At 47.5% G+C, this 144,179-nt stretch overlaps 1 protein-coding gene across 1 annotated transcript; it reads left to right on the forward strand.

Moving 5' to 3' along the window:
• The first annotated feature begins 10,849 nt into the window (after nucleotides 1-10,849).
• Nucleotides 10,850-66,889, forward strand: LOC142786330 (uncharacterized). The gene is made up of 4 exons (XM_075883964.1): nucleotides 10,850-15,717; nucleotides 19,892-20,754; nucleotides 33,477-34,604; nucleotides 66,749-66,889. The coding sequence occupies exons 1-4, from the start codon at nucleotides 11,607-11,609 to the stop codon at nucleotides 66,887-66,889; spliced, it is 6,243 nt and encodes a 2,080-aa protein (XP_075740079.1). The 5' UTR covers nucleotides 10,850-11,606.
• The last annotated feature ends 77,290 nt before the right edge of the window (nucleotides 66,890-144,179 follow it).

Genomic DNA, 144,179 nt, shown 5'->3' on the forward strand with positions numbered 1-144,179 from the left:
TTGGGACAGTGCGCCATAAACGAAGCTAACGTAGTGTTAAAGAAGCGGGTTTTTGCTTCTGACATTGAGTTGTCTTTTTCATTCAACAAAACCTTCTTAGAAAGTGTTCACCTTTGACATTTCTTTTGCACCGCGTGCATTCAATTCATTCACATTATCCTGTAGAAAAGGAAGAGGGCCACGGAGGAAAGAAACAAAAATTGGCAGCATATCCACGGAGTAAATGATAAAGAGTGGGGCGAAACAATCGTCCGTCCATTCGTTCTTGCTTCCGTCCATCCATACGCCCGTCTGTGTGACCGTCCATGCTTCCATCCACCCGTCCGTGCGTCAGTTCATGCGTCCATCCCTGCGTTCGTCCATGCATCCGCCCCTGCGTCCGTTCTTGCGTCCATCCATTCAACACTCCAAGTCCCACCATCTCGCATCTTTTTATCATATATTCCCCATATAGAAGTACCGCCATCCAGCGCACATTCCAAGGACTAAACGAGAGGTGGCACACGCACACTTTCTTACGGCCTGCGCTTCGGGTCCACTTCCCACCTTTAACCACCTCGAGTTCATGGTATATTCTAGTTCACTGTATTCATGGCACTGCGCGGTCCAACGCTCGCTAAACCTTTCTAAAACCAAGGAGGTTACACCCAGCGAGTATAACGTAACATCCTTTTCCTGTCAGATCGTGCTCAATTTACATGCCAATGGCTGCTAATGGGAAATGAGAGACAGAAGAATTCGGCTTTTACTTTCTTACGGCTTGCGCATCGTATCTACTTCCCACCTTTAACCACCTCGAGTTCATTCAAGGTATATACTAGTTCATTGTATTCATGGCACTGCGGCTCAACGATCGCTAAACCTTTCTAAAACTAAAGAGGTTACACCCAGTGAGTATAACGTAGCAACCCTTTCTTGTCAGATAGTGCTCAATCTACATGCCAGTGGCTGCTAATGGGGATCGCAGCGTGCGCGTTAACTAAAAGCCGAATGCTCCTGTTTCTCATTCCCCATTAACAGCCATTGCCATGTACATTGAGAATTATTTTTATTGTTCAACAACGCACATAAGAAATCTCTCACCGGAACCACCTTGGAGGTCATAATGTTATACTTGTTACATACTAGAACAGCTACGAGGGACGAATGGGTGTTGCTATAAGGAGTTCCGCCCCTAAAAAGTAGTAGTGGTAGTCTTTATTGTACAAATGATCTTCGACCCAATCGGGAGCATGGCGCAGCGTCAGGGAAGTGGGAATTAGAGAGGAAAGACCATGGTACAAACAGAAGGGTTGCGGGCACCTAACGATAAACTGCCCTTTCAGTAGCCTCCAGAAACAGGCTGCAGAGAGCTTGCATGGTTAGGCGAATGGAACAGGAAGTCGTTGGGGGTGCTCGCAGGAAGGCCTTGTAAGCAGGGGTGAGCATTAAGCGTGCCTGCGCCGACGCAGCACGCGTAGCCTCTACTAGGCAGCCTACATGATCGCCTGTCATGTAGGCTCCCTAGCCTCTACAAGCCCACCCCCTCAGAAGCCGCTCGCGTTCGTGCTCATTTCCCATGAGGCTCCTGCTTCATTTCTTGTTTTGGTGGGCTCGTGAACAATAATTCTGAAATTCGAAAGAATTGCGCAAACCTGAGAGGCTTAGCACATTTACAGCCGAAAATTTTGTTGCGTCCGATGCGGAGTTCTGAACACTGGCACATCCCCCGACCGCGAACAAATTACGGACTCCAAATGCTAAAGCACTCTGTTCCCCATATACTAAATAAGTTCAAGCTCACAGAACAGCAATTGCGTCTCCTTTCAAGTAGTGATATATTAAACCTATTTGTATAAGGAGCTATAAACCCAGAAAAATTGCACCCAGTACTTGTAAATGCATGAAATTTTAAGTGTACCCCTTTCTGTTATAGCGTCTTATTTTGGTTGCCTTTTTTCCCAATAATTGTTTGTTTGTAAACAACCAAGTGTGCATCTATTCTGTACTTCATAAACAACCACTAGAATGTTATTTTCTTTTCTTTTTTCTTTCAATCATACGTGAGCACCGTATGGAGTTTGGTGTGCCATTGTTTCTGTTGCCTTGTACAAATGGGAGGTGGGGCTAGTCAAGCTGCTATAGCGCAGCTTTTTTCCTACTTTCCATGCCACAATTGTTTCTTGTTTGTGTAAATCACGGTGTATCGTTGTGATGAAAGAAAATTTCAACTTCAACTTCAACTTCAAAACTGACGAGCACCAACCTTCTCGGACGCCGCACCCCCCCCCCCCTTCCGTTCCACTCCTGTTTCTTTACAACAAAAGCTGTATATGGCTAGGAGAAACGTAAAAAAATCACAGCATACCAACGGAGTGAATGATGACGAGTGGGGCGAAGCGACCATATTCGTCCGTGCATGAATTCGCTCACGTTCGGAAATGCAGACGGCACACAGCTAACGCCGACGAGAGTGCAAGCGTCTTCAACACGCCCGCAGCTCTCCTTTGTCTATGCCCTCCCCCCCCTCCCCATTTTAACGATCTGCCACGTACGGCGACTATCCAGGAGAGGCACTATTTCTCTCTCCGCGCACTCAGGCAAAACGCGCGCCGCAGCCAGTCGAATTGTAGCGGCACTTCGGAAAGTAGCGGCAGTGTAACGCCATTAGGAAATCAGACGAGAAATAGTCATCCATTTCATTTGCCTTATTTTCTTTATCGTCTCTTTTTTAACCCGCCCTCCTTCTGGCTACGCGCAATACACTGGATCACCAGCCTTCGAATCGGACAAGGCCTTCCAGGAAGCAGAGGTTCAGACCATCTTAAACAATCCTAATGGGAACTCCAGCCCGGGCCCGGATGGCATTACAAACAAGAAAATACGCAATTTAGACGATGACTCTGTCACCTACCTCACCAAAGAAATCAATCGTATTTGGGAGATGGGGACTTTCCCTGAGCAATGGAAAAGGGCGTAGGTTATTCTCATACCTAAACCTGGCCGGAGTCCCAGTTTTAGCAACCTACGACCCATATCACTGACGTCCTGTATAGACAAGATCGCCGAGCATGTCATCAACGATCGAATATCAAAGCACATAGAGAAGACTAACCTGTTCCCGTACAACATGGTAGGTTTTAGACCACACCTATCTACTCAGGACGTCATGAAAATGCTGAAGCATCACATCATAGATCAGGAGACAAAAACGTTAGAGCTATTCTCGGTCTGGATCTTGAAAAGGCCTTTGACAATGTCTCGCACTCCCACATACTTGCCCCCATCTCTTCTCTCAACTTAGGAGCCAACTTTCACAAGTTCACCAGCTCGTTCCTCAAGAATAGAAAAGCCACCAAACAGCTTGGGGATCTCAAGTCTGAGCCCTACGATCTCGGTTCCTTCGGCACCCCGCAGGGCTCAGTTGTCTCCCCACTGCTTTTTAACATTGCAATGTGCGGCCTTGCTGCAAATCTCTCAAACCAAGAAGGCATCAAGTTTGCCATCTACGCAGACGACATCACCATATGGAGTGTTGGTGGCTCGGAGGGCTCTGTGGAGAGCTCTCTTGAAGAGGCCGTAGACTGTGTTGAAGTCTACATAAATGAAATGGGCCTCAAGCTCTCGCCAGCAAAGTCCGAACTTCTTTTATATCGACCCACAAGACGGGGACCCAAACCCAAAAACTGGCAACCACTGGCCGACATCGACATTATGCTGCACACGGCATCGGGCAGCGTATTCTAAGGGTGGACTTCATACGCGTTCTGGGCAAGATTATCGAGGCTAATGGACAGAACGGCCGCACGATCGACAGTCTGACTTCTAAGGCGGAATGGGTCATCCTACTAATCTCACGCATTTCGAACAGTCGGGATGGTCTTCGAGAGCACAACCTCCTCAGACTATTCCATGCATTCTTGATGAGCCACATAAGCTATGTCGCATCGCACAGGTGGCAACTCCATGAAAGAAATAAATTGAACATCCTCATAAGGAAAAGCATAAAAAAAGTTCTTGGCATTCCTATGCGCACAAGCACTGAGAACCTTATGAAACTTGGAGTCTACAACACGCTTGAAGAAGTTATCGAGTCTCAACAAACGGCACAGGTTTCCAGGCTTTCGATCACACCAGTGGGAAGAAAGATTCTGGTTGACACTGGAGTCGACCCCCTGACGCTCGAAGTGCAAAATACGTTACTCGATGATTATATACGCTCTCGCATGAAAGTGTGCCCCCTTCCACGAAATATGCATCCACAGTACAACGCGGGTAGGCGTGTCGTTCGAGCCTCCTCTCTTTTAGCTCAAGCTCACAAACACTCGTCTGTTTCATGCTTTGTTGATGCCGCCCAGTATCGCGTTTCCGCTCACTTTGCGGTAGTATCCGTAGATACTAAGGGTCAGATTTTATCCTCGGCGTCGGTTCGAACCACTTCTTAAAAAGCAGAACAAATGGCCATTTCACTAGCACTCCTGGATCCACAAAGGACAGATATTTATACGGACTCTAAATCCGCTACTAGGGCCTTCGCTTCTGGTTCCCTGTGCAAGGAAGTTTTGAGAACTCTCGTTCAAGAGGAACTCACCCACCACACAATTATTTGGTTCCCTGCTCACCATGGTTTGAGGGTCGGAGGCCTTCCCAATGTCAGCGAGCTAGCCCACTCCAAGGCGCGAGGCTTCACTTACCGCGCCGAGACTTGTGCTTCTCAGACAGAGGAGTCAGCCCCCAGCCTTCATTTTAGGGACATTTTGACTACCTTCAACGAGATCACGAAGCATTATCAATTAGGCCGTAGGTCCTTTTCATTGCCACACGAAAAGTTGTCTAGGCCACAGGCAATCTCTCTTCGCATGCTTCAGACGGGAACATACCCTAACCTCGTAACCTATAGCCATTACTCCGACATTTCAGAACTTTGTCCGGACTGCCAGAATCGCAGTGATTTTAACCACATGTTCTGGAGGTGCCCCTCTTTACAAAGCAAAAAGTGAAGAATTTTCTGAGAACTCCTTTCATTCAATGCTCACGAGTCCGGTTCTCATACAACAACTCAAGGCTGTCCAGAAGGCCCACGATGCGGCGGTGAGGCTGAGCCTCCCCGTCCCAACGTGGGAGTGGCCCGCGATTATACCCCTATAAAACAGGGGTGGAATCCTTCAGGACCCCAGTAAAAGTTTTTCATCCATCATCAATCCATCTCTTTTTTCGGACACGCTTGACAAGGGTAGACTTAGAGGAGCTTCACCCCTGAAACCGTCCGGCAGCGTTGTTATGAGCGGTCTCCATGGCTGTGTTATCAGTTATCCGCAGCGCCATACCTAAGCACGCGCGCCATTGGCTGCGTTCTGAGTTAGCTCGCGATACCAAACGCTTGCAACAACGCGGCGTTGCGGCGTCACTAGACAGTTATAGTTTACGGTTAACGTGAAAGCAGAGGTTAGGAGAATGGCGTTACCGTGCAGCAAACAACGTTCGTTGTGAACCACGTCTTATAGTTTAGCGGGATAGCACTTACGTGGTTTACGTGCCCCAGCTGGGACGGGGCGCCACCTATTGGATGGTTCTTAAGTTAAAGACAGTGAAAAGGAAAAGAAAACGAGAATGTTTGCCTATGCCACCGCACGAAACATTGTTACAGGTTTATTTTACTAATAATAAAAGCAAATAACTATAAACCGTGCACCGAACGCGAAAAAAATTATGTTGCCGACCTGTTTACTTCGATCTTGTAGTTAGGCCTAGACGCGTTCGAAATGTGAAGCTATCTCAAAAACTACGCCAACTTAATCGTGATACTTGGTCATCGAGGCTAACTGAAGGCAAGCGAAGCCACTTCAAACAGTTGTTTACTGCGAAAAAGGTGAATATTTCAACAACTAAACGCCAAAATCGCTTTGAAGTGGGCGTCCGAGAGCGTCGTCATGTTTACGTACACTACGTACTCCTACCTACGCTGCCACAGTAACGTCGAATCTGAAAAATACTGCGCATACGGTAAACGGTAGGGGTAACGTACGTATCTGTGCAAGCGCACTTAGATTCCGGGATGACTGCATGCCCGGTATTCCGGTGAGCCCGGTGTAATATAACTTTCTAATGTGATAATTGCGGGAGCGCACGCCAGCTTTCACCGGGAGTTTTAGATGCGGAGCATCTAATACTCGAGGCTTGTAGTGCGGCGCCGTCCGCAAGCTTCCTCCTCTTTCTTCCACCATCTGTGCATTCCTTCCTCCTCTACACACCGCGCGCGCTTCACTCCTCCATCTGTGCACCCTTCCTCCTCTACACACCGCGTGCGCTTCTCCTCTACACGAACATTCGCTAGCTGTATAATGTAGCGCGCATGCGCCGTCACGCTTCGAGAACATCGGCAGCTGACGCGCGCGCATGCGCCGTCGCGCTTCGAGAACATCGCCAGCTGACGCGCGCGCATGCGCCGTTGCGCTTCTCCCCCTTCTCGAACATTCGACAGCTGACAGTGCATGCGCCGTCGCGCTGTATATATACTCAAGGTCGGTGCTCGCTCGCTCAGTTGCCGCTCGTCGGTTGGTTTGTACGGCACGTCGACGTCCGAGGTCGCAATGATCGACGTCCCTTCGACCAGCGCCGGCTAAAGTGTTGGCGGAACCGCAACCAATCGTCGTCCGAAGACAAGGCAGCGCGGAGAAGAGCTCGCGACGCCGAACGTAAACGTCGGCGTCGAGCGGAAGATGCTCAACTTAGAGAACGTGAAGCCGCTGAGAGACGTCAGCGTCGAGCAGCAGCACCGGATTCGGCCGCTTTGAAACTTTGCAAATTTCGACCTACGACCGCTGCAACCCGATCCACTCACTCTTCACTTTACCGACCAAAAAGCCATCGCGCTCAAAGTTCGTCGCAATAAACACCACCCTTTCGCATAAGTGTCGTACGTGTTCACTCATTTAACACCCCTCCTACAACTACGTTAACCAATTTAGCCAGCGACGCAAGTAAGTCGCAATTTAACACGCCATTTCACAACCACGTTAACCAATTTAGCCAGCGACCCAAGTAAGTCGCACTTTAACACCCCGTTAACCAATTATATGCTCCGCATCCTCCTCAGTGTTCCCCCGAGGGAAGCTGCGGGCAATTTTTTTCTAGCGGCACTTTGGCTTCGGCGGCGACGTCTGTCACCACCTGGGTTTCCAGAACAAACATTGTGATTATGGCATTGCGAAACACATTTAACCACTCATTACACTCATACATGACCATGATCATGCAAGCCAAACGTGTGTCTAATTTCAGTAAGAAGCAGTCCTACATGTGTGAGAGCAAAAGTTGCCCATATAGAAGAACTTTTGCCCTCACCCATGTAGGACTGTATATATGTATATATGCTATTGTTTTTTTTCACATTTTTATTTGTACCAATTAAGTGGAAAGGGGTAGCCGTCGCCAAGTAACGGTGACAAAGACTCCTTCGTTTATTTTCTATTTAAATAAAAGAAACACGAACATGTAACCAAAGTTTCGAAAGGTATCAGTGCAGTGTCGGGTTGAAACCACTAATGAACACCGGGACCGAACGCTTCAGCATTCGCTGGGTGACCATTTGTACGGAGCGCTTGGGTGGTGATTATTATCATATGCGAAGCATTTCTTGCGAACTTCGGCGACTTTAAGCGTATCTACCTATCTATATATCAAGCAGCTTACGACTTTTATCTCTCTTGGCTGTTTGGATAGTGGTATCAATAGCAAACTTAGTATGACATAACATGACTGTGTGATGAAGATAACTAACTAGTCATAACATGAAAATCATGACATGTATGTCATGAATGTCATGATTTACATTTCATAGTCCTGCAGCTCTTGCGGGGGTTTCGTTCACATGGTATGCTGCAAAACTGGTATGCTATGACATGATTGCATGGTGAACTCAAGCGACAGACCCTAACATGAAAATTATGATATGCGTGTCATGTGGCAAAATGATTACGTGCCACGCTCATGATGCGATTGCGACCGCTTCGCTAGCGTCACGTGAATGAATGACGAAGGTATGTGACTTGTGCAAACATGAGAATAATGAGACGCATGCCATGTAATAACATGACTACGTGCCATGCTCATGATGCGCTGGCGGTCATTTCGCTAGCTTCACTTATACCACATTTGGTATTACGGGAAGTGAATGTATGACGACGGTATGTGACTGGCACAAACCTGATAATCATGAGGTGCGTGTCATGTAAGAACACCACTACATGCCACACTCGAGGCGCCTATACACTTCGACCTGACCAGGTGTGCACCAACGTTCGTTTCATTGCGTCACGCCGGCAATAACACGCCAGGTCCCGCCGCGGTGGTCTAGTGGCTAAGGTACTCGGCTGCTGACCCGCAGGGCGCGGGTTCGAATCCCGGCTGCGGCGGCTGCATTTCCGATGGAGGCGGAAATGTTGTAGGCCCGTGTACTCAGATTTGGGTGCACGTTAAAGAACACCAGGTGGTCTAAATTTCCAGAGCCCTCCACTACGGCGTCTCTCATAATCATGTAGTGGTTTTAGGACGTTAAACCCCACATATCAATCATATCACGCCAGGTGCTGATATTCACCTAGTAGAGATCAGTGGATCTAGCCACTGACCTCCATTGTGGATCTGCCTGCCATATACTCACAGGCACGCTTTGCGTTGCTTTGACGCATGCGCGTTTGAGCGCACACGGCGTCCCTCCGTCACGAAGAAAGGCAGACGCGGTGCTAAGTAACTTCGTTGGCGCGAAATGCAGCATGTCGCATATCACGACGGTACCCACCGAGCCGCGCCGACGGACGCTGGTCGTGCCGGTCGCGTTTCGCTAGCGGGGCGTTGCTGCGCCCAGCCTGCGCACGCGTCTACTATGCGTTGGAGTATATCGGGCTCTTCATGACGCGCCCGCTGCCATTTTGCTAGCTCTACATGTAGCGAATTTGGTTTCGCGGGAAGTGAGTAGGCGATGAAGGTAAATGACACGTCCAAACCTGATAATCATATTTTGCGTTTCATGTAAAACATGGCTACATACTACGCTCATAGCGTTCTCGCAGCCGTTTCATTAGTTCCACATATACCAAATTTAGTATTACGTAACGTGAATGGACGACTAATGTAAATGGCTCGTCCAAACATAATATTTATGATATGGATGTTGTGTAAAACATGACTACATGTTACGCTCATAGCACGCTCGCGGCCGTTTCGCTTGCTTCATATATACCAAAGTTGGTAGATGACGAAGGTAAATGAAACGTCCAAACATGATAATCCTGACATGGAAGTTATGTACGACATAACTTACCTCCGTTGTGCTGATTTTGAAGTGAGATATCAATCTTCCTCATTCGTGTTTCGCATATCATCGATTCCCATTGTACGGGTGATCTGCCAATTTGTTCTATTTATTAGAGACGAAAGTCTTTCTTGGGGACCTTCGACGGAAAAATTTTTGTCTGTCTGTCTCTCCGCCATTTATCTGTTTGTCCACTCTTAATGGTTTCGGGTACTCTAAACAGCACCAGCCATTACCCCTAACGGCCGACCTTATCCGCAGTGAACGCTAATGTTGTTCGAGGTTCAGCATTCATACTTGTGCGATTGTGAATTAAAAAGCAATTATTGCGTATATCTGAGGCACCATAACAACACGTATATATTCTTATGTGCGTCCTTACTAGAAACGGCATACGTAATTCTAAGGACCATAGTGCTTATCACGCTGCCCTGACCATGCAACGCTTGCACGAAAAGGCAAGTGTTTCGAACGCTTTGCTAAGACGACACGGTGGTGGAACCTACCCGTCGCCTTGCGTTCTATACCTTATCGCCTCTTAGACGGGCGAGAAATTCTGCCCCTGGTTCAGATCAAATCACAAATGCAATGATAAGGAACCTCAGCGATAAGGTTATAGAGGCACTGACAAACCATTTTAATGACAACTATTGCCTCAAAGGGAAGATACCCGAGGAATGGAAAGTAGCCAAAATTATTACGATACCGAAACCCGGGAAGAAGCCATCCCTGCAGGCACTCAGGGCCATATCTTTCACGTCATGCATGGCAAAGCTTTTCGAAAGGGTTATTTATAATCGGCTTCAAAACTTTATAGAGGACAACGGCCTTTTTCCAGCCACTATGCTGGGTTTCCGAAATGGGCTCTCCACTCAAGACGCATTTCTCCTATTACAAGAGGACGTTTTGAGCTATATACCTACAGGAGGAGAACATCTAATACTAGCCCTTGATTTAAAAGGAGTGTTATGTTTTGCCGCTCATAAGTTGATCGTGCGGATGGGACAGCACCAGAAGCTTCGTTATTCAAAGTTTCTTTCTCGGATCTCTCTCGGTAACTATACACCACTTATCCTCTGGAATGCAAACTACGTCCGTCTCCTCCGCTGCTGGGGACAAATACACAATGTGAAACGAACCCGCTCTGCTAACCGGCTTGGAATGTTTGTGGTTTAGAGACAAGTCGCCGCGGCCGGGGGCAAACGCACAATAGGATTAAGCGACCCCGTCCTGCCTCCCCTGCCGGGCGCGAGCTCAGTGGAAGTAGGCGACACGCTCTGCCCTGGCGATCGGCCAAAAGTCGCAGCGATGCACGACCCGAGCACAGGGAAAGCGGAGAAAGTCAAAGGCCGCTTGCTACCTGCGGGGGCAATTACGTTCCGCGCGCAATCATTCAATTTCCGGCTTTGGAGGTTCGTCTCGGCTCGCTGGGTGTGGGAAAGGGCATGAATGTACCGGGTCTACAATGCCGATATCTCCCGAGCGTTAGAATTCCTGAGCGCGGGGGAGATGGAGAGAGAGAGACATGATGGGAAAGAGTATCAAAACGCCTGTTTAAACTGTAGAAGCGCTTCTGTCGAGAGTAAGGTCAGCCCAGTAGGGAGTGACTTAATCTTAGTGGAAGCAGATTGGATGAGAGAATGTTGAGGCGGACCAGCAGTGGCCCCCTCCCCTTTTTCTTTGTTACCGCAAGATGCTTAAGACTGGAGGCAATCCGTTTCTCTTCAGTCGAGGCTGCAATCACCTAACTGATAGATCAGTACGACTCCGTACGATGCAACTTTTGTCTGGGTTGTAACCACTTGGTGGTCGAACAGTGAGACTAAGTACGTTGTATGTAGTAACAGTGTTCTAGGCTCTAACTTAAGAAAAGTTAAGTAGAAGAGTAAGACGCTGTTGATGTCTGTGTTATCATGAGTGTGCTTCGGCAAGATGTACATATGACTGTAAATATTTCGCTGTAATATACCTTCAAGTTTTCATTACCTCCAACCTGCCTCCTGCTTCATCGACGCCGATCATCTCGTTGACGGGACTTCAATCCATATCAAGGAGATCAACGAACAAAAAGGAAAACTTAACTGGCGCAGTCGACAGGGATCGGCGAGCTCTGCAGCACCATACACTGGACCAGCGCTGAGAGGACTGAGGGGCAAGGCATCCAACAGCCACCAGCGGCAAAGTCGAGACGCTCCCACAGCAGCCAACTCCGGCACCGTGGAGGTGATCCGGGAACGACAGTGCATACAGCAAAGGGTGAGCAGGATTTCTTGCGTGCTTCTGTAGTTGGCATGGCAGTTTATGTGTAGAGCACATGGTGAGAACACGCGGGGGTGCTAAAACAATGGAGTCTAATGAAGATGAGGGTACGAGTGCGGCAGATGTGAATCGGAGTCGAGAACCATCCAATGATGGTATTCAAAATTCTGATCAGTCAAATCAGGCGACAGTGCTTACTCAGAGGCAAGAATCGATGCAGCAGGCATCTCAGGTTTTGCCGAAATCAAGCGAAGCGAGAACGCTCGAGCTTGAAATTCAAAAGCTCAATCTTCAGATTCAGTACGAAAAGCTATTGCAGGCTAGAATGAACGCGGAACGTCTCAATGGCACGTTGTTCAACTCTGGGTCGGAGACGGGTGATCAGAGGCGCCGGGGTTTCGATTCTGTTCAGCAATGTGCAAAAGTGCTAAAAGGGTTCCGCCTGCCGAGTGACGCGGATGTCCCATTATGGTTTGAGGAGGTAGAAAAACTTTTTGCTACTTACCAGGTACCGCACGAGAGCCGCGTGCATTTGGTTATGCCAGCGCTAACTGAGCGAGTCCGTTACCTACTGCGTAACCTCAACCCTGAAGAGAGTGCAGATTATGAGTCAGTTAAAGCAGCAGTGCTGACGGAACTGAAGCTTTCTCCGGCAGAGTACCTGCTGAGGTTCGAAAGAGCCGTAAAGCGTAAGGAAGAGACGTGGGCACAGTTCGCGTCCCGCGTGAAAACCTATTTCGCATACTACCTCCAAGTGAGAGAAGCCGACACGGTAGAAGTGATGGCAGAACTCATGGTTGCTGACCGCATAAAATCGGGCCTTAGTACGGAGGGTCTTGAGTATGTGAGATTAAGGGAAGGCGAGGGATGGCTTAGGCCAACTGAGATCGCGAAAGTGCTCCAAACTTTCGAGCAAGCGAAAGGGAAAGGGCGTGCTTCAAAGCAACCAACTGTAGAAATGGGGCAGAAGCCGGCGACACGAGTTGAGAAAGGGGCTCTGAAATGCCACTTATGTCACGGCTCAGGCCATTTCGCTAAAGAGTGCCCGAAGGCTAGTGATAAGGAGAACAACCCCAAGAAGGCTACCGAGCCAAAGCGGAAGGTTCAAAAGGTAACGTTATCCCACGAGACGGATACTAAAATACCTACTGGAGTACTTAGCGCAAAGGTGAAGTCTCTGAAACACGAGGGTGAAGGCACAGATAAACTGCAGTTAATTCCTGTATCATGTGCAGGCATATCCGCAGATGCGATTTTGGATACGGGGAGTGAGATAACCGTCATCCGGGAGAGTCTGCTTCCGCGAAGTGTTGTAGAGCCGTCTGGCACGGTAAGATTGGTGTCCGCTTTCGGTAAAACTATCGAGGCAAGGCTAGCTACGTTACCGCTCAAATTAAATAGCCCGCGAGAGGTTACGGAGCCTCAGAACGTCGACCTACTCTGCGCGTTAACTGATGAGCTCGTCGAGGGCACAGATTGTTTGTTGACCAAGGACGATTGGAAACTTTTGTTGAAGGCCAGCAGCCCTCTGGCACCCGGTCGAGCGCCGGCCGAGCCTGCTCACGAGGCGGAACGAGCAGTAGAGAAACAAAAGGTAGTTGCCTGCAATCTTACTTTGGAGGAGAAAGATGATTCCGGGGAAGGGGCGCAAACTGATGGAGAAAGGGAGGCGTCATTAGGCCAAAGAGTAGAGTTCCGCAATGTGCAGTTGGGTGACACTACGCTAAAGAAATGTTGGGAAGATGCGCGTAGTGGGAAATCCGGCATGTTTATTTCAGACGGACTATTATACCACTGCGACTCAATAGCAGGCACTCGAGTGAGTCAGCTAGTTGTCCCCAAAGATAAGCGCACTGAGGTGATGCACTTAGCACACGAGTCGCTATGCGGGGTGCACCTAGGGTCAAAGAAAACAAGAGCTCGCATTAGGTATAATTTTTTTTGGCCGGGTATGGCGAAGGAGATATTAGAGCATTGTCGTTCGTGCCATGAATGTCAAATTCGTTCAGACAAGCGTCGCACGGATAAAGTGCCTATAACTCCGCTCACTAGACCCGAGCACCCTTTCCAAGTTGTCAATGTAGATGTGATCGGACCCCTAGACACACCGTCAGCGAGAGGGCATAAGTACGCACTGTGCTTAGTGGATCTTTGCACAAGGTGGCCAGAGGTGATCCCACTGCGCTCTTTGACAGCTAAGGCGACTTGTGATGCACTGATTGAGATATTCAGTCGCACAGGCGTTCCGGAGATGATCTGTTCCGATCAGGGCACTAATTTCAAATCGCAGCTCACGCAAACGATGCTGGAGAAATTAGGTTGCATGCCAAGATTTTCAACCCCAGAACACCCAGAGAGTAATAGAGTTGTAGAAAGGTGGAACCGAGTACTCAAAAACATGTTGTATCATGTCATTCAAAGAGACTCCAAGAATTGGGACAAATTGATCCCAATGGTTTTATGGGCTTATCGGGAAGTCCCCCATGAGGTAACCGGAGTAGCTCCGTTTCGTCTATTGTATGGAAGGAATCCCACGGGACCGCTTCTAATACTGCAGAAGACTTGGACGGGAGAAATGCCGGTGCCCGCAACATTGAGAGAAAACCCCGCCAAGTATTTACAACAGCTTAAAGAGCAGCTCGAGACGGCCGCTAATATAGCTGAGCTAACTAGTGCAACTCATCAGGAGAGTTACGCCGGTGCTTATAATCGCAGCAGCAGGCTCAAAGCTTTTAATGTTGGCGACCAAGTTGTGGTTTTCGACAATGATCGGAGTGGTAAATTGTCACCTAAATGGCTAGGCCCATTCACAGTGGTTGGACGTGAGCGCGAACATTCTTACCGCGTAGAAACATCTGAGGGAAAGGTGAAAACTGTCCACGCCAACAACATTCGACCTTACTATGCAAGAGTCAGTCATATTGGGGTCGTCTTCGATGAGGACCATGATTTTGGGGAGGTGGAATATGCCCCACAGCCAACCACTGTGAAGCGGGAAGAGCTAGTGGTAACGAGCGAGAAGGTTGCTCACCTTGATGCTGACGCGCAGGAGGAAATACAGGCGGTGTTCCAAAAACATTGCACACTCTTTGACGGCACTCCGGGTATAGCAAAGGTAGATGAACATAAGATAGAAATAGAACCGGGTCACCAGCCAAAAAAGGCGTTTCCGTATCGGGTGCCGGAACTATTAAAGAAAGAAGTCAGCCGGCAAGTGGACGAACTTTTGACTTGGAAGTTGATCTACCCCACGGAGAGTGAGTTTGCACACCCGGTAGTATGCGTCGGAAAAAAAGATGGGACTATCCGCATGTGTGTGGACTACAGAGCGCTAAATGCCGTCACCAAATCGGATGCGTTCCCGATGATGAATCCCCAGGAATTAATTTTCCGAGTAGGCAGAGCGCAGTTCATTACGGTAGTGGACCTTAGGCGCGGGTACTGGCAGGTACCGATGGAAGAAAAGAGTCAGAAATTCACCGCATTTGTAACGCATGAAGGTCAGTACGCATGGAAAGTAATGCCTTTCGGGCTGAAAAATTCCGCGGCAACCTTTCAAAGAATGGTAAACAAACTCTTGTCGCAACATCAAGTGTATGCTACGGCATACCTAGATGACATTGCTATTTTTTCTAGCACTTGGGAGGAGCACTTAAGGCATCTCGACATTATTCTCAAGGTCTTAGAGAAGGCGGGACTGAAAGCCAGCCCGGAGAAGTGTCAGATTGCGCAATCCCACATACATTACCTGGGGCATATTGTCGGTTCAGGGACACACGCACCAGACCCAGAAAAGATAGCAGCAGTTAAGAACTTGGTACCACCGCGCACCAAGAAGGAACTACGCAGCCGGTTAGGACTTTGCGGCTACTATCGAGAGTACGTCCGAGGTTATGCAGAGGTGACGAGCCCGCTCACGCTGTTAACAAAGAAAGCGGTACCTAATAAGATACCCTGGCCGGAGGAAGCTCAGGCGGCATTTGAGACTCTCAAACGATCTTTGTGCGAGGCTGTGGCGCTAAACACCCCTGAGCCATCTCAGCCCTACTGGCTTTTCACAGACGCATCAGCTACGGCGGCGGGAGCATGTTTGGCACAAATGTCAGCCGAGGGAGAAGAGAAGCCCATTGCCTTTGCAAGCCACCGCTTCTCACCGACCCAGATGCGTTGGTCGACAATTGAGAGGGAAGCGTTCGCAATAATATGGGCCTTAAAGAAGTTCGACTACTGGCTTTTCGGTGCCATAATAAACGTCGTTTCCGACCACAATCCGCTGTCGTACCTTACAACTTCGACTCCGCACGGGGCGAAATTAACAAGATGGGCGCTGGCTTTACAGCGATATCATGTGTCGGTACAACATCGGAAGGGAGTATTTAACGGTAATGCGGATGCGTTATCTAGGCTTCAGAATAGTTCATGGAAGCCATCAAAATAACAGTGCCATGCCAACTGGGGGGGACGTGAATGTTCCTGCCCACGTGCTGCTGTATATTGTGGACTGTGTGATTGACAATTCAAGAAACAGACACTAGTGATCTCACTGCTTGAAGCAGCAATGCTGTACTTGATTGTTTAGCATGTATTTGTTTTCGTTTAGTGTATTCTTCTGTAGTGTTGACTTGCAATTGTGTTTAATGCTTGTGTACAACTGTGTGTGGTTAGAAAATCCAGTCACTTAATCGCGGCAGTGCTTTATCGTATCACTGAGCGTAAGACAGCCCAGTATACTCTTTAGGGGGGACGTGTTATGTTTTGCCGCTCATAAGTTGATCGTGCGGATGGGACAGCACCAGAAGCTTCGTTATTCAAAGTTTCTTTCTCGGATCTCTCTCGGTAACTATACACCACTTATCCTCTGGAATGCAAACTACGTCCGTCTCCTCCGCTGCTGGGGACAAATACACAATGTGAAACGAACCCGCTCTGCTAACCGGCTTGGAATGTTTGTGGTTTAGAGACAAGTCGCCGCGGCCGGGGGCAAACGCACAATAGGATTAAGCGACCCCGTCCTGCCTCCCCTGCCGGGCGCGAGCTCAGTGGAAGTAGGCGACACGCTCTGCCCTGGCGATCGGCCAAAAGTCGCAGCGATGCACGACCCGAGCACAGGGAAAGCGGAGAAAGTCAAAGGCCGCTTGCTACCTGCGGGGGCAATTACGTTCCGCGCGCAATCATTCAATTTCCGGCTTTGGAGGTTCGTCTCGGCTCGCTGGGTGTGGGAAAGGGCATGAATGTACCGGGTCTACAATGCCGATATCTCCCGAGCGTTAGAATTCCTGAGCGCGGGAGAGGTGGAGAGAGAGAGACATGATGGGAAAGAGTATCAAAACGCCTGTTTAAACTGTAGAAGCGCTGCTGTCGAGAGTAAGGTCAGCCCAGTAGGGAGTGACTTAATCTTAGTGGAAGCAGATTGGATGAGAGAATGTTGAGGCGGACCAGCAGTGGCCCCCTCCCCTTTTTCTTTGTTACCGCAAGATGCTTAAGACTGGAGGCAATCCGTTTCTCTTCAGTCGAGGCTGCAATCACCTAACTGATAGATCAGTACGACTCCGTACGACGCAACTTTTGTCTGGGTTGTAACCACTTGGTGGTCGAACAGTGAGACTAAGTACGTTGTATGTAGTAACAGTGTTCTAGGCTCTAACTTAAGAAAAGTTAAGTAGAAGAGTAAGACGCTGTTGATGTCTGTGTTATCATGAGTGTGCTTCGGCAAGATGTACATATGACTGTAAATATTTCGCTGTAATATACCTTCAAGTTTTCATTACCTCCAACCTGCCTCCTGCTTCATCGACGCCGATCATCTCCTTGACGGGACTTCAATCCATATCAAGGAGATCAACGAACAAAAAGGAAAACTTAACTAGGAGCATTCGACAATATCTCGCATAAGGCCATCCTAACAGAATTAAAGAACATGGGATGTGGGACAAACACCTACAATTACATCAAGACATTCCTCACAGAAAGGCGGGCTTCGATAAGCGTAGTACAAGCCACGTCACACGCTTTTGAGATGCCAAACAAAGGTACCCCTCAAGGAGCCATCCTCTCTCCCCTGCTCTTTAATATCACTATGTTAGGACTCACGCGAGCTCTGGATGGAGTTCCGCAGTTAGGATGCACTCTCTATGCGGATGATACCACCCTATGGGCCACGCGTGGATCTCTAGCTAACAAAGAGCAGACACTTCAAGAGGTTGCAACAGCAGTTGAAAACTGCGAAGGCAAGCGGGCTCGGCTGTGCCCCAGAAAAATCTGAAATTATCAGGGTACATGGAAAAAGATACAAAACTAACGGAAGCATTGACATAAACATTAAAGGTGTCAAAGTACGTGAGGTGACCGTTGCACGTATTCTGGGTTACTGGGTTCAAAGTAATGGACGAGCGAATCATACAATAAACATATTAAAATCAGCTACGAAACAAGTTGCACGAATGATCCATAGAATAACATACCACAAACAGGGCATGAAGGAAAGAGACACAATTAGATTAGTACAGGCACTTGTACTGTGTAAGATTACGTATAGTCTACCTTTCCACGTGTTAAACAAATCAGAAGAAGAAACCATCGAGTCTATATTTAGGGGCGTCTACAAAGTGGCCATAGGGCTACCGGTAAGCACACCAACCCAAAAGCTTTTGGACCTCGGTATATATAATACATACCCTGAGCTAAAGACAGCGGTACTGACTGCGCAGAGAAATCTTCTAAGTCAAACGAAAGCGGGGAGAGAGATACTTTCTAGGGTGAGCTTTCCGCCATACCCCCGGAACATGGACGAGCTTCTTGTAGAAATCCCGGATCCCGTCCGCAGCAAGATCTCGATCTCACCGCTGCCCAAGAACATGGACGTAAAAACAAACAGAAAGCGCTGAGAGGAGAGAGTGCGATGGCTCCGAAAAACATTACAAAACGAATCAAGTGTTTCGTATGTGGATTCTTCGAGGTACAATTTTTAACGGTCAGTTGCATCGGTACTTAGCAGCGACAACTGCATGGTGACATGTGCCTCACTGTACACGTCCTCGATTGCCCAGGCGGAATGCTTTGCCATTGCCCTTGCAATCAAAGCGCAGGAACAAAGAGATGAACCGCAGACAACTATCATTTCCGACTCGCAGGAAGCGTGCCGTTTCTTTTTAAGAGGCCGCCTTCCGATAAAAATAAGCAAGTTTTTAGGCGGGAGCTTGACGAACAAATACAGAGTGATCTGGTGTCCAGGACACGCAGGCCTGGAGGGAAACGAAAGTGCTGACGCTTGTGCTCGAGGGCTCACGAACTGAGCAGAGCTTCGACAGCACATTCAATCCTTTGAAACACTCCAGGAGGAAGCTATCGAGGAGGATAATGACCCATCCAGAATGGCCCCTCGCGAAATTCTTGCTAACCAGCGAGGCATGCGACAAAAATACAGCGCCCCCCCACAAATCATTAGAAGGGGAGGCGATTGACCTCCACCGAATTCAAACGGGAGTCTTTCCCAATCTTCAAAGGTTGCACAAAATTTTTCCAACGCTGTATGGGCGTGCTTATCCGTGGTGTGGCGGCTCGCCATCGCTCTACCACATTTCGTGGGGATGCCTAAAACGACCACCAAATTTAGATACCTTTTTAGGTCAGTACAAGCTTTGTAATACTTTAGTGCAGAGGAGATGCGCGAGGCTCGCAATGGCGTGAGACGCGGCTCCGCGTCGGCTCCGTGAAATGACCTCTTTTTCACGCGGAAAGGACAACAGCCAGCTGATAAAGTGCTGTGTGTGGTTGCGGACGTGCTCACGATCCTGTGGCTACCATTCCGAAAAACTGTCAGTAGATTCTAAGGGATTTTATTGCGCCTTCGGTGTTCGGCTACGTTGTGCGTCTCGCCAACTCCACCGTTCGGCCTAGCACTGAGGCGGTCGGATCGGCGTTCGAGGCTCCAGGCGTCGGCTCGTAGAGCGTCTGCAGAGACACTATGACGATGGAAGTGACTGTTAATGGTAGAGATGCCGATCAAGAAGAATCGGAAAGCTCGGACTGGGTGACGAAAGTGTCGAAACGTGTGGCGGAGCTCCAGGAGAGTCAACAACGGGAACGCGATGGCGCCACCAGGGCGGCGTCTACCAGCAGTGAATGCGGAAAAGAAGGCAGGACGATGCCGGCCGGCTTCAATGGCGACAAGCATGGTGTAAGCGGGAGACCCTCATATAAAGCGGCGGGAAAAAAAGCTCGCGGAGCGGTCAGTAGTGTCGCATCTACCAAGTCTTCCGAACGTGGATCACAAGGTTATTATCAGGCCCAAAGAAGGACTGACGCTCACCAGACACTCGGCACCTGTGATTGGTGGAGCAGTAAGGATGGCAGCAGACATTCCATGGCAGAAAGGTCGGGAGGAGGACAGGATCGTTGTCAACGACAAGCAAGGAACATTGATATTCAGCACGCCCAGGGAGGATGATGCCAAGAAAATGTTGGACCTGAAAGTCATAAAGCTCGACGGCAAGGAGTACGAGGTGAATACATACATGGCTGCGCCTGAAAGCTGTGGCAAAGGTGTGGTACGTGGACTTGATATCAGACTCTCTGAGAGAGAATTGGAACTGGCTTTCTCACACGAAGAGAATCGTCCTATTCTTGGTGTGCGAAGGATGGGCAACTCCACTTCGGTAATCATCACCTTTGTTGATGACTACGTGCCAAGATGGATGATCTGCTTTGGGACGCCGATGAAATGTTTTCTCTACAAGAAGAGATATGAAGTGTATTACAAGTGTGGTGAGCTGGGACATCGATCCGACGTATGTGACAGCCCGCACGAAAAATGCAGAGGTTGTGGGGTGGCCTCACCACCCAAGGACCATGAATGTACGCCGAGGTGCCGTCTGTGTGGCAAGGAGCACGTGACCGGAAACAAAAGGCGCAAAGAACGTTTTCGGACACCTTATATAGTGAAGAAGCGACAGTGGGAAATGAAGCTTGAAGAAGCGCGGGAGCAAGAAGAACGACGCAAGGCCGAAGAGGGCACGCAGCGGCACAGCAGGACAGACGGGGTTCGAGATCGTTCGAGGCGTAAATCTAAGCATCGAAGTAGATCGAGAGGGCGCTCGGAATCCTTCCCCCGATTGCCACCGCAGGAGCAGCCGGGAGTTTTTCACAAGGCATCCCATGATGGTGGTGATTGTGCCCAGGAGAAGTCAAAATCCACAGGACCACAAGTGGGTTGGGTAACTAAGGTCTCCCAGGATGCTAATACAGAGATGATTAATGCTCTTTAAGAGCAAAACAGGATATTACAGGAGCAAAATGCGGAATTACGCAAACATCTTGATGAGATTAAGGCTCATCTAACCAGTAAACCATGGAAGGCGTTGGAAACACCCCAGGTAGCAAACCAACCGCCTTTAAAGAAGAAGAGGGCTAAAGAAATCGAAATTGAAGAAACTCACGGAGCGAGAATTGAAGCGCTTGAGGTGGAAACAAAGTCATTACAAAGTATGCTCCAAGCTGTACTAGAACAGATGAAACAAGTAGGCAATGCTACTGAGCAAATTAAGGCTGAATTTGCTAGCAGGGACCGACAGATAGAATGGCTATGCCAAGCGCTCAAGCTAAACCATGATGGCTCTGCACCCTTACAGTAATACGATTTAGCAGTGGAACTGTAGGGGTTTCTCGCGCAAACGTGCGGTTTTACAATCTTTTCTTACCAACGCCGATCGACCGGAGGTTATTGCGATCCACGAGTGTGGAAAAAATGCCAAATTAGCAGGTTACAAATCTTTTGCCGGGTCGGGTAATGATACCCAAGTTACGACCTTCGTAAAGAAAAACACTACGACATTGCAGCACGAGACGGGGAACTCGTAGATCGATCATGTTTTAGTCGAACTTGTGCCTCGCAAGCGCAAAGACAAGAGTCTTTTTATCCTGAATGTGTATAGTTCCCCCAGGCAACGCAAAATCAACTTTGGTGATGTTTTCACGAAAACAAAGGTTATTTCAGCTACTATTAATTTTGGGCGACTTAAGGGGTTATAAATTCACCCAGGTTAAGGGCAGAAATTTGTGGAACGAAATTCAACAACACGACCTCATACTTATAACAGACCCAATGCAGCAAACGAAGAAAGGAAATAGCGTATCTCAAGACACGAAGCCAGATCTTACCCTGGTCAGCAGTGCCACCGCTTCTACGTGGTGCAATACCGGCGAAGGCCTAGGTAGGGATCATAGAATTTTAGAGATTATCATTGCCAATGACCCGCTGGTGATCAATAAGAGCAAAGTTAAAACTACAGATTAGGTGACCTTTAGAAATATCAGGTCGAAACAAGTCCCCATAAATGATATTAACGATTGGAGTGAAGGGGTGATCCAGTCGGTTCAGCATGCTACCGAAGAGATTGACGCTGGCGATGAGGAAGTTGTTGATAGACATCTTGTAAGCATGAGGAAGAAAAAGAAAAACGAAAAACTAGAGCGAAAAATCAGTCAGAAAAGAGGAGACAGGAATCTCCGAAAGGAAGTTGCTGCACTGAATAGAGATATCGAAGATTATGCATTGGAACTTACCAAGAAAAAGTGGGGTAGTATCTGTGATCAGATGGATAGAGAGATTGGCAGTGCTAAAACATGGCAGCTACTACAGCATCTATTAGACCCAGAGAAAACCAAGTTGGAGGCCTGACAGCAACTTCAAGAGCTTGTGTATAAATATGAAGGTCAGACGACGGAATTATTAAAGGAGGTTAGGGATCGATACCTCTGCTGCGCAGAATCTGAAAAGCTCCCTGACTACGCTGGTTCAGAAAACCCGGACCTAGACAGCCCATCACGGTTGGAGAAGTCAGGGCTGAAATGAACCGACTTAAAACAAAAACGGCTGCCGGTCCGGACATAATCAACAACAGAATGCTCAGGAATCTCGACGACGGCTCCATTCGTCAACTTGCAGCTTATATGCAAGAATGCTGGGACAAGGGAGAAATACCGCAAGCTTGGAAAACGGCCAATGTAGTCTTCATTCCTAAGCCAGGGAAAAAGCTCAGTCTTGAACATCTCAGACCCACTTCCATCACATCTTGCGTAGGAAAATTGATGGAGCACGTGATCCAAACAAGACTGACTAGGTTCACGGAAGATGAAAACATGTACCCTGATACTATGATAGGCTTCAGATCCCACCTATCGACGTGCGATATTATGCTACAGCTAAAGGACGAGATAATAGACAAAAAGACTGTTGACACCAAAGTAATTGTGGGTCTGGACGTCTCCAAGGCGTTTGACAATGTCAAACATGAAGCCTTGCTTAAGAACCTTAGTGCGCTAAGCGTAGGCGTCAAGACATACAACTACGTGAGGGGCTTTCTTTCAAATCGTGCAGCCACTATCAGCATGGGAGGGCAGTCGCTCGAAAACATTAAATTGGGGAACAAAGGGACGCCACAAGGGTCTGTACTCTCTTCGACCCTTTTTAATATAGCGATGATTGGACTTCCTGAGACGTTGGAAGGAATCGAAAATCTGCATCACACAATATGCGCAGACGATGTGACGCTGTGGATAAACAGGGGTAGTGACGGACATATTGAAAGCGCACTTCAGGCGGCTATAGATACCATCGAACAATATCTCGAACCACTAGGGTTAAAATGCTCGGCAGAAAAATCAGAGGCTCTTTTTCTACCATCGCAAAAAAGGAAAACACACAATCCCCTCGGAAGGGGTTGTGACATCGCTTTACGAGTGAATGGTAATGCTATTTCAACCGTAGACATTATTAGAATTCTAGGAATGCGCATACAAGCGAATGGAAAAAACACTGAAACTATCCGGAGACTCGAAGCTAGTGCGAACCAGACGTGCCGCCTGCTTAAGCGCATTTCTAACAAGAATGCGGGGATGAAGGAAGCCAATCTTTTAAGATTAGTTCAAGCTTTCGTGATAAGCCGTGTACTATACGTTGCCCTCATCTTAAATAAGTAGAGCAGAAAAAGATAAAATTGAAGCCATTATAAGGAAAGGCATTAAGATTGCGATAGGGCTTCCCCCGAACACCTCTACGGTTAAACTTCTTGGGCAGGGTGTCTCCAACACTTTAGATGAACTAGTAGAAGCCGCCATGATGTCACAGCACCAAAGACTTCTGAGAAGTAGAACAGGGAGGAAAATCATGGAGTGCTTGGGGTTCGAGCCCACGGAGTGTTCCAGGCAGACCGCTAGCATACCTAAATCAACTAGGGCAACACTGAAAATTATACCGCTGCCGAAAAACATGCATCCGGCGTTTCATGAAGGCAGACGGAAAGCTAGAGCTGTAGCCCTGCAGGCGAAACTTGAAGGTCGATCTGGCGTGCTTTACACGGACGCTGCAGAATACGAAAGGGAGCACACACAGCGGTAGTGGTTCGCGAGAACGGGGACCTGGTCTCGTGCTGAACTTCTAAGAACACAACCACCACAGAGGCAGAAGAACTTGCGATTGCTTTGGCAATAGCTCAAAAAGGCACACGAGCGATTGTTAGCGACTCTAAGTCAGCCATTAAAAACTACGATATGGGCAGGATCTCTGCTACAGCCGCCAAAATTCTAAGACAAGGACCAGTACCCACAGAGCTAATCTCACTAGTATGGTCCCCGGCCCATCAAGGTCTGAAGGGGAATGAGAAGGCGCACGCGATCGCCCGAGGGCTCACTTTCCGGTCGATCGACGCTGACCCACCGCCTTCGCGCGAGCAGCCCCTCTCCACAAGAGACGAACTACGCACGTTTTAGGAAATAACCGCACACTATAAACTCCACCGTAAAATTTATCCAGAGGCAGCTAAACAGCTGAGCAAAAGGAGGAAATTATGCGGCGAAAATTGCAAACCGGGGTGTTTCCGAACCCTCACCTGTACAGTAAATGGCACCCGGAAGTGTTCAACTCCAGATGTGCGCACTGCAACAGCACTGCGGGTTTAGTGCACATGGTATGGACCTGCCCATCCTACAATGATCCAAGTAGAAACGTAGAATCCTGGGAGGCCTTATTACACAGCCGTGACGCCGAAGAACAGCGTCAAGTCATCGGTCTCGCCCTGACCGCCGCCGAGTCCCAAGGGATTCCGGCCGATGGCTAGGGGGATGATTGCGGGCAGAGGCCGAAGCCTCCTCCCCCGTCATTCTAGAGGGGTGCAATAAACGTTATTTCTCTCTCTCTGTAATACTTTCGAGCAATGGGAGGCACAGCTCACCAGCTCTGACCCAGAGGGGCAGCTTGCACTTCTGCGTCACGTCAGACAGACGGCGGCAGCCAGTGGAGCCCTGGACTTGGGGCCCCACCCATCAAGCTCATGACCCCTGTCCCAAACCCTTGCAAATAAAGTTTTTCCTTCCTTTCTTCCTTCTTAAACGGGCGCTCACGCCCGTCTATGAGCCGTGCACTTTGTTTTTGAAGAAAACTGTCAGATAGCGCTCATGCCTCACGTGTGACGTGACTTGATTCGCTCGTTTACCTCCGCTGCACGCTCGAGGCACTCTAACGCAGTGCCTCCAGAATGCCATTCACCAATTTTGTTGCGCAGAAGATCAAATAACTGTTTTGTTCACTCTTTCCACACGCAAGACTATTGTCTTCCGACGACAGTTGCAGATTAGCATGCAGATACGGGGTCAATTTTTTTATGACTGAGTTTAGAAATTTTCGTTGGACGCTCCCTTCTACACTCTAAAGAAAGAGCGAGTAAAAAGGGCGCGTCTTGTTGTCGAACAACAATAATCGTCATTTATATTGCGTTCCATCCTTGCGCAATTGCCCCATGCCCGGTACATTCCGGTCACGATCGACATGGCCATTATCAGGGTTTACATTGCATTCTTGATAGGAAAGTGGCCAGCGCCGAGTTTTCAAGAAAGGAAGCGCACGCAGGCCTGATGACGATTATTGTTGTGGGACAAAAAGACGCCCTTTTTACTCGATATTTTTTTTAGAGTGTAGCTTCATTTTTTTTCCTTTCCCAGCCTACGCCTCAGCGGAACGCTCAGGCGTGGGCTGAGTGTCCCGTCGTATTCGTATGTTGCCACCTCTCGTTATTTCTTGAACCGGCCGTAGAGGGCGGTACTTGAACATATAACGAAATGCATATGCGCGGTAAAATGCAAATGGTACGATACTAGAGGACATTACTTGTAATATGATGAATAATAAAAATCACAGCGTATACATAGAGTGAATAATGATGAGTGGGGCGACTCGTCTGTCAGTTCGTCTGCACTTCCGTCCGTTCGTTCGTTCTTGCTTCCGTCCATCCAAGCGTGAGTGCATCCATACGTTCATCTGTGAGTCCATCTGTGGATCCGTCCATTCGTGCATATGTCCATTCGCCCATCCATACGTACGTGCGTCCGTCCATCTTCTCGGGTATCCATCTATGTGTCTAACTGTGCGTTTGCTTCTGCGTTCATTCATGCGTTTCTTCCATCCATCCGTCCCTGCATTCGTCCATGCATCCATTCGCCTGTCCGTGCGTCTATCCGTGCGTTCGTTTGTCCCCGCATGCATCCATCCGTGTGTCCCTGCGTCCGTCCAGGTGTCCATAGAGTTTCCTAAAATTAAGTGGAGGGGACTCTGGCACTGCGATCGTTCAGGGACCCTGGGAATGATGAGTAGTACAGATTTGCCTAGTCTTCGTATATGTGGGCGGCGAATCGCACTTGCAGCTTCCTTTATTGCTGGTTTCGGTTTCATTAAAAGAAAGAACGAATTCTTTTTAATTTCGTGACCTGATTGAAGATGGTAAGCCTAAAAAAATAAGGTGAAGTGCAACCGCTGAACATTTTTTTAATGCGAAGCATTTCTTCGCGAACTTCGCGACGACTTTGAGCGTATCTATCTATCTATCTATCTATCTATCTATCTATCTATCTATCTATCTATCTATCTATCTATCTATCTATCTATCTATCTATCTATCTATCTATCTATCTATCTATCTATCTATCTATCTGCTTACGTTTGGGTGCTCCCGTGGTCACCCCTTTAACTTGGCGTCAACCAAAATTCGCATATGAAAGTAAGATGATTTGACGAATATGACGCGCTGATCAAGACATGGACCATGCCACAGTCCCGTCGCGTACGTCGTCAAACGCTTCCCGCCAGACAGTGGCACATACCCACGGGCGGGTATATGCCAGAAGTGATTGACACTTATATCTACACAGGAACGACGAGAACACACATGGGCAATTTTAACGCGTGAGCGCTAAAAGATACCCGACATCAATAGCGTCGACCGGACGAATGCAAAGAATAGATGTCAGGGTCCCAGCTGGAATCAAACCCAAACATTCTACATGACAATGAAGCATTTTACCACAGAGCTACGCCAGGTCTCGAAACTACTTGTTTAGAAAAAAGGGGCAACGATGGACAATACTTGATACTCTACTACTTTTCAAATGGGTGCTAACCTACGTGAAACGTCAATGGTGGTTGCAGTGCTGCCTACCCAATTTTATAAACATTACATATGTAATCCTTTCATACAGGCGCCACGTCGGGTTAACATCAGTTGGGGTTAGTTGCCATGCGATGAGGTTGACTTATGTAGCAGTGTCCAGGGCCAGCATCCTCGCGTGCATAAGCGCTTCATATTGGGTTCGGGCGTTGCTAATACGCATGTTCCAGTTGGCATTGTTGCGCAAGTGCAAACAACTGGTTGTATAAACTTCTGCAACTGTTCAACATATGTCTGTGCGTGCAACAATTGTACATATATTTAGCGTCACTTCACGACGTGTCGCTCAATAAAAAAGCTGCAGCACGGTCACCTTAATTCTTTCCGCATGCTTAGCGTAAAGTCGATTCCCAGTTACGTGGGATCTGCTGTTTTTTTATTTTTGTTTCGTGAGAAAACAGCTTCAAGCCCCACAAACACACACGGAGCCAGAAGCAGGCCGAAAGTACTATTGATTGATATGTGGGGTTTAACGTCCCAAAACCACCATATGGTTATGAGAGACGCCGTAGTGGAGGGCTCCGGAAATTTAGACCACCTGGGGTTCTTTAACGTGCACCCAAATCTGAGCACACGGGCCTACAACATTTCCGCCTCCATCGGAAATGCAGCCGCCGCAGCCGGGATTTGAACCCGCGCCCTGCGGGTCAGCAGCCGAGTACCTTAGCCACTAGACCACCGCGGCGGGGCCCGAAAGTACGAAGATTAGAGAAATATGTGTGCTTCCCATCATTCCTATGCTCGCTGAAGCGCCGTATGTTGCAGCTCCCACAGACACTAGCGCCAAAGTTCTCTCTAGTGTATATTTGGACACCATGCATGCGTCCATCCCTGCGTTCGTTCATGCATCTGTCTGTCCGTGCATCAGTAAGACAGACAGACAGACAGACAGACAGACAGACAGACAGACAGACAGACAGACAGACAGACAGACAGACAGACAGACAGACAGACAGACAGACAGACAGACAGACAGACAAAGCCAGCGGATGATTCACGGTTTGCCGATAAAAAGTATGATATGCGCAAGGCGGCGGAGGCGCTTGCTTGAAGACGGAACCCCGAAGTGTAAGCGCGCGAGAAAATAGGAATGACGTCACACGAAGACGATAGCGATCGTGCGTTCGTCGGCGGTGCCGTACGCTAGTGGGCGTGCATGGTGTAGTAAAATAGGCCGTTTTGGCACGCGCGCCCTTTAAATGGGCCCTGAAACGCTTTTTGAAGTAACCGCGGAAATAATTCACTGGAAAAGCTTATTGATTGATATGTGGGGTTTAACGTCCCAAAACCACCATATGATTATGAGAGACGCCGTAGTGGAGGGCCACGGAAATTTCGACCACCTGGGGCTCTTTAACGTGCACCCAAATGTGAGTACACGGGCCTACACCATTTCCGCCTCCATCGTAAATGCAGCCGCCGCAGCCGGGATTCGAACCCGCGACGTGCGCTTGAAAAGCTTATTGCCTTACGAATTCAAGTCCACAAAAATTTTAAGAATCTGTTCAGTGCGAGTGGAGTTACAAAGGCTTGTCGCATGCTGCAATGGCATTCTCTCTTCTCTGGTCCTGACGAAAGCGCTGGAAGCTAAGCAGGGAGGGATGGCAGGGCCCCAGAAAAACATCACACGCGACTCGTGGCCTTAGAGCCCTTTTTTCTTGTTTTTTCTTTGAATGTGCCGCTTTTTCAGTGTGATCACGCGCGCACGCGTGAACAAGTCGCGGCCTTTCGCGGCGATATCTGTAACGAACGAGCGCGATATGTTCAAATCAGCCAATGGCTGATAGATGGGTAATTCACGTGTAATTTTTAGGGACATTCGGCCATTTGTCGAGAGAAAAAAGAGGAATTTTTAGCTGACTTTGGTAATTTATTGTGAGTTCCAGACCACGTGCTGAGCTATATTATTTGGATCGCATGTTGTCGGGAGCCCCTACTTGCGATCGGCTGCATTTTTTGACCATGCTCAGAAAGTGTTGCAGGGCCCCTTTAAGGTCGGCGGATGGACAAGGCTGCCGAGTGGCTTGCGCGCAAGGCAGCGGCGGCTCGCGCTCGAAGACAGAACCCCGATGTGCGAGCGCGCGAGGCAGAAGCGTGTCGCGAAGCTTCGCGGTGGCGCCGACAAGATTCCGGCGTACGAGAACGGGAGGCCGATGAGGCGCGGCAGCGGCGTGCGGCACCAGCTTCGCCCCACTCTCCATCATTCACCCCGTAGATATACTGCCATTTTAAATGCGAAGTATTTCTTAGCGAACTTCGGCGACATTGAGCGTATCTATCTATCTATCTATCTATCTATCTATCTATCTATCTATCTATCTATCTATCTATCTATCTATCTATCTATCTATCTATCTATCTATCTATCTATCTATCTATCTATCTATCTATCTATCTATCTATCTATCTATCTATCTATCTATCTATCTATCTATCTATCTAGCCGCCTATGACATTTAGCTCTCCTGGCCGTTTCTATATTGTTATTGATACGAAACTTGGTATGGAGTAACATGACTGTATGGCTAGCATATTTGACTAGTCAGAACATGAAAAGCTTGACATGTAAGTCATGAATGTCATGATTTACATTTCATAGTTTTGCGGTGCTTTCATTCACATGACATGTTGCAAAACTGGCATGGTATGACATGATTGCATGTCGAACACTAGTAACAGACCCTAACATGAAAATCATGACATGCGTGTCGTGTAACATGGCTACAAGCCCCGCTCATGAGGCGCTCGCGGCCATTTCACAAGCGTCACATATACCAAATTTGGTATTACGGTACGTGAATGCATGACGAAGATAGGATACTGGTGTAAACATAATAAACATGAGATGCATGTCATGTAACAACATGATTACATGCTACGCTCATGATGCGCTCGCGGCCATTTCGCTAGCTTAACATGTACCGAATTGGGTATTACGTGACGCGAACAGATGACATAGGTAAATCACACATCGAAACATGATAATCAAGACATGTGTGTCATCTAACAACATGGCTACATACCACATTGCTGATACGCTCGCGGCCGTTTCGCTAGCTTCTCATATGTTTCACGTTTCGCTAGCTTCACCTTTCCTTTCCGCTTGGTGATGCGAAGTCGCACAAAAACAAGGAGAAAAGTTAATAAAAGATTTCGCCAAAGCCGATGACTATGCAATACTTGACTGTTCGTGGGAATTTCGTGATAACATGCCGGGCTGCGTCACAACCCTCTTGGATGCTCTGAACGACACTATTTATTAATACATTGAAAAGTTTGTCCCGTCCAAATATGTTTGCACTAACAAGAATAACCCGTGGATGACAAGAGAAATCATTCATTTACACCGTAGGCTAAAACAAGCCAAAAAAACATAAAAAACATTTAGTGAGATATCTCAATTAAAAGTCAGCCTTGCTTCCAAACTCTCCGACGCGAAAATTAGGTATTTCACTCACTCATTACCTGACAAAAAGCCCTGAAAAATTCTCGCGATATTTAGAACAAATGGATGCTATGACCAGTCAAATAACTGTTGATGGTTCCATCGTAAATGATGTGTGCGTTGTCGCTGATCAGTCCAACAGATACTTCTGCTCCGTATTTTCTGCTCCCCAACATGAATCACCACATGACCACTTTCTTTCAGTAATGTCTTCCGTGTTCATAACTTTTGAGGGTATATTTTCTTTGATGCTTAACCCGAAAAATAAATCTCCAGCTGGTCCAGATAATATCCTTAACACGTTATTGCGTAAATATGCCGAACCCTTTGCGCACGTTTTAACAAACGTTTTTCGCCTCTTCTTCGAAAATTCATTCACTCCTGATGACTGGCGCATGACACGTGTAGTACTGGTGTTTAAGAAAGGGGATTGTCTCAACATTGCAAACTACAGGCCTATTTCCTTAACGTGTACCTCATGTATGTAAGGTATTATAACACATAGTCACACATTACATCACATCATTTTTTGAAGAAAACCACCTGCTGTCGTCATTATCGCACGAATTTAGAAAAAAAAATTATCGACCGCAACGCAGCAAGTCACAACAATTCATAAGTTCACGTTGTCGCTTGATACGGGGAATCAAATTGATGCTATTTTTTTAGATTTTAGTTAAGCCTTCGATCTTGTCACGCATAGCAAACTAATTTCTAAATTACATATTTTAGGTCTACCTGTTAACCTCATTGACTGGATTCGTTCTTACCTTCACAATCGCAAGCAGTATGTTAAAGTAAATGACTGCATGTCTGGTATTCTACCAGTATCATCAGGAGTTCCTCAAGGTAGTGTTGTGGGAACTATTCTCTTTCTAGTGTATATAAATGACATTGTTAAATGAATAGACACATCACAAGTCCACATAAAGCTTTTTGCAGATGACTGCATACTTTTTAAAACGATTACTGCTCCGAATGACCAAAAATGTCTGCAATTCAACCTTTGTGTCATTTCTATGTGGTGTGAAGATTGGTCAATGAAATTAAATAGCGATAATTCGGTTGTCATGCATTTAACAAATAAGAAACACCGTTTTAATTGCACGTTTTTTCACAACAACTATCCATTGACTGAGGCTAACGAATATAAATATTTGGGCGTCACAATTAAAAGCCACCTTACATGGTCAAGCCACATTGTTAAAACATGCTCATCTGCTTATAGAAAGCTCGGTTTTTTTAGACATAAATTAAAAACAGCGCCCACAAAAATCAAAATTTTGGGCTACAATTCTTTTATAAAACCAAAGTTAGATTGTGCTAGTGTTGTTTGGGACCCACATATAAAGAAAGAAGTTAAGAAGCTTGAGATGGTGCAGCGAGAGGTGGTTTGCTTTATCTTTAATGCCTACCACAGAAATGACTCGCCAACAACGATCATGGCCATTAATGATCTCCCGACTTTACAATACCGAAGAGCTGTTGCCCGGATAAAATTTCTACACTCACTTTATTTCCGTAAATTTAACATTAGTCCCGAAACTTATATAAAAAATCGAATCTCAAGACAAACTCGACATACGCACAGTTACTCTTGAACCTTACTTCACACGTACTAATCTTTTCACCTCGTTCTTTCCTCGGGCGATCAATGAGTGGAACAAGTTATCTTTTGAAGCATTCTGTAATAATGAAAATCCTGACTTCGATAATTATGTATCTTTCCGTTTTTAACCATACAACTCAGGATCTGAGACTGTCTCACGTTGTATCTCATTTGCATTCTCTAGTGGCAATTTGCAATTTCTTACTGCCATTTTACTTTGTTCAAACGTTATCCTGTGTTCTACTGCCTTAACATGTTTTTATTGCTTCAATTTTTTTTATTGAAGTTACAATGTGAATCAATTATTATGCCCCCCCCCCCCCTGCTTGGTTTTTCGAACGCAGTATTCTGTAAATACCAAACTTGGTATTTACAGAATACTGCGTGCTGCCAATGAATGACGAAAGTATGTGACTGGTGCAAACATAATAATCGTGAGATGCCTGTCATGTGAAAACATGACTACATGCCAGAGTCAAGGCGCCAATACATTTCGAGGTGGCGCGGTTCACGTGCTCGCCGGCGTTCATTTTCTCGCGTCACACCGGCATTGCTACGCCAGGCACAGTCCTGCTTCGCTTTGGCGCATGCGCATTTCAGCGTGCTTGGCGTCCCTCCGTCACGAAAAGAGGGAGACACAGTGTTGCCTGGGTAACGCATCGGCGCGAAATGCAGGGGGGGGGGGGGGCGCTGCAAGCGCGCGATGATGTAGGACGTGCTGCGCTTCGGCTCCGCTGATTTTCGGCTGGAACCATGGGCAACTTCACAGTATCCCGTCAAGACCAGCATCAATCGTTTCGGCAACTCACAGGCAACACGTGGATACCAGTGTCGTCCAAGTGGGCCGGTTTTTGACAACTTTACGACCGATCATCACCCGACCACGTTGGCGACGCCGTTAAGCCAAACGGCGACGCCGACGCCCGGCGGCGTGGGGCCGGCTTTCCGAGGCAACATGGACGCTACTCTCATGCAGCGTGGATACGACCCGCATGCCATGACGTGGGAGACGATTACGATTTCGCGACCTTCGGTGTCATCGTAGCTCTGGCCGACTGGGCTCGCCCTACGTCATCTCCTGTCGCCGACGACCTTCGACGACAGCGCAGCTCTGATTTACTGGTCCTGCTCTACGCCATCTACAGACGCCGACAACATCTCTCGCAAGTGTACCCCGTCCTCGGACTCCAGTGACCGTTCTTCCATCTTTCCTGTCTCTCCTATCCCCTCAGTTTGTTGTTGCTTCTTCTTCCTCTTTCCTATACCTTTACTTCTACCCTTTTATCCCTCCTTACCCCCATCCCTTTGTGAGCTCTGTGGCGGTGTCGCTCACTGAAGCAGACAATAACGGGGCTCACTTTTCTCTTCCTCTCTCTTAAGAACCACTTCATTACGATTTCCGAAACGCCAAACTCTGCTTCTTCACCGAGGTTTCGGAGCCAAGCTCTCAACGACGCGCTGGAGTGCCGCTCGCAAGCCAACGCCAAGAAGCCGGCGTCCGCCGCTGCTTCGGCATCCGGCACGCCAGCTGACAAGACGCAGCCTCCCGATTCGCGCGCTGTGGGACGCAAGGGGAAGGTTCTCACCAAATGGAAGCATCGCCCGTTTCCAAAACCGAGTCCGGACGACTATGTAATAGTCGTAAAGCCACGAGAGTGCATCTCATTGCATGATGCTTTCTCAGAGAACTCGTACGGGACAGCGTTTAAGGCATACCTCGGGCCCAAGCGAGCTGAGACGCTGACAGTTATTCTATCGAGAGAGCAAAATTTGATTGTGATTTACACCCCGGACCTTGACACGGCGGACAAAATCATCGGGGACTTCGCGGTAAACATCGAGCACAGGCAGGTTCTGCTCAACGGGTACCTGCGACAAGATGGTAGCAATGTCTGCCACGGAGTCATCGTAGTCCACAACTCAGATACGATGGAGACGCTCCGAGAGAGCGTACGCTGGAGGTCAGGCACCATCGTCGAGGTGCGTAAATTTGGCACATCGAACAAGGCGCGTGTAACCTTCGCCGGCAAGGAGAAGCCACTCTTTGTTCACTACGACACAATGCTGATCCCCGTCAAACCCTACTACCGGACGATCCCGGCCTGCGGCAAGTGCGGTGTCGTCGGCTATCGGATGGACACTTGTCCCAACCCACGACCGGATACGTGTGGCCTGTGTGGACAGCAGGTTTCGCTTGTGGAGCAGGGGGTGCGGGCGCCTCATGAATGTGGACCCGTATGTTCTGTGTGCGGTGGAGCACACGCCACAAACTCTCGAGCATGTACGGCCAAGTACCGTAATTCCAAGGTGGCCGCCCAACAGGGCGGAAAGTCCAAAAGGGCGTCCAAGAAACGACGCAAAGATCAGACTCCCAGTGATCCACCACGCTGTGAAGTCGCCAAGACAGAGAAGCCTGCTTCCCCTACTGGAGGAACCGAAAAGCAGCCGACGGCGCAACCATGCAGCGAAGCCGGGCCATGGGCCAACGCCGTCAAAAACGGAAACCAGGTGGGTGGTACGGGTAGAGCTGCCTCCTCATCCCCCCCTATCATTCCCTCTTCATCGCGTAACGCCGACCAAAATATTATTGCCAAACTTCAGGCACAAATCGAAGTGTTACAGGAAAGACTAGCGGCAGCCGAGGCCAAACAGACCCAACTAGTCTCCCTCCTCCTCCCCCCGCAGTAGAGGCAATGAAGAGTGAGACCAAGGCGGCGGCGGCGGACACGGTTGCCGCACTCGAGGCTCGTGTGAACACCCTTGAGGTCCGTATGGACAGCCGTATAACTGTCCTCGAAACCCAAATCTCAGCGGCTGTAAATGCCGCCATTGCTAAAATGACAGAAACCATCGCTACCCTGATAGCCCAACAAGTTGCGCGTTTCACCAAACGAGCCGGCCCAATTAAGGACGTGTCTGGCCGGTACTTTAAAACGCTTCGACGACAGATCGAATTTGAGGATGATGACAGCTGCTCCGCCTCCAGAATTGAGGACACCCTCCTCCCCGCGAGTGCTGGCTCGGGAGCACCGCCACCGCAATCGCTCGTTAACTCCACTGACCATGGCGGGCACCCTTAGAATTCGGAAGTCCCCACGATCCAATACGGCCACTCCCATCCCAATCACCCAGTGGAACTGTCGGGGCTTTAAGGCTCACACTAAGCGCGCCAACCTCCGGCTTTTCCTCGCAGCATTTCAAAACCTTCCTGCTGTGGTAGCCCTCCAGGTGCCAGGGAGTGCTGCCACACTCACAAACTATACTACGTTTCAGCAGGACCCTTTATCTTGTATCTGCGCGCACAAAAATTATACGGCCAACCTAGTTGATCTCAACCTTAAGCCAGCTTTCTTGTACGTGATGGTGACACTCCTTCCGCTGCGTAAACAGGACCCGCCACTGCACGTGCTAACCATTTATTGCTCACCGTAACTAAGCAACATTACATTCGCAGACCTTTTTAGCCGCGCCTTAAATGCTGCAGGAAGGGCCCTCTGGTGATCGTGGGTGATTTTAATGCCCCCAGCACACTCTGGGGGTATGCACGTGAAGAGAAACGTGGACGTAAATTGGCGGAACTTATGTCCATGTTGGGCCTAACTCTTCACACCGACCCTGCTTACCCAACTCGCGTGGGTAACTCCGTGACCCGGGACACATGTCCGGACCTTACCGTCACAAAAAACATCCAGTATGCGGATTGGGTCAACACTGAAGAGACCCTCGGCAGTGACCACTGCATACTCAACACCACCATTCGCACCTATCCTTTGGCAAGACCCTACGGAGAGGCAAAATTACCCGATTACACGAAGTTTCGGCAAATATACGCCAGTTCGACACCCATTGAGGAGTAAGGATACCATGCTTGGTCCCAGCAACTGGTTTCCTCATTACGCTCCACAGAAACACAAATTAAACTCTCCGAGGCGACTCCGGCGGTGGATAACCATCTCCTTCGCCTCTGGGAGGCCCGGCGCCGCCTCGTCCGCTGATGGCGCCGGCAAAAACACAACCGAAAGCTCAAAATTCGCATCACTGAGCTCACCCAGCGAGCAGCAGAGTACGCGGCCCAGCTCGCTGACTCTAACTGGGTGGACTGTTGCAACACGGCCGCTCGACAAATGTCCAGCCGGAGTACCTGGCGCCTCTTCTGCGCCTTGATTGATCCGACCCAAATTCGAACAGAGACACAAAAACATCTGCAACGAGCATTTCACAGCTTCGACGGAGACACAGCCAAATTGGCATGTAAACTCCGTGACCAATATCTATGCACACAGCAGGACTTCCGAGGACCGGCGTACTCGTATGCAGGTACCGAGAACGCGGAGCTGGATCAACTGTTCCAGTTACACGACCTGAAGGCAGCCCTAGCAAAAATGAGGCGAGGAACGGCGCCGGGAAGGGATAAAATTACCGTGAAATTACTTGCCAATCTTCCCGACTCGGCCTACACCATGCTCCTTGCCTACATCAATTCAATTTGGATCGGGAAAACAAGCCTACAAATTGAGTGGAAGAACGCCCTGGTCACCTTCATACCCGAAGCGGGCAAAGCTATTAACACGGACAACCTCCGCCCCATCTCCCTTACTTCTTGTGAGGGAAAATTAATGGAGACGATGGTGCGCGACAGGTTGTCCACGTTCCTGGAGACCAAAAATGCATTTGCAGACACCATGTTTGGGTTCCGCCCACACCGGTCCACGCAAGATGTCTTGCTTCAGCTCGACCATGAGATCGTCGATCCAGTCGAGTATCCCCTGAATGACAAAGTTGTGCTCGCTTTGGATCTGAAGGGGGCCTTTGATAACGTGACCCACGAAATTATTCTAACACATCTCTCACAGGTGGATTGCGGCCAAAACACTTTAAACTATATTAAACAATTCCTCACTGACCGACAATCATACATTCGGATTCAGGACATTAAACACGGCCCTTACCGATTAGGCACGAGAGGGACTCCGCAGGGAGCGGTCCTCTCGCCCTTCCTATTCAATGTGGCAACGATGAGACCCCCCGCTCAGCTGGCGAAAGTCGAAGGCATACAGCATGCGCTGTACGCCGACGACATCACCATATGGGCGTCACACGGCTCGGCAGGAGACATGGAGGCAAGCCTGCAGCAAGCGGTGGACATCGTGGATGACTATGCCCGTCACTGCGGCCTTCAGTGCTCCCCGTCCAAATCGGAATTCGTGCACATACGCCCCTCACCAAAGTGCACCACAAAAATCGACCTCTCCCTTCACAGCGGACCAATACCCGAACGCGATGAGATTAGAGTACTGGGGCTTTTTATACACAAAAATCGCAGAGCAGACACAACATTGGCCAAATTGCGTAAGGTGGGGGACCAGGTGGGCCGGATGGTCCACCGGGTTTCCAACAAGCGCGGGGGGTTACGATGCAAAGATACCTTGCGGCTGGTGCATGCATTCGTAACCAGCCTAGTCCTGTACTCGGCTCCATACCTCCACCTACGCAAATCCGACGAGAATGCACTCGAAGTCATTCCCGCAAAATCTACAAGCGCGCCCTCGACCTTCCTGTCAGCACCTCTAACCAGCGCCTTTTGGGCTTGGGAATGGTGAACACCTTCAAGGAGCTGAGAGAGGCGCACTTGACAAACCAATATACTAGACTCTCTAAAACACCGTCGGGTCGCCGCCTCCTTGCCCGGCTACACATCAATCATTCAATACACACGGAAGAGCGCGTATGGATTCCAGAAGTTTGGCGATACTCCTTGCACGTGCGCCCTCTTCCAGCTAACATGACCCGAGACGAGTACAGTGGCCGACGCCTCGCGCGGGCGGAAGCCTTGGCTCGACACTACGGCCACAAATTCGGAGTATTCTACGTGGACGCCTCCGGCCCGCACCACGGTGGTTGGTACACGGCTGTGGTCGTCCACCAAAACACCGTTGTAAACGGACTCACATTCCGTGCACATAACAATACGCACACGGAGGAGATCGCCATCGCACTAGCCGCCGCATATCAGTACTCGAGGGTCATCATCACCGACTCAAGGGGTGCCTGTCGCAATATTGAACAGGGATACATTCCGTACCGTGCTTATAAAATTTTGCAGAACAGCAGCTACCTAGGTGCCCCCGCGCACCGAACGATCATATGGGCTCCGGCTCACACGGGCCTCGATGGTAATGAGACGGCCGATGCCGCCGCCCGCGCGCTCACTCTCCGGGCACCATCCTCGTCCCCTACCGATCCGGAACTCGAACCCAATCTCGCCTACACCTTTAAGGCGGTCACACAATTTTATCAATCAGGCCATAACGTCTATCCGAAACCCTGTAAGGGCCTCACGAAGGCGGAGGAGCGAATCCTCCTTCACCTTTATACTAAAACACTATTGTGCCCGGCAATCGTAAAACACTTTGACCCCGCTTGCACGGGGAAGTGCCCGCATTGTGAGGAAAATTCCTCTGACATTTTCCACATGGTGTGGGCATGCCAAAAAACCCCAAACCTCACTCCACTACCCAACTCTTCGTGGGAGGACTGGGAGGCAGCCCTGCTCGACTGCTCTGACCTGACAGCCCAACGGGCCCTGGTCGAGCGTGCCCGGGCCGCGGCCAACGCCAATGGGCTCCCGTAAGAGGGAGCTCACCTAGTGTTTGTACGGGGCGGCCCCTTAAGGACCGTTCCCACCCTCCCTGTAAATAACATCTGTAAATGTTTTTCAGCAGCAGCAGCGAAATGCAGCATGTATGTCACTTTTCACGCCACTTGCCGTCAGGCCGTGCCGACGGATGCTGGTAGCTCCTGGCGTCAGAGTATAGAGTGCTCGCGTTTTGCTGATGTTGAGTCACTGTGCCCAGCGTGCGCGCGCGTCAACGCTACGATGGAGTATATTGCGCCCTTCATGATGCGCTCGTGTTCGTTTTGCTAGCTCCACATATACCAAATGTGGTGTTACGTGACGTCGTTGGATAATGAAATATATGACTGGTGCAAACATGATAATCCTGACACGCGTACGTGTCATGTAAGAACATGACAACAAACCACGCTCATAGCGGGCTCGAGGCCGTTTCGCTAGCTCTGCATACCGAGTTTGGTATACGGGACGCGATTGGTGGCGAATGTATGGGACTGGTTCAAACTTCATAATCATGAGATGCGTGTCATGCAACAACATGACTACATACCATGTTCATGAAGCACTCGCGGTCATTTTACTGGCTTCTCATGAACCAAATTGGACATTACGGAACGGGAATAGATGATGTACGTATGTGACTGGTGCAAACACGATAATGATCTCATGCGTGTCATGTAAAAACATGACTACACGCTCATGATGCGCTCACGGCCGTTTTGCCAGCTTCACATGTACCAAATTCAATATACCATGACGCGAACGGACGACATAGGTAAATGACACGTCCGAAAAAAATGATCATGACATTCGTGTCATGTAACATGACCATGTCCCACACTCATCGCGGCCGTTTGCTACCTTCACATATGCCAAAATATGGTATTATGTTACGTGAATGAATGACAAAGGAATGTGACTGGTGCGAAGATGTTAATCGTGGGATGAGTGTCATGTAACAACATCAATAGACGCCACACTCAATGCGCCAACACACTTCGACGTGAGCCGGCGCGCGTGCGCACCGGTGTTCCTTTTATCGCGTCACACCGGCGATGCCACGCCAGGAGCCGATATCCTCCTTGCAGAGATCAGTGGATCTGCCCACTGACCTTCATTGTGGATCTGCATGCCATTTACTGGCAGGCGCGCGCCGCGCTGCGTTGCCTTGACGGCTGCGCGTTTGGGCGCACAAGGCGTCCCCCCTTCACGAAGAGAGACAGACGCGGGGCTGTCTATGTAACGTCATCGGCGCGTAATGCAGCATGTCGCATTTTACGACGGTGGCCACCTGGCCGCGTCGACGGACGCTGGTTGCGCCGGTCGCGCCTGGCGTCACACTAAATAGAGTGCTCACGTTTTTCTAGTGTGGCGTCACTGCGCCCAGCCTGCACGTGCGTCAACATTGCGTCAGAGTATATCGGGCCTTCATTACGCGCTCACCGCCATTACGCTCGCTCCACATCTACATAATTTGGTATCACGGGAAGTGAATAGGCGACGAAGGTAATCGGCACGCCCAAACCTGATAATCATAATATGCGTTTCATGTAAAACATGGCTACATGCTACGCTCATAGCGTTCTCACGGCCGTTTCACTAGTTGCACATACACCAAATTTTGTATTGCGGGACGTGAAGGGACGACAAATTTAAATGACATGTCCGAACATGATAATCATGATATGCGTGTCATGTAAAACACGACTACATGCTGCGCTCATAGCACGCTCGCAGCCGTTTTGGTAGCTCAACATATACCAAATTTGGTATTAGGTGACATTAATAAATGACGAAGGTAAATTAAACGTCCAAACATGTTAATCGTGTCATGGAAGTCATGTACGGCATAATTTACCCCTGCCTCTTAACGTTGTGCTGAATTTAAAGTGACCTACTACTCTTTCTCATTCGTGCTTGGCATATCATCGATTCCCACTGTACGTGGAGAGAGAGATAGACTTTATTAATTTCCGGCAGATTGCTGGGATGGGCTCCCACCTAGGGGCCAACGGAGAGACCGTGTCTCCCGGCAGCTTCCTTGGCCTGCTGGATCGCCTAAAGTTGCTTGTCCAGGCCCGAACTGAGCAGCGCAGTCCGCCCACGCGCCCGAAGGTCTTCAATGGAGGCCGCGACCCCAGAATTTCTGACTAATGCTGGACATTCCCATAGGATATGGTCGAGAGTGGCTCTGGTGGTACAGTACTGGCATAGATTAGAACTATAGACGTCAGGATATATGTGGTGCATGATGACAGGGTTCATGTATGTGCGTGTTTGTAGCTGTCGCCACTGAACGGACTGGGCCCGATTTAGCTTGGAGTGAGGCGGAGGGTACTCCCGTCTTTGCAGTCGATAGTGTTGAATTATGTCATTAAATTTAGTGAGCCGATCGTCCCATTCCCACACCGGCACAGAAAGGTCCGTTTGGGTGGCCGCTTCGTCTGACGTGACTCGGAACGCAAGACCTCGAGCCACGTTGTGCGCCACTTCATACGGATTGGCCTCCGCGTTACCTAGTGGTGTGTGGGCAGGGAACCACAAGATGTGTACATATTTGTCCGCCTCGTGAATTTTGCCTGTATTAAGAATCCGCAATGCCTCGGGATAGATTCTGCCGCTGGCGTAGTTTCGAACGGCTGTCTGCGAGTCGCTGATTACGCATGAGGCGTTAGTGTGGGCTATGGCCATCGCGATAGCCACTTCCTCTGCCGTTTTTATGTTCCGTGTGTTGATTGACGCGCTGCTTTTGCATTGTTGTGTGTGGTCTACGACAGCAGCCACGAAGTGGTGACGTTCCTGGTAGCGTGCTGCGCCGGCAAAGACTGCCTCATGGTTGCGCCCAAACATCTTTGACATGGTCCTGGCTCTACTGACACGTCTGCCCTTGTTGTGTTCAGGTGCATGTTTCTTGGTATGGGTGGTACTGTTAGCTTAGCATGGATAGTGCGTGGTATGTCGTGTTTGTCTCCGTGTTGAGTGTGGTAAGAAATACCGAGATTACATAGAATCTGCTGGCCTGCTTGGTCTTGGCTATTCGCTCGAATTGGGAGATTTGTTGCGCCTCAATAAGTTCCTCAAGGGTATTGTGTAAACCAAGTTGAAGGAGTAGTTCGGTGCTGGTGTTTTGAGGCAAACCTAGCGCTTGTTTGTAAATTTTCCTAATTAGGCTGTTGAGCTTTGACTTTTCCGCGGTGAACCATCGGTGGTACGCCGCCGTATAAGTGATGCGAGTTAGAACAAACGCTTGGATCAAACGGATGATGCTGGCCTCTTTCATGCCTTTGTGTTTATTGGTAATGCGCCTAATGAGGCACATCGTGTTAGACACTCTGGCTTCAATGTTGCGAACTGTCTCTCCGTTGGTTCCCTTACTTTCTATGATTAAAGCTAGCACTCTGATTTTGTCCACGGTTGGTATGGCGTAACCATCGCTTGTAGTGAGTTTTATATCAGCGTGTGCCTGCGCTTGGGGATGTTGTTTGGGTGGCCGACCTCTAAGTGTAGGGCGATATAGCAGTAGCTGAGATTTCTCCGCCGAGCAGGAAAGTCCAGTTCCTTGTAAATACCGTTCGACTGTGTCAATCCCCTCCTGTAATCGCTGTTCAATGGAACCATCACTGCCGTCGCACACCCAGAGGGTGATGTCGTCGGCGTAAATGGTGTGATGAAGTCCTTGGATGGTTTGAAGTTTTGAAGGAAGACCAATGAGGGTGAGGTTAAACAACATGGGAGATATCACGGAACCCTGCGGGGTGCCCGCACTTCCTATGGTTATTTTGGATGACCTGAGTGCTCCCACAGTGATCGTGGCCGTTCTGCCCGTAAGAAATGCCCTAATATAGTTGTACATGCGAAGCCCCAAGTTTAGGGTATTGACCTGATTTAGAATGGTGCTATGCGTGACAGAGTCAAAAGCCTTCTTCAGATCAAGACCAAGTATGCCCTTAGTGGAGCGTTCCGTACTGTCTATGATGTGATGCTTAATCTGCAACATGGCATCCTGCGTTGAAAGATGCCTGCGGAAGCCAATCATGGTGTGTGGGAAAAAATCATTGTCTTCGAGGTAATTTGTCAGTCTAGCCAGGAAAGCGTGTTCCATCAATTTGCCTATACAAGATGTTAAGGAGATGGGCCTAAGATTGTCAGTAGTGAGTGGTTTACCTGGTTTCGGAATCAGAATCACCTTGGCCGTTTTCCAATGTGGGGGCAAGATTCAGGTGTTCCAGCAGTTATTAATATAGTCTGTGATATGCGTGATCGACTCATCGTCCAAATTGCGTATCATCTTATTCGCGATGTTTTCCGGACCTGGTGCAGATTTGGTGTTAAGTTTTTGTAGGGCGGCACGGATATCCGCTCGGGTGAATTCTTCGTCTAGAGCAGTGTTGATCTGGCCCGTATAATCTGGATGCTGCTGAGTAGGAGCTTGAGAGATATATTTGAGCTCTACCTCCCTAAGAAACTCCTCGTCGGTGCCCTTGTAAGCATGTATTAGTTTGTTGATGGTTTGTCGTTGGGCGGTTTAGCTGTCTTCTGGGTCGAGCAGGAACCGTAGAAAATGCCAAGTTTTACTAAGACTTAGTTGCCTGTCCATCGCATCGCAGGTTTCATCCCAGTGTTGCCGGCTTAGCTGTGTTGCATACATCTCTATCTCTGTGTTGAGGAGTGCTATGCCTTTCCTGAAGTTTCTGTTGTGTTTCTGTGTCTTCCACCTCTTTTGGAGCGATTGCTTTGCCTCCCACATGTGGAGGAGCCGGCTATCGATCTCTTCGAGGTGTGCCTCGGGAGGTACGATTCGGGTGGCATTATTAATATCCTGTTTAAGCGTGTGTATCCAGTCCTCTATGTCGCTGATGGGTTGGACCTGGTTCTCACGTGATTTGCGGAACTTGGTTCAGTCTACCAACTTTAGCTCTTTTCCCGTGGGTTTACGTGGGCCACCTTGAACATGTACCTCGATGATGTAGTGGTCGCTACCCAGGTCCTCTAGGGTATTTTTCCAGGTGGCTGCTGATGTGTTTCTCGTGAACGTCAGATAAGGCGTTGGGTCTTTACTGGAGCTAGTGCCACCACTGTACGTGGAATCTGCAAATTTTTTTATGAACGAAGTTACTGGGTCCCGCATCACCGCTCCCCACCCTAGCGTTTCAGGCACCTAATGGTCCTTTTCGCAGCTCCCAACCAGAATCAAAATCAGAACGCGCCTAAGCGCATCAAATATTAGTGTAATTACGAAGCGTTTTTTGTATATTAGATGTAGCAGTGAAGTGGAATATGAAGTATCGCGTGAGGATGCTTGTTGTCAAAATGCGCTATCATGAAAAATGTGAGACTGAAGTTATATAAACTCAATAATTACTTGTTTACAAGCAGCTAAGCAGCTTGTGATTGAGTTGTTCATACTAAACTGGGGAGAGACAGTATTCAGCTATACGTATACAGGTGATATCATTTTAATTGACAAGTACGCGCTGTCCAAAGTTGTGAACACATCGTAAACCAGGGTTGCCAACTGTCTGGTAATTATCCTACTGTCGTATGGCACATTTTTAAAATTTCCCAACCAGCGTATAGGGTAGTAGGGCTGGTACGTACGTAGGGCAATTTCAAAATTTCCCTCGCCATTTATCAGTGACCTATCCGCGCGACCTATCCGAAGGTTACATTCGTGGTGAGAACCTAAGTGGAAATGTCTTAAAGCTCCGAAGACGAAAGATCGAAAGATTCTTGTGCTTACCTTGTTTTTTTTTGTTTTTTACAGCTAAAGCTGTTGCGACATCACAACGCAGTTCACGTGCGCACCGTAGTTGTCCGACACCACCTGCGATGTCCGTAACCACAATTGCACGAAACAAGAAATGCTCAGTAAACAAGAAACACAAAGGACGCACTGGGGTTCGAACCCGCGTCCCCTGCAAGCCAGCCCAGTATTGTACTACTGAGCCACACCCGTGAAACTACTTTGCAAACTGGTCTTGTTCGAAGTCAGGAAAGGAATCATGTTAATATGAGTGATAACACGTTTTAGAACAGAGAAGGGACAATCAAGAGTCACATAATGCAAATTGGCAATGAGTATGTTGTCGAATGACACAACCATTTACAAACGCTCGATATTGTTCACGTAATAACTGTGGCGCATATCCACTGTGAAGGATTACAAAAGCATCTGCCATAATTCTTCATCGTCATCAAGCACAGCACAAAAAAACGCACAAAGTTCCTTGCAAGAGTGTAGCAGGTACCACGCTTCTCCGAAAGATGGCGTAGTGAATGCCTGCCTACTACACAATGACTAATGGCGTAGTGGGTACCCAGCAAGTGTGCGGGATAGTTACCTAATGAGTGTGCTCTTAAAAGCCGCTCTTCAGATCCGCTCTTCCAGCCTTCGCTGAGACAGTGCTGCGCGTTCTTTTCGGGATGTCTTTTCCGCCATTTGTGGCGTCTGTTCGTTGCATGGATAGGCTTTTAAATTTTGTGACGGTGGTTGGTGTTTACCAAATGAAGCTCTATCATCGTACTTGAAAAGTCATGATTGGCGTCGACGCGAGTGTTGCAAAAAATCATGATGACATAACAGCGCCACCTCATCTCGGCACAATTCTTGATGTCATGATGGTCATTGTGACGTCATCGTCACACGGTCTTTGGAGGGCCGATCACGTCATAGAGTGTACAATATTTGCACGTCATCATTGTTACACAGCGCTATTACTAAACGTAGGGTAAAATGCAATTAAAAACGCCAGGCCTGCGCGGTAGGTGCAGCACAGTCACAGCGACAGCTAAAATAGCGGCCTTTCAGAGCCTTTTATAAACACTCATTGGGTAACTGCTGCAAGCACACTTGCTTTGTGCCCACTACGGCATTATTATTAGTAATAAAAATTTTAGGGTACAGTAGCTCGGCATTCGCAATGCTATTTTTCATCATTTTTCTGAGAAGCGTGGTGTTCGCTAAACTATTGCGAGGAATTTTGTGCCAATTGTTTATGCAGGCGCTGCAGACGGTGAGGAATTTAGCCGAAATGGGTATGCGCCCCAGATAATAGCTGAACAATAACAAGCTTTTGTAAGGGGTTGGAGCGTAGGACGACCCACTCGTTACGCTATTCGTATTGTGCGACGACTGCTTGTTCTTTCACTGTTTTAAAACGCTTTATAAGTCATTATAACACGATTGCTTTCCGGACATCAAGCCTGCCTAAGGCAAGTTTGACAACAAGTTGCATGCACCGGCGAGGCTATGTGATAGCATACTGGGCTGGTACCCAGCTGACTCGGGTTCGAGCTCCACTGTGCCATTGGCACTAGGTTTTTTTCTCTAATTCGGCGCGATGTGGTTACGGGTGGCGGCAGCGGACAACTACGGTGCTGCGCGAGACCTGAGTTGTGATCTCATAAGAGCTTCCACTGTAAAAAGTTGGTAGGGTAAAGTGGGATAGTTTAGACCTCGGCATAGCGTATTTTCAAAAAAAAATTGTTGGCCACACTGTTGCTACGTGCTTAAAAGGAATGGGATAGACTTGTGACTGATATTTTGCAGTTTCTTGATGTTTGCTTACCGCGGAGCTTGTTTACTGGCCGCTTGTACTTGTGTAATCAGTGTTGAGCGAAACCGGCGCTTAATTTCACGTCTGCGCCCTCAAATATAATTTTAATAAACAAATATTTCTTGTGCCATGGTTACGCGCCACACAGGAAAGAAAATAGCACTAGCGTGCTAAAGCTGAACAGCAGTTTTGAGCTGCAAATTGATCGCTCCAAAGTGGTGGGGTATCCGGTCTATCATATTTCACAGGTTTCTGAAAAGCCCATTCGCATTGCAAATTGATAAATATGGACGTCATCCATCCATTATTTAGAAACTCAATGAGAATACTGCAGTTTTTTATTCTTTATATATGCATAGGAAGTCGCACGACCTAAAAAATGTAGCGAAGCGATTTGGCGTGAGGTTTGTGTTAACGCACCAACCACGCCTCGTCGCATTTGTTCTGTAGTGCACGAGATGGCAGGTAACGTAACAAAAAAAAAAATTACACCATCTCGCACTAAAGGAAACCATGAGGAGCATGCAAAGCTGCGCATGGGTCGACTTCCGCTCTTGCCTGGTGTTAAAGCACCCTTGCAAGTATAGCATATATTACCATGTAGTTTCGGTTGCTGTTACACGTCCCGAACTGTTGTTGAAGCACGCTCCGTGGGTTCAAGTTCATCGCGCGTCTGCAGAAACTTGTTTCCCGACCGCATCACGTGATTGCTGAGAGAATGCAAGGGGGTGAGGTCACAGCCTTTTACACGGCTATTTACGCGTGATTTCATAACATTGTACGCGGAAGGTCCCACGTGCTGGAGTTTGCTCTTCCATAACTAAGCAATCTCGAATTGGCCAGCGCTACACCGCTTCTTCTTGTACGTTTGTTGATCTATAGGTGGCAGTCAACTTCATTTAGTTGACCAGTTTGAGAGCAAAATGTTCTGCGCACCAGTGATGCCAACCCTATGTGAATAGAGCGACCTAGATCCCTATATCTATAGAACTTGCTCTTTCAGCGGTTTGGTGTCTTAAAAAATCTATGGAAATTTTTGTACGACTCTAGAAAAGTTTACATTATGCGGCTTCATTACGGGCGTTACAGAGTAGTCATGCTTTTTCAACTAGAAAGGCTATAAAAAGAATAATTTTCTGTTTCCTCTTCTTATATATATAAGAGTTTTAGTGTTTTGCTGGGCCGAGCGAAGGCGACAGCAGTTCTGCAATTTCAGATTATTATACCCTATATATTGAAGGAAACGAACTTTGTCGTCGTAAGTGTTTAACTTGCAGATGAAATATTAAGAGCGCCTTGAGCGCTTTCCTGCTCGTGGAAACAAAGAGGATTTTTTTTTGTTTCCCTATAGTTCTCTTGAGCATTAGCCCAGCTTAGCTCACTGCATACGTGACTTCACCATGCAAAGTCTACATGGGAAATAACTACTGAACCAGGAGGCCTAAAAGAACAAGAGCGAGAATAGGACTGAAAATTGTAGCAACTGGTATGGATACATTATTACAAAAAAAAAACCGCTGGTCCTGCACGGAAAGTGCCACACATGTCACAGCGAAAGCTGGAAGAACGGCCTACTACAAGCACAGATGCATGCATCGTGCTCACTAGGCCATAAATAAAATGAAAATGGGGTAGTGGAGATCGTTCACAATAGCTTTATTCGTCATACTTCGAAAAAGCGTGGTACCCACTACACACTAGTAAGGCATTATATGCATTTTGTTTATGTTGTGCTTGACGACAATAACAAAAAAAAATATGTCCGAGGCCCTCTAATATGGCTTGGAGCAGTGTACGACCCACTCTTTATGCAATTGCTATTGTGCGACTCCTGGTTCTTGCTTTACAGTTACAAAACACTCTGTTAACGTTATTTCTTACCAGACAAATGAACCCTGTACGGGGTCACTTTGCAATGGAGCCTGGCTAATAGCTCCGAATAGAATAATGGGCCACCCTTCGGCGGACCTGGTTTCAATTCCCATTCTGTCCGCGGTATTTTACAGCAAACGCTGTTATGAGATCACAAATCGGGTCACGCGCAGTTGCACGCCGCTGCTGGTGTCCGTAACCACATCGCGCGAAATTAAAAAAAAACCTAGCACCAATGACACAGTGGGACTAAAAGCCGGGTCCGCTCAGTATTCTACCACTGAGCCACACCAAGCATAGGACTTGTTGGCAAACTTGCCTTAGGTAGGCTTGATGTCGGGAAAAAAACGGCGTTAATGTGAGTAATAAAGCGTTTTAAAACAGCGAAAGAACAACCAGTCGTCGCATAATGCGAATAGCGTAACGAGTGGGTCGTCCAATGCTCCAACCCATTACAAAAGCTTGTTCTTGATCACCTATTAACTGTGGCACATACCCACTTCAGGCATAATTACTCATCGCCGTCAGTCACTGCATGAACAATTGGCACAAAACTGCTTGCAAGTGTTCAGCGGATACCACGCTTCTCAGAACAATGATGAAAACTAGCATAGCGAATGCAGGCCTAGCACCCTAACATTTTTATGATTAATGCCGTCGTGGGTGTCAAGCAAGTATGCTTGCAGCAGTTACGCAATGAGTGTTTAAAAAAGGCTGTGAAAGGCCGCTCTTCCAACTTTCGCTGTGACTGTGCTGCGTCTTCCACGCAGTCCATGTCGCTTTTTTTGTTTCGTTGGTTTTTTCCTACTTTATGCACTATGAGTTACGGACACCGGTGGCGGTGGCGCCAAAATCGACCCTTGTTGTGATCTCATAACAGCTTTCGCCATAAAAATCCGTGATGAGAAGAGACGAGAGAGATTTTAAAGTCTCCGTGAGAGTGAAACAAGGGTTACAGTGTACTAGAATACGGGTAGTGGGCTCAGACGCATACGCACCCTTGAGGCCCCTCATGTTGCCTACGAGCGATGGCTTCACAAGCGTTTCCTCTTTACAGGCTACGCAGATTTACAAGTTTTGCGCCTACGCTAAGCGGACGTTACGGCTTATCTTAGCGGACTGTGTTATACTGAATCAGCTCTTACTACCCGCATGGTCAGAATTGTATCCGTACGTATTCGCATTTCTTGTTAATTAATACAAAACAAATGTTGGAACGGATTGCTGGCCGAGCTGGGTGAGCAGGTCGCGCAAGCGAGGTAAGCCGCACGTATCCCAAACAACTGAAATTTGATTTCCTTTGAAGTGCACGAAGAAACGTCACGTGGTTCCCATTGGCATTCGCGAACTCGCGTCGCGCACAGAAGCCCTGTTTCACAGCGCTACAATGCTCTCTCCCGCCCCTAGTAAACGGGTCAACACAACGTTCTGGTTCAAACGTTCATTCGCACCGGAGGCCTTGTGAGTCGTCCACTCCGCGTGAACCTTTGGAGGAGTGGTTGGGCTGTTTCAGTCTGGTCTGCTGGTAGCTTTTTTGGCTGTGGAACTGTAGATGGTGCACGCACTTCATTGTTGTCCACGTGCGCTGGTTTTACGTAGTCAAGCGAAACCACGCCATGACAGCCACCTTTTTCAATCGTGATGTGCTTTTATCCTCGTTTCACCACCTTGAATGACCCATCATAAGGGGGCTGGAGCGGACGCTGTACAGCGTCGTGCTTCACGAACTGCCAGGAGTAGAGATCACTGGGCACAGGTCACAGCTTGCTTACAATGCCTTGCAGTCGCAAGGCGTACTCGCTGTTGACCTGGGCGTTTGTGTTTTTACTGTCGGCGACAAACTCCCCCAGAAGGCGAAATGTACCGTGTACGATTTAAGCCGAGCAGCAGCCAATGTCCGCCTTCATATTCGACCTAATTCTCAATAAAACCAGACGTAGAGCCTCCACCCAACTGTGACTTGAAGTTGCTGTCGGGCTAGTCTTCAGTTGTCGATGGAGCCTTTCCACCATACCGTTGCCGATGGGATGGTAGGCCGTTTTTCGGACGCGCCGGATTCTTAGGAGCCGCTTGATTATACCGAATAGGGCACTCCAATTGCGTTCCGCGATCCGTTGTCACGGTCGATAGAACTTCGAATCGCGCAACCAGGGGCAGATGAAAGTGTGGGCCACCGTATCAGCAGTGATATCCCATTTCGATAACTAGTGTGCCCTCCAAAATCATAGAACACGTCATCAACTCGCAAATAGTGAGGTTTTTGACTCCCGTAACTTCTTCCATCAATCACAACACGGATTTCGGAAAAGGCCTCTGCTGTGAAAAGCAACTAGTGCTCTTTCTTCACGATTTGCACACTAACCTGGATCGTAACATGGAGACCGACGTAATCTTTCTAGATTATTCTAAAGCATTTGACAAGGCTCCTCACCACTGCCTTTTGTTAAAACTTTCACAGCTTCACCTACAACCTAGCATTATTCAATGGATTGAACAATTTCCCATTAATCGTTCACAGTCTGTCTTCGTTAACGGTCATCAATCTAACCCTCGAGATCTCCCAGTCACATCAGGCGTTCCTCAAGAATGTGTCCTTGGTCCTCCCCTTTTTTCCTATAATATATATTAGTGACCTGCCCAATCATATAACCTGCAGCATTCGCATGTTCACCGATGACTGTGCCATTTATCATACTATATTTAACCCCCATGATCACCTAGACCTCAAAAAAATCTTAACAGCGTTCCTAATTAGTGCAAGACATAATTAATGCCCCTAATTCATCTAAATGCCACCTTGTCTTTTTCCCGTCGTCACAGCCCATATCGTTTCCAATATTTCATCGTTAACCACCCAATTGACCTGGTACCAAATTATAAATGTCTTGGAATCACAGAAGCTTTCGGATGCCTTGCGACAATTGTACGATCGGCCACTCTCTGTGCAGATGCCACTGGAACACCGTCATCACCTTTCGTCGGCTCAAAAAGCAGTCAAAGCTGCCTTGTGCTTTTTGAAGACTACAGGCCTACGTGACCACCTCTAACTTTTGTGCCGTGCTACCGCTGCATACGCGCCAGCCGATTGACTGACAATCTTCCTTTTTTGTTCTTCTCTCTCTCTCTCTCTTTCTTCTCTTTCCTCTCTCTCTCATCTTTATGCCCCCTTCCCATTCCCCCGGCGTAGGGTAGCAAACCGGGCATGTGCTTGGTTATCCTCCCTGCCTTCCCTCTTGTTATTTATCCCTTCGAATCACCTTATCATATGACTTATCATGGCACACACACATCGCTAATGTAGTCTCAGCGTCCAATAAAGCACTCGGTTTCCTCAAGCACCATCTTCGTCACAGTATGATGCTTCAATTCGGAGCGCTGACAAGGACAGACACTGCCTATTGTCTAACGCCGGACATTGCGGTTCATTCTGGGCCACACGAACCTATAGCTCTGCGCAGCCGCTGAGTGGATTGGATTCCCGGATGCGAGATGCCATGCAGATATTCATAAATGTTGCGGTGAAGGTCCGGTGGCACGAACGGCCTGGCCCTAACAGTGTACATGTCACAACATACAGATCCTGTCGGTCCATCACTCATTGCAGCTTCAAGGCGCTGGTTGTGGACTTCAGTAGACGCTTCCACTCCGGATCACTGCGTTGAGCCGTCACTAGTGTGGCAGGCAGACGGCGTTCTAAGAGCTGCGCGTAAGATGCCGCTGCATTGTCTTCCTCGCTCACATGACGTATATTCGTCGTCAATTCTGCGATGTAAGGCATTTGGCGGAGCTCTCGTGCTACCTGCGCACCCGTATTGGGGTTGATCGGATGCATTGCGTAAGTCAGTGGCTTATCATCCATGAGTACGAAAAATTCTTGACCTACGTAGTGACGGAAAAGTCGTAGAGTCACGTATATGGCCAGAAGCTTCCTACCAAAGGTGATGTATTAGTGGTTGGCTGCGCTCAATTTTCTAAAGAAAAATTGGTTGCCACCTTCCGCATGAGTTCTGCTGTAGCACGGCTACAATAGCCACGTCTGAGACGTTCACCAATACACATTGTGGTACCCCGATTGGCGGGTATGTGAGCAGAGCGGCATTCGTGAGAGACTCCTTCATACGCCAAAACGCATCTACCGCTCTGTCGTTCCACCCAATGTCGCTTGCCTTAGTTCCTGGAGCTGCTATTAGGCTGTGCGGCGGGTCAAGGATGTGGGCGCGCTTCTGAACAAACCTACGGTAGAAGTTTACGAGTCCTAGGACCTCTAGGAGCTGGCGAATGGTTTTTTGTTTGGAAACCGTCCTACTGCTACAACCTTGTCCGGATATGATTGCAGTCCCGCACTCGAAATACTGTAGCCCCAAAGTGGCAGCGATGGTACTCCGAACATGTACTTGGCCGCATTGATAACGATGCCATGTTCTGCCAGTCACTGTAACACGCAGCATAGACGACTCTCGTACTCTTCGGGCGTGCGGCTATCGATCAGCAGGTTATCCAGCTAAACCGTGGAAAAGTCGAGGCCTCGGACAATGCCATTCATGAACCGCTGAAAAGTTCGGCCAGCATTCCGTACGCCAAAATCCGTAGAAATTCAAACATTCCGAATGGCGTTCTTATTTCAATTTACGAAACAAGCAGCACGTATCTGATGGTATGCTCTCACTAGATCTGAGAAAATGTTCGCGCCCTGCAGGCAGTAGGTCTGTTCGAGTGGCACTGGGTAGAGGTCCGGCACAGTCACACGGCTTATATCGCTCTATATTCCCCTCAGGGAGTCGCGAATCAAAGGAAAAGGGATACACTGTGAACCGAGGGCAACATACACTCTTAATATTTGTTTTTATTTGAACATACTGCAGGCTTTTCACGGCCCATGCGGGAGTGGAGACAAGAAAATACATGCTAGGCATCTAAAAAAATGCATAATGGAACAACAAGAAAAAAATACAATGGCAAACAACTCATAATTCAAAATGGACACACTGTATTATGTTCATAAATGATTGAATGGTGTTACAGCACACAATATTGTTGTCTAGTCTATTCCAATGGTGGATAGCTGACGGAAAAAGAGAATGTTTGTGAGCGTTAACACGACTGAAAGGTTGGTGAATAGTTTTCTAATGGTTTAGTCGCGATGAGTGTTTGGGCGAGTTTAGAAGGTAATGAGATCGTGATATGCGGAATTGACCATGATATAATTGGTAAACAAATTTTAGTCGCAAGATAATTCTGCTATGCGAAAGAGGCGTTAAGTTTGGCCTTGCGAGCGAGCCTGCAGAAATAGATTGCCTCGAGAAGTCTGAGTATACAAATCTACCTGCCAATGTTTGATTATTTCTATTTTATTAATGAAGTGCTTTTGATGTGGACTCCAGATGAGGTAGGTGTACTCTAAACATGGTATAATTAGTGTTTTGTATGCATAAAGTTTAAGGTGTGATGGTGCAGTGCGCAATTTTCTCCTCTGGAAGGAAAGCTTCCTCTCCGCTTTACGAAATATGGCTAAAACACGCGGTTCCCAGTTGAGGTTCGATGAGAAAGTAACGCCTAAGTATTTTACTTGGTCGCTTTTGTCCATAGTTGTGTTTCCTATAGTATACGGAAAGGTAAGGGGGTTGGTCTTATTTGTGATTATAGTCAGAGATCAGTCAAAACATGCAAGTTTATAACAAATACTGAAAAAATGCACGTCGTAACTCTTACGAGCGGCCGCCGGCGAGCAGAAGCTTTCATTGAAGATGCCGGTGGCGCCACCTCTCCTTATGTGACGCCAAATGCGTCATAGGAGCGGCAGAGTAAGCCCTCCTCTAGTACACTGTAGCGACGTCCCCTAGTACACATCACGGCGGCTTTCTCCTCAGCAAAACGACTCTCAGCGCAGGAGCAAAAGAAAGCGACAAGCAAAGAAGTATAACCGCGGAAGCGCCATCCGCTGAAAATGACCCCAATGAACAGTCGCCACGGAATAGCGAAGAACCCCAAAAAGCATCCAGCTCAGATGGGGTACGAGACGACTTGAACTTCTTAACACGATAGCGTTAGGGGGCTCGTGTAGCAGAAATTACGCCGTGGGCGTCGGCACCGTTGATTTCGAGCGAGAAATTGAGAAAGAAGCAAATCAAATAAATATTGAAGTTTGCAGTCCCACTGAGGATCGCACTCGGGCAGTTTGCATGCCTAGCAGATGTCCTACCACAAAGCCACGATGTTATTTGCGGCTGCTTCGAAAAAAAAAAAACACTACATAAATGCCATGTAGTGAAAAGAGTCTCCTTAACGCATTTTGTTCGACTGGTGTCACGACGAAAACGAGCCCATTCGGCGATTTGTAGGCAAATATGGGAGGCTAACAAACTACGTCGATAAAGGCCGCGATAGTGCAGCCATCGCCGCTAAAAACAGACAAGAACTTTCAAACAGCTCTAAAAATGGACAACTATGCCCATCTAGGGGAAAAATTATCATGCCTTTCCAGAGGCGTTGATCAAACAAACAGTAAACGCTAGATAATGTGCTGGCATCTGTGAAGCATTGTTAGACTCTTCATGGCCTCCGAGAAGGCAAACGCGTGGCATGCATCTTGGAGGCCATGCAACTCTTGCTTTAGATCAAAAGCCTGTATGTACCATTCGTTCGTGCGCTGGTACAATCTACTGTGTGTGTGTTTACGTAACAAAACATATTAATAAGTTACACTTAGGGCTTGAAGGTTGCACTAGGGGCCGGATTTCGCTATCGCGTTCAACTCTTAAAGGCAAAGCTTAATGGTCCCCAGTGTTTATTGCACTGGAAAACACTTGCTAAGTGCTGAACGAAGCAGTTTTCCTGAGTGGGTATGCTCTTCATTGCACTTGGACATAATACGAAGAAGCGAATGTGGTGCCGGGAAAAGTTGTCTTTTTTTTTTTTTTTTGCAACAGGATGCCCACCCCAAAGCGAACTTCTTTAACAACACCATTTGTCTTCACAGCAGGAAGCAGAAAGCTTTCTCCAAAAACTGGAGATGCCTTCGAACTTTGTGTTGGAGCCGAGGTGTTATGTAAATATGATGAATGAAAAATATTATGTACCGCCACATCACTTTTGAACACAAAAATTTGCATTATTTCTGTATTTTAAACAGTTCTTTGGGTGAAATATTGTGGTTGGTAGATGTCTTGTAAATTTTATGCGTATTCTATGCGTAATAAGTTGTACAAAGTAGAAAAGTCAAACTTGAAAATAAAAATACGTTACGTTCATGTAAGACAATGCGTCTGCCGACCGGAAATGTAACTATACAGCTGGAGTTGTGCTTGTGTGAAATTTTAAGACCACAATTTTTTACAAATCAAAATTGTTGTGTGTGCCTTTTATTGTTTTCCTGAAAACATGGATGTTTACGTGCGTATGAGCATTTTCTTACGCGAAAAGTGTTATGTTCTCCTTAACTTCAGTTCTCCTTACTCTCCAGGGATCAAGGGGCTTTAATCGTAGCTGCCGTCGCAAATCCTGACGAAGCCAAGTACACAAAATTAGGTTTTCTGAGCTCGGCTTGCCTTTGTCGTGCTAGGCCAAATTGAATCAAACGAGCCTGGTAATTATCATGAAACAAGTGCCAATAATTACAAAAAACGTAATAAAATTACTTTTAAAGGACCAGACGGCAGGCTCCAGCGTTTTTTACAGCCTCCGAAGAAGCTCGGCAATTCGTAGAGTAGACCGCAGCAATCACGTTTCCTGAATGTTAGAAAGCTGTGCGCCGCCTCCATTTCTGCATTAAAAAAAAACAATTCTCGCACTTCTTTACTATACGCCTGACCAGCGCGCCTTCCACGCGCAGTGACGCCAACTTGTCGATCGGCGACGTGATGCAGATTGGTCTAAACCAGGTGTCAACAGACAGCAGTGAAGTCAATGACAGTTCCTGTTTTCTCCCACAGCTACGAAAGCTATTAAACCATACGAGCTGCGAAACTGCCCATGTACGAGAGGCATCAGACTCCGATAGTGAGGAACACTTCATCGGTACCTTATAACTTCACGGAAGAAGGACAACTTATAGGCATGCTCAGCACCCTGGTCCGTTGCCCCACCGCGGTGGTCTAGTGGCTAAGGTACTCGGCTGTTGACCCACAGGTCGCGGGTTCAAATCCTGGCTGCGGCAGCTGCATTTCTGATGGAGGCGGAAATGTTGTAGGCCCGTGTGCTCAGATTTGGGTGCACGTTAATGAACCCCAGGTGGTCGAAATTTCCGGAGCCCTCCACTACGGCACCTATCATGATCATATGGTGGTTTTGGAACGTTAAACCCCACATATCAATCAAATCACCTCGGTCCGTGCTATGCGCGTGCTGCTGAGCAAGATGTAGACACCGACAGCTTAAAGCGTGTTGCAACTGCTTGACACCATCACTCCAGTTCTCGCATGCCTTCAGAAGTCTGCTGCTTGAGAACGCAAGCGGCACCATCATGGCTTTATTCGGCAAGATTTTGGCTGCATGGAACCGCGCGTAGAAGTTAATGCAACGAATGTGCTCAATTGATTATAACATAGATGTGACTCACCGTCTGCGATGTTATGCACATAACTGCCGTTTTGTCAACGGCGTGAGTGACATTTCTCTGCTTCTCTCTCTCTATCTTTTATTCCCCTTACCCCATCCCCAGTGCAAGGTAGCCTGGCAGGCTCAGCCATGGTTAACTTGCCTGCCTTTTTTTCATCCTTATTCACTCTCTTTCTCTCCCGTAGGCTCTATGTATTGAAATCTGGACACCTGATGATATGTGGGATTTAACGTCCCAAACCACCACATGATTATAAGAGACGCCGTTTTGGAGGGCTCCGAAAAGTTCGTCCACCTGTGGTTCTTTAACGTGCCCCCAAATCTGAGCACACTGGCCTACAACATTTCCGCCTCCATCGGAAATGCAGCCGCCACAGCCGAGATTCGATCCCGCGACCAGCGGGTCAGCAGCCGAGTACCTTAGCCACTATAGACCACTGCGGTGGGGCGTAATTTGGACACCTCACTCGCCCAGTTTTGGGGAGTGAGCTGATTTTCGCGCTACCTGTTGATCAGCGCACCCACCAATAAACGCAATACTTGTGTTTAGTGTTGCTGCTCTCAGATGGCGCGACCGTTTGCTCTCGAAAAATCAGGCAAACTTCATATCCAGGTTTAGGAACGCAGTTTTGCTGCAAGTTGTCGGCTGCAAATCGAGCGGCTGGGCTGCGGAGAAGCATCGGCACCGGGTAAACAGCCAGGCATCGCGGCAAGCAGAAGTGCTTTGCGACTGATCGAGTTCGCCGATAACGTCAATTGCTGGCGTCTTGTCACATTGCTGAGGTGGGCTGAGTGACAACGACGGGCTTCCCTCCCTCGGAAGGAGCAAGGCGGCGAGGCCATGCGGAATTTTGAAACCAGCCGAAAGCGATGTTCTAGCCGCTGTAATTTCCTTAATATAGGATGTACTTGCGAAATTCTTGCGGCAGCACGTTCACAAAGCGAAAGTGCACATATTTCTCTTTACAATTTTAGGGCCTTGGGGTTGTTTACTGGCCCTTTAAGGCGGGTCAGGCTTAATTTTACCTAGCTTGGTGATTGGTATTTAGCATATTCCTAAGCCTGCATTCTCTGAACTCAAATTCAACTTCAATTACTTTATTTCTATTGTTTTGTAATAACTTGGCTAATTACACCTAATTATATATAATCAGAGTAGTTTGATGATGCCATGATCAACCATACTTAGTAACATTTTTTTTATGCTAACGTTGGCGCTGCCTCATTAGTTAAGTTATGCACAATCAGCCTACTTATGTCACGGTCCGCCACGGTTGAGCAATGGCCAGGGTGCTCGGCTGTCGACTCAAAGGTCGCCGGTGTGGCCGCTGCCGCGGTGGTCGCAGTTTGAATGGTAGAGGCCCGTGTACTGTGCGATGCCAGTGCGTGTCTAAGAACAAGAGATGGTCAATTTTTGTGGAGCCCTTTACTACGGCGTCTCATAATCATATATTAGTTCTGGGACGTGTATTCCCACATATCATTAATTATGCCACATGAAACTCCTCTATCTATTGTGTGTGTGATTGGATATCAGACTAATTAATCAGGCAAAACGATTACGCGTCTTAACTAAAACTAAATATACATTAATAAGCCTCATTGGTATGGTGTCAGTAAGGGCCGATTAGTACCTTGCAGGGTTTAGTGCTTCAAGGCTCATGGAAAACTCGTCTCGCTTTTATTGTTCAAAGTTTTCCTTATTCGGGCTAATTTTGCTTGGTTAAATAAAATGATAGCATGATCAACTATGCGTAATTGGATTTGGCTGTCCGTGTCTGTTTTTCTACCCATCTGGGTGCATCGAAGCTTTTCTACGCCCAATATAAAAACAGCAAGCTGGACTGGGTTTTATTAAACCTAATTACGCCCGAACTCATCAGGTAATACCATGCTCAACAAGGCTAGAATAGATTAGGCTCCACTTACATAACTATGCTCATTTAGGTTCAACTTGGCCTAACGCGACAAAAGCAAGCTTAGCTGAGAAAACTCAATGTCGTGTGCTTGGCCTCATCAAGTTTTGCGAGGCTGGCTACGCTTAGTTATGCTAATCAACTGGCATAAATAACGACACGAGCCTGGCGCTACATAGAACTGACGCCATCGCAGCCACTGTGTAAAAAAGAAAAAAAAACCTGGCACCAATCGGATAGAGCTAAGACAGCGACACCGAGGTGTCGTTTTGTCCCAACTATTCGCAACGCCCACGGCCTATCGGTGGCGCGCCGTGCAATTCAAGATGGCTGCGGAGGGATCATCAACCCATGAACTCGCGTAAAAAAAAGATGGGACGTACGCACGTACTACCCGTGCCGCTTTCACCGGATGAATTCTTGTTCGTCAAATGAATGTAAATTGGCCCAATGTATTTTCCCAAACTATAGGAACTGCTGAATCTTCGATACCGCCTTTCTTTCCGCAGTGCGAAGGTTGGTGGTGTCAGGTGATCGTCCATGTATTAACGGTGGTTTGCGCAATCCTGTGCGTGCTACAAAAAACTGCGCCAATTAGAATTCGAGTATTAACTGAACCACACTCCGACATAATTTATGGCTAGCCTGCCTGGCGAATTCGCCGCAGTAGTAGGCCACCAGCGAGTAGCGCGCCGTCACGGCTGCACAAGACCGACTGTTTACCGTAGTGATGGTTTGCAAACTTAAACCACTGTCACCATTACTTGCGCTGTAAGCGTCATGCAGCTGCTTCTTCAACGGAACACAAGCATTTAACTTCCCATGAAGTAGCGCTTGTGTCACAGCCATGATCAGACTCCATCAATCAGTGCGCAATTCACTGTACTCCGATGTTGCAGGTTCCATCAGCGCGATCTAAACAAGGATATCGAAAAGAATACGCGCGTGCGCTTTTCGCAAGGTCAAAAGTGTGAAAATTTGCCAAACAGCAACGTTGTTCAGACGGCACCGGTGAATTGCAGAAGAAGTTAGCGCGAGCTGTGGTCGTAACTGCATATTTCTTTCCTCTAACCTTTTCGCTTCGCTGGTCGAGCTCGAGTGTATTGGCGCCATGCGTCGTTTTGTAATATTCACTGTGATTCGGCTACATGCAATGCACAAGAATTTTTTTTTTATTTTGAGCTCGCGAAAGGATATTATGCAATAAATGGAATCAAAGTGACTTACTAGCGTGAAAAAAAAACGTTAACGCACGACGGGACGGGAAGTGCAACTCGCTGCTCGTGAGCTAGCAGCTGATTGTCCATCGTCACCGTCACGCTCAGTGCGTTGACAATTATCTACATACACTGATAAATTCTCGACGTCAAGGCGGTTTCGTTGAACATCACTGCTGAAGGTAATCTGGGGAATTCCCTCCGCCGAATGACTTCGGTAGCAGCAACAACGCGTCACTGCGCAACCCCAACACGCGTCACTTACCACGTTTATCTGGGAGTGCGGTGAACATTTCGCTCCGACACTAGGAAAGAGAGAAATCGCTTGCAGTGCGCTGTCATCTATATACGAACGTGAAAAACAAGCTGCCCATGCAATGTAGGCCAAGGTTTGGAAGCGCAAATCGTGAGCCGGTGCTACTTTCCGCTTGCAGTGAATGTTATGACATTCATGCGCTAAAAAAGCCCTGACGAATGCTATACGCACGTGAAATAAGGTTTCGACTGCAAAGGTAAGAAAGTAACAACTAACTATCCAACGTGGCTTCAGCAATTCTCCCGAAGCCGATATGTGTACTGTGCGGGCTATAATCAAAAGCGCGAGTTGCCACGTATTTTCACGAAAACTTCACCTCTTGCAAGAACGAATCAGATTTATCGCGTCATGGACGGTTCGGTATATTCACTGATGCATGCAACATAGAGAGTGGTTTGTGTTCGTTTCTTGCTAACACCTTAACACTTAGGCTAGCACCGCCGAATGCCAAAGAGGTTCCCGTTGCTTTGGCAATGACCGACCCAATAACTAAGGTGATCCTAAGTGATTCCCAACTTGCCCTCCGAAATTTTGACGTGGGCCTTATCTCTACACAGGCATACTAAATCATAAAGCATCACACCCCGCCTGTTTCACCTCGTTTTCTTATCTGGGCCCCAGCTCATGAATCCCTTAGTGGAAATGCGGAGGCACACACACTCGCCCGAGATCTCAACTGCCTGGCGGAGTTCCTTGCGCCTTACACTTCTCATTCTTCGCCCTCCCAGGCCTGCGAAAAACTAACTCCTTTGGTCACTTGCTCAGAGATTCTACAGCATACAGACTAGGCCGTCTCCGCTATCCTTCAGCTCACAAAAACCTCCCTCCTCGTGATGCCGTCCTGTGGCGCAAGCTTCAGACAGGTGTCTTTCCCAACCCCTGGCTTTATAGCAAGGTATACCGACCCCTCGGTCGTGACACCAAACTGTAAATACTTTTCACAATCGGTCACCCTCATGCATACACATGGCATGGACATGCCCACAGTACGCTGACGCTTCCCACAAGGAAGGTACATAACGAGTCCCTTCTGCATATAACTGACTCGGCACAGCAACACCGGGTAATCTCACGCGCATTCGAGGCCACGGTGTCCCAAGGAATCCCCGCTGACCTCCTCTAAGCAGCGTAACTGACCTCTCGGCCGGTCCCCTCCTTTGGGAGTAAGAAAGTTTTGATCATCATCATCATCATGATCATCATCATCGCTAGATACGTAGATAGGGCGTCGATACTTTGGACCATGCTATCGCGAACCATTGGACACTTCTCTGAGAACTGCGACGCAGCGGGCGAGCAGCGATTATTCTCCGCTACGGTTTCGGCGTTTTGGTGAGCGTGGTTGGATACTTTCGCAAGACTGTGTTGTTGAAAAACGGGTGCTGTCCGACGTGAAGTACGTCTATGACACTGTCACGGACGGCCATTTTTCGCGACACCGCGTCACGGCAATTAGCGGGCGCCCTACTCCCCACTGACCGTGAGAGCGGCGGGCGCATGAAAGGGACCCGAGAAGTGCAGAATGGGGTGCTCTTCTTAGAACGTCGCCGCCGACGGTTAATCCTTTTGTAACTGTGGCGACGTCTGCAAGGTCGTAGAAGGCCGCGGTATATCCCGAACAAGGATTAGACTACGAGACGCACCGGCTGAGAGCCAAACGTTTTACCGTTCCCACGGGGAAAAGCGTGGGAAACGCTCTGGTGGCCAAGCCGTATGACAACAACCCGACAGGTTGTCACTCTCGCTAGTGGAGGGCCCTCTCCCACTTAAAAAGGGGTGGGGTCAAAATATTTTTGGGGCGGAGTTTCCATCAATTAAATGCACATGATTGGACCTCTTGTCCCCAAGGAAGAGAGCGAGGAGACACGAGGGGGATTTAAGCGCAGGATTTTGCCCTGCTAGACAGACTAGTAGCTGACCAACATGGTGTAGAAACAGATCAACAAGTACCTCTTCTAGAAGTTTTTAGTGTGGCTCTGTATCGGCTGGCCACCTAAACTTAGCCGTTCGTCTAGTTGTGACGCGATATTCACGTCTGCAACGTAGACATCGGGACTTCGCCTCGAGTAAGCTCAACCTGCTCGAAGTCACCTGCAAGCACTAGTCTCCCGGAGCCACCAGCGTTGCAACACCGCCGACATCGCAGTCGTGCCAGAACTCTCTTCGAATTCTCGCATCCAATCGTCGGGGACGCAACGCTGCCGGTCATCACACGTATGCCTTCACCTGTTTATATCTTCGAACTTTCTACTCCGTAGTTCTATTGTTGTTAGTTTGTGTAGCTTGTAATAGTTCTCTCTCGTAAGCTGGTTTATCGTTTTGTTTTTATATGTATTTTTTAGTTGTATCAAGTGTTGATGTATTTTGTTAATTGTATTGAAATGTTGTATTAGATCCCGTGTGCTGCAATATCACTAGAGTAAAGTTGTTTTGTTTTCTCACGTCTCTGATCTCTTCACCGTCTCTGCTTGCGTTCGGAACGAACCAACCTGCTGTCATTCCCGTCGCCGACTTCGCGCTGGCGACGCACGCTAGAGTGGCAGCTTGTAACAGACACGGAAGAAAAAGTGTGACCTTCTGACGTAGTGTCAAGCATTGCATGGTGTAAACTTACTGGTAAGTGTGTTCAAATGGCGCTTGCGAAGCTTGACGTAATGTGCAGGTTGCTCGCTATGCGCCCGCTTTGCAAGAAAAAAAAATAGTAGTTCCCCAGGCAGCACCGAGGTAGACAAGACCGCGGAAGTATCAACTAATTGCGATAATCCAGATATTATCGTTTGCTCGTCGCTTTGCTTGCGTTGGTAACGGTAGAACTTCACGAGCAGTTTTCAGCTGTTGAACATGTTAAACTTTTGTAGTAGCTCACAATGCAGCAGGAATGCGTGCCTACTTTCCAGGATGACGAAAGAGCAGCACCCATAGCGTGAAAAATGCGAGATAAAAGCCCCAAGAAACACGTTTTCCGTGCGTGCAATGGGAAAACCAAGCAAGCGACCGGAGCACTGCAAGGGTGGCGAACGGCGCTGCGTCAACTTAAGCCTGTTTTCCTAGGGTGCCGGAATGGTTTCTCTTCGCCCGCCTCTCCGCACGGAGTGGTGATTGAGGGAAACCATTCCGGCATCCTAGTTTTACCTATAAGCACCCCCCCCCACCCCCTGTTTCCTCACAAGATAAGCGCGCGTGCAGACGACCATGGCCGGAAAGGCGCTGTTCGCTCCGCAGAAAGAGGCACCGCGCCGTGCTCCCGACCGGGTTGCAGAAATTAGGTGCCTTTTCTCATCTTCTAACCACTACCACCACCAGAAAGAGGAGGCTAGCGCATATTTCCTTGCGTACATATAAGTGAACGGCGGCGACGAAAAAAAAAAAAACAGCCGAGATTGCTCGTACGCGTCCGCTTGAGCTACTGGAGGTGCGGGGTTCGATCCCCAGTGCTAGCCGGCCACCCACCAGTTTATAAACAGGGGACAGGCGGGCTTCGAGTGGCTGTGACGCTTCGACCAGTGGTGAAGCTTACTCTGCCTGGAGGATTTCCGACCCGTTGTACGGAACCCGGTGCCGCTGGCGGCTGAAGAAAACCTGTTGAGACTGTCCATATAATTGCTATCGCAATAAAACAGAACCAGAAGACTGGAGAACAAGCATGCACTCATTCCCATTGTTCAGGAGCATGACACAGTTTCGGTGATAAACAACCATCTGTTCATCTGGATTGCACTTCTCTTTGAGGAGCTCCATCAATTCAGGAAGGAATAAAATTTCGGTGCCTTTGTTTTACGAACAACACCTTCAGCCTCCATGCGCGTTTTCTTAGCTAATGAAGATTCGCTTGTTGAAAAGGCATCTTGCTTCGACAGATACTGATCCAAGGAGCAGACGGGGCACCTTTAGGGGAACTATTAGTGCTTTCCCTGTCCAGGGGTCGATTTACGATAATACGCATATGCTGGAGGCACGACACGTGGAAATGTAAAGCGCATACCTACATACAGTAGCAAACATGCGGATCACAAGATTGCCTTTGCGATACAATCCAATAACATAAGGCTTGTCTCGGCTCCCTCATAAACCACCCATTAGTGGAAGCAGCGTTCAAAATTTACTTCATACCTTGTTGTTGGCAGTAGGCACAGAATCCCGTCGAGGAGTCGCACTGATCTCTTTCTTGCAGATCGTTTCACATCCTTTGGAAATTAAAACACTTGCATTTTGTTTCCTGTCTCGTGGTTGCTTGTACACATGGGCACATAACACTTGTTTGGCTTGTCGAGGCCTGCATGCCGCCGAAGTGGAACGAGAAAAAGAGGATGGAAGTGACTGGCTCGATGAGCTAGACACATGCTGCAAGAAAGGAGAAGTGTCGTCGGGAGAAGACGGGAAGGAAGGGCCGGTATGAGGAACTGGTTTGGTGGCGGGGTGGGTAGACAGCGGTCGCTGACGTCACCTGAGAGGGCGCAGGCCTTGAAAGTGTAACGAGGAGCCGGAGCTGATAACAGAAACGATAATTTACAGTGTTTACAATGGTGCACGTAGAGGACTTCCCGGCCTCCGGGCAGGGAAGTCCAGAAGCCTCGTCTCTGGAGACGAGGCTCCTTCGCTGAACACACCGCTCCCAAGAGCAGGTGTCCAGCGCCTCCGCTGAGGTGATGGACAGTGTTCCTGTACAGGTGGCACAGTCTGCGCCAAAAGAGCAGCGTGACTCCGTCGGCTGCTCTAAAAAGGAAAGAGCTCTAATCACAGGGCCTGGGAAAGGCTCTGTGTGATAAGTTGCTTTCTAAAACACACAGCATAAACATCTCTCTTAAGATGGACACACAGGTTTTACACTGGCACGTGAGAGGTCTTCTCCATAATCTTGATTATGTGAAAGAACGCCTTCACCAATTTAAGCCGAAAGTGCTGTGTGTTCAAGAAACTCACCTAAAAGGCACACAGACCAACTTCCTGAAGATATATGCGATTTTCCGTAAAGACCGTGATGACACTGCTGAGTCGTGCGGAGGAGTAGCCATGGTAGTTGATAAGGGTATCGCCTATAAGCAGTTACCTCTCTAAACGCCTTTGGAAGCAGTTGCGGTTCAGGCAGTGATATTTGATAGGCTTGTCACTATCACTTCAATATACATTACTCCTACCTATAAACTTCATAAAGCAGAATTTCAAAGCTTCATTCAAAAACTTCCTGTGCCATATAAGATCGTTGCAGATTGCAATGTGCATAATCCACCGTGGGTAGAACCCACTGTGATGCGAAAGGACGCCTCAGGGAAAATTTCCTGTTTTCTTCAGGTGCCTGCCTACTCAATAAAAAGGAGCCTACATATTTCAGTGTCACACACCAAACATAGTCATCCATTGATTTAAGCATTATATCTAGCACACTTTTACCATATCTTGAGTGGCACGTTATCAATAACCCTTACGGAAGCGACCATTTTTCGATACTTTTGAATCTAACGACACAGGACCAATGCCCCCATCATATTCCTTGATGGCAGATTGAATCATCTAACTGTGAGCCATTTCAAAAGACAACATATTTAAGGCGCGAAGATGTTGCTTCATTGAACATAGACGATGCTGCGGCATATTTACAGCTTTCATTATTGATGCATGCTATTAGATGTATTCCACAAAGTAACGAAATAAGCGATAAACGCCGATTTCCATGGTGGAATAAAAAATGTCAGAAGGCATGCAAAATCTGAAACAAGGCTTGGGAAATGCTACGTCAGTACCAAATGGTTGAAAACTTAGAAAACTACAAAAAAGTGAAGTCGCAAGGAAGAAGAACACGAAGACGTGCTAAGAGGGAGAGTTCGGGAAGGTACATCTGTAATATAAACTCCTATACAGATGAGGCAAAAGTGTTGAACAGAGTAAACAGTCTCAAAGAACGACCGTCACATCTCATTGGCCCTTAGTAAATGGCCAATGTCAGAGCCTGGAGGATCAGGCTGATTTCCTGGACAAAAACTTTGAACACATCTCCAGTATGGCACACTACACCGAAACCTTTCTGAGTTATAAAGAACGTGCCGAACGGCAGCAACTTAAGAGAATGTGCGTACGACATGAAGTGTACAATCTTCCATTTACCTTAGTTGAACTGAACGCATTCCTCGGAGCATGTAACAAGTCGGCACTAGGTGGTGATCACATCATGTACGAAATTATAAAGCATCTGCACCCCAAAACACTAAAACACTCTTGTCCATTTATAACACCATGTGTGCGGCTGATAAAATGCCATCCTCATGAAAAGAATCCATTCTCATCTTCATACCTAAACAAGAGAAAGATCCATCACTAGCCAGCAGTTATAGGCCAATCGATTCAACAAGCTGCATGTGCAAGTTGTATGAAAAAAATAGTTAACCGGCGTTTAATAAGTTTTTTTAGAGTGTAACAAATCACTGGACCTCCTTGAGTGCGGCGTTAGGGACAGCAAGTTAACTATTGATCTCTTTGTTCGAATTTAGGACAACATCAGAGATGCCTTCGTACATAAACAATTTTTTCTGTATATAGGTATTCTTGGATCTAGACAAAGCGCATGACATGACATGGCATTATGGTATTCTTCAGGACTTTTCTAAAATGGGTATTCGTGGCAACATGCTGAACACAATTGAAAGCTACCTCACTAACCGCACCTTTCATGTAAAGGTTAGTCCAGCATTGTTCAGGGCGTTCACCCAGGAGACTGTGTTCCACATGACGGTGTGATTCGTTGTACGTTGTTTATTGTGAAAATGAACTCCCTCAACACAGTCCTTCCACCCGCCATGTTCTATTCTCTATATGTAGATGACGCGCAAATAGGTTTTAAGTCGTACACTCTTGCTATCTGCGAACGACATGTTCAACTTTGCCTAAATAGAGTTGTTAAATGGGTGGACCAAAATGAATTTAGGCTGAGCCCACAGAAAAGCACATGCATTCTCTTAAATAAGAGAGGGTCAATACCGCGCCCTACAATTGAGGTCTGCGGAAGTATAATACCAGTAGTCACTGAGCACAAACTTCTCGGCATCATTCTTGACACAAATGTCACGTTCATTTCTCACTTGAAACACCGAAAGCGAGTGTCTGAAAAAAAAATGAACATACTAAATCTTCTTGCACATACATCATGGAGTAGGTACAGAAAATGTCTGATGAACCTGTACAAAATCCTTATATTGTCGCGTTTAGATTACGGTGCTATTGTTTACAATTCAGCCACACCAACTGCCTCAACATGTTAGACCCTGTTCGCTATCTGGGTATCCGCCTAGCGACGGGTGTTTCAGAACAAGTCCAATGCAGAGCCTACATGCAGAATAGATTGAGTGGTCACTCCAGCTTCAATCGGCATACACCAGTTTCACATACTTCTTGAAAGTCAGCTCCATGTCAGAACACCCCTGCTACTCTATCGTAAATGACACATCATCACTTACATTTTTCCAAAACCGACCTACTGTTCGGGAGCCGTTCTCGCTACGCGTGAGAGGTTTCGCTGAAGAAATGAATGCCCCACTTTTAGAACGTCATTTAATGCCACCAGCAAGACTTCTATGGGATCCCGTGGCTGGGGACGCGAGCGCCTGCAAACGCGCACACAAAGTGTTCACGGCTGTTTCATCGTGCGGAAGCACCCTCGCTCCTTCGCTGCCTTGTATGGTAAAAGGCGGGCGGAGTGCTCGAATGACGCGCACGAGTGAATCGCCTGCTACATCATCATTATCATGATCATGATCATCATCATCATCATCATCACCATCATCATCATCATCATCATCATCATCATCATCAGCCTGACTACGTCCACTGCAGGACAAAGGCCTCTTCCATGTTCCGCCAGTTAACCCGGTCCTGTGCTTGCTGCTGCCAATTTATACCCGCAAACTTCTTAATCTCGTCTGCCCACCTAACCTTCTGTCTCCACCTAACCCACTTCCCTTCTCTGGGAATCCAGTTAGTTACCCTTAATGACCAGCGGTTATCCTGTCTACGCGCTACATGACCGGCCCATGTCCATTTCCTCTTCTTTATTTCAGCTATGACATCCTTAACCCCCGTTTGTTCCCTAATCCACTCTGCTCTCTTCTTGTCTCTTAAGGTTACACCTACCATTTTTCTTTCCATTGCTCGCTGCGTCGTCCTCAATTTAAGCTGAACCCTCTTTGTAAGTCTCCAGGTTTCTGCTCCGTAGCTAAGTACCGGCAAGATACAGCTGTTATATACCTTCCTCTTGAGGGATAGTGGCAATCTACCTGTCATAATTTGAGAGTGCTTGCCGAATGTGCTCCACCCCATTCTTATTCTTCTAGTTACTTCAATCTCGTGGTTAGGCTCTGCGGTTATTACCTGCCCTAAGTACGCCTGCTACAACCAGGCATCAAATATGACGTGGATCGTCGACAGGAAAACCAGTAATCCAAAGAATTCGCATGATGTCCGTTTCTGTCACAAGGGGCGAAAAGCCGAGTCTAAGTAGAATTGATGATATCAACGATCATTGTGAAGCCAGACTTGATCCGCCTCTTTCTAAAGGTTTTTTGCCCCCAGCATGGTTTTCTACTACCCCGAGGTAACGCATTGATATCATTCTGCAGCAGACGAGGTTTTTCTGTGCCTCCGGGTGCTACCAAACGAGTAAATGTTACAGTAGCCTCGACCTCAATAACCTGGTTCTTGTTTACACGGGGATATTGCTGGTTGTGAAAAACAGTTTGCTTATTTACCCACAGGACGGACATGCTGCATGTTACCTCATTATATTTACATCAGTGAAAATGGAAGGCTCTTGGTTTCATTTAAAAACAACGTATGAAATGCGCTTATCATGCCAGCCATTGACAGTTTCGTTAATTTCAGCAGCGGTATCTTGACGCTTTATCTGCGATTTGTGTGCACAGTATTATGACAACGTTCAATCACCAACAGAGCGCTGGAGCTTTAAATACGACGAGCGAGCGTGCCTGTCACAAACGACTGCACTTTTGGTTTCGCCCGCGCGCTCCATCGTCCAAGGAAGGGCGCTTTTGTGTTGGGAAGATGACATCCGGCGACTGGCGACGCAGCGTCGGCGCCGCCGCGTCTTCCCTCCACCTGTACCGAAAGAAGAAACAGGTGTTCGAGGAAAAAGAAATGACCTCAAGGGGGCACGGGACGTCCCGAAAGTTTTTCGACTGCTACGAAATCGGGAGTTCACGTGCATCCAGCAAGAAGTGTGGTCGTCGGTGTCGCGAGTCTCGCGTAGGCGGCCAGCATGGAGTGACCCGCGCAATGTATTGAGACGGCTGCAATACCGGGCACCCTCGCCGTCTACTAAGCTGGAGAGATTTTCAGTGACACCCCGTCAACTCGCCTATATGTACCAAGAGCTAGCCTGGTCCATATGGAACTTTTTATTGCGACGTTTTTTAAAATGTTATTTTATGTAACCAGCTTTTTTTTAATAAAATAAATGTAGTTGTGTGAGCTGCGGCGCACTTCGAAGCTCGGAAGCGCGAGTCTGAGTTTTTTCTCGTAGATTTTCTTTGGCTCCCCTATAGTTTTATTATGTTGTTGTTTTATTGATATTCTGTGTAGTTATCTGTTGTCTGTACCTGTTGTAGTGTATTTGAGAGCATATTTAGTTATATAACTGTTCTTTCCATCGTGCGTATTAGTGTTGTTTCCTTTCTGTTATTTTTTCTATTCTCCTGGCCATTGTCCTATTTTGAATAAATGTTTGCCTGGATTTAATTTAATGTCCGTGTCAGCTCTATGAGTACGTCGGTCGGGCCCATACATCATCACACGTGCAACCCTGCACGGGTCAACCGACCTGCAAATAAATTTGAGATGTGCCACTTCGAGGTCTTTCAGGCGTCGCAGGCCGAAGCGTAAAGAGGAAGCCTGCGAGTCTGCCGCACGTTGATGTTAGATGGGCGAGGCCTCACTTGAAGTGCATGACAGTGCCCATCCTGTAAGTAAATGAGCCACATGTGTTTCACTTCCAGCACAATCCCCGCGTAAACAAGAACTAGATTGATTAATATGTGGCGTTTAACGTCCTAAGACCACCATATGATTAGGAGAGACGCTGCAGTGGAGGACTCCGGAAATTTCGACCACCTGGGGTTCTTTAACGTGCACCAAAATCTGAGTACATGGGCCTACAGCACTTTCGCCTCCATCAAAAATGCAGCCGCCACAGCCAGGATTTGATCCCGCGACCTGCGGGTCAGCAGCCGAGTACCTTTGCCACTAGACGACCGTGGTGGTGCTAAACAAGAGCTATATATGCTGTTGAAGTCGAGGCTAATGTAACATTTCCTTTTTCGGTAGCGTTAGTGTGGCTTTTAGGCACGCGCAAAAAAAAAAAAAAACAGGCAACGTCCGAACTTACCTCTTTAGATTACTGATTTTCCTATACACGTCGTACTTGTTGCCTGGCTGTAGCTTGTGATTCACTACAGTGCGCATCGCCGTCTGTGCACATGTCGACCTGGAAGCCCTTCACGTGTGTTAGATTGGCATTTAGAACTGGCGTCTATTTTGCACGTGAATGTCGGTCGGAGCGACGTTGTTGACCGAAACGCGTCTTAGGTTCACCATGGCAGTTAGAAGCAGTTGATCGAAACCACCTCAAAAGTTACATGGTAAGTTGAAACATTAAATCGCACGTGAGGGTCCATTGTGACAGTGGCACGGATAATGAAGTGGTTGATCGCAAAAAAAAAACGGGGCATTTTTTTTTTCAGGAACCCTTGCAGACGAATCTTTGCTGTCTACCTACTACGGCCTTAATAATCGAAAATTCTGAGTAGTAGGGCGGCCCTCACTATGCTAGTCTTTTTAATTCTTCTGAGATACGTGGTATTCCCAAAACACTTGCAAGGGATTTAGTGCCAATTGTTTGTGCAATGGCTGACGATAATGAAGAATTATGCCTGAAGTGGGTATGCGCCACAGACTACACTCGCCTCAGACTAGGTTCGTCCAAGCGCTCCTAGAACCTCTGAATGTAAATATCTATCAGATTACCTCAACGAAGATGCCTAATTCAGAACTTGAAATAGAGTTTGCTGATATTTTCCCTTCTAATGCGAAGCAAATACCCCTCCGATTTTAAATAATGAGTTATAAGATTACTTAACTAATCTGTCGCATAAACAACATTATTGCGACGGATGCATCTGTATTGAACGAAAAGGCTGGAGTAGGCACGTTCCATACTTCTCTCGACTGGTCTTTTTCGCTTCGATTACAAGATTATACGCCTATATTCTTCGCTGAATTATTTGCTATAATTCTAGCACTTCGTAAACTTCCTGCAAGCGAATCAGAAGCAGTCATACCTACTGATTCTCTCTCAGTATGCACTGCACTTTCTGCAGCAAAAAAATTCAACATTATTTTGTATGATTAGTTGTTTATTACAAGCAAACCTGAGAAAATTCTACTTGCTATGGGTACCTGGTCACTGTGGGATTTATCCAAATGAGATGGCAGACTCGTTAGCCAAAGCATCGTTAAGCGATGCTTTGGCTTATGTAACAGCACTAAGATATACAAATGTTTGACAAGGAAAGAGAAATATTATCATTGGATGAATTCAGAGACTTCGTACATCTAAGACTTTGCGGGAACAAACAGTGGTGTGTACACCACTGTTTGTGGTGTCTCGGTAGTGTGGTGTCTCGGCAAACAGGGGTGTCTCGGCAGTTAGAAATTACAATCACCAGATTGCGATGCAGAATTCCACACCTGAATTATTACCTACATAAAGCTGGACTTACAGCATCTCCGTTATGTCTTTTTTGCAAGGAATTAGAATCAATAGATCGTTTTTTTATTGTTACCGATATTCTTGCCGAAGGAAAAGATACATGATCGAAATAATTGAGAAGGTTGGTTTAAAAATGTACGTGGCAGTAGTTTAATCCTTCGGAGGGATTACATTAGGTTATAGCCACAGGGAGGTTTGCTCTACTGCGTGTGCGTACATAATGGCAAAAAAAAAAGATTACCTTGTTAGTCTATTTTTATTAATATTTTCGGCTCTGAGACTATCTGATTGCCTGACTGCTAGCTCGTGCAACATTTTCATTTATTTTTTACGATTTCTTTTTACTTTATATTGAAATACTATTTAATGATTTTAAATGCATAACTAACACACTTGATGATCCTGCCGCCCAGTTCTTGGCCGATCCCCCTTTGTGGGCGAGTGCCAGCAAAGCAAAAGGATCATCATCATCACCATCATCATCATCATCATCATCATCATAATTATCATCATCATAGTTAATAGGTGATCAAGAACAAGCTTTTGTAATGGGTTGGAGCATTGGACGACCCACTCGTTACGCTATTCACATTGTGTGACACCTGGTTATTTTGCTGCTTTAACACGCTTTATAAATCGTATTAACACGATTCCTCTCCCGACATCAGGCGTGCGTAAGTCAAGTTTGCGAGAAAGTCCCAAGAACCGGCGTGGCTCAGTGGTAGAATGCTGTGCTGGCACCCAGTTGACCCAGGATGAAGCCTCACTGTGTCCTTAGTACTAAATTTTATTCTTATTTCATGCGAAGTGGTCACAGACTCTAGCGGCAGCGGCAGACAACTACGGCACCACGCGTGACCCCAGTTGTGATCTCACGACAGCTCTCGCTGTAAAAAGGAAAACATTAATCTTTTTACGCTGTGTTCTCACGTGCGAAACACGTTATGGACGCTACGTAATGCATTAGCATATCCTCACGATTCCCTTCGGGGGGGTGGCGGCATTTTTATCCCGCTCTTCAGAGCGATAACCTTGTGCGTACGGAATTTAGCCACACACTATCGCGAGATTGTTGCGTGTTGACCACCACGTACCGAGCATCGTGCCTTGCCACTAAGCTCAGTGTTGACATAAAACTCCCGAGAAGCCGGTCTGCGACCGCTTGGTTCGGGGTATGGATCAACACAATTTTGATGATGATGAAAACAATGCAAAAGGAGCGGGCAATGTATACCTATTCCGGGACACTAAAGACCACTTTTGCGACAGTATAGGACTGCTGAGTGAGTGCCGAGAGACCTGGGGATCAGTGTCGTGAAGAGTGCCATCCCACTGTTCTAAGTGGTTATGATAAGAAAATGAAAAGTGCCGCTCATAGCTGTCTATATTTTCGTGACACCTCAACAAGTCGAAATAGAGAATGGGGTTGTGGGAATGAAAAGGAAAGGTAAGGAAAAGCAAGAGGAGAAAAAAAAAACTCTCATTCGATCCGCCTCAAATGCGCGTGCAAGAACACACGCGCGCACTATATGCAGCCGACCCAGAAGACCACCGAGAAAGTTGGGCGTACAGTGATGCGCATGATTTAGCATCGGCAAGAAGAGTGGGGTCTTCCAAACTGACAAAGTAAGTCCAGTTGACGCCGATGAATGCACCGTTTCAGAGGACAAATCGTAAGGCTGCAGCCCAAAATTTCCGCTTCGGACAGCCAACTGGGAGCATCGGGAGGACAGAACCCATCCCCGCAAGCAACGTGTTCATCTGTTTGTCCGACTAGGGGCCAGCAGGGGCCGGTGGCGTCGAGGAAGCGGACGGTGTCGTCGTCGCACTCTTGGGGACGGGGGCAGTGGCCGGCGGTAGCAAGAAAGCGTGCGGTGTTTGAGTCGCCGTTGGGCGCTTTGCGACGACAGCAGAGGCCGGCTGAGTTGTGGGAGGAGGCGAAGCCGTCGTCGTGTTCGTGGGGACGACGGGCACACTCATTGTAAGTTGATGGGCGGCTTCTGAGGTTGTGCTACCGGTACCGGCGAGCGCATTCCGGAAAGAGCTGCGTGTGATGGCGGTGGCACCGCTATAGAAGGGCTCCTGGCGTGTTCCAAGGCTTGGCGGCGAGTTACTGTGCCGTCGGATGAGTCTATGATGACCGCTGCCTTGCGCTGAAGTTGCCAGGATGGTCAGCGTGACTCGGTTGCTGCTTTCCGCGACAGTTTGTGCACCGAGGATGTGCTGCACATGCTCCTGGAGCGTGCTTGACGCTGCAGCGCAGGCACCGTTCGTCTCGCGAGCAGGTGGCGCTTGCGTGCCCGAAGCGGCCGCAACGGAAGCACTGCAGGGCCGGGACTGGCGAGGCCGGACAGGGCGCCTTTGCTTGTATAGCAGTATATGGGGGGGGGGGGGGGGGGGGACGGTGGTCTACGACGAAGTAGGGTGGCTAGAATGCAATTCTAGCCACCCTAGAAGAGTTGAGGGTGAGGCAGTTGCCTCTGCGGACAACGGACACAAGTGGAACTGGTGACGCAATGTCGCCGGCGAAATTCTCGAAGGAGATCGTCTGGTTCACTCCCCCCCCCCCCAAAAAAAAAACACAAAAAATGCAGATGTTAAGATCCAGTTGCTTGAGCCGAACCTGGATCTCGCAGATCGTCCTGACCTAGAGTAGGGCGGTCAGATCGGTGGTCCATGGGGTGGGTGTCAACCGCAACCAGGTTGCGCCTGACATTCACCCGCACACGCTTTGTAGTTGGGAACTCCATTAAAAAGAAGTCGGCCTTTGGTATCGCTGCGCTTATCAAGGCACTTCAGTATTTTTCACCTCCTGCATTGCTTTTACTGTACTTTGCATTTATTCATTCGCATATTAACTACGGCATAATCGCTTGGGGTAACTCCTATCATTGCTATCTTCATTCCATCCAACATATACGAAATCAGGCCATACGCATCATAACTTCCAGTTGTTGGCGTTCAGATGCCATTAGCCAGCTTAATGAGTACAAAATTTTATCCGTTAACAAGTTATTTCAGTATAGCATAAGTATAATGTTTTATAAGTTACTTAATTCCCAAATATCCTTTGAATATATTGAATGTAACTCACTCAAGAATACTAACCCCACCAGGTTTGCTTATAATCATAAATACTTGCTACCACACGTTTGCACTAACTACGGTAAAAAAAACATCAAAATTCTCTACCTTTCATCTTGGAATAGTTTGCCATTTGAACTGAAATCTTTGCCCTCATTTTCACTTTTCAAAACTTAAATAAAATCTTCCCTTATTACTTCTGATGGCTCACCTTAGTTATGGTGTATAATTTTCCCCACTTGTCCTGATTTTTTTTGTACCTATTTCTGTTTCCCGTGTAAATTTTCATTTACTCTTTTAATTTTTGGGATTTTTTTCTACTTTTATTTTGTATTACTGCAGTGTGTCGTATTTGACTTTCCATTGCATTGACTTTTTTATAATATTTTCCCATTGCAACTTTCGTTTTATTGTATTATTCCATTTTTTTTCAACTGTGGCATGTTGCTGCTTGTTTCGCCTTGTACGAGTTTCTTATTACTACCTGCTAATCTTCTGCCTATTGTTTTCAATTCACTTTTGCTGTAGTTTTTTATTGAGGGTCCCGTTTTCCGTATTTATACTTTGGGACCCTCATCTGTATAGAAGTGTTACGTAATCGATGCTTTGTAACTAATAAAAACTGAAGCTTAAACTAAAGGCAATGATCGCATCCCTCAACGCAGCCAGGAAGTTGACCTTCTTCCCGAGGGGCCGATAGATGATGGTGGCCGCAGGGTCAGTCGGAGGTAGGTTGCCAACGAAGTGGAGACCATCGGGGCATACAGAAACATACTGTATAGAGAGTGGTACTGGAGCTTTTTTCAGGCCCAGCACAAAAGGGTCTGACTAACCGCCAGGTGGCGTACCCGTCTTCGCTTTTACTCTATTGTCAAGGCATGTAACTGCCTGCTCGGGAGGACAATGAATACCCAAGTTTGACATCAATTTTTTGCAAAAAAAATTTTATTGATTTGTGTAATTTTTCATATCTGCTCTACATCATGTGCCACTTAGGAAATTTAATGCCTTATAACGGAAAATAGTAAAGTATGACGAGAAAGTGTTGTCTTTCAGCATTTGTTTTGCACAAAAAGACACATTCATGTGTTTTAGATGTATTGTACGTGTATTCCCTTTGTGGCCGCTTGGGTGTGTAGCGTAGTGGTAAAGACACTCGCTTTCGGAGCATAAGGGCACGGGTTCAAATCCCAGCGTGGGAACAAATTGTCATTTTGTTTATGGTGAAGACACTATCGGGTCTGACCAACCACCAGAGGCGCTAAAAGCAGAGCACTAGCTGGGCCGCAGGGCCCTACGGGGGTGTCCGCTCTTTATGTAAGTATGTTTCTCTATGATCGGGGCACGGAGTTGTGCTAGGGCGCATGCGCGTACCGGGGGCCGGTACTGGTTGCTCGGCAACCGCGGTGGTGGACAGGCGAGAGGAGGTGCTGGTGCTGCTAGGAGGGTATTCCTTGTAGGAAGTCATGGCCATAGCAGGAGATGAGGAAGCTCCAGTTTGCACCTTCGCTTCACTCGAAGCCAGTGAGCATGTGGCAGTGGGATGGCTGCTGTGATCTTGGGGCTGTGTTCTCTTTTGAAGCGTGCAAGCTTGGATTGTGCCTGCTGCTGCTGGTTCAGCACCGATACCGAGGCTGCCACGACGGCGTCCTGCTGCAGCGTTTTTAGGGGCGAAGCTCCTCAAAGCGGCACCCGTTCGTCCTTCGTAGTACTCCGTAACATGTCTCACGTTCTGACCTGTGAGAGATTTCCTCTGTGCGTTGTTCAACAATAAAAAATTCGCAGCGTGCACGTAACTAAAAGCCAAAATTTCTTGTCTTGGTTTTACAAAGGATTAGCGAGCGTTGGGCCGCAGTGCCATGAATACAGCGAACTAGTATATACCATGACCTCGAGGTGGTTAAAGGTGGGAAGTAGACACGAAGCGCAAGCCGTAAGAAAATGTGCGCGTGCCACCTCTCGTTTAGTCCTTGGAATGTCCGCGGGATGGCGGTGCTTCTATATGCCGAATATATAATGAAAAGATGCGAGATGGTGGTACTTGGAGTGTTGACTAGATGGATGAACGGACACACAGACAGATGCATGGACGGATGCACGGATGGCTGCACGGACGGATGGACACATGGACGGACGCAGGGGCGGATGCATGGACGAACACAGGGACGGACGCACGGATGGACGTTCGGACACACGAACAGACGCACGCACGGACGCGGGGATGGACGCCCGGATGGTCACACAGACGGACGCATGGACGGATGGAAGCAAGAACGAATGGACGGACGGATGCTTCGCCCCACTCTCCATCATTGACCTCATGAATATGCTGCCATTTTTTTTTTGCAGTCGCGTCTCTGAGGCGCCGTTTGTAGCCCTTAAAACGGCTGCGCGCGAAAAGCGAGGATAAGGGTACGGACGAGAGCACAAAGAACAGCGTCCTTCTGGATTGAAATCTCACTCGACTCAGCCTCGCACTCCTGTGGGGTACGGGTGAGTGGAAGCATTGGTGAGAAGGGAGCCAAGCAGGCAGTGGTGCACTCTACGATGAACACAAAGGCTGTTAGGATAACGCCACGTCCTGCGCAGGTGTCGGTACGGTATGCAATGTTGTGTGATTTCGTGATATGTGAAAAGTGGCAAATGTAAGTCTGTATTGGCCGCCTCACTTCTCGGGGCTCCTCAGAAGATCTACACGAGGTTGATGATCACGAAAACATTGCAAAAGGAATGGGGCGGTCGCATACGCGCGTTCATTAGCAGACAGTGAGTAATGACCAAGAGCTTATAGCAGGTGTATGATGTGGTTGTTGTGTGAAGTAACTTTGGATGTGCATAAAGTAATATAATGCGATATTTCAAGAATCCCGCAACCTGTTAGGAAAGCCCGACGTGTCGCTTTCTAATCGGTCATCACGTAGTATGTTTTCGCGCGGTGGCTCAAGGTGTGTCGAATAATCAGAGTAACCGCCAGGATCTCGCCCGAGTTGGTGGGTTAAGACTGCGAGTAGATCGATGCAGCACTTGCTACCTCATGAGTTCCACTAACCACCACTTCCGTGTGTCCATTAGCCATGCGAGCCGCGTGCGTGAAACAAACCCCCTTCACCTCAACCTCACGGAGAGTGCAATTCAGGTATCTTACCATCGCCTGCCGATGACCGGTGTTACGCGCAGAGCGCATGTTGAGTCGCAGGGGATTTTCTCCGAATTAGGGCTGCAGAAGTTGCGTCTTTTTCTTTCCTCAACCTTTCTCTCTGTACGCGAAGCACTCGAGCTATCTGGAGTGGCATGGAGGTACAAAAGGGAGTAGGTCACCCAGACAGGGAAATATCTGTCTACTATTTGGGGTGAGAAGAAGGCGCATCAAACACGTGGGCGCGCCGCTTTTGGCCGCTGGCATTCCAGGATGCGAAGCACGCGCTGGACCACGTCTCTTTGGTTGCCTGGCCCTTGGCTCACGATTTTGCTGCTGATGGTAGTTGGCATTGCTTCTACAGCAAAAGCTGTTATGAAATCACTACTCAGGTCACGTTCAGTTGCCCGCCGCCACCGCCGGTATCCGTAACCATATCGCGTGAAATTTGAAGAAAAAAAAACCTAGCATCATTGACACAGTGGGGCTTAAACCAGCGTCTGCTAGGTGCCAGCCTAGTATTCTATATACGACTGAGTTACACCGGTGCTTGGGACTTGTTGGCAAACTTGCCTTAGGCAGGCTTGATGTCGGAAAAGCAATCCTGTTAATACGACTTGTAAAGCGTTTTAAAACAGCGAAAGAACAACCAGTCGTCACACAATGTGGAATAGCATAGCGAGTGGGTCGCCCTTTGCTCCAATTCATTAGAAAAGCTTGTTTCTGGGGCGCATATTCGCTTCAGCCATAATTCCTCATCGTCATCAGCCACTGCACGAACAATTAACTGGAGCGAAACTCCTTGCAAGTGTTTAGCGGATACAACGCTTCTCAGAAGAACGACGAAAAATAGGATAGCGAATGGCGGCCCACTACCCAAAAAATTATTAATAATGCCCTAGTGGGTATCAATCATGTGTGCTTGCAGTAGCTAACCAATGAGTGTTTTGAAAGGCTCTGAAAGGCAGCTTTTCAAGCTTTCGCTGTGACTGTGCTGCGCCTTCCGCGCAGGATTGGCGTTTTTTTGGTTATCCGGCAGTGGCGTACAGTCCCAGAGGAGGTGCCTCTAGGTGACTGGCTCCTTCTTGCAGTGTTGGCATATGTGGAGAATACCTTCCAGCAGATGTCTGAGCCATTTTGTAGGAAAGTTGCTCAACGAGTCGCTGCATGATCAGTACGCTAAAGGCAGCGCTTTGGGGCACGTTCCGCGGCCTGCACTGCACAGTGTTGGCTACCTCGATCACCACGGTAACCACGTGCCCCTTTATGCCGACTGGCGGCCGCCCTGAGTCGAATGCCTAACGCTCATGAATGGCAAACATGGAGCTATCAGGAGTTTTTCAACGGGATGGAGAGCAGGCCGGTAAGGGGCTCGGGAGGACATCGGTACCCGTGCGCAATACTCACCGTAAGAACTTGTCTCGTGCTACCGTGCCTACGAAGCCGCAATAACGAAGTGGGCATTTATTTATTTTATTTATTTATTTATTTAAGACATACTGCAAGCCCAATGAAGGGCCCAAGCAGGAGGGTCATCACGAGAAGACAAAATTTAGGCACAATACACATGATACACTGATTAAAATAGTTTGAACAAATACAGGAATGCATCAAAGTTACAAAAGTCCGCAATACACGTGGTACACTGTTGCAAATATATTGTACACATGCACAAGAGTACATCGAAGTTGCAAAACAAAGCAATCAGAATTCCAAATGTTCAAAGGAATGAATATTGGTCACAGCCGACTCAATTAGTTTATTCCAATCTGTAATAGTACGCGGAAAAAAGGAAAACTTAAAAATATTAGTTCGAGCGCTGTACGGAGTCAGAGATTCAAGGTGTCTATGCCGTGTTTGTCGGGAAGTGAGTGGCTGAAGGAATTCCTCGGGTTTAAGTGAAAGTTTGTTATTTTTAAGCAAGAATAGAAATTTTAACCTTTGAATTTGACGGCGTGATAGAAGTGTTGGAATGCCATGCTCTTCCATTAATCTTGTCAGCGAGTCACTGGGAGGATAGCTTGAAAAGATGAATCGAACGGATTTACGCTGTATCATTTCAAGAGCATTAATATTACTTTTTGTGTGAGGATCCCAGACAGTGCAGGCGTATTCCAGTCGCGGTCTAATTATGGATGTATAGGCGAGTAGCTTAACGTTTATGGGGGCCTTTCTAAGCTTATGTGTAAGGAAGCAAAGTTTTCGGAATGAAGCTGCACATGTGTTTGTTACGTGTTTGTTCCAGCTCAAGTTATTTGTTATAGTGACGCCAAGATATTTATATTCTGATACTTGTTCCAACGGTTGTGACGGAAGATTGTAAGGGAAGGACAGCTTATTCTTTTTGTTAGTTATGTTCATAAAAACAGATTTTTTGGCATTGAGCTTCATTCCCCATTTTTTGCACCACGCCTGAACATAATTAAGGTTTGTGTTTAGCATTTGTTGGTCTTCAGGGCATGTTATTTTGTTGTATAGAGTACAGTCATCGGCAAATAATTTAATTTTCACGGGATCACTAATAAGGGAAACAAGATCGTTAATATAAATTAGAAATAATAATGGGCCTAATACGCTGCCTTGTGGAACACCCGAAAGAACAGGAAGCCGAGTACAGGAATGATTATCGATGCAAACATATTGGAAGCGGTTCGACAAGTAGGAAGAGATCCAATTGGTTACAAAAGCTGGAAGACCTATCACTTTTAACTTGTGCATTAAATGAACATGGGAAACTAAATCAAAGGCTTTTTGGAAGTCTAGAAAAATAACATCAACTTGACCAGTTTTATCAAGAACGCTAGCAAAGTCATGAACAATAGAAGTGAGTTGCGTGACCGTGGAAAATCCTTTTCTGAAGCCGTGTTGACAGTCAGATAATAAGTTGTTTCTGTTTAAAAAATTTATAATGTAGTCGGCTATAATGTGTTCTAGAAGTGTACAACAAGAAGAAGTCAGAGAGATCGGACGGTAATTAGTAAACAGCGTCTCGTCGCCTTTTTTAAATACTGGAACTATGCGGTCTAATTTCCAATCCTCAGGTACAACACCAGACAAAAGAGATGCTCGAAAAATGATTACTAAAAATTGGGATATGATTTCAGCATAGCAGCGCAAAAAAATATTCAGAATGCCATCAGGACCGGTTGACGCTTTCGTTTTGAGCGGGTTCAAATCCCGGCTGCGGCGGCTGCATTTCCGATGGAGGCGGAAATGTTGTAGGCCCGTGTGCTCAGATTTGGGTGCACGTTAAAGAACCCAAGGTGGTCTAAATTTCCGGAGCCCTCCACTACGGCGTCTCTCATAATCATATAGTGGTTTTGGGACGTTAAACCTCACATATCATCGCTTTCGTTTTGAGGTTCAACAACATGGAAAATACGCCAGGCTGTGAGACAATATCAGCTTCGCTTGCGGGAAGATAATACGGAGCAAGGCATTGCATCATCAGATTTAAGAAAAATGCTATGAAAATACTTATTGAAGTTTTCAGCAATGCTATGTTTATTTATCAGTGATGGCGATACCCTCATGTAGCATTGGTTGAATTGTTTTTTTCTTTTTGCGCAGGAAAGTCCAAAATTTATGCGGAGCGGAGCGAATAAAGTCTGGCAGGGTCTGTTCAAAATAACGTCGCCTTGCGCACATCATGGCATCTTTGAGGTTAGACTGCGCAACACCGATAATACTCGGACAGGCAGCTTTACGCTTCAAACGCTTGACTTTTCTTTTCGCGTGCAAAACATCGCGCGTGATCCAGGGATTGTTTTTACGAGTTTTCCTAACTTTGTTTGGTATAAAGTTATTAGGCAATAAGTACATATTTCCTTAAACCTCTTCCATAAGTCAGCAGTATCAGAGCCATTAAAAACACTCAGACAAATTTCGAAATAGTCAAGCACATTTTCATCCCTGGCACACGAGAAATCTTTTACAACAGTTTTTTTTCGCACGAGGCGTTTCATACGTACCGTTCACAGGAAAAGAAAACACAACCATATCGTGGTCTGATAGGCCACGTTCCACAGACACTCTAAATGTTTCAATTGATTGACTGACGAACACAAGATCAAGAATAGACGCAGAAGCACCCTGAATACGTGTAGGTTGTTTTAATACTTGGTGCAAATTGTGGGTTAGCATTATATCAAGCAAATGTGAGGAGCTTGTGCAATGAATAGGGGACGGGGAAGGACGGTTCCAATCAATTTCCGGTAGATTGAAATCGCCCACAAGGAATATGTTTTCTTGTTCGAACGTTAACATGTGGTTGCCGAGATCACTTAAGAAGTGAGGTGGTGAGTCAGGAGGGCGATAAACCGCGAATAACAAAAATGATCTGCCGAAACAAGATAGTTTTATTGCAATGCTTTCATGATTGTCGATTTGACTGAGGATATGGGCATCAATGTTTCCTTTGACCAAGACAGCGACGCCTCCCCCCCTTGACAGCTTATCTCGTCGGAAAACGCGATACGATGGGAGGAAAACGTCTTCATCCGAAATTTCACCTCGCAGCCAGGTTTCCGTAATAATTACCACATGTGGGTTATTAGCCAGGGTGATAGCTTCAAGCTGTTCAGATTTATTTGCAATACTTCGCGCATTTAAATTCAACAGCCGAAACTCTTTCTCTTCAGGCGGTTTTCGTCAAGGGGCCAATAATCCACTCTGAAAATTGGCTAGCTTTACTCTGCAGTTCTTTTTGTCGTCCCAAATGTAAGTTTCTTTATCAACCCGCAGTCGGTCATTTGAAAGATGAACTTTCTTTCCCTGCAATTTTTCATTCCTAGCACTTTCCCACAATAATTTGCGCTTCCTGAGTGTTTGTTTAGAGTAGTCACTTTGGACTCATATTTGCGTTCGTTTCAGCTTATGAGCATTTTTTAGAATGAGTTCTTTTTGCATTAAAATCTTGGAAGTAAATTATAATCGGGCGATCCTTGCCAGGCTTACCTAACCTGTGAATCCGGCCGACAGATTTGCATGGGACACCAAGTTTACCAGAAAAAACTTTCGTGAGAACTTTATCTTTCAAATCATTTTCAGTTTCAGTCGGGTCATCCTGTACGCCAAAAACTAGTAAATTGGATCGTCTACTTCGGTCTTCCAAGTCGGTGATCTTTGCCTCTAGAGAAAGTATAGTTTGTTCTAAAGTGTCAATTCGAGCAGTTCGCTGTTCCAATTCAGCAAACCTCGCGTTTAGGCTGGTAATAAGCATTTGCATATTATCTTGCTGAGTCGTCAGAGCAGCTATATCTTCAGAGATTTTGTTTTGACCGGCCAAGAGTTGCTTAAGTTGATCCTCTATAAATGGCCCAGGGTTCATCTCGACATCCCCGCACAAAAGTAGCGTGCATACACAATATACATCATGTAAAAGTGTGACACACTGGTGCGGGCACGGCAAGACCAAAAGACATCGGTAATCACTCTTAGTGCTACTGGAGTAGGCACCAACCTGGGCAAAGCAGAAGAGCGGCTTGTTAAGCCACATGCCTGCTGATGGTCCGCCGTGCCCACTGAAGACGAAATCCTGGAGGTCGAGTTTTAAAGGTGTCGAACTTGACGTCACGTGGTGCGGAGTCTGCGCAGTTGGCTTTTCCAATCGCTGACGGCATGAGTGACGAGGCACCAGCCACGTGGACAGTCCATGATTAAACACGAAGCCAGTGTGAAGATCCGATTGAACGAACGCACCGGCAAGACCAAGTAGAAAAACCTGGGAAAAGCAGGAGAGCGGCTTGTTAAGCCACATGCCTGCTGGTGGTCCGCTGTGCCCACTGAAGACGAAATCCTGGAGGTCGAGTTTTAAAGGTGTCGATTTTGACGTCACGTGGTGCGGAGTCTGCACAGTTGGCTTTTCCAAACGCTGACGGCATGAGTGACGAGGCACCAGCCACGTGGACAGTCCATGATTAAACACGAAGCCAGTGTGAAGATCCGGTTGAACGAACTCACCGGCAAGACCAAGTAGAAAAACCTGGGAAAAGCAGAAGAGCGGCTTGTTAAGCCACATGCCTGCTGGTGGTCCGCTGTGCCCACTGAAGACGAAATCCTGGAGGTCGAGTTTTAAAGGTGTCGAACTTGACGTCACGTGGTGCGGAGTCTGCGCAGTTGGCTTTTCCAATCGCTGACGGCATGAGTGACGAGGCACCAGCCACGTGGACAGTCCATGATTAAACACGAAGCCAGTGTGAAGATCCGATTGAACGAACGCACCGGCAAGACCAAGTAGAAAAACCTGGGAAAAGCAGAAGAGCGGCTTGTTAAGCCACATGCCTGCTGGTGGTCCGCTGTGCCCACTGAAGACGAAATCCTGGAGGTCGAGTTTTAAAGGTGTCGAACTTGACGTCACGTGGTGCGGAGTCTGCGCAGTTGGCTTTTCCAATCGCTGACGGCATGAGTGACGAGGCACCAGCCACGTGGACAGTCCATGATTAAACACGAAGCCAGTGTGAAGATCCGGTTGAACGAACGCACCGGCAAGACCAAGTAGAAAAACCTGGGAAAAGCAGAAGAGCGGCTTGTTAAGCCACATGCCTGCTGGTGGTCCGCTGTGCCCACTGAAGACGAAATCCTGGAGGTCGAGTTTTAAAGGTGTCGATTTTGACGTCACGTGGTGCGGAGTCTGCGCAGTTGGCTTTTCCAATCGCTGACGGCATGAGTGACGAGGCACCAGCCACATGGACAGTCCATGATTAAACACGAAGCCAGTGTGAAGATCCGGTTGAACGAACGCACCGGCAAGACCAAGTAGAAAAACCTGGGAAAAGCAGAAGAGCGGCTTGTTAAGCCACATGCCTGCTGGTGGTCCGCTGTGCCCACTGAAGACGAAATCCTGGAGGTCGAGTTTTAAAGGTGTCGAACTTGACGTCACGTGGTGCGGAGTCTGCGCAGTTGGCTTTTCCAATCGCTGACGGCTTGAGTGACGAGGCACCAGCCACGTGGACAGTCCATGATTAAACACGAAGCCAGTGTGAAGATCCGGTTGAACGAACGCACCGGCAAGACCAAGTAGAAAATCCTGGGAAAAGCAGAAGAGCGGCTTGTTAAGCCACATGCCTGCTGGTGGTCCGCTGTGCCCACTGAAGACGAAATCCTGGAGGTCGAGTTTTAAAGGTGTCGAACTTGACGTCACGTGGTGCGGAGTCTGCGCAGTTGGCTTTTCCAATCGCTGACGGCATGAGTGACGAGGCACCAGCCACATGGACAGTCCATGATTAAACACGAAGCCAGTGTGAAGATCCGGTTGAACGAACGCACCGGCAAGACCAAGTAGAAAAACCTGGGAAAAGCAGAAGAGCGGCTTGTTAAGCCACATGCCTGCTGGTGGTCCGCTGTGCCCACTGAAGACGAAATCCTGGAGGTCGAGTTTTAAAGGTGTCGAACTTGACGTCACGTGGTGCGGAGTCTGCGCAGTTGGCTTTTCCAATCGCTGACGGCATGAGTGACGAGGCACCAGCCACATGGACAGTCCATGATTAAACACGAAGCCAGTGTGAAGATCCGGTTGAACGAACGCACCGGCAAGACCAAGTAGAAAAACCTGGGAAAAGCAGAAGAGCGGCTTGTTAAGCCACATGCCTGCTGGTGGTCCGCTGTGCCCACTGAAGACGAAATCCTGGAGGTCGAGTTTTAAAGGTGTCGAACTTGACGTCACGTGGTGCGGAGTCTGCGCAGTTGGCTTTTCCAATCGCTGACGGCATGAGTGACGAGGCACCAGCCACGTGGACAGTCCATGATTAAACACGAAGCCAGTGTGAAGATCCGGTTGAACGAACGCACCGGCAAGACCAAGTAGAAAATCCTGGGAAAAGCAGAAGAGCGGCTTGTTAAGCCACATGCCTGCTGGTGGTCCGCTGTGCCCACTGAAGACGAAATCCTGGAGGTCGAGTTTTAAAGGTGTCGAACTTGACGTCACGTGGTGCGGCGTCTGCGCAGTTGGCTTTTCCAATCGCTGACGGCATGAGTGACGAGGCACCAGCCACATGGACAGTCCATGATTAAACACGAAGCCAGTGTGAAGATCCGGTTGAACGAACGCACCGGCAAGACCAAGTAGAAAAACCTGGGAAAAGCAGAAGAGCGGCTTGTTAAGCCACATGCCTGCTGGTGGTCCGCTGTGCCCACTGAAGACGAAATCCTGGAGGTCGAGTTTTAAAGGTGTCGAACTTGACGTCACGTGGTGCGGAGTCTGCGCAGTTGGCTTTTCCAATCGCTGACGGCATGAGTGACGAGGCACCAGCCACATGGACAGTCCATGATTAAACACGAAGCCAGTGTGAAGATCCGGTTGAACGAACGCACCGGCAAGACCAAGTAGAAAAACCTGGGAAAAGCAGAAGAGCGGCTTGTTAAGCCACATGCCTGCTGGTGGTCCGCTGTGCCCACTGAAGACGAAATCCTGGAGGTCGAGTTTTAAAGGTGTCGAACTTGACGTCACGTGGTGCGGAGTCTGCGCAGTTGGCTTTTCCAATCGCTGACGGCATGAGTGACGAGGCACCAGCCACGTGGACAGTCCATGATTAAACACGAAGCCAGTGTGAAGATCCGGTTGAACGAACGCACCGGCAAGACCAAGTAGAAAAACCTGGGAAAAGCAGAAGAGCGGCTTGTTAAGCCACATGCCTGCTGGTGGTCCGCTGTGCCCACTGAAGACGAAATCCTGGAGGTCGAGTTTTAAAGGTGTCGAACTTGACGTCACGTGGTGCGGAGTCTGCGCAGTTGGCTTTTCCAATCGCTGACGGCATGAGTGACGAGGCACCAGCCACGTGGACAGTCCATGATTAAACACGAAGCCAGTGTGAAGATCCGGTTGAACGAACGCACCGGCAAGACCAAGTAGAAAATCCTGGGAAAAGCAGAAGAGCGGCTTGTTAAGCCACATGCCTGCTGGTGGTCCGCTGTGCCCACTGAAGACGAAATCCTGGAGGTCGAGTTTTAAAGGTGTCGAACTTGACGTCACGTGGTGCGGAGTCTGCGCAGTTGGCTTTTCCAATCGCTGACGGCATGAGTGACGAGGCACCAGCCACATGAACAGTCCATGATTAAACACGAAGCCAGTGTGAAGATCCGGTTGAACGAACGCACCGGCAAGACCAAGTAGAAAAACCTGGGAAAAGCAGAAGAGCGGCTTGTTAAGCCACATGCCTGCTGGTGGTCCGCTGTGCCCACTGAAGACGAAATCCTGGAGGTCGAGTTTTAAAGGTGTCGAACTTGACGTCACGTGGTGCGGAGTCTGCGCAGTTGGCTTTTCCAATCGCTGACGGCATGAGTGACGAGGCACCAGCCACGTGGACAGTCCATGATTAAACACGAAGCTAGTGTGAAGATCCGGTTGAACGAACGCACCGGCAAGACCAAGTAGAAAATCCTGGGAAAAGCAGAAGAGCGGCTTGTTAAGCCACATGCCTGCTGGTGGTCCGCTGTGCCCACTGAAGACGAAATCCTGGAGGTCGAGTTTTAAAGGTGTCGAACTTGACGTCACGTGGTGCGGAGTCTGCGCAGTTGGCTTTTCCAATCGCTGACGGCATGAGTGACGAGGCACCAGCCACATGGACAGTCCATGATTAAACACGAAGCCAGTGTGAAGATCCGGTTGAACGAACGCACCGGCAAGACCAAGTAGAAAAACCTGGGAAAAGCAGAAGAGCGGCTTGTTAAGCCACATGCCTGCTGGTGGTCCGCTGTGCCCACTGAAGACGAAATCCTGGAGGTCGAGTTTTAAAGGTGTCGAACTTGACGTCACGTGGTGCGGAGTCTGCGCAGTTGGCTTTTCCAATCGCTGACGGCATGAGTGACGAGGCACCAGCCACGTGGACAGTCCATGATTAAACACGAAGCTAGTGTGAAGATCCGGTTGAACGAACGCACCGGCAAGACCAAGTAGAAAAACCTGGGAAAAGCAGAAGAGCGGCTTGTTAGGCCACATGCCTGCTGATGGTCCGCCGTGCCCACTCATAAGTGGCGTGGAGGCGAGCACGTGGGCCACCGAAAACCGGCGCCTTAAGTGGCGATGTGGCATTGTTTGTGAGCATAGTCGGAATCACTAGAGAGTTGACTGAACTGACTACCTTGAGCTGCGATCGCAGAAGTGAATATTGGCAGCACTGGTGTACACACCGGCGGCCACCGGACATGAGGCGAGAACAAGAAGCTTGCTCAGCAAGCTCCAAAAACGAAGCGAGACCAGCGGAACAAGTGGCGTCGCGCCTGAAGAGCCGCAAACTTCTCAATTTGTAGAACCTTTAATAAGCAAAAAAGTTCAAAACGAGAATGCACGCATTTCCTCAGAGTAAATCATCTCGAGGGGGCAAAGCTCTGAGTGATGCCCCATATCATGTAAGTTGAGTGACATAATGGAGCCCTAACAGTCGACGACAAATCTAGGATTTAAGTGAGAAGTGTGGCAGTTTGGGCTTGTTGGTATGACGTGAAGATAGTTATAGCGCGAGAACAGAACGACGACAAAGAGACAAGAAGAACACGGGTGCTCGTGTCCTTTTTGTCTTTTTGTCGTCGTTTTGTTCTCACGCTATAACTATCGGCTACGTTTTAAGGCCGATAATTTCTACATTAAAGTCACCGACTAGTATAAAGGGTTTGTGCATAAAAATGTTTTATTGTGTACCATCGCAATAAGGATAAAGTTAAGTTGAATAAACTTTATTTGCCCAATGCTTGTTGCTGCACCCAGGGATAGGCTGCCAGGAAACCGTCTTTCGGGGAACATCTTGCGAGGTCCTCGGCAGCGGCCCTGCCCCGCTGGACGATGCATACCAAATTTTCAGGCACATCGCTGGGGAGAGTGGCTTGTCTTCAGTCAGCATAAAGCCCTTTCATCTAAGAAAGTAATGACACTGTCCTACGCACGCATGTTTTTCTTCGATTTTCATCACCCGTCTTCTAAGCGCGCGGCGCCCAGCGCCATCTTTCGTTGAGGCTCCAATGGACGCGGCGCCGATTTGAATCGAGGCCGTGATTTAGGGCCGATTGCGTGCCCCAGTAGTGCAGCCAATTCGAAAAAATTGTGACCACTAGATACATAACACAAAAATAATTTTTAGTATATTAGTGTCTTCCGAAAGCCGTGTAAATGCATGTGCTACTTCGAATGCAGCTTCCCATAGAGTTCTACGATGCAGGCTTCTTTCTTCTTCCAGTTGATAACATGGTTTACGTTCGCATCATATATTGTTTGGCTTGCTGCAACACTTATACGCGTGAAGAGGAGCAGAGAACAGCAACCAATCATTACAATCAGATGGAGGTTCATGTCTTTGTCGAGAGAGCTCTCTGTGCTTCACGGAAGGGTGGTGGGAAAATAATGTTCTATACTGCATCGACTTTCACGTTTTTTTCCCACAAATAGCTGCGAAATGTGTGGCTCAGATTGATGTTCAATTAAATATAGCAAGAACATGTAGAAAGTCTATAATCACTACTGCACACTGAGTAATTGCCTTTACAACTTGACAAGGCACTAACACGTTGCATTGCTAGAGATTATTGGTACAAAATTTCTCTGAACGGATGCGTAACAATGATAACCGTAACTTACTGCTAAGTTTTCGTGGTCAAAACTCATTCAAGCTTTATTATAGGCTCATGGTAAACAATACAAAAACTACCCCAAAACCACTGAAAGATGGCTTTAAAGCATTCACTATGAGACGGCGAGGATTTCCACCTCCTGTATCGAAGTCAATATAACCGCCAAGTGAGCACAATCACGTGAACACTTTTGCACGTCACTCGTATGCACGAGAACACCTAGAATAATCGAAACCTAGTTATGCGTGCGGGGCATTAAATTCAAATGCAAATTAGCCAACTGAAAAAAGAAATGTTTGCTAGCTGACGCCTCTCACCTGCAATTTCATGGTCGTGCTTAGCATTAAGACGAAAGTCTTACCGCCGTATTCAGAAACGCTCCTTCACTCAAGGGCTCTCCTCGACTTCACCAAGGGGGAGCGTGATCCTCCACATTTCTTTCGCCAAGGGAGGCCCTGGAAGTGCTCCCTTAGAAAAGATTGAAAGTATTCCTAATTTTGGTTAGGAAATGCCTATTCTTGCCAAATGGATCAATGCTTTTCTTAATCATTCTTCTTTAAAAAATGGTATTACGGGAAAATACGTGGCTCTAGACTGGTGGTGCAGCTTCTGTACACCATGAGCCGATAGTGTGAGCGAAACCCCCACTTCACGTCTGGCTGCAGTCGCACCCAAGCAGCCGAACAAGACATAGAGTTTCTTAACATTAAATAGAGGGGACTTGGGCGCTGCGCTCGTTCAGCGACCATGAGAATGATGGGTAGTATAAAACTACCTAGTCTTCCTACTTTCGTACGGTGAATCCCACTTGTGGCTTCGTTTATTGCTATGTTTCGGTTTTGTTTCGCAGGAAAGAATGAAACATCTTGAACGTCGTGACCCCATTCCGAATGGAAAGCCGAAAAGGTTAAAGTAGGGAAGTGAAAGAGTTGAACATTTGCTGATTTTTGTTTCGTGAGAAAACAGGTCCCAGTCACATGAACAAACATGGAGCCAGAAGTACGAAAATTAGACAAGTCTGTTGACTTCCCATCATTCCCATGCTCGCTGAAGCGATGTGGGTTAAAGCTAGACCTGTGCACCGGTACCTAAATTTCCGGTGGTGGCGCGCCGATGTTTCCACCTTTGGTGGCGGCGCGTCCACGGCGCAGGGTCCATCGGATCGGCAGCGGCGCGGCACGTGGGAGGACGGGAGCTAGGAGGAAGATTCAAGAGTTAACGGGGATAGCAATTCGCCCCTTGAAATTGGAAAAAAAATCCGTCTCCCCGAAAAGCCCAGTCAGTTAACGTGATGTCTTAGTGTTGCTTATTTACAAGTCACTGCTGTCTCAGTTTTCTAGATATTGGCCGCGAAATCAAGCAGAGTCACCGCCTGGCGGTAGCTGGCCGAGACGGTGAAGTGTAGATTGCTCTTTGCATCGTCTGTTAGCCACGTGGTGCTTTTACGTGCGTGTACGTCATGCACGTTCTCAAAGTGTGGTTTGTACGGTCCTGTCAGCATGAGTCTGTTTCTACGTATGCGTGAAACGACGTACCAAAGCATTTGGTCTTGCTCGGATGGTAATGCATTGCAATAAGATTGGTGGATGCAACTTTCCATGGGGCTGTTTATTGTCGTCGCACCCTCCATTCACCAAAATAATTTCAGAGTGGGTGCTGCTTTCGGTTTCATACACATCGCAAAATGCTCTTGGCATCCTCCCAAACATGAGGACTACTATATGGTGTGTGAATGAAGCGTATTATAGTGACTCGGCTGCAAAAAAAAGAAGAAACAAAAACCCAGGCTCTAGGCCATGCACTTGCGCGCTGTTGGTAGATGTGCAACTACGTCACTGTAGTTTATCGATCATGCGAGGAGCCTTAGTTTTGTTTAGCTGGCCGCGGTACCACTACATAAAAATTTTACTATCACATAAACTGTGGGACTTCGGTATTTACACTGTTCTTCAAACAGTTACCGTGCGCAACCATGTGCTTGTAATGAGGAATGCTTTAAATAGAGCCCAGACGTTCAAAATTACTTCACGAGGCATGTATTATATCATCATCATCATCATCACTATCGTCGTCATCATCATCATCACGACTACGTGCACTGCAGGACAAATGCCTCCCTCATGTTCCACCAGTCAACTTGGTCTTGTGCTTACTGCTGCCAATTTATACACGCAAACTTCTTAATCTCATCTGCCCACCTAACCTTCTGTCCCCCACTAACCCACTCACCTGCTCTGGGAATCCAGTTAGTTACCCTTAATGACCAGCAGTTATCCTGTCCACGCGCTACAGACCCAGCCCATGTCCATTTCCTCTTTTTTTGATTTCAACTATGATATCCTTAGCATTGGTTTGTTACCTAATCTACTCTGCTCTCTTGTGGTCTCTCAAGGTTGCACCTACCATTTTCCTTTCCATTGCTTACTGCGTCGTCCTCAACTTAAGCTGAAGCCTCTTTGTAAGTCTCTAGGTTTCTGTTCCGTAGCTAAATACCGGCAAGATGCAGCTGTTATATACCGAATTCCTCTTGAGGGATAGTGGCAATCTACCTGCCGTGATTTGAGAGTGCTTTTCAAATGTGCTCCACCCCATTGTTATTCTTTTAGTTACTTCAATCTCCTGGTTCGGCGCTGTGGTTATTACCTGTCCTAAGTAGACAGTCTTTTACAACTTGAAGTGCACTATTACCTACATCGAATAGTTGCTGTCTTCCAAGGTTCTTGCTCATTACTTTCGGTTTTTGCAGTATAATTTTAAGACCTACCTTTCTACTCTCCTTGTCTAACTCCGCAATCATGAGTTGCAATTCATGCCCTGATTTACTCAGCTATGCAATGTCATCGACGAAGTGCAGGTTACTAAGGTACTATTCATTAACTCTTATCCCTAACTGTCCTCACTCTAGGCCTCTGAAAACCCCTTTTAAGCACGCGGTAAATAGCATCGGGGAGATTGTATCCCCTGCCTTACACCATAAGTGATTGGTAGCCTGTTGCTTTCTTTGTGATGCACTATGGTAACAGTTGATCCCCCGTAGATTTCTTCCAGGATGTTTATATATGTTTCGTCGACGCCCTAATTTCACAGTGTTTGCATGGCTGCAGATATCTCTACTGAATCAAACGCCTTCTCATAATCTATGAAGGCTATGTATAGTGGTTGGCTGTATTCTAAGCATTTCTCTATTATCTGATTGATAATATGAATGTGGTCGATTGTTCAATAGCCTGCTTGAAATCCTGCTTGTTCCTTTAGTTGATTGAATTCTGAAGTTGTCTTAATTTTGTTAGCAATTATCTTTGCAAATAACTTGTATACTACGGAGAGCAAGCTGATCGGCTTATTTTCTTCAAGTCCTTGTGATCTGCTTTCTTCTGTTAAGATGATGTTAGCATTCTTCCAAGATTATGGAATCCTTCCCTTCAGAAGACACCTTGTAAACTGTGTGGTTAGATATTCTAACACAATCTATTCTTCATCGTTCAGCAGATATGAAGTCACCTGATTTTCACCAGGAGCTTTGCCTCTTTGCCTTATATATATATAGTCGTATAATTTCACAGAAAACTTCATCTTTTTTCACACTGTTTGCAGCGTTTGTGTGGCATTGTTTGGAACAGGTGGAAGGCAGTAGTGATTTTCTGTCTGAAAAAAAAATCAGGCTTGTCCCATTAGCCGCCCTTGTTGTAGCACCGTCATGCACGTAATCAATCGATGAAAGCTTTGGGCTAAACTCTTGTATAAGATTTTTACTGGGGTAAGAACATGTGCGTACACGTGGTAAACGCAGTGTAGCGCAAAGCGCCGTCATCCACAAAGCTTTACTGACTAGACTGATCGACTGTCCCACCTTTCATGGTGAACAGAATAAGAGAAAAATAATCGTATGCGTATAAGGTGCGAAGGGCGGTATTGAATGAATAGTACAGATATGCGGGCTTTCTACGGTCTTTCTTTCTCTTTTTTTGTAGTATGGAGATGACGAAGATGTAAATAAGTAGTCTAGTCACACTGCAGCAGTGCACGGCATTTGGAACACGAGCTATAGACTTGATTGATTGATTAATTTGTGGGGTTTAACGTCCCAAAACCACCAAGCTATAGACTTGTACAAACAACGTAGCAAAGGCGGGATTTAGCGCGAAAGCGTGAAGAGAGTCACCCAGACAGAGCATCCCTATGAAAGGCAGAATGCGCTTTACTTGCGGGTAATGTTGGCGTCGCATAGGCGTCGTGCACCTATTTGGTAGAAAAGAGCGTAGATATTACCAGTAAACTGTAGTCAACGCAATTTATCCGGCGACAATCAGCCCAAACCGCAAGCAACGAAGCAACGCGGCGTAGATTATATGCGCGCCGCTGACAGCCTATCCACACTTGCGCGGGGGACGGTGCTGCCACCTATAGCCCGATCTTGCAGCAAATAGCAGGTGTAAATAAAAATGTTCAGGACATTAAAAAAATATAATTTAACGAAATACGTGTTTACGCAATTGCTCCTTCCAATGGCTCAGCAACGAGTCTGCGCAGACACCAATCAAGCTCATTCAAAAACATCTTTCACACAAAAACAAACAAACAAAAGACAACAAAAAACACTTCGTAATTCATCTAATGGGCAAATATTTAGAGGATGAAATTCCCGGGTACAGTGTGCAGAAGATGCGACGAAGTATATAGATGCCAGAACACTGTAGCCAGTGCGAGATACACTTATGCAGGAGAAAGGCATGATTGCAAATGCGCCGCTGTTCGAGAGAAACTGCCGCGATTCAACATGCGCATGCCAAGTAGGTGCAAAACGCTGGTCGTAGCGACGAACTATAGGCAGTATTACCTTTTTAAACAAATTCTCTCATAGTTATGTCATGTTTGTGGTGGGGTGACCAAACAATCAACGCATATTTGAGTTTCACAAAAGTCTTACACGCTGCCAGTCAGCGTTTTTTGTCGAGTTGCTTAACTTGCGTCGGAGACACCAAAGTTTTTGACGAGCTTGTGGCAGATTGTTTCGACGTGCGTGTGGCGTTTTATATTTGTTGTGAGAGTTACACCAATGCTTTTGTACTGCATAAGACGAACTATATATTTACACCGTCATTATAATAGTAAAGTGAAGAGGCAGTTTCTTATTTGAAAATGTCGTGACCACTGTCTTTTCGAAGTTTGCCATGTTTCACTGCCGTTACAGACGACAAAAAAAACAAACAAAAAAACACTACTTAGCGCATTATGAATTGGAGCATCAGATATGGTTCTCCAAATAATGCAGTCAACTTTATATATCTAGCTTTAATTTGTGTGTTATCAATGATTGCTGCTACGTCACTTCTATATATATTAAGCAAAAGTGGACCTGCCCCGCCGCGGTGGTCTAGTGGCTAAGGTACTCGGCTGCTGACCCGCAGGTCGCGGGTTCAAATCCCGGCTGCGGCGGCTGCGTTTCCGATGGAGGCGGAAATGTTGTAGGCCCGTGTGCTCAGATTTGGGTGCACGTTAAAGAACCCCAGGTGGTCGAAATTTCCGGAGCCCTCCACTACGGCGTCTCTCATAATCATATGGTGGTTTTGGGACGTTAAACCCCACAAATCAATCAATCAAGCAAAAGTGGACCAAGCACAGAGCCTTCAAGCCTCTTTCTGATGTTATATGTACGTCACATGACTTTGCGTGCTTCAATTTGACAAATTTTGAGCGCAACAGCAGTAATCAGCTATCCGATCAACCAGCTTGTTGCGAAAAAAATTTCAAAAAAAAAACTGGCAGATCCCACGAACAGTGGGGATCGATGATATGTGAAGCAGAAATGAGCAATGTTGATATGTCAATTTAAAATCGGCTTAACGTTACGAGGTGTTGCTAAATGATGCCGTTCATGAGTTTCGTGTCATGATTATCATGTATGAATGTGTCATTTACCTTCGTCAGATATTCACGTCACCTGATACCAAATTTAGTATATGTGGAGCTAGCGAAACGGTTCGCGAGCACGATATGAGCGTGGTATGCTGTCATGTTCTTACATGACAGGCCTATTTGCATTATCATGTTTGCACCAGTCATATATTTCGTCATCCAACGATGTGACATAACACAAAATATGGTATATATGGAGCTAACAAAACGGCCGCGAGCGCATCATGAAGGGCCCCAACATACTCCAATGTAGCGTTGACGCGCGCGCACGCTGGGCACAGCGACGCTACGCTATAGCAAAACGCGAGCAGTCTCACGCTAGGCGCGACCGGCGTGACCAGCGTTCGTCTGCGCGACCCGACGGCAACCGGCACGAAATGTGACATGTTGAATTTCGCGCCGATGCGTTACCCAGACAACAATGCGTCTCCCTCATCGGGACAGAGGAATGTTGGACGCGCTGAAACGCGCATGCGTCAAAAAAAAAAAAAAACGTAGCACGCCGTGTGCCTGTGAGTATATGGCAAGACGGGCGCCTCGCGTGGCAATGCCGGCGTGACACGAAGAAATGAAAGCCGGCGAGCACGCGCACCGCGTCACGTCAAAATGTATTGGTGCCTTGGCTGTGGTATGTAGTCATGTTCTCACATGACACGCATCTCATGATTATCCTGTTTGCACCAGTCACATAACTTCATCATCCATTGACGTCACGTAATACAAAATTTGTATATGTGAGGCTAGCGAAACGGCCGCGATCGCATCATGAGTGTGGCATGTAGTCATGTTGCTACATCACTCGCATGTCATGATTATCATGTTTGGATTGTCATTTACCTATGTCGTTCGTTCGCGTCACGTAATACTGAGTTTGGTACATGTGAAACTAGCGAAACTGCCGCGAGTGAATCTTGAGCGTAGTAGGTAGTCATGTTGTTACATGACACGCACCTCATGTTTATCATGTTTGCACCAGTATCATACCTTCGTCATCCATTCACGTCCTGTAATGCCAAATTTGGTATAAGTGAAACTAGCTTAACGGCTGCCAGCTCATCATGAGCGCGGCATGTTGTCATTTTACATGACACGCGTCTCATGATTATCATGTTTGCACCAGTCACATATGACCTCCATTCACGTACTGTAATACCAAGTTTGGTATATGTGACGCCAGAAAAGCGGCCGCGAGCGAATCATGAGCGTGGCATGTAGTCATGTTGTTACATGACACGCATGTCATGGTTTTCATTTTAGGGCCTGTCGCTTGTGTTCGTCATGAAATCATGCCATACCATACCAGTTTTGCAACATGCCATGTGAACGACACCTCCGCTAGAGCTGCAGGAGATATATATATATATATATATATATATATATATATATATATATATATATATATATATATATATATATATATATATAGACTATATTAATTTCCGGCAGATTGCTGGGATGGGCTCCCACCTAGGGGCCAACGGAGAGACCGTGTCTCCCGGCAACTTCCTTGGCCTGCTGGATCGCCCAAAGTTGTTTGTCCTGGCCCGAACTGAGCAGCGCAGACCGCCAACGCGGCCGAAGGTCTTCATTGGAAGCCGCGACCCCAGAATTTCTGACTAATGCTGGACATTCCCATAGGATATGGTCAAGAGTGGCTCTGGTGGTCAGTACTGGTATAGATTAGAACTATAGACGTCGGGATATATGTGGTGCATGATGACAGGGTTCATGTATGTGCGTGTTTGTAGCTGCCGCCACTGAACGGACTGGGCCCGATCTAGCTTGGGGTGAGGCGGAGAGTACTCCCGCCTTTGCAGCCGATAGTGTTGAATTATGTCATTAAATTTAGTGAGCCGATCATCTCATTCCCACACCGGCGCAGAAAGGTCCGTTTGGGTGGCCGCTTCGTCTGACTTGACTCGGAACGTAAGACCTCGAGCCAGCTTGTGCGCCACTTCATTCGGACTGGCCTCCGCGTTACCTAGTGGTGTGTGGACAGGGAACCACAAGATGTATACTTATGTATTTGTCCGCCTCGTGAATTTTGCCTGTACTAAGAATCCGCAATGCCTCGGGGGAGATTCTGCCGCTGGCGTAGTTTCGAACGGCTGTCTGTGAATCGCTGATTACGCATGAGGCGTTAGTGTGGGCTATGGCCATCGCGATAGCCCCTTCCTCTGCCGTTTCTACGTTCCGTTTGATGATTGACGCGCTGCTTTTGCATTGTTGTGTGTGGTCTACGACAGCAGCCACGAAGCGGTGACGTTCCTGGTAGCGTGCTGGGCCGACAAAGACTGCCTCATGGTTGCGCCCAAACATCTTTGACAGGGCTATGGCTCTACTGACACGTCTGCCCTTGTTGTGTTCAGGGTGCATGTTTCATGGTATGGGTGGTACTGTTAGCTTAGCACGGATAGTGCGTGGTATGTCGTGTTTGTCTCCGTGTTGAGTGTGGTGAGAAATACCGAGATTACATAGAATCTGCTGGCCTGGCTTTGTCTTGGCTAATCGCTCGAATTGGGAGATTTGTTGCGCCTCAATAAGTTCCTCAAGGGTATTGTGTAAACCAAGTTGAAGGAGTAGTTCGGTGCTGTTGTTTTGAAGCAAACCTAGCGCTTGTTTGTAAATTTTCCTGATTAGGCTGTTGAGCTTTGACTTTTCCGCGGTGAACCATCGGTGGTACGCTGCCGTATAGGTGATGTGACTTAGAACAAATGATTGGATCAAACGAATGATGCTAGCCTCTTTCATGCCTTTGTGTTTATTGGTAATGCGCCTAATGAGGCGCATCGTGTTAGGCACTCTGGCTTCAATGTTGCGAACTGTCTCTCCGTTGGTACCCTTACTTTCTATGATCAAACCTAGCACTAGGATTTTGTCCACGGTGGGTGTGGCGTGACCATCGCTTTTAGTGAGTTTTATACCATCGTGTGCCTGCGCTTGGGGATGTTGTTTGGTTGGCCGACCTCTAAGTGTAGGGCGATATAGCAGTAGCTCAGATTTCTCCACCGAGCAGGATAGTCCAGTTCCTTGTAAATACCGTTCGACTGTGTCAATCCCCTCCTGTAATCTCTGTTCAATGGAACCGCCACTGCCGTCGCACACCCAGAGGGTGATGTCGTCGGCGTAAATGGTGTGATGAAGTCCTTGGATGGTTTGAAGTTTTGAAGGGAGACCAATGAGGGCGAAGTTAAACAACAAGGGAGAGATCACAGAACCCTGTGGGGTGCCCGCACTTCCTATGGTTATATTGGACGACCTGAGTGCTCCCACAGTGATCGTGGCCGTTCTGCCCGTAAGAAATGCCCTTGTATAGTTGTACGTGCGAAGCCCCAAGTTTATGGTATTGACCTGATTTAGAATGGTGCTATGCGTGACAGAGTCGAAAGCCTTCTTCAGATCAAGACCAAGTATGCCCTTAGTGGAGCGTCCGGTACTGTTTCTGATGTGATGCTTAAGCTGCAACATGGCATCCTGCGTTGAAAGATGCCTGCGGAAGCCAATCATGGTGTGTGGGAAAAAATAATTGTCTTCGAGGTAATTTGTCAGTCTAGCCAGGAAAGTGTGTTCCATCAATTTGCCTATGCAAGATGTTAAGAGGATGGGCCTAAGATTGTCAGCATTCAGTGGTTTGCCTGGTTTCGGAATCAGAATCACCTTGGCCGTTTTTCAATGCGAGGGCAAGATTCCGGTGTTCCAGCAGTTATTAATATAGTCTGTGATATGCGTGATCGACTCATCGTCCAAATTGCATATCATCTTATTCGTGATGTTGTCCGGACCAGGTGCAGATTTAGTTTTAAATTTTTGTAGGGCGGCACGGATATCCGCTTCGGTGAATTCTTCGTCTAGAGTGGTGTCGACCTGGCCCGTATAATCTGGATGCTGCTGAGTAGGAGCCTGAGAGATATATTCGAGCTCTACCTCCCTAAGAAACTCCTCGTCGGGGCCCTTGTAAGCATTTATTAGTTTGTTGATGTTTTGTTGTTGGGCAGTTTTGCTGTCTTCTGGATCGAGCAGGAACCGTAGAAAATGCCATGTTTTACTAAGACTTAGCTGCCTGTCCATCGCATCGCAGGTTTCATCCCAGTGTTGCCGGCTTAGCTGTGTTGCATACATCTCTATCTCTGTGTTGAGGAGTGGTATGCGTTTCTTGAAGTTTCTGTTGTGTTTCTCTGTCTTCCATTTCTTATGGAGTGATTGCTTTGCCTCCCACATGTGGAGGAGCCGGCTATCGATCTTTTTGAGGTGTGCTTCGGAAGGTACGATTCGGGTGGCGTTATTAATATCCTGTTTAAGCGTGTTTATCCAGTCCTCTATGCGGCTGATGAGTTGGACCTGGTTTTTACGTGATTTGTGGAACGGGGTCCAGTCTACCAACTTTAGCTGTTTTCCCATGGGCTTACGTGGGCCACCTTGAACATGTACCTCGATGATGTTAATGGTAGTTACCCAGGTCCTCTAGAGTATTTTTCCAGGTGGCTGCTGATGTGCTTCTCGTGAACGTCAGATCAGGTGTTGTGTCTTCACTGGAGCTAGTGCCCGCACGTGTGGGTGTGCTAGGGTTAGTGATGAGAGTTAATCCCTCCTGCTGCGAGTCAAACCAGAGGGCCCTACCTTTAGGAAACACAAAAGAGTATCCCCAGGCAGTGTGTGGTGCGTTGAAGACCCCGCTATTAAGATGGGATTTTGGCCAGCGATGTTGAGGGCGCGTCTAAAGAGTGTGAGAAATCTGTGCTTCGTTTGTTTAGGGTTGCTGTATATGTTTATTATAAAAAGACTTTCGTGTGTCTTGCGTTGCGGAACGAGTTCAATAAATATATTGTCTATATTGCTAATTTCCGTGTCGTGTTGCGTGAACGTAAGGTTTAGTCTAACTAGGGTGGTAAGGACAGTCGTCTCCCCGTTGGAATGTTCGATCGATCGGTAGCCTGCAAATTTAGCCAGACAGTGTGTCTTCACCAAAAAAAATGATATCGGGCTTAAATTTCCCCTTAAGGTATTGGTTAAGATTCGCTTGATTGATTGATTGATATGTGGGGTTTAACGTCCCAAAACCACTATATGATTATGAGAGACGCCGTAGTGGAGGGCTCCGGAAATTTAGACCACCTGGGGTTCTTTAACGTGCACCCAAATCTGAGCACACGGGCCTACAACATTTCCGCCTCCATCGGAAATGCAGCCGCCGCAGCCGGGATTTGAACCCGCGCCCTGCGGGTCAGCAGCCGAGTACCTTAGCCACTAGACCACCGCGGCGGGGCTAAGATTCGCTTGCTTATTCGCGTAGCTTCTACAATTCCATTGCCAAATTGTGTAGGCGTGATTTCTAGCTATGATGAGACGCAGGGGGTAGGAATGTCGCCGGCTGTATCACACTGAATGACGACGAGAAGGTTGCTTTACATTCGCTGTGTGGTCCAGTCCGCTAGGGGGCAGAGGGGTGATTCTAGCCTACACAGCGATGAGTCGCTGTTGTAGGTGTTCGTTTTGTTGCTGGGTAATTTTAGCTATAGTCTCTACGCGGTCAGTAAGGGCTGAGATCTGTCGGGATGCGTTACTCATCCACTCATTTAATTCTTTGACTGATTGCTGAACTTCCTTCAAGACTTTATTCTCGGGCGTCACGCGTGCGGGTTTGTCTTCATTGGCCTGGGTTTCAGCTCTGCGCATGGGAGGTGGTGGTGTTGTACCTTTTTCCATTTTTTCACTGGGTGTAACAGCTGACAGCGGTGGTAGTACTGGTGCAGCATGTTTTGTTCTTTTATAATGGTGTAACTCCTCCTTGAGGGTCCTGTTCTCCTCTCCTAAAGCCGTCATTTTCTGGTTACAATGTGCTAACATCCGCTTTAGCTGTGCTATTTCAGCCTCTAATTTATCAAGTTTGCCTTGAGAAGCGGCCTCCTCAGACCCCGAGCGCGCCCCCTTGACTACGTCTACCCAGCCCACCTTGAAGGTTGCACCAGGTCCAGGTGTACGGCTCCGAGATGTTGACTGCGACCGGGAGCGGCGCCGGGAGCGGGGCCGGGGTTGGGGGCGAGACTGCGACCGAGACCACGACCGAGATCTCGACCAGGCTTTCATTCCTGACTTCCGGGTTGGTCCCACTGCTCGAGGCTGTTGTCGAAAGGCGTTGGCTTCGTCGGGTAGTCTTCATATTGTTGTTGTTGTCGCTCCCATCGCCGGCGTTTCACCCGGTACGGCGTCTTGTAACGTGCCCTGCACACCTTCTCGGCCGTCTGGTGGTCGCCGCCGCATAGTTGACAAGTGGGCTGGCATTGGTGATCTTGCGGGGCGTTGGTCGTACCACAGCCATGGCAGACGTGGTCTTTCGGGTGCGGGCATACATCTGCGCGATGCCCCAGGCGACCGCATTGGTAACACGTCTCTATCTGCTTGCGGTAAAGGGAGGACTTCAACATTGCCCCACCGTATCGAACATATGCTGGCACGCGAAGACCAGCGAACAGTATGATCACCGTCGTTGTGTTGCTGAGGCGTTTTGCAGCGATGGCTGTAGGGTTCTTTGTTGTATTCCCGTTAGCCGTAATATCTCGGGCGGTATATTCCAACGGGATATCACGTATCACGCCTTTTGACGTACCGTCTGGTGCTGCTTCATATGCGCTAGTATCGTACGTCTTGTTGCCGACCACAATGCGAGAGATTTTCTGGTATCTATCAGTATGCGCCTCGATGGGTGTGCTCACAACGCTGATATTTTGCTGGAAATTTGGGCATATTGTGACCTCATCTTGGGTGTCTCTCGGAATTTCAGCGGCGTGGTAAATGCTAGTCGCCAGTCGGGCGGCTCCATGATCGGTGATTCGAAGGCCGCCTCTAGGTCGGATGATGATCTTGTAGTCGCCTCGGCGCAGTGGAGGCATCCAGTTTAATCTTGTTATTCGACTCAGGCATTGCTCACGCCGTTTCCTGCTGTTATTCCCTCGTTGAGAATCCGCACTGGGTTCTAGTGATTGCCCGTGGGTCGCCTTCTTTGATCGTACCGTGCTCCATTTTCTTCTTTCTTCGAATTCTTCACGGGAAATGGGTTCTCCCTCCACAGTGACCTCCATTTCTTCTCAAAAAGTCGGACGCGTCAAACGCGCCGACCGGCGTTTCTTGGTGGCCGCAGAGTTAGGCCTGCCTAGGCAGCAGCGCCTCTGGCAGCTGCGCTGCCGGTGGCTTGGCAGGCGTTAGGCGTAGCTCTCCCGCCAGCGTGGTTGACAAAAATGCGTCGGTAAAGGTGTCAAAATTCAAGTCCCCACTTGGAACTTGGTGCCGGGAAATTCCTGATGACAAGCTGAATACGCGGGTACCAAAGCCTTGTGGACTTCTAAGTGACTTCCGCTGCAAAACATGCCTTGAAACCGGAGCCAACACGACGCGCGTCCACTCGCTCCGACGAGAGCAGCGTCTCTCCTCACGTCAATAACACTCAAGAGAACATTTCCTTCTTAGACATACTCTCAAGAGCTGCAGGATCATAAAATGTAAATCATGACATTCTGGACATACATATCATAATTTTCATGTTATGAATACTTAAATATGTTCTCCATACGGTAATGTTATGCCATACCAAGTTTGGTATCGATAACATTATCGAAACGGCATGGAGATCTAAAAGTCGTAGGCGGCTAGATAGATAGATAGACAGACAGACAGACAGACAGACAGACAGATAGATAGATAGATAGATAGATAGATAGATAGATAGATAGATAGATAGATAGATAGATAGATAGATAGATAGATAGATAGATAGATAGATAGATAGATAGATAGATAGATAGATAGATAGATAGATAGATAGATAGATGGATAGATTGATACGCTCAAAGTCGCTGAAGTTCGTTAAGAAATGTTTCGCATTTAAAAGCTAAAATTTTGACATGGCAAGAAGGCTGAGCAGAGCAAAGACAATGACAAAGAGCTTCGGATACAAAAAAATGGCAGCATATCCACGGAGTGAATGATGGAGAGTCCGTCCATTCGTTCTTGCTTCCGTCCATCCATGCGTCCGTCTGTGTGACCATCCATGCGTCCATCTGCCCATCCATGTGTGCGTCTGTTCGTGCGTCCGTCCCTGCGTTCGTCCATGCATCTGTCTGTGTGTCCGTTCGTCCATCTATTCAACACTCCAAGGACCACCATCTCGCATCTTTTCATCATATATTCCCCATATATAAGCACTTCAATCCAGCGGACATTCAAAGGACTAAACGAGAGGTGGCACACGCGCACTTTCTTACGGCTTGCGCTTCGGGTCTACTTCCCACCTTTAACCACCTTGAGGTCATGACATATACTAGTTCACTGTATTCATGACACCGTGGCTCAACGCTCGCTAAACCTTTCTAAAACCAAGGAGGTTACGCCCAGCGAGCATAACGTAGCAACCCTTTCCTGTCAGATAGTGCTCAATGTACATGCCAATGGCTGCTAATGGGGATCGCAGCGTTCGCGTTAACTAAAAGCCGAATGCTCCAGCTTCTCATTTCTCCTTAGCAGCCATTAGCATGTACATTGAGCACTAGCTTTTTTTTGTTCAACAACGCACAGAAATTTTTCACCAGAACAACCTTGGAGGTCAAAATGTTATACTTGTTGCATACTACAACGGCTACCAGGGACGAACGGGTGCTGCTATAAGGAGCTGCGCCCCTGAAAAACGGCCTTCGTAGATGGAGCTCGAGACAGGCACAAAAGCTGCTTTGTCGTGGCTGTAGTTAACCACAAGAAACAATGCAGCACTACGCTGACAATACACACGAGACGCGTTGAAACAGCCGAATAGATGGCTATAGCTTTGGCCATTATGTTACGTAAAAATGACACGAGGCGTGTCTATATATATTCAAACTGATGCGTATGGCGTCGACTAAGATGGAAGACAGCACGCACAACCGACAGACTACTTCCTCGTTGTCGTCTTCTGACCCCTGATATGTCAGCTACGCAGCATTACCCCCCCCCCCCCCCCCGGCGGTAAAAGCGCCGTCTCGGTGCACATTAACCACGGTCTTCAGTGGGCAGGTGGTAAGGTTTTAGCCTGCTGACGTGCACAACATCACTGGGTGTGGTAGCAGGCAGGCTTGTGGTCTTAGATGCAGGAATGATCTCATAGGTGACGTTGGTTACCTGGCGGATGGTACGGTAAGGACCCATGTAGCGAGACAACAACTTCTCTGATAAGCGAACTCGACGAACTGGGCACCACAGGAGAACAAGAGAACCGGGTGAGAAGTGAACGTCAGCATGCCGGCTGTCGTAGATGGCTTTCTGGGTGGCTTGCGAAGCCGAAAGTCTGGAGCGGGCGATCTGACGTGCGTGGTCGGCACGAGCAATAGCGTCGCGTGCATATTCGGTTGACGGCGTTGTAGTGGTTGGAAGTAGGGTGTCGAGTGGTAACTTCGGATCACGGCCATAAAGCAAATAAAAGGGTGAATAACCAGTAGTGTCGTGGCGCGAAGAATTGTACGCGAAGGTCACGTGAGGTAGCGCCAGGTCCCAGTCATGGTGGTCGGAGGACACATACATCGCGAGCATGTCCATTAAGGTCAGATTTAGCCGTTCGGTAAGGCCATTTGTTTGGGGATGGTAGGAAGTGGTGAGCTTGTGGTGCGTCGAGGAAGAGCGCAGAAGATCGTCGATCACACGGGACAAAAATGCGCGGCCGCGATCCATGAGTAATTGGCGAGGAGCACCATGGTGTAGGATGACGTCGTGGAGCAAAAAGTCCGCAACGTTAGTAGCAGTGCTGGTGGGGAGTGCTCGAGTGATGGCAAACCTAGTCACGTAGTCTGTAGCAACGGCGACCCACTTGTTGCCCGATTTCGACACGGGAAAAGGACCGAGAAGATCTATATCAACACGCAGAAAGGTTCGGTTGGGATGGAGATCGGGAAGAAGTCCAGCCGGGGGTGCAGTAGGTCGCTTCCTACGTTGGCATTTATCGCAGGAGGACACGTAACGGCGAACGGACCGGGCGAGACCGCGCCAAAAGAAGCGGCGACGCGCGCGGTCGTACGTCCGAGATACACCCACATGACCAGCAGCTGGTTCATCGTGAAGCTCGTGCAGCACGGCTGAACGCAAATTTTTCGGCACGACAAGAAGGAGCTCAGGGCCATCTGGCTGGAGGCTACGAAGGTACAGCTTGCCATTCAGGAGGACGTACATGCGAAGTGACGTGTCGTTCGAAGCAGATTCGAGACGGCCGATAAGTTGTCGCAGAGAAGCGTCACGACGTTGTTAATCACATATCTGAAGAAACTGGGACATTGACATGACGCTGAGGCTAAGCTCGATGCCTGGTTCGTCGGGCTGATCAACAGGGTAGCGGGATAAGCAATCGGCGTCCAGATGGAGACGTCCAGACTTATAAACAACCGAGTAAGAATACTCCTGCAGGCGTAATGCTCAACGACCAAGTCGTCCAGTGGGGTCCTTCAGAGAAAAAAGCCAAAACAGCGCGTGATGACCTGTGATGACACGGAAAGGGCGACCATACAAGTAAGGACGGAATTTCGAAACCGCCCAAACAAGAGCGAGACATTCCCGTTCTGTTATAGAATAATTGCGTTCAGACTTAGAAAGCAGAAGGCTTGCGTACGCGATTACACGGTCGTTGCCCCACTGAATTTGTGCCAAAACTGCACCGATTCCGTGACCACTCGCGTCTGTTCGCACTTCTGTAGGAGCGTGTTCGCACAAACTGACGCGTGTTATATAATCAGTGATTCACAAGCAGCTGTACCCAACTTTGCAAATGGCAGAAACTCCCCTGAAACACTGCGTATTCTAAGCACAGGCAAAACCAACGAAGACAAAATTGCGTTGCATTCTCTGGTTCCCAGCTCACATACCCGACACTATGGGATATATCAATCCTAACGAGGTTGCACACAACGTAGCTAGACCTCCTAGAAAAAATATGCCTAGAACGTGAGCCGCGAACGCGCCGCCCTACCCTCGGATTTTACCCTCCCCCTCCGGTACGGAAGCGAACGCCTTTCGCGGTCACCTCTTGCGAACGCAGCAATGCTGTCACAGTTGCCTCCGAGTAGCTGTAATGTCACGTGACAGAGCGGTGATGTCACGTGACTGAGTGGTACGGAGGTTAGCGGTTCCACGCGGTGGACAGTCGCAACACGCGGCAGGAGGCATGGCCTCCAAGATTTTGTGCTGGCAGGAAGCTACCAATCGGTAAGAGAGCGACGTTCCTGGCATAGTTTTTCTAGGAGGCGTTGCTCGAGAACTCACTTTCCTGGCTACGACAAATGGTGATCCCTCGTCAGAATTTCCAAATGTGCGGGAGTGGGAGGACCGAATGACAAGATTCAATCAAATTACGAAACATTATAAATTACAGAGGCGTGTTTACCCTCCTCCTCACCATACACTTAACAGGGCACAGTCTGTCCAATGGCAACAATGGCAACAACCAGAGTCTATAGAAACGCAGCGCTACTACATGCTATCTTTCCAGAGATCTATGCGACCACTCAGTGCAAAGCTTGTCAGACACGACCTTCCTTAGAACATATACCATGGGAATGCCAGGAATTAAAACCCAGTAATGAGAATGCGGCCTCCAGGCGCGTTGGCTGGCCGTGCTGCTCAGTTCAGCCCGGGATGATCAGCTATGGGCAATTCAGTGGGCCGAGGAAGCCGCTAGGAGGCGATACCTTCTAGCCGACACCTAGGCGGGAACACAGGCCGCTAACACGCCGGATACAAAATAAGGTTTATTCCATCTATCCATCGAAACCACGTCAAAGATCTTCGAGTCTATTTTCAGTCTATTTTCAGCCGTTCACGGAAGAAGATATGCTGTGCGTAAAGTACAGCACTGTATAATAACCAGCACGAAAGCCATGCTGTGATTGTGAAATTATATTGCGTGCATTTATGTATTCTACAGCTCATTTGCTAATGATATGCTCCAGAGGTATAAAGCTAGTAAAAAACAAAATATTGACCTATATTTTGCATTACAGTAAAAGCTCGTTGATTCGGATTTCACGGGACCAGAAAAACTGTCCGAATTAACCGAATGCCGAATGAATGAATGAACAGGGAAAACAACATTTAAAATCAAGCTGCAGAAGCATACCTTTATTTGTTGAAGTATTTTATGATTGTCGTTTGCGTTTTCGTGCAGATTCCGGCTGACATCCCAATTTTCTTAACTGTTCCAAATGACCAACAGCACGCAAGCTGCCGGGAGTGTTCAGGCAAGCGTCCTCTAGTATTAACAGCGCCTCTGAGACTTCCTTGAGGTGCGATTAGGTCGCAGCTGTATCTTCTCGCATGATTCTTCGTCGTACTTGGTCATAACCTGCTGTCGAGATTCGCCGTTCTTCAGTGCTTCCAAAATTTCCATTTTAGTCGCCAAGTACTTCGCGTCTTAGTTCTGCCGCTTTTTCGGCGTTGCCGTCACTGCAGCGCACGATGGTGGTGGCATGCAAATACGGTCACAATGGAAGAAAAAGAGAACTCCACAAAAAGAGATGGTTCCGACACGACAACACAGGGGAAAATGGCGTCAGAGGCGCTGAGTGGAGAAGAAAAAAGACGCCGACGTTCGGTGGCGCTACGATCGCCCCCACTAGTTGATGATGATCGCGATGTCACTCAGGTTTCGGTTTCACTCCAGTGGTGCCAGCGCTGCTTTATCACACTTTTGTGTAGCAGCAGCCGTCAGCATTTCTCCGAATTAAGCGGTGCAGAGCCGAATTCCGATGAAATAACGAAGGTTTGGTCACATAGATTAACATGCACTTTGGCCGGGACCAATAGAGCCGTCCGAATTATCCGAAGTTCCGAATCAACGGGTGTCGAATTAACGAGCTTTTACTCTATTTGCTTGTTTCCGAACTTAAATATGAGCATGACGTTTACAAATTGCCAGAGCTGGGGAAGTGCTTCAGAGAATAATCATTTTTTTAATAATGCAAGAAGATAGTCAGCAAAGCATTCTTAATGTCCCATTAGAGACATATTTGGAATGCTATCTGGGCCAGATCATTTCCAAAACTCGAGAAATAGGGCTCTATGCAGGATCGGCCGAGTTTCGCGAAACTAGGGATATCTCCGAGCTCTGGCGACACCCAATTACGAACGAGCCAACAGGACGAAAAAGTCAAATACACCAATCAGCACGCCGCGTTATATTGGTTACGATGGAACCAGTCATCGCGTCAAAATGGTCGACTAAGTTGGGCAGTGTTTTCAAACTAGAGGCATCTTCTTTCATTTTCTTGTCGTTCCACTGAGTGCAGATGTGCACCCATGCAACAAAAGTGTCAGAAACTTTACGGGATGTTATTTTTACAGGCAGGGGTGTCTAAATTTATTTGGAAGCTTTTAATGCTTGCACTAAGTCTGTTTTAGAATCATCAGCACGGTGGCCTCTGAGATCAGTACTGGCCGAACGTTTTACATCATGAGCGTAGCTGAATCCGCGGCCATGGGTCGGTCTGTACATTATAGCGACGCCATGTGTCAGCGTGTACATTCAAGCGCGCTGCTCAGTCGGTTCACGTCGTCTATGTTGTCATCACCTGCAAGCACCCGAGCAAGTGCGGCCAGCTAATTAGCTATTTGGCTAAACGGTATACTTCGCTAGTTAGGCTAGGACATGCTATGACGAAGCTAATTACGCCAAGTCATGGTAAGGCCCAGGTAATTACGCCACATCTTAAGAAAACCATGCTGATGAAGCCATGTAATGCTAGAACCGGGCTAACTAATGCATACTAGTAGAGAAGCTAACTAAACTATGCTAATTAACACGACGTTAATCATAAGCACGCTGAGTAAAACCATTTTAATTACCCCTTATTTATACTATGACAATTAGTATCCTGCTAATCAGGATTACGTTTATTAGCCTAATACCGGTGTCACACGGGCACATTTAATCGCGATCAGTGTCGATCTGGATTAACCAAGACCCAGATTAGGTGCTGCTACACGGTCACTTTTAATCACGGTCAGGCGTGATCGGGATCAAGACTATCACGATCCGCGCATCGCGATCTGCCTGAAAGATTGCGATTTCGCTGATTTTGCTGCCGTGTGCACCTCCTAGCTGAGTTTGTTGAAAGCACAATAAACAAGAAAATCGAGCATATTTCAATAAAAAAGCTTTAAAGCAGCTAGTTGTTTATAAAAAGCAAATTACAAACTGTTTCAATTGAAACAATATCTAAAGTATTGCCTATTTCAGGATTCACATAGACCGCATGTAGTTACGAGGGAAGCAGATGGAGGGACGACAAGCAGTCGACCGTTGCCTTCAGCGCTTAGTTCCACTCTCACTCCATCGGAGCTGTTGGAGCCCCTTAAAGCAAACTGATCATGAGTGTCGTGAGCTTTTCGACTACGTCACAACGTACGTGCACTTCGTGGTCGAATGAAGAGATCTTTACAGTAATTGACCGCTAGCAGGAGCAACTGCAACAAGCTTGAGGCGCCAGAAGTGAAACACTGGCGCGTACAATGAGATTGGCGCTTGACTGCGACTACACGGCTACGAGAGGGGGCCATCAGAAAAAAAGCGGAAATTAAGAATCTCACACATCAATACAGGTAAGTGCTAGGAAAACTTTATGTGGCGATGTATTTCTGAAATTACCATTGCAGTGGCCTGCAAAGTTTTTGAAGTTCGAGCGGTTCTTTCCCGAATAACATAGCTGATAAAGGGCTCTACAGATATACCGTACTTCGAATTCTATCAGTGGCATGTTTTACGGCACGCAAATGCCACCTGGGGCATTTCATCAGACCAAAGGTCGAACCGGATTAGCTTGGGCCGTGTAGCAGCGGTTATAAAGTTGATCGTGATCAACAGAACTCATCCGGATCACCCTGATCACGATTAAATGTGCTAGTTTGACACCGGTGTAAGTCCACATCTGGTTCTCATGTTGTGCTGGCCAGTTCTCGAGGTGTGCAAGGCCGCCCAAGATTGCCGCCGCGGTGGCGGAAGGGGTTCGCGCCGCCTTGGCACGCGCTGCCCGCACAGCCTCAACGCACGTGCCGGGACCCCTGCCGCAAGCAAGCTGGGGACAAATAAGCCAATTGGCGGCGCTGTTTCACTATCTGCTTAGGTGCGCCAGGTGTGCCGGCACGCACATTGCGGCTGTGCGGCTAGCACATGGAACGGCCCTAAGGGAAGAGTGTCCCCTTAATGAGTCGGTCGGCTCTTTACCTTTCATCTTCGCTCGTTTCGTTTCATTGGCGTTCAAGTTGCGAGCGTAAACACTTCACATTGTACGTGCAAGAGAGAAAACAAGAAACAAGAAAAGACACTGTACACGTACGAGTCAGTCAGAAAACAAGCATGGTCTTCAGTTTTGAATCTTTGTTGCCTATTTCCTCCTGGCTTACCTCACGGAGGCAGGAGAATCTTCCGGGGTCCGTGTTGATGCCGACTACTAATGTTTTGACTTTGAAAATAAGATATGTGCCTCACGTTGTTCACGCTCGCACCTGTTTGAGAAACCGTACTGTAAAAGAGTTACGCCGATATTTTCAAAACTGTGGTTTGGCAGGCGCAGATGTCTGGACGAAGGAAGCTTCAGCAAGGAAATGGCGTAGTGCCGGTGATTATTGAACCGCAGTCGAAATGGCAAACTGGCCCAAAGTATTTTTTGTGCGACTGCACAAACACCGAAAGGTTTAAAAAAGTAAGGAAGGTATTGAGTAAACAAACTGAGAAGTTATAAAGAAAATGCAAATATAAAGAAGGCTCGGTTTCTGTACAAGAAGTAATGGTTATGCTTGAAAAGCATAGTACAAAGTAAAGAAGGAGCAATATTTGTTTCTTGCATTCTATATTTTCCTTCAGAGCTCGAACAGATGACGTAGCTCTGAATGCATGCAAGTCAATCATCTATTCCACATGCAACCACAGTAATGACGTTGATGAGGCGATCTGAACAGTGCGACTCTAGTCGGTAGCTTTTTCGACCTGATTTAGCTTCTGGAGATTAAAGAAAAAAGAAACAGCACTATATATATATATATAAATATATATATATATATATATATATATATATATATATATATATATATATATATATATATATATATATATATATATATATATATATATATATATATATATATATATATATATATATATTTGGGTACTAAAAACACGCATGTGCATAGTGCCCTATATAACTCAGCCGCGCTCAACAATACCAACTTTACTTTTCGAGGATCCTTACCTCTCGAAAGAGGGACATGTTTATGGCGTGCATATATTTATTTCTTATTTGAATCGATTACTCGCTGATGGCAAAATGCCGATGCTGTTGTAATGGAGTTCCCTTCACCAAATGAGTGGTGAGTGTGCTGACCATTTTATTTTTCTACAAATGCTTCTTTTTTGCCCTGTTTTATTGAACCGCTGAGGTTTCCTCATCTTGCTATTCTCCCCTTACCTGAACCCACTGCATCAGCTGATGACAATCTTGGGGCGTCGATGCGCTTATAAATGCAATGCAAGGTTTCGGAGTGCTTATTTCCCCGCCAGCAACGATGTACCATCACGCTTGCTCGCTTTTCCGCATTATGTTCGAGAACAACAGCAGCAATAGCGGCAATCTTTTGTCGAAAGCGAATGAGAGGGGGAGGGGTGGCGGGCACAATCGCAAGCTACTACACTTTCTAACGACAGCTGTTCGCCTTCAGTCTTGTGTTCGTATTTTGAAGCATTTGTTTGCATTTAAAATAGCACACTCAGAAAGACTAGTAATGAGCATGCCAGGTTATTGCCCTCCCTGTTACGTACGAGTTTTCGATGCGTTTAGCGAAATTTGTTTGTTTCGGCTTTTTTGCGGTTAACCGAGTAACTACGCAAGCTTATATTGCAATCGCTCGTGTGAGCTTCTCGTACCGCGAACAAATGAGACAATAGTTAACAATCAAAGTTGCGCTGGTTTGAAAGCATTACTAAGGGCTGAGTTGATAGAATAACAATATATAGTCTAATATTATGAAATCTAAGATACAATATTATCAGAGAGAATATAGGAAATGTTATTAGCTAGTTAACCTGATTGACTGGCTGTTCCTCTGGAAAGCTCTGTGGCGGAGAATAAACGACCTAGACAATTTACCCAGCTGATCCGTCCACGTGCGGCACGAACTCGAGGAGCTCGTGGTTTCTGTTTCCTGACCTGTTGTTATCTGGGAGTGGTCGCGTACAGGCACAGTCTTTCCTTGTGCGAATGTTTGACGTCGTGGTTGCTTAGACATCTGTGTTCTTTCTTGACAAGTCCGTCAGTGTCACATTGTGATGCTGTTATTGCTACATACAGGGATACGTTTCACAGTGTTACAGCGAGCACCTTCTGTATAGGTTACTTGGAGAGCGCATAAAAAAAAAACTCTAGAAGCTTTCTCTGCCATCTCCGAGGACTACCAATCTGTATTATTTGCAATGGTAATCTGTAAGACCACCCTGTATGTTTTGGACTCCTCAATCACAATAGAATACGCCCACACTAAGTGCATCCTAAATTGTTCACGCACATCACTCTTACGGTTACTTGTAGGTGTTCTTTCATTGTTTGAAATTTTTTTGTCTCTTTAGTATAACACTTTGACGATGGGACACCAGGCTTTACCATACACTGCCTTTCTGTGTTCTTCACATGTGAATGCCAAGCTCTGTCAGCTGGATTCACGGCCGATTACAGAAGAGAAGATCCTGGAACCTTGGCCGACGGCTTCCCATACGCGCAAAGCCACGAAAGCCCTCTTGTACTTTTTAAGGACCACCAAACTTCCCGACCGCTTGTGAAAGAACTGTGCGAGGCCGTGCTGTGTAGTCTCGAGCTGACTATTTATGCTTCTCTTTCTTACTCCTCTTCTTTTCTGTCTCTTTCCGTTCTATTATTCTCCTTTTCCCCCACCCCAAGTGTAGGGTAGCCAACCGAGCCAAACTTAGTTAACCTCCCTGCCTTTCCTCTCTATCTCTCTCTCTCTATCTTTCTTTCTCTCACATGTGAATGAAAAATGGAATGAGATGTCCCTAACTCATCAACTTGATTGATTTGTTGGGTTTAACGTCCCAAAACCACCATATGATTATGAGAGACGCCGTAGTGGAGGGCTCCGGAAATTTTGACCACCTGGGGTTCTTTAACGTGCACCCAAATCTGAGCACACGGGCCTCGACATTTCCGCCTCCATCGGAAATGCAGCCACCGCAGCCGGGATTTGAACCCGCGACCTGCGGGTCAGCAGCCGAGTACCTTAGCCACTAGACCACCGCGGCGGGGCTAACTCATCAACTTATTTTATATTTCACATTTCCTGTAACCATTGAGTGAGGTACATATATTCGCAAATAGAAGACAACTGGAAAGAGACTACAACCTTAACTTATGATGGTAGAACAGGGCCTATATAAATTGCTGTAATCACCAATATATATATATATGCTCCTAAATAGCTGCACTCAAGTACCTTCAATCATTCTGACGCCTCGTGCAGCTCTGCTGTGTTTTATTCCGACAAGCGGCAGTTTAGAATGAAAGGGCCACGTAGTGTGGTCCACTTTATCATGCTGTGGGTAGCAACTGATCGCGCACGCAGCGACAAATGATCGTTCGAAGCTGTGCCGCTCCTGCTTCGGCGGGCGTGGTGGTCAGGAGGGCGTAACGGCACATAATCCCGTGAATCGTGACTCATAGCTTGCTCTACAGAGTTTTATCGCGAGTCGCGTGCAATTTACTAGTCTTATAACAAGATGAGTGCAGTCTCTCCACACCTCTCTCCTACCACACCTCTCTCCTACCTTATCATAGGCTGGATCGGCTAGTTTAACCCACGTGTGTAATGTCGGCCAGCTTGGCTGAGCCTTCCTATCCGTTGAAGCTTCTTGTAGTCGGAAAACTGCTCGCCAGGCTGCATAATGCCGCCGCGAGTCGTTCTTGCTTGCACTATGTTCCAGTAGATCCTGCTCTCGACAAAAGGGCGCCACTGCTAGCTAATGCAGTACTGCATTCTTTTAAACAGGCAGGTCATCAGAGCGAACAGTCACAAGTTTTATTACCCTTTTTTAAACGGCGAAGTTGTATTCAGTGTTAGTGACACAATCAGTCTGCTTAAGTTCTTTCTGCGGAAAGGTGGGTGGCAGGTGAGATAAGGGGTGCCTAACGGTACAACCTAAAATCATATCGGTGTTGTGGCTCAATTATAAATACTATCTTAACAAAATCAGTTACGGCATAATTTAGAGATTTAATCTATTAAGGAAACAGACGTATGTAGTTTGCCCCCCCCCACCCTTACACGGTGCTACACTTCCTGCCGTTGTTTTTTTATTGTCGGTTACATTGTCGTACATACGCACTCTTCTCTTCGCATAACAAACACGTATGATGCAAAAGTCAATAATACATTACCAGAAATGAACAGCTCACTGAGCATAGTACACACGAAAAAAGTGCATTAGTAGTAGGTTGCACCCAACTATTAAATATTTCTTAGAAGTGTACCACACGGAGTGCTTGTGCTATCACTTTATACTGCGATAGCAATTATATGTACACTCTCGGCTTGATTTTGCCGCCGGCGTCGACGTGGGCATAGGCATCAATATTATGCACCGTATATGTATACGTGTCTATGTATATTATTACGAGAAGGAAACCAACTCGGAGGGGTAGTCACATTGTATTTACAGCTGGTTAAGCGAGCAGCGCCAGCCACAGACATTCGCTCACGCTAGTCTATATGCTTCGTCTTCTTCATCTCCATTGGCAAGTAGTATGAGCCCCGGCGGCGGAGGCACCGTCCCGGTGCTTTAAAGGCCGTTATCTGACGCATTCTTGTAGGGCTTGATCAGCGAGACGTGTACAATATCACTAGACCCCCCAGCAGGTGATAATGGATAGATGAGGTTGATCCCGTAGGTGGCAGGTGTTACTTGATGCAATATACGGTAGGGTCCCATGTAATGAGACAACAGTTTTTCTGATAGGCCCAGCCGACGATGAGGGGACCAGAGTAAAACGAGGGTACCGGGAGCAAAACGTACGTCTCTGTAGCTCCTCCAGCGTCTTCTGTGAGGGAAGGCGCCGAAACATCACGACAAGGCCGCGGGGGCCGGTATTGTTCTATGTTCCGCATCGTGCCGACGGCATTGGTTGGTTTGCGATGCCATTAGCCGAGCGCGAGCGAGGCGGGCATGATCGGCTCGCGCACTGATCGCGTCGCGGGCATACTCGCTGGTGGACGAGGTGTGAGCTGAGATGACTGTGTCCAGTGGTGAAGTCGGCTTTCTTCCGTACAATAAGCGGAACGGCGAGAAGCCCGCTGTGTCGTGACGGGATGAATCATACGCGAAAGTTGCGTAGGGTAAGGCAAGGTCCCAGTCCCGGTGATCGGGCGATACGTACATAGTGAGCACATTTGTTAGAATATGGTTAAATCGTTCCGTGAGGCCGCTTGTTTGAGGGTGGTAAGCGGTTGTCAGTTTGTGTTGCGTGGAACAAGAACACAGAATGTCGGCGATGATTGGGATAGAAATGTACGGCCACAATCTGTGAGAAGTTGTCTTGAAGCACCGTGAATCGATATAACGTCCCATAAGAAGAAGTCAGTGGCGCCGGTTGCACAGCTGATCGGTAGAGCTCGCGTAATAGCGTAGCGTGTAGCTTAATCTGTAATCACGGCTATCCATTTATTTATTTATTTATTTATTTATTTATTTAATGCATACTGCAGACCTTCACAGGTCCAAGCAGGTGGGCACGGTACAAGTAGCAAGTACATGTTAGGCACTCAAGTCCCAATGTTGATGTGGGAAAAGGACCAAGCAGGTCTGACCAACACGGTAAATTGGTTCCGCGGGTATGTCAATTAGTTGAAGATGGCAAGCAGGTAGCAGCGACGGTGTTTTACCACGTTGGCATAGGTCACACGTGGCGACGTATCAGCGTACCGAGCGAGCAAGGTCTGGCCAGAAGAAACGGCGCCGGACGCGCTCGTACGTGCGGGATACGCCAAGGTGTCCAGCCGTGGGAGCGTCATGAAGTTCAGTGAGAACACAGCAGCGCAAATGCTTAGGCACAACGATGAAAATGTCAGGCCCATCTGGTCGGAAATTGCGGCGGTATAGCACATCCTTTTGAATGACAAAGTAGCGGACGGAAACATCATTTGGGGAAGATTCCGTATGGCTGATGATGTCAAACAGGTCTGGATCGTGCTTCTGTTCTTCCCCAATGTTAAGAAAGTCGGACACTGTCAAGATAGAGTTCTCCATAGGCTCGTCAAAGTCGTCGACAGGGTACCCGGAGGGGCAATCGTCATCTTGGTGTAGGCGGCCAAATTTGTAGATCACCGAACAGGAAAACTCTTGCAGGCGCAAAGCACAGCGACCAAGGTGGCCTGATGGATCTTTCAGAGAGTCGAGCCAGCAGAGCGCGCGGTGGTCGGTAACTACTGAAAATGGGCATCCGTATATGTAAAGTTGGAAATTCGCCACCGCCCATACAAAAGCCAAGCACTCGCGCTCTGTGATCCAATAGTTACGTTCAGGGGCGGATAGGAGGCGGCTGGCATATGCAATGACGCAATTATGGCCATGTTGTTTCTCAGCCAGTACTGTACCAATGTCATGCCCACTTGCATCTGTACGGATTTTCGTAGCGGCAGCAGAGTTGAAGTGTGCCAAAATCGGAGGAGTAGTGAGAAGAGTGACGAGAGTCGAGAACGCAGAAGCCTTTTCGGAGCCCCATAAAAACGGGACTTCTTTCTTGAGGAGCTGCGTAAGTGGCCTCGCTATGTGCGCAAAATTTTTTACGAAGCATCGGAAGTAGGAACATAGTCCGATAAAGCTGCGCACTTCCTTCGCAGACCGTGGTACAGGAAAGTTTTCGACGTCGCTGATTTTTGCCGTGTCTGGTTGTCCCCATTGGCGTCTACTAAATGGCCAAGTACTGTGATTTGATTGTGTCCAAACTGACAATTGGACGAGTTGAGCTGCAGGCTAGCGTGACGAAAGATGCCTAAGATGGCTGAGAGGCGCTCTGTATAAGTTTCAAATGTTGGTGAAAAGACAATGAAGTCGTACAAGTAGCACAAACATGTGGACCATTTGAATCCTCTGAGCAGGGAGTCCATAATTCATTCGTTCGAAGGTGGCTGGAGCGTTACAAAGGCAAAAGGGCATGACCTTCATCTGATATAGGCCATCGGAAGTGATGAATGCCGTTTTTGCACGGTCCATTTCTTCTACGTCTATCTGCCAGTAGCCAGAACGAAGGTCTATAGAGGAAAAATAGTGGGACCCATAGAGGCAATGAAGCGCATCATCTATTCGTGGCAGAGGGTACACGTCTTTTTTGTAATTTTGTTGAGGTGTCGATGAGCAACGCAGAAACGCCATGCACCGTCTTTCTTGCGGGCTAGCTCTACAGGAGAAGCCCAAGGAATACATGATGGCTCATTGATGTCCTTGGTGAGCATTTTGTCGACCTCACTTTGGATAATATGACGCTCGGCCACCGACACCCGATATGGACGTCTATGAATAGGATGCTCATTACCAGTGTTTATGTGGTGGGTCATACAAGTACCTTTCCCCAACGGACGGCCGCTGAGGTCAAAAACATCGATGTAGAACAGCGGAACCCGGCGGAGCACGTCAGTCTGCTGCGGCGTTAAGTTGGAAGCGATCATCGACGTAATAGCGCTGTCGGAGCAACTTTCAGATTGGTGTTGAGCGCGGAGGTCAGAAGGAGCGGCCATCGTGAAAATATCTACCACATTGTCTTCTAAGGTGCAGAGCAACGCCAAAGAGATCCCTTGTGGCAGCACTTGAGGTGTCAAGCTAAACTGGGAGGCACGTAGAATTTCCTGCGATGGACAGAACGGTGTGCGGTAATGTAATCCCGCGGTTTATGAGGACATCGGTGATATGGGTCAGAACATAGTCACCACCGGAAATTGGCGGCATTAAGACGAGCTCTACGTAGGTCAGTGTCTGTGGAAAGAGGCGCGCATGTCCCATTGTGTAGAGGCGACTTGGCTGTTGTGCAAGAGGTTCTGTTGCGGGCAATCGTAGATGGAGCGTACTGGTCGAACAGTCTATGAGGGCAGAATGCGCGGACAGGAAGTCGAGGCCTAAGATTGCGTCGTGGGGGAATTTTTAAGGACTGTGAAGAGAACAACTGAGTGTCGATCCGCAATGCTTACACGAGCGGAGCACACTCCAACGATTGATTCTATTCCGCCGTCTGCAATACGGACGAACTGAGTAATCGCAGGTGTGAGAACCTTCTTGAGCTTGTGGCGAAAATCACTCGTCCTCACGAAAGGTTGAGAGCCGGTGTCGACAAGAGCAGTGACATGTACGCCGTCCACTTGTATGTCTATAAAGTTTCGTTTTGTCCGTAACGTCAAGAGAGGGTTTTATGTGATTCCGAGCGATGCAGCGCCACCTCCGGGGGCTGCAACACTTAGTTTTCCACAGGGGAACCTCGTGGGAAGGCGGGGTAAGACGGTCAGCGGGGCTGTGGAGAACGAGACTGGCGACGTTGGGGGGATGGAGAGAAGGAGTAGCGGTGTTCAGTAACAGGTTCCTGGGCAAAATGGTTCCGACTGGTCTCATGGCGATAGACAGGACGTGCATGGAAAGGACGAGAGGAGGCTTGTACAGGAGGACCCCAGAAACTTCTGCGATGGCGAGAAATGCGTCCGATTCGGTGACACGAGAAGCAGATCGGCTTGTCATCGTTTGTTCGCCATGCGGACGGATTACGGAACGTTGAGGGAGAGCCTGTCAGAAAGCGATGTGCAGGCGTTTATTGGCGCTGGAAGTCGGTGCGGGGAGGCGCTGAAACGAAGGAAATTCCCAAGCTGGCGATTTCCTGCCGGCCGATTGCTGGAATGAGGGGCAACGTAATTGGAGGAGAGGGGTCAGAGCACGTTGGTCCCATCTTAGCTGGAGTAGCCGCTTCAAGTTCCCGCCTGACGAGCCGCGTCAAGTTGTCACAGGTGTCTGGTGGATGACATGTGTCGAGACACGAGGACGTCGCAGCGGTGTTCGGAAGGCACTGGAACTGAAGCGTCACGAAAGTTGTTGCGGGCGCTGGTTTGACAGGCTGGGCAAAAGGGCGGGCGACCGGGGAGGATGTAGCCGAGTATTGAGTGGTCATGTTGAAAGCCGCGAGGAAGCGTCCGCTTCGGAGTTCCGTGGCCAGGATGGGGATCACACAACTCCACCAAATATGTTACGAGAAGGAGACCGACTCGGAGGGATAGCCACTGATGTATTTACAGCCGGTTAAGCGAGCAGCGCCAGCCACAATGATTCGCTCGTGCCAGTCTATATGCTTTGTCTTCTTCATCTCCATTGGCACGTAGCAATATGAAAACGCAAGAAAGAAAATAAATACAGCAAAACACACCCCGCTGCGTGGAATCGAACGCCGGAACTCTACGTCATGAAAGTGAGACGTTAAGCACAGAGCCACCCCGGAGCCCACCCTTCACCATTTGAACAGCAAGCAACTTATATTTACCACTTACCGCTGCTCACGAGCATCTCGGGGGAGAGGGAAATCGTGTGTTCAGCGTTACCAGCAAAATAGCGCAATAAGTGCGTGTCGCCACATGGCGCGAAAGCGCCCACTCTAATCTGCTACGCGTACTGGGCCCGGCTTTGAGAAGGGGAGCAACGCTCCTTCACGCGCCCCTTGGTGCAATTATATACAAAATCCAAATCCGGACAGAGGCGTTTCGTCGGTGACGTCGAAAAGTGGGCCGTCCACAGCGGTCGCGATGACAAGGGGAAGCAAACAGCCAATCAGGAAAAAGAAGGCCTGCGTCATCACTTTCACGTCGACTTGGGGACCGCAGAGAAAAGTAAAAAGTTTTAGTAACATGTTAAGAAGTATTTAACTATTTTTGATCACTATTAAAATCTGTTGGCACTAGTTTTTAAACGTTCAAGAAGCAATACGGCACAATCCAAACGTATTTTTACTGTTATTGTTTTGAAACAACGCTAAATTTAGCAGAATGGTTAATGGTGGCGCTAGGTACAACCCTGTTTCAAGCAGTTACTGTTCTCATATCTCCACAACCAAACGGCGCACCCTTCGAAGCCGTTGGCTCAGTCTAGCGCAGTCACGGCGGAGGGCGACGGCATCGCTAGCCACCAGCAGCAGCGGTTCATTCACGTTTCCGAGGTTCAATGCGCGCTGGGGTGCTCCCCTTTATGACCGAACATCCACAGCTCGCGGCAACAGCCATAAAGCTGCAGCAAGGCGTCACGGTCACCGACCAGCGGCGGCTGTGGCAAGTGCTCAGCGACGCGCTGAACCGCTGCCGCACAGGCGAGACGAAGAACCGTGACAGTGGAAAACTCCGTGTTGTCTAAGTGCTCGGATGCCGAAAAGTCGCGAAGCCCTTTCATTTCAATCCAATCCATGCCACTTTGCAGCCATTTCAATCCATCCGGTTCCTTTCGGACGGTCTCTCCGACCGTTCCTTCGCCTTCCTCCGAAAACCGGAGAAAAACAGTCACGTGACACCTCGTTCCACGTCACATAGAACGTCACAGCATTCGTCACGGCTAGAATGGCCAATCGCGTGCGACTCAACGAAACAGACCGCCTCCGTCCGGATTTGGATTTGAAATCGCACCACTTATCTCGCAGCGGCGAGGAGCGGAAGGTCGTACGCTTCGGCTGGCCTCGTGTTTTACCTGAAACAATAGGTGACCAGTAAAAGAGCGTGGGATTGTAGGATGCGCCGTCTGCTGCCGGCTTCTTGGTTCGAGAAGAGTAGACGATGGTGAACCGCTCAACCGTAAGCCTAAGATTATTCAGTGTTTGCGCGCGCTGTCACCCGTTTGTCTTTGTCTTGCTAAACCATGGTCGGTTGTTCAGACATTGCCTGCTCCAATCCGAGCGTGAAATGCAAACGCATATATCAATTCCCATAGAAAGAAGAAGAAAAAATGAGGTGAGCTGCAGCTGTAAAGCGAGCCACAGCGACAAGTAGCCTTGGGTACTGAACGTGGGATCTAGAGTGTGCGAAGACCATTTTATCACAAGCACGTGTGTATTCCACACTAATAAAAAGCTTACGCATTAATTGATGCGAATGTTATATCCAGAAATAAATGGTCGCATAGGTGCACCTTGCAAAGATATTATGGGAACGCGGGCAAAAGCTACCTTTCATATGATATGAGCGCCGGAATTGCACCAATCTGTATGACAAAAAAAAAAAACACGCGAAAACTTCACTCAAGAATGAGCTTACACGAAGCACTGGACGAGTCTGTTTGCGTTTATCTTGGTCAAACTGTGCGTCAGGACGGCACACAAAGCAAAAAGTGCGTTAAACAAGCGCAGGGTATCGATTCTTCGGCGCCGCCTATGTTTGGCTGTATTGTTTATTTGCCGCCGTGCCACGCAGCTTAACCAAGATCAGCGTTCAAATAAACATCCAGCTTCGACTAAGAATGCTTCTTATAGTGCACTGAAGGCTATAAAAAAGATATCTTAACGCGCTCGATAAATGCGGCGCATTATGCCGATTGACCGACAATTTCGGGCAAAGCAGCGATCCCGAAATCAACTCTTAACACACTGCTAGAGTCATCACCATCCCTTGAAATCTTTAAAATCGTGATTTTTGATCTGAAGTAACATATCATACAATGAAAACTGTCTTCTGTATCGACTGATCTGCTAGCAAAACTGACAGTACTCCTGAGCAGCATAAAAGCATTGCAGAGCATTTTGGTGCGAATAAAAGTTTCCTAACTGTTCATGGTTTTCGTAGCTGGTCATTGTCGCAGTCACGGCGAGCAAAAAAAAAAACAACTTTTAAAGCACTGACATTGCAAGGAGAGGTGCTTTTTTCAACGGAACGGTACAAAAGTGCATGAGTGGTGCTGCTAACCCGCAGGTGTGTCGAACCGGAAGCCGTCGTATCCCACAGTTCCCTGCGTTTGACTATTTTACCGGTCACCTATTTTGCTGTATTTGCCGTGTTGACAGAGGTACCCGCAATCATTTCAGTCTCCATTTCCGAAAAGCGTGTGCCTTTCAGACAGCTAAGTAACAAATGAGATGCTTGTTCGCGCGCATCCGTACTTGTGAATACGTTTTGTGCGTCATTTGTGCGTGAGGAACGTGTGGCATGTTTCAATCTGCTTTACATTCTGCTCATGACCCTTTTATTTGTTGCTATCGAGTTCATTGCTTTGCGTTTCCGGCAAAGCTGCAAGTTTTTTGTGCCTTAGTTTGTTTGTGCCACAACGTTAACCAGTTATTCCATACCCATTGCCCATGACGCAAGTCCGTGGCTGCGATGTTGTCATTCAAGTGCATCTTCAGCACAGACTGCGCATCGAAAAAAAAAAGACAAAACTCCGACAACGAAGAAGAAACACACAGCGTCAATTTACACGTGCGGTGGTAAAAACGTGGAGCTATAGATTGCGTAACATAATATTTTCGGCCTAAGCATTTCATAAAAAAACTCTTTGTGTAGGTCCAGATAGTGGTATGGAAGCTATAAGACTAACTAAGCTATATTACAGACAGGTTAACAAATCTGGCTAGCCTACCTCACATTTCCCTGTATTCCATAGGGACACAAACACAGAGATGTCAGTAGATAACACGAAAAGGAATATCTCAGTGAGCAACAATTGATTTCTGCACACTTCAAAGATTATTTGCGGACAGATACAAAAGCTCATCTAGAACATGTCAGGAAAAAAAACATAATTTACGTCTAAGAAACATTAGGGTAAAACTTGCTAAGTTATTAAATATCCTGCATGATAAAAAAGAAATCGCACTACTGCAGCAGTAAAGAAGTGCATTTATTATTAGTAGAACATGAGTATACAATATTATTAGCAGTAGGAAATTCTAGAAAAATGTTTAATATTCTTTAAATACTTACACCATAATTTGGCTTTTAACGTACTATACGTGAGGAAATTAATTGGTAATTAAAAGCCTACAGATTTAGTCAGAGGGTTCAACGACGACAAACTTTTGAAGTAACGCCTTCTTGAGTGTTAATGTTGGGTGAGAAATGAGACAAGCAATAAGAGATATAAAAGTAAATAAGAGAGAAAGAAGAAAACAAGGCAAAAGGGAGAGTTCGAATGACGCAGAAAAGGTGTTAATGGGATGTACTCGAGATATTGATGAAATTCCAGAGCAAAGCAGTGGCCGTTTTATGGAAGAGCTGTTTCGTAAAGCATTAAGAAATCTGATGACCTGCATGAAAAGAGAGAAAGAAAAGGGAAGAATATCGAGGCTTGAGAAATTAAAACTTCCTACGCAGTGGTGTTATCTTGGTTTTGGGATGATTTACGAGAGGACCACCGAGAGAGTTCTTATAGAAAACGAATTGGCCTATTATTTTAGCGTTCCCATAAGTATGCATTAAATTGGCCCTACTGCCCCTCACTCTGATGAATAGTTCTGAATAAGCTTTTCTTGTTTGTTTTGTGCTTGTACATTTGCTTCTTTACTTTTCAAGCGTGATCGCACCTTAAACACCCGATGTTTTCAGTCTGATTATCAAAACTCGTTTATTAAGAAAGCCATCTTTCTAAGCGTTCTTCCTCCTCTTGCATTCGCTACATGTATGTTGGCTTGTTTTCAAGTAGTGCTGGAAGCAAAGATGAGGGCGATGATGATGATATAATGGTGTTTTTTGGCCCAAGTGCCAAGGCTGACTAAAGAGCGCCATGTCAATTGATGTTGGGATGTTGATGAATCATGAGTAATAATGTGTTAATGATATAGTGTCTCTAAAAAGACCTAAAAGATATATATATACAACAAATGGAAGTTCGGTGCGTGTACTGGGGCGGGCGATGAGATACATTTCGAAGCGGTAGGGGGTTAAAATAGATTATAGGTAGTTGGCAAGAGGTCAAAAATTGCGATGTCGTTTTGTGAAAATGGCACTAATGCCCAACACGACCCTTGCTTTGAGACATGCGCCTCTTAAACCTACCGCAGCAGCAGCCTCTCCTGAGAGGCTGAGCTACGGCACTATTGGGGTAATGACAGGCAATGTTTGAGATTCATTTGAAAAGCCTAAGTTCAAGTCTATGCTGAATAAGGGGTCTGAGCTAAGGAATAGTACTGGGTGTAGAGGTATATTCTGTTTATACTCCAGGAGAAAGTACTTTGTTCTTAGTGTGTCAAGTGTCCGGCATTCCAATAATGTGTGAAGGACTGTTAGTGTCTCACTACACTCACCACAGATAGGAGGATCATTGCCAAGGAGCAGGCGGGTGTGCGTTGTTACGAAAAACGGCGATGCCAACACGGTCCCGAAGGCGCCACTGCTTCGAACTCCGCCGGGAAGGTCATAGCCGTTTGGTAGCATAGGTTTCTCAGCTCGTGACTGCTTCTGCGCAGAGCTGATAGACGAGCGGACGAGACGACGGTGAGTTAAACAGGGTTTATGTACAGCATATATACAAAGGCGTTACAAATTCGGCGCTGGGGCCGACAGCTTGGAGACCCGAGGAGCCGAGCTCTCCTCTCTAACACTTAGGTCTACCGCTCGCGACGCGCCCCTGGGCTTTTTTTTATATGCACCCAGAGGATTCTTTAAGTAACCAAATGTCCAACCAAAAGCGCCACTGGCCGTGAGGTCAGAATCCTCCAATGGGGTCGACACTGGGCCGCGTCATTCTCATCGAATCCGGAGTCGCTGCGCTTCACGCGGCTGCACCCAAGGACGAGTGACGCCGCCACGCATTGCGTCAGGCTCGCCAGACAGGAAGGCGCCGATTGCTTCGACGAGCTCGCTGTGCGTGCGCGACAGAAAGGCACCGCTGCGTGATGACGCCGTTGACTTGTTCGCGTTAGGCGGGCTCGCGTGCTGGCCTTGACACAGATTGCCTTTTTCAGAGGCATGGACGTTCGACGTGGACTCGCATGCATAACTGCGTATAGTATGTATGGCCTTTTCTTAGTGGGCAGAGCGTGACCTCAGTGCGTCGCACTTTACTATAAGGAGGCCGTTCTCCTATCTGTGGTTCAATCAGGTTCGAAGACCCAGTATCCCAAAATTGCTGCCAGTAGTCCCTCACTTTTCTACGCACAAACGTTGAAGATCTGAGTCAGGAAGACCTATAGAAAGGTTTCTAGATCCCATTTCTATGGTAGTATTCGTTCTGCCAGCAAGCACATTGCCTTCAATGCTACTAAGGCCAGGAACCCAGCATATTATCACTCGTTCTACTAGATACGCATTGCACAGAGCTGGAAGGAGTTCGACAAGAATTGAATTTTTGTCTGTTTTTAGTGATTTGAAAGCTTTGACAATACTAATCGAGTCTGTATAGATAGCCGCCTTTTGGAGCTTCATACTCTAAATGTACCTAACAGCAGAAACGAGTGCATATGCCTCAGCTGTAAAAATACTCGTCTGTGGGTGCAATCTCTCGCATTTTGAGAACGACGGACCCACACCGGCATAGGACACGCCCGCGTCGGATTTTGATGCGTCCGTGAAAAATTATACTTAGACTTTACTTCTCGTTAGTGCATTTGTATGTGTACTTTTGGGGCGCACTTAGTTACCTCCAAAAAAAAACATGTCACACTCTAATACCTGCGGCTGCCATGGTGGCGAAAGTCTCGATGGGGGCAGTAAAACATGCTGAAGGGGGACATTCATTTATTCGCTTAGGTTTCTCACCCGTAATGAGAACGGCTGTCGCACTGCAGGTCGGTGCTCATACAGCGTGGCGGAGCTGACATCATTTGGAGTGGTGTAAGTGACAAGCTCTCACAAGCTCCCAGAAGCTACCATCACTCTTCCATCGACAGCTTCCACGATGCTACCATCATCATAGAACACGCTACCTGTAAATATGGTAATTAAAAGATAGTGTAATATTTTAATTAAAAGGGACGACTGTACTGTTCATTTCTATTAGGCTTACGGTATAGTGGTTTCTTGTCTGCTATTTCCTTGTAGTTACGGAAACTTGCTGAGTCGTTTGAAGAGCTAGACACGCGCTTGAAATGTTCACCAAGTGCATTTGCGTGGTCTTCAAGGCAAACGCACTTGATTGTCAACAAAAGGTAGAGCGTTGAACTGTTTATCTCATAGTTTTCTCAGCCTATTCCACACTTTTACTTCTTGCGTGTATGAGTTGATCCTAGAGAGATTGTTCACCCAGCTATCTCTTTTAGCACTACGACGAGTGCGCCTGCCCTCAGATTTTACTTGTTTAAAGTTGTCAAGATTTTCTGCCGTCGGATGCTGGCGTAGAAAAAGCCACGCCTTATTTTGCTTTTTCAGTGTATTTCTGCAGTAATAATTCAACCATTGACACGCTTTCTTTCCTTTAGCCCCGTTTGTCATGGGAATACACTCTAGCGCAGCGTCAACTATAAAAGCGGAAAATGTGCAATAGAATCGTTTACGTCAAATTCATTAAAATCATTCCTAGGTATACAAGTTATAGGAGAGAACTTTTTCGCGATCTGCGCATGCTTATTTCCACTGAAGGTGATGTGGTATAGAATGCTCTTCTGTGGTATTGAGGCTGATAGGCAAGTGGTCACTGCCGTAGCGGTTTTGAACCACCTCCCAATAAGCAGGGTAAAAAGAGTGGCTGAGTAGATTGTTAAGTCTACCGCAGAATAAGTGTTGTGGGTGGTGCTGTATTAGCTTGCTTGTTTTTTTTTTCTGAGAAGCCATGTGCCAGAGTTCAAGAGGTACCGCTTTATCAAGCGGCCCCATGCATCACATCGAGCGTCTCTCCAGAGTGAGTTTTGTGCATTGAAGTCGCCAGTTGAAATAAATGGCTCTGGGAGCTGGTTAACTAGGCCTTCAAAATCAGCCCGGCAAAGCACTTGATCCGGGGGGGGGGAGATTGATTGATTTGATTGATATGTGGGGTTTAGCGTCTCAAAACCACCATATGATTATGAGAGACGCCGTAGTGGAGGGCTCCGGAAATTTCGACCACCTGGGGTGCTTTAACGTGCACCCAAATCTGAGCACACGGGCCTACAACATTTCCGCCGCCATCGAAAATGCAGCCGCCGCAGCCGGGATACGAACCCGCAACCTGCGGGTCAGCAGCCAAGTACCTTAGCCACTAGACCACCGCGGCGGGGCGAATATATATAGAGCAGATAGTTATGGTTCTATTAAGCAAGATGGCATGAAGGGCCACTGCCTCCGACCAACGGCCCCGTGAACCTGGTACCTCGGATGCGAGGGACCTACCTTGAGGCTCGCCCGAATTACACCAATCGTTTCCAACGAAGGAGTGAACGGCCACTCGAAAACCAGGAACGTGTGCAAGCTTCATCACAGCGATATCCTCCTCGGCCACCATCGCCCGGTTTTTACCAACCGACGAAGTCTACTTCGCCGGGGACGACTAGACGCGACACCCGTACTTGCTACAACTGCGGGCTACTTGGACACATCGCTAGATACTGCTACCATCGCCAGCAGCGAAGTCCACGATTCAACGTGTATACGCCCTATGTACCTGCTGGCGAGTCTTGACCATTTTAGGGCTCTTTTTAGCAGCAACACGCAGCACGTGCTGACTCGCCTTGCTCTGACCGCAGCGTTACCCCACCACCAGCACGCCAACAGTGATCCTCATCTCCGCGTCGCAGCTCGGGGACGCCACTACCACTGGGAAACTAACTGGTGCAACCAATGGGGGCGAAGCCGCAAAATCACCTTCCGCAAGACCCCCTGGTGTTGTAATGGTTGATAACAAAGTGAGTGCTTTTGTAGACAATGTGAGTACTGTTGCACTAGTTGATACCAGTGCTGCCGTTTCCTTAATGAGCATGTCTTTTAAAGATCGCCTTGGGATGAAAGTAATGTTTGCTTTGAATTGGAGTGCCACGTTTCGCGGCGTAGGGGGAGAAATGTTGAGCCCGGTTGGTGTTTGTTCTGTTTTGCTTTCTGTAGGAAATCAAACGTTTCGAGCTGAACTACCGGTGCTTGCACGAGCGACCGACGACGTCATTCTAGGAATAGATTTTTTGCGAGAATGTGGTGCAACTCTAGATTGTGGTAGTGGTGGGATTATTTTTCGTCCCGTGTTGCCGTCTCCATTTACAAAAGATACCGTTGATGACTGCTTGGAAGTGTTTTCCGTGTCTGAAGACGTCTTCTTGGCCCCGCGTACCGCAATGTTTGTGCGTGTAAACACTTCGCGTTCTTGTGCGGGTTCTTACTACGATTTAGCCGAGCCGAACTTCAGTAACACACTTAAAAAAACCTTATTGTGCCTCGTTGCCTCGTGCTCACCGTCGATGGTTGTGCCGATTTGTGGACTGTGAACGTTCCCGCGCAGCCCATATATCTGCCTGCAGGACTTAAATTGGCAAGCGTTTAGAGCAAAGTACTCTTACCTTACGGTCACTCCAATTGTCGGTGAATGTAAAGAAACCCCACGCCAACTCGTACCCCAACTATTCTGCCAGCGTTGACCATATGATCAACAAGTCGCTTCCGTCAACTGTACGGTCGCTGCTGCAGGAGGTGATCGCACGCTATGCCTGTCTTTGACTTTGCCCAAGACGAGACGTCTACAGTTACGCCACCGCCTTCACGTACGCAACACCGCATCTATACAGGCCAAGCACCAACAATACGCCAGAAGCCCCATCGCGTATCGCCTTCCGAAAGTAAAGTCATCGCTGAGCAAGTTGAAGACATGCTAAAGAAGGGCGTCATACAAGAATCGTGTAGTCCATGGGCAGCTCCTATCATTCTAGTCAGGAAAAAAGGATAATTCATGGAGATTCTGCGTAGACTATCGTCGCCTAAATGCCATCACAAAAAAAAGACGTCTACCCTTTGCCACGTATAGAGGACGCGGTGGACTGCCTGCATTCTGCCTCCTGTTTTTCCTGTGTTGACTTGCGTTCTGTGTATTGGCGAATTTCTATACATCCCTCAGATAAAGAGAAGACGGCCTTCGTAACACCAGACGGTCTCTTTGAGTTTGACGTTATGCCATTTGGTTTGTGCAATGCTCCAGCGACATTCGAGAGATTTATTAGTACAGTACTCCTTGGACTAAAGTGTAAAATTTGCATGTTCTATTTAGATGACGTGATTGTCTACTGCAAGACTTTTCAAGAGCATAACCACGGCTTGTCGCTTGTGTTTGAATACTTACGCGAAGCTGGCCTTGTTTTAAACTCAAAGAAGTGCCCTCTTGGAGAACGTCAAGCCCTCGTATTAGGCTTTCTTGTGGATAAAGAAGGCGTGCGACCAGACCCACAGAAGACCGCAGGGGTTCCCAACTTTGAACCACCACGAACAGTGAAGGACCTGCGAAGTTTTCTGGGTCTGTGCTCATATTTCCGCCGATTTAATAAAAACTTCGCACAACTTGCCTCCCCACTGACGTCCCTTTTTCATAAAAACACACAGTACTCGTGGGATGATAATTGTGAGGCTACATTTCAACAAAAGAAGTTTTTATTGACTTCAGGACCCATCCTAAAGCATTTTGATCCTGATGCTTTGACTGAACTTCATACTGATGCTAGTGGGCTAGGTGTTGGTGCTGTGCTGGTCCAACTCTGCAACAGCCGTCAGCACGTCGTAGCATATGTCAGTCGCACACTGACCCGAGCAGAGAAGAACTACACCGTCACCGAGCTCGAGTGCTTAGCAGTCGTCTTCGCCATTCAGAAGTTCCGACCGTATCTACATGGCCGCGAGTTCACAGTAGTGACTGATCACCACTCACTAGGCTGGCTTGTGGGACTTCGTGACCCGTCTGGCCGCCGGATGGCTCGTTGGGCGTTGCGCCTCCAAGAGTACAGCTTTTCTGTGACCTAGAAAAGCGCGGACGATGTCACACAGATGCCGACTGCTTATCCTGCCTTCTTTCAGTACACAACAACGCTGACGACGATGACATTGATGAATATTTAGTTTCTGTCTCGTCCGACTTCCCAGATGCCAGCAGGTTCAAACGTGAGCAGCAGTGCGACCTAACTCTGAAACTCTTGCTCGAAGCTGCACATAACTCCGCCGACAAGCACTTCAAAATTTCAAATGGCTTGCTCTATAAAAGAAACTATTCAACCGATGGTTTCCCGTTGCTTCTAGTGGTGCCGGAAAGCCTGCGCCAGGTCGTCCTTCGTTTTATGCACGATGACATAACATCCGGTCATCTCGGTTTCACACGTACGCTACATTGACTACGTGAGAGGTTCTTCTGGCCGAAAATGTGGAAGACCACAAAACAGTACGTCGCCAGCTGCGCTATATGTCAGCGCCACAAGCGATCCACCACTGCCCCGGCAGGTTCTTTGCAGCCCATCTCTCCACCGATATCCCCTTTTGAAAAAGTCGGCATCGACTTGCTCAGACGCCTTCCTAAGACCCCCTCGGGCCAGCGTTATGTTACAGTGTGCGTGGATTATTTAACGCGTTATATGGAAACGGACGCACTGACATCGGCAACAGCAGCCACTGTTTCTTCGTTTCTGTTACAATGGGTGACACTGCGTCACAGTGCTCCGCGGGTAGTCATCAGTGACCGCGGACAACAATTTATCGCCGATGTGGTTGAAGAAATTTTGCGCCTCTGTGGCTCCTCTTATCGCCGCTCCACCCCTTACCATCCGGAAACTAACGGTCTCAATGAGAGAACAAATCAAACTCTCACGAATATGCTATCGATGTACGTTGATGCAGACCACAGGAACTGGGACGCTGTCTTACCGTTTGTTGCTTACGCGTATAACATCGTAAAGCTTGAAGTTACTAGACATTCGCCCTTCCTTTGCTTTACGCATGAAATCCACGGCGTTTTCCAGACACTCTATTACCTTTCTCGCATCAGGAAGATCTGTCCATCGCTCTGATGTTGTGTCGCGCTGAAGAAGCACGTCAACTAGCGCGCCTTCGAACATTGTATTCTCAAGAACACAGCAAGAGTCGCTACGATGCCAAGCATATTCCCGTAGAGTTTTCTCCTGGCGACTACGGTTGGCTGTGGACTCCTGTTCGTAGAAAATGATTGTACCGGAAATTTCTAGCCAACTATTCCGGCCCATTCGTGATAGTCACTCGTCTCAGCGACGTGAATTACGTTGTCGCCCGAGTCACAGCCAATAACCGGCAATCACGCACTACGCAAACTGTTCTTGTAGACCGCCTCAAACAGTATCATCATAGGCCAATTTAACTCGGCGAGCTTCGTCTGCCCCCGGTGGAAATGCAACGAAGATGCGCGAGTCTACGGGGCGGCGCGGAAGAGGAAGAGTATATAGTGGAGCGGCGCTTGGACTGTGTGGTTGGGTAAAGCGTTCTAGGCCTGTCTCAGAAGCACGCTGCTCTTTCACTACGCGATTTCACCTTATCTTTAAATAAACACAGTCACTAGTAACAATATATATATATATATATATATATATATATATATATATATATATATATATATATATATATATATATATATATATATATATATATATATATATATATATAATACTGCTGTTTACTGGTGAACTGAGATTCAACGACAGGATGACTACCCCCGAATGCCCACTCTGCAAGCACGTTGAAACATCTGAACTTCCCCTATTATAGGTCAACTCGAACCTCACACGTGCAATGCTGTATTTGTGAATGTTTTGCCACGCATATCGTGGAGAAGTGCTTTAGATTGGCCACAAGCATTGGCTTTCTACCATGGCATAGAATCTACACTCCAATAACGTTTAAACTGAAACACCATTGGTTAGATTGTGTGGTACTGCTGAGCTCAACAACACAGGTTTGATGCCAGCAACAGTGGTTACATTTTGATGGGGGTGAAATGCTAAGACGCTCATGTGCTTAAGGATTTGCTCGATTTGCCTGCCCCACATGATCCATTTTACGAAGTGCTGCACCTCGCCATTCGCCTTAGTGGGGCAGCAATGACGTCTTCTAAACCGTGCCTTTCGTTGCAAGAAGCTCAGGAGAGGTACAGCGCTAAACCTAGTTCATGATTTTCTTTACATCCTACTCTGACGGTGCTGGTTTGGTGCAGCCGCATGCACAGCTTAACAAACGACATTGCATTTCACAAAGGTGCCGTACCCACCTCTATGATGTTCCAACCTCATTAAATTAAGCAAATAAAGCTCGGAATTCCACCTTGTCATTCACTTGTGACGTCGCACTGCTGGACACGTGCTGCACAAGTGCTAAACTTCTCGTGAACAGCCGTGAACCAGTTTCTATTGATGCAGGTGAACCAAACTGCCTCTAAAAAATGAAACCTTAAAAATATGAAAAATCTCTTAACAGGAGGTGTCAGAGCAAATGTTTCGAAAAGCAGTCTTGTCTCCTGCGAGGCTACAATGTCATTTGTTTTAACCACTGGAAGACACAGTCTTTATTTGCCCACTATTGTACGACTCATGATCACTTCAAGCTTGACATGTAAATGGTCAGAAATTATTATTTACATTATAAAATGAACACCCCTGAAGTGAGGGGCAATAACAGGCTTTCCAACAATTAGTTGTGCCTTGTGACATAGTTTACAAACAACACCCAGAAATGTTCTGTCCAAATTAACTGTGTTTAGCACTCATACAAATTTACAAGACAATGTGCCAAAGCCACATAAGGCTGTACTTGATTGCAATAGCTTTGCACATATGTTCAATGGCGTCCTAAAATAAATCATAAATGTGATGAGCCCTTGCAGCACAGCTTCCTCAAACACGTGAATGCTGTCGTGATGGACAAGATTTTGTTCATTGGATGCCATACTGTTTTTTTATATAGCAGAGAAACGTCCAATATTTCTTTGAGCTAATCTGCTTCTGTTTAAATTAAGTGGTCATAGCTACAGTGTCTACCACTACGAAGTGAAATTTTGTGCACTATCTTCATAAAAAATCTAGGAAATCACACAGGTAGTTGAAACATCAATGATATGCTATTTTACGCAGCCACACTGCAAGATAGTACGTAATTCAAGTTCAAACCTCTAAGAGTAGCAGGAAGAAAACAACTTCAGCTTTCAAGCACAAGTATACTGAAAAAGTAAACACAATAACAAGTGTGTAATAAATGTGACCTTTATTGACCCAGCATTTGGAGAGAGAGAGAACATAAGGAGAAAGGCAGGGAGGTTAACTAGGGCTGAGCCCCGGTAGGTTACCCTACACAGGGAAAGGAGATAGGGAGAAAGAAAGTTATAGAGGAGGAGAAAGAGGGTCTCTCACTGGGCCTGCGCATAACCGTTTCACATCACAAACGATGAAACAGGCTGGTGTCTTGGAGAAAACACAACAGTGCTCTCGTTGCCTGTCCGAAATTGGATGGGCAGTGCTATGGTCCCAATATTCTCTCGACAGTGACATCACTTCTGTTCAGTTGGTTTAAGACACTGCACAGGTGAAGCCTCTCAGTTGTGTATGCCGGGCAGTCACATAAGACGTGTTCAATAGTGACAGATTCACATTAGGTGCCACCAATGGATCTCAGAAGTGCTTGCTTGCAAACGAGTGCTCAAGTTCTATCAATATGTCTATGCAAAAAAGAGGTTGTGCTCAGAGCTGAGAAGTTGTTTAGTGTACTGTAAGAGCACAAAAACAAATGTACAAAGACTAAAAATGTAAACAATGCATGACTAAAGTTTATTTTCTTAGAATTGGGCCTTGTCAATCTGTAGGCACACACCTCATAACTTTGCTTCTCTTGCAGACATGTTCGCTGAGTACTCCGGAGACCAGTCATTACTTTCGACGAGAAGTTCTAGCAGTAGTAACTGTATAATTTAACTCTAACAATAAATGTAATTAGCCTAAAATATTTTAGGCTCATCATCTAAATACATATCACCGACGATATGGGCTCACGACTGAGAATTAAAACCAGTGCCTACCCTGTCGATACGACGCGACATTGCACAACTGCGAAGTACACAATGTAACATTGCAGAGCGAGAAAGATTCAAAACTGCACGCATCCGCGACTGTTTATTGAACATATTTAGCAAAACTACATTGCTCTCACTGCGCGAGCTATATATCAGCAATGTGAGTTTCCTTTGAGATTCCACATCATGCATTCACTGCGCTTCAAAATCAACCCACTTGGCAAGCGCCGCACCTGACAGCAGAATCAGACCCTTGTTCTGAAGCCACGTTATTAAACTCGAACTCCGCAACACAATGAGAGCCACGTTCATTCAGCGATCTCGATGTTCAGTTGAAAGCATATGCTTGTTAGCTTTCAATATTCTTTACACATGGGTTGAAAACTTTTGATATGTATGAGTGACTTATTTTGTTCAGACTCGACAGTATACGTTGGTTGTACCGGCATGGACACTCAAAATAAACGACGCAAACTTTACTTGATTGATATTGTTTTTGCCAGTCGAGGCCAGTTGGGTCACCTGGCTATACTTACACATGCAAAACTCGACTTAGCAACGAGAAAAGAAACATCAAAATAGCAGAGGAAGCGAGCAGTGCGAACCAGCAGCGAGCCCCCGACCTGCAGCAAAAAATGCGGCTGTTTAATAATGATGATAGTACTACCAGCGCCTAGCGGTATTGCATTTCAGTACGGCTCCGATACTTATTTGCACGTTATTTTGATACAACAGTCCAAAGGTAAAGTTTCCGTTCTCTAAACTAATAGTTGTTCGGCGCCTACGTCCGCAACACCACCACGGAAAAAAACTGCGCATGGGCAGTAGGTAACGTATCGATTCTAGTGATGCACTCGTACGCCTGTAACAAGACGCTGCGTACGTAACGCAAAGCCAACAACGTTACGCTTTCGCGAGACCTCGAAGAAACCTGAACGAGAGTATGTGGTTCCTGCAGTGGAGTTCGACGTGGACAGCAACAGAGATCTTTTCATGTCAGGCAAGATACATTCGCGTGGCGCGTTCTGGCATTCAGAAGAAAGTTTCTGTCGTGTCACAAAAATCCTAAAGAATCACCTTCGATAGGTTGTGTGCAGGAACACATATATTTCTGCCAGAGCTCTTGGCGAATGAACCCGTAAATAAAACGGCAGATTAGTACGCGGTTTTATTCATAGTGCAACATAACACGTTTGGACATTGTGCAAGCTTTCGATCTTTAGATGAGCTGGTAGTACATCGTAAAGTCGTAGTTACCTGAAACGCGGCCACTTGCGGTGGGGTACGCTAAGTCTTATTGAAGTTGAGGTCTGACCGACGGCCCAGGTCTCCTTGCGGCCAGGCAGGCCGTCGCAAACATCGCCTTCTCGAAGAGCTGCTGTAGGAGGGGACCGGACTGAAAAGCCGAAGAAGAGTACGATAGGTTTATTTACATATTTACAAAAAAAACAATTCGAATCAGGAATCGACGCTCAGGCGTTCGCCTGCCACTTTTTGTCCCTTCACAGTCCCTAGACGCCAGGCCTAGGGAAACGGGAAAAGCCGTGTTTACCCAATCAGGTCACCACTGTTGAATGTCATGTTTCTGGCACCACCCCCAACACACACACACACACACACACACACACACACACACACACACACACACACACACACACACACACACACACACACACACACACACACACACACACACACACACACACACACATACACACATGCACATGCACACACACACAGAAACACACATACACACACATGCACACGCACACACACACACAACCCAATCGGCCACGCTGTCACAGCTGGGGAATCATGCAGCCAACAAACGGGATGTAAGGAGTCCGTCATGTCGCTTCTCGGGCTGACCACTCACATGGTCTAACGGTGGTCGCAGACCAGGCAACTTCAATTACTTGTGCTTGATCATCTGGCCTTGTTTTAGGCGTCGGTGACTTATCAACCAGAAATGCACAGCGTAGGGGTCCGCCTTCGGCGGAAACTCGGCATGACGATAGTTATAGCGCGAGAACAAAACGATGACAAAGAGACAAGAAGGACACGTTGTCTCTGTGTCGTCGTTTTGTTCTCGCGCTAAAACTCTCGTCATGCCATACCAGCTAGCCCAAGCTGCCACACTTTTAAGAAACTCGGCGTTGCTGCTTCGGTTCACAACTGTGCCACCTGTCGCATTTCCACGCCGGCACAAGCGACAGCCGTTCTGCTTAGAGTAATTACAACCACACACCTCCCAATAGATGAAAAACGACCGGGAGTTTTCGCGTTCCTCCTTATCGGTGGCTGCCTTTCTTCCTTCTCGGCGCCCGCGGCAAACGTTGGCTCGACGATCGCAACAGCCTCCTTTACAGCAGCGCTGGATGGAACGCTGGAGTTGATCCGTTGCGGCCGTTCCAGATCCGGTGCCGTTCTTTCCACGACCCACTGCACTCCTGACCTGCCCTGATAGCCCCAATTCAGCGCCCACGCCTAGTTTCTACCTTCCACCGCTAGGCCCATAACCTACGAAGGGCGTGGCTCTAGTCAACACCTGTTCGCTGAAGTAACTTTCAGCGTTTGCGGTCATATTTCGGCAAACAGAGCACTCATAGTGCGTAATTATTATGCATAAATAAATAAGAACACGAAAATATATACCCTAAGAGTCATTCAGAAATAATTTGCAATTAAATGGATGCGACACTACATGGTCTGTCCTACACTGTATAAGTCTACGGCATCCCGCGTTTTTCAAACAGTGTGCACTAAATACTTAACCGCATTGAACATCTTCAAATTATTAACTGCGAAAGCAAGCATTTATTAGCGAACTTCGGTGACTTTGAGCGTATCTATCTATCTATCTATCTATCTATCTATCTATCTATCTATCTATCTATCTATCTATCTATCTATCTATCTATCTATCTATCTATCTATCTATCTATCTATCTATCTATCTATCTATCTATCTATCTATCTAGCCACCTATGACTTTAAGCTGTCCTGGTCGTTTCGATAATGCTAACGATACCAAAAGTGGTATGGAACAACAAGACTGTATTAAGAGCATAAGAGACTAGTCTTAACACGAACACAATAACTGGTGTTTCATGAATGTCATGATTTACATTTCATGATATTGCTGCTCTTGCAGTGGTTTCGTGCACATGACATAATGCAAAACTGGTTTGGTATATAACCGCATGGCGAACATGAGTGACCGACCCTATTGTGAAAATCATGACATGGATGTCATATATCGACTACACGTCACGCTCATACTGCAGCCGTGGTCTTTCGCTAGTTTCACATATATCAAATTTGTTATTACGGGACATGAATAAATGAAAAAGGTATATTACTGATGCAAACAATAGTCATGAGATAAGTGTCATGTAAGAGCATGACTACATAATGCGCCCATGATGCGCTAGCGGCCGTTTCTCTGGCGTCACATATACCAAATTTGGTGTCGCACTACGTGAATGGGTGATGAAAGTGTTGTCTAGCGCCACGCCACTCGTAGGTTATGGGCCTCGCGGCAGAAGGTAGAAACTAGACGTAGGCGCTGGAGTGGGGCTATCTGAGCAGGTCAGGAGTACAGTAAGTCGGGGTAAGAATGGCGTCTGATCGGGCACGGCCACACTGGATCAACCCCAGCGTTCTATTCAGTGCTGCTGTGGATGAGGCTTAGCGTACCCCGCAACAAGTGGTCGCGTTCCAGGTATTCATGACCTTACGATGTTTTACCAGCACATTTAATAATTGAAATCACGCAGAACTTCCAAGGCGTATTACGTTGCACCATGAATAAAAGTACCTATACAAAGCGGCCGTTTCATTTAGGCGTTCATTCACTGAGAGGCCTGGCAGAAAGAGACGTGTTCCCGCACACAACCCATGAAAGGTGATTCTTGAAGATGTGTTCGAGGCGCCAGGCAGTTTCTTCTCAATCTTCGGGATGACGAACGCGCCGTTTGAATGTGTACCTTGCCTGGCAAGAAAACATCGCCTTGCATTGAGATGTACTTATGCCTTGCATAGGGTCCACTGTTGCTGCCCGCGTCGAACGCCACTGCTGCAACCATATACTCTCGTTCTGGTTTCTTCGAGGTTTCGCGAGAACGTAACGTAGCAAGCGCTGCGTTACATACACAGCGTCTTGTCACGGGTGTACGCGCGCATCTCTGGAATCGATACGTTACGTACTGCAAATGTGCAGTTCTCTCCCGAGTTCTCTCCCGCGCGAGCCGCTTGCTGGATTCCGTGCCGACCAGTTGTGCGCGTGCGCGCTCCGCGCGCTTGCGATCTCCGGCGTCAGCGTAGCTCGGGCCGATTGGGCTCGCCTTACGTTACCTCCTGCCGCCGACGACCTTCGACGACAGTGTAGCTCTGACCGACCTGACTTGCTCTACGCCATCTACCGACGCCGACAAGAGCTCTCGCAAGTGTGCCCCGTCCTCTAACTCCAGTGACCATGCTTCCATCTTTCCTATCTCTACTATACCCTCAGTTTGTTGTCGCTTCTTCTTCCTCTTTTCTACACCTTTACTCCTACCCTTTTTATCCCTCCTCACCCCCATCTCTTGTGAGCTACTGTGGAGGTGTCGCTCACTGAAGCAGACTGTAACGGGGCTCATTTTTCTCTTCCTTTCTCTCTTAAGAATCACTCATTCTCTCCCGCGCTGGTGTTGCGTACGTTGGCTCGTTACTTTTATTTGGGCATGCGGAGCAGTTGCGTACGCTGTGAAAATTACGTTGCGTACGCTGCAAGCGAAGCCTGCGACAACAGTTTTAGTTAATCGTACTTTGATGCGCTGTGATCTGTACGAAGAACAACCTTACTGCTAGGGTAATGACCAGCAGCATCCAAGTCGGGCCATGGCGTTCACTGTGTAGATATTTACCGCCGTTCCTGGGTGCATTGAACGCAAACGTTCAACTTCGCTGTTTTCAACTTGGATGCGTAATGTGAGAACGGCGTCTGATCGAATACGACCGCACTGTATCGCCTCCAGTGTTCTATCCAGCCCTGCTGTGGATGAGGCTTAGCCAACGTTTTTAGATACTGTCAGTTGGGTAAGCGCGCGCGGTTGCAGCGGCGAGGAGTGGCCTCTTCTCATATCCCGCGCAGCGGCGGCTCTGCTGTCGTTTTGATATCGGTGAAGGAGTTTCGTCTGCTACCTCTGCATGCGCAGCAGCGGGAAATTTCCCTTTGAATAAACGGATTTGGCTAAAGCAGCTATATGAGGGCCGAATGACTACTACGTAGGGATACATAAGGGCCACGCCTCGTGCCTAATACCGTGCAAGATTCATACAATTTATTAGGTAATAATCATACCTTGTAATTCTGTGCCTGCAATGAATCCGTGGCGAAGAGACTTTCGCCGCACTCGTAAAGAAGAAGTGCCTATCACAAGGCTGCGTTGCCGGGTATCAAATCTAAGTTTCTATAAACACAGGTCTGCTCAGGCACCTTCGCCACAATGCGCGTTCTGTGATCAACTTGAAAAAATTATTCATTTTTTTGACCTGCAGGTGGTTTAGCACAATATGAAAACCCTTTTAGAAATATCTTTACGTGGTATTGGTATGGACCTATCTGTGCGTGTCATTTTGTCTTTTTGAGCTTCCATTTCTGGGTTCTCTAATGTGACAGTATGCGCGGCCGTCCGGGACTATATTGATGAAATTAATACGTTGACTAAATAATCTGTTTCATTATCCTAACATGTCTACAAAATTATATACGTGTAAAAATCAGACTATTGCTCTATTATAAAGATAAATTCGTTTCTTTATTTAAATAATTGTATGCATTAGATTAAGCACTAGACTTTCCTTGATTATCGGTAATCTTTCTATTATATCTCCATTATTCTAAATCTGAACAGTAATTTTTTAAACACCTCGATTCTTGGCCCATCCCCCATAGTGGGTATGCGTCACGATCAATGGGTGAACAAGAACAACAAGGGAGGAGGAGGTAAGTATATTTACAGAAAGGCAGAGAGGTCGGCCTGAGCGATAGCTTGCTCTTGCCTGCTACTGTACACTGGGGGAAGGGAAAGGGGAAAAGAAAGATTAATGGATGAGGATGGTGAGATAGAGAGGTGAGTATGTAGTGTTCTTGCTAGCTGAGACACATTTTATAGCTGCGCACATAGTCCAGTTGTTTCTAAAAAGGTAATAACCGCTCTTGTGACCGCAGTTGCACTGTAGGTGTCTGACCAAGGGTCCAACATGGTCTCATCAGTTAACGACCTACTGTGATATAGTTCAGTAGAAGAAATCAGTGTTTGTCGTTCACGTGCGTATGCTGGGCAAACACAAAATATGTGCTCAAGTGTTTCTGGCACATCACAGTGTTCACAATTAGGACCGGTGTCACTGCGACCGATGATATGTGCGTAACGTCTGGTGTACGCTACACCAAGACGAATGCGCTGGATCATACTTGTGAGTTGCCGTGTAAATTTAGGAGGCATGCGGAACCTCATTTCCGGGTCCCATTTGTGAAGTCGCTAGTGTCGCCGTTCCGGTTTGGTCCAGTGCTGAAGTGTGTAACTGCGCAACAAGAATCAGTGGGGTGGTCAGGGGGTGGCACACCAGGCCTTTGCCGTTCTCCCCTTCCCCCCTCTCCCCTCAAATCTTTCCCTCTATGGTTTACACATCGAAAAATGGCACTTAACTTTTCCTGTGAGGCACCCATTTCAGATCAAGGTGGTGCCCTTCACATCCGAAAAAAAAAGTCTGCCTGCGCGTCTGCAATAGCGTTCATTTGCGCCTTCAGGTTTTGGACGCTTCTATGCGAACGAGCGTTTTATAATTACACATCGTATAAATTACGTGCAAAAGCATATTTAAAAACAGTTGTGCGCCTTTTTGAACAGCTAAGAGAAAAAAGACAGGCCACACTGACAGTCTTTTGCGAATTAGCGCCGCAACCCCGCAACTGGCACAACTGACGTTAAGGGTATAATTTCTATGCAAAAATGTCTTTCATACACAAACTTTTTGGATTGCAGCAGAAATTGTCCGAGTAGTTACGAGAAAGGCTTCGAAAGTGAAGGAAGAAAAATTTAATAAAAAAATATAACGCAGTGCAACAGATGCCACAAAGAGAGTATTTAAATAACGTTTTTTGGGAAACCTTCTTTGCGAATTGTATTTCACATGTGACACAAAGACCAAGCATGTTTCAGTGAGTAAGCAGTTTAAGACACTAAACATGCCGACCTGCAGCACGCCGGGCTGTTGAAGTGGTTATGCCTCAGAAGAAAACATTTGCGATCGGTGGCACTTCTTCAATGTCCCAAATGACCCTGCAAATGTCCAGGCCAGGACAGCTGCTTTTCCACGAAAAGCCTTCCAGGCGACAGTCAAAACCTACATTGGTTATCTAAATTTCGATTCTGAGGATCTAATCACTTGCTACGAGTTGTTCATAGGCGGAAACGTTGTAAAATGTTTCGTGGTAGGTGGACACTTAAACTCTGTGCTGTTCCTGGTTTTTTCCAGAATATTCCTGCGCACTTGTCCAAACCAGTGACATTAAAGCTCAGAAAAAAGGCCCAAAACTTGAAGAAACCACAAATTTTGACAGCCTTGTTTTGGCAAGTGAATGCGATGAGTCTGACGTTAACACGGTGAACAGTGATGTTAACGAAGCTAGTTGCGTCTTCTTCAATTTAGAGTTGTGTCCAGATGTAGCAGCTTGGTTGTCCGCGTTGCAAGGCACAAGAAAGTTCCAATCCTGTAATGCTGAACTTATCCAGGAAGTTGCTTTTTTAAAAGTTGTTGAAAACAGAGGTATTGTCAAAAATCGACAAGGCAATGGTGGTAACAAAAGATTTCTTCATTGTTCTCAGTTCTAGGGGGAAGCTTGTACCTCCATGCGCATACAGACAACAAGGTTTGAGAAGTCAGCTGAAACTCTTGAGCTTGCAAGTGGTATCAGGTTTTCTCAGTTATGTTGATCATCAAACAATATGCGTGGGCTTTCATAGCAGCTTATTCCCGCCCATTTCGACCGCAACATCAGCCCTGAAGATTCGGGACGTGTGGAGGAGTACTAATTCTTTTGAACTGTCCCGGGAAGATATGTACCCACCATGCAAGAGCACAAAAAAGAATCAGTGGGCACGGTGGAAGAAAAAAGAGAAAGTTACGAAACCAACAAGGCTTTACCAAAAGTTGTTCTTGACTACCAAAAATCTTAGAAAGGTGGTTGTTAGGGTCGTCTTTCTTAGCAAACAACGACATTCTAAAAATGAATACAGAGCTTGGAAATGTGTCTAACAGTCATGAGGACGAACTCATGACCAGCTTTCTTCCAGCAGAGCAGCTGATGCTGCTGAGCGAAGGCTTATTGAACTCAAATTCGCAAAGCATTCCCTTATAATTTGTATAAGGCGAGAAGATTGCGGCAGAGGCAGTATGTTCGCCAATGATATCAGCCTATAAGCAGCAGGGCTCAATATTTCAAGTAGCAGGAAAGTAATCAGCCACTCGGTTACGTAGCGCTACCCTGTGGCTGACTTCACTTTTTAAGCTTTTAGCGTAAGACAAAGAGCGAGCTTGAAAAAACAACAACAAAAAGACACAACTTCTACTTAGATAAGCTCGACATTTTCGGATTAGGTCTTTATTTGGTCTTGTAGTGCAGAGAACCGTGTTGCCATCCTTGGACACAACTTTGTATTGCGGGGATGCCATCAGCTTCGTCAACATTGCTGTTGTCAGGTTAACGTCAAGAAAATCGCCACCACTTGCCGACACACGAACCACAAAATTCGCTGTTTGTCTAAGCTTCGGGGGTTTCTTTTCACGCTTTAATGCCGCAGGGTGGACGTGTCAAGAAATATTCGGGAAAATTCGAAGAAGAGCACCGAGCTTAAGTGCCACCAACAACGCGGAATTCTGACAACGTTTCTGCCTACGATAGGCTCGTAGCAACTGATTAGGTTCTAGGATTCGAAATGTAGATCGCGAATGTCACCTGGAAGGCTTTTTGTGGAATTGCAGCTGTCTAGGCCTTAAAAATTGCAAGATTGTTGGGGCTTTTAGGAAGTGCCGCTGATCCCAAGTGTTTTCGTCAGAGGCATAGCCACTTTGATTGCCCGGCGCGCGGCAGGTCGGCATGTTCAGGGCGTTAAACTGTTAATTCACTCAAGCCTGCTTGATCGTCGTGACACATGTGAAATACAATTTGCAATGACCAAAATAGAACCTTCAAGCTCCCGCCGTGGTTAGTCAAAGGTAGCAAACAAAAAAATGGCCCTGTATCTGCATGTTAATCTGCAAATGTCGTCGAAAGACGATAGTCTTGCGTGTGGAGAGAGTGAACAAAACAGTTATTTGATGTTCTGCACAAGAAAAGCAATGAACGGTATTCTGGAGGCACTGCGTTAGAGTGTATCTAGCGTGCAGCGAAGGCGAACGAGTGCATCAAGTCACGTCACGCGTTAGACATGAGCGCTATCTGGCACTTTTCTTGGAAAACAAAGCGCGTGGCTCTGAGACGGGCGCACGCCAAGGAGTAGAACGCAAGGCGACGAGTAAGTGCCACCACTGTGTCGTCTTGGCAAAGCGTTGGAAACACTCGCCTCTTCGTGGA

Source organism: Rhipicephalus microplus, unplaced genomic scaffold (assembly GCF_043290135.1).
Source record: "Rhipicephalus microplus isolate Deutch F79 unplaced genomic scaffold, USDA_Rmic scaffold_22, whole genome shotgun sequence".
NCBI lineage: Eukaryota > Metazoa > Arthropoda > Arachnida > Ixodida > Ixodidae > Rhipicephalus > Rhipicephalus microplus.

Bases quoted from the DNA above. Each gene is read 5' to 3' on its own strand.
- LOC142786330 (XM_075883964.1), top strand. From the start codon at position 11,607: ATGGTGAGAACACGCGGGGGTGCTAAAACAATGGAGTCTAATGAAGAT. The intron at 20,755-33,476 runs GTGGGTTGGGTA...CTCTCTCTTAAG, and splicing joins CAAAATCCACAGGACCACAA to AACCACTTCATTACGATTTC. The intron at 34,605-66,748 runs GTGGGTGGTACG...GGTATTCTTCAG, and splicing joins CCGTCAAAAACGGAAACCAG to GACTTTTCTAAAATGGGTAT.